Source organism: Hyperoodon ampullatus (genome assembly GCF_949752795.1).
Source record: "Hyperoodon ampullatus genome assembly, chromosome: 19".
Lineage (NCBI taxonomy): Eukaryota > Metazoa > Chordata > Mammalia > Artiodactyla > Ziphiidae > Hyperoodon > Hyperoodon ampullatus.
In genome coordinates, this window is record NC_136932.1 from 39271796 (window position 1) to 39390994 (window position 119199).

General features: G+C 51.2%; 10 protein-coding genes across 20 annotated transcripts; 7 read left to right on the forward strand and 3 right to left on the reverse strand.

Moving 5' to 3' along the window:
• Positions 1-10476: 10476 nt before the first annotated feature.
• CLDN7 (claudin 7) lies at positions 10477-12325 on the forward strand (the record flags this gene model as incomplete). Of its 2 annotated transcripts, XM_079725851.1 has the most annotated exons (4): positions 10477-10699; positions 11578-11742; positions 11863-11947; positions 12032-12325. In XM_079725851.1, the coding sequence occupies 4 exons, from the start codon at positions 10477-10479 to the stop codon at positions 12192-12194; spliced, it is 636 nt and encodes a 211-aa protein (XP_079581977.1). In that variant the 3' UTR covers positions 12195-12325. The 2 variants fall into 2 exon arrangements, with proteins under 2 accessions (XP_079581977.1, XP_079581978.1); XM_079725852.1 differs by lacking the exon at positions 11863-11947.
• Positions 12326-12686: 361 nt separating this feature from the next.
• ELP5 (elongator acetyltransferase complex subunit 5) lies at positions 12687-18164 on the reverse strand. Its single transcript, XM_079726037.1, has 8 exons — positions 18104-18164; positions 17883-17943; positions 17716-17796; positions 15716-15936; positions 14407-14588; positions 13956-14051; positions 13710-13810; positions 12687-13061 (listed from the first exon to the last, which is right to left on the reverse strand). Exons 1-8 carry the CDS (start codon positions 18147-18149, stop codon positions 12947-12949), a joined length of 903 nt encoding a protein of 300 aa, XP_079582163.1. The 5' UTR covers positions 18150-18164; the 3' UTR covers positions 12687-12946.
• A 1218-nt stretch (positions 18165-19382) lies between these two features.
• CTDNEP1 (CTD nuclear envelope phosphatase 1) lies at positions 19383-24846 on the forward strand. Its single transcript, XM_079726187.1, has 8 exons — positions 19383-19506; positions 22157-22223; positions 22318-22436; positions 22637-22708; positions 23128-23244; positions 23473-23584; positions 23996-24080; positions 24374-24846. Exons 1-8 carry the CDS (start codon positions 19405-19407, stop codon positions 24432-24434), a joined length of 735 nt encoding a protein of 244 aa, XP_079582313.1. The 5' UTR covers positions 19383-19404; the 3' UTR covers positions 24435-24846.
• Positions 24847-26154: 1308 nt separating this feature from the next.
• Positions 26155-28283, forward strand: GABARAP (GABA type A receptor-associated protein). Its single transcript, XM_079726261.1, has 4 exons — positions 26155-26327; positions 26870-26948; positions 27087-27205; positions 27650-28283. Exons 1-4 carry the CDS (start codon positions 26238-26240, stop codon positions 27713-27715), a joined length of 354 nt encoding a protein of 117 aa, XP_079582387.1. The 5' UTR covers positions 26155-26237; the 3' UTR covers positions 27716-28283.
• Positions 28284-29229: 946 nt separating this feature from the next.
• PHF23 (PHD finger protein 23) lies at positions 29230-33438 on the forward strand (the record flags this gene model as incomplete). Of its 3 annotated transcripts, none has more annotated exons than XM_079724767.1 (5): positions 29230-29263; positions 30860-30919; positions 31056-31141; positions 31688-32525; positions 32630-33438. In XM_079724767.1, 5 exons carry the CDS (start codon positions 29230-29232, stop codon positions 32842-32844), a joined length of 1233 nt encoding a protein of 410 aa, XP_079580893.1. In that variant the 3' UTR covers positions 32845-33438. The 3 variants fall into 3 exon arrangements, with proteins under 3 accessions (XP_079580893.1, XP_079580894.1, XP_079580895.1); XM_079724768.1 differs by having other exon boundaries at positions 30860-30891; positions 31049-31141; XM_079724769.1 differs by having other exon boundaries at positions 30860-30891; positions 31049-31141; positions 31889-32525.
• A 773-nt stretch (positions 33439-34211) lies between these two features.
• DVL2 (dishevelled segment polarity protein 2) lies at positions 34212-41810 on the forward strand (the record flags this gene model as incomplete). The annotated part of the gene is made up of 15 exons (XM_079726076.1): positions 34212-34405; positions 36873-36942; positions 37409-37554; positions 37685-37794; positions 37919-38054; positions 38167-38257; positions 38408-38477; positions 38583-38722; positions 38810-38886; positions 39615-39682; positions 39870-39998; positions 40107-40238; positions 40364-40543; positions 40997-41215; positions 41362-41810. 15 exons carry the CDS (start codon positions 34212-34214, stop codon positions 41808-41810), a joined length of 2211 nt encoding a protein of 736 aa, XP_079582202.1.
• Positions 41811-42499: 689 nt separating this feature from the next.
• On the reverse strand, positions 42500-47742 carry ACADVL (acyl-CoA dehydrogenase very long chain; the record flags this gene model as incomplete). Of its 2 annotated transcripts, XM_079724691.1 has the most annotated exons (20): positions 42500-42786; positions 42869-42944; positions 43043-43115; positions 43202-43274; positions 43366-43438; positions 43526-43623; positions 43702-43803; positions 43900-43962; positions 44048-44134; positions 44570-44674; positions 44946-45144; positions 45478-45603; positions 45693-45822; positions 46087-46231; positions 46626-46760; positions 46866-46930; positions 47036-47108; positions 47193-47258; positions 47531-47606; positions 47681-47742. In XM_079724691.1, the coding sequence occupies 20 exons, from the start codon at positions 47740-47742 to the stop codon at positions 42646-42648; spliced, it is 1968 nt and encodes a 655-aa protein (XP_079580817.1). In that variant the 3' UTR covers positions 42500-42645. The 2 variants fall into 2 exon arrangements, with proteins under 2 accessions (XP_079580817.1, XP_079580818.1); XM_079724692.1 differs by lacking the exon at positions 47193-47258.
• A 2135-nt stretch (positions 47743-49877) lies between these two features.
• DLG4 (discs large MAGUK scaffold protein 4) lies at positions 49878-72865 on the forward strand (the record flags this gene model as incomplete). Of its 5 annotated transcripts, none has more annotated exons than XM_079724690.1 (21): positions 49878-49971; positions 50258-50298; positions 58920-59084; positions 62538-62591; positions 62738-62788; positions 62992-63116; positions 63215-63384; positions 63486-63622; positions 63771-63915; positions 67206-67501; positions 67613-67715; positions 67847-67961; positions 69321-69497; positions 69780-69816; positions 69910-69937; positions 70070-70117; positions 70199-70300; positions 70608-70780; positions 71639-71748; positions 72493-72584; positions 72759-72865. In XM_079724690.1, the coding sequence occupies 17 exons, from the start codon at positions 62759-62761 to the stop codon at positions 72863-72865; spliced, it is 1995 nt and encodes a 664-aa protein (XP_079580816.1). The 5 variants fall into 5 exon arrangements, with proteins under 5 accessions (XP_079580816.1, XP_079580815.1, XP_079580812.1 ...); XM_079724689.1 differs by having other exon boundaries at positions 58920-58985; XM_079724686.1 differs by lacking the exons at positions 49878-49971; positions 50258-50298 and adding an exon at positions 51379-51408.
• A 6245-nt stretch (positions 72866-79110) lies between these two features.
• On the reverse strand, positions 79111-81363 carry LOC307067948 (cytochrome c oxidase assembly factor 8; the record flags this gene model as incomplete). The annotated part of the gene is made up of 3 exons (XM_079725566.1): positions 79111-79389; positions 79516-79713; positions 81358-81363. The coding sequence occupies 3 exons, from the start codon at positions 81361-81363 to the stop codon at positions 79129-79131; spliced, it is 465 nt and encodes a 154-aa protein (XP_079581692.1). The 3' UTR covers positions 79111-79128.
• A 2321-nt stretch (positions 81364-83684) lies between these two features.
• Positions 83685-86551, forward strand: LOC307068419 (asialoglycoprotein receptor 1; the record flags this gene model as incomplete). Of its 3 annotated transcripts, none has more annotated exons than XM_079726262.1 (8): positions 83685-83751; positions 84764-84925; positions 85053-85148; positions 85220-85291; positions 85492-85578; positions 85676-85827; positions 85903-86009; positions 86148-86551. In XM_079726262.1, the coding sequence occupies 8 exons, from the start codon at positions 83685-83687 to the stop codon at positions 86308-86310; spliced, it is 906 nt and encodes a 301-aa protein (XP_079582388.1). In that variant the 3' UTR covers positions 86311-86551. The 3 variants fall into 3 exon arrangements, with proteins under 3 accessions (XP_079582388.1, XP_079582389.1, XP_079582390.1); XM_079726263.1 differs by having other exon boundaries at positions 84809-84925; XM_079726264.1 differs by lacking the exon at positions 84764-84925.
• Positions 86552-119199: the final 32648 nt, after the last annotated feature.

Genomic DNA, 119199 nt, shown 5'->3' on the forward strand with positions numbered 1-119199 from the left:
ATCAAAGTTATTGTTGTATAGTTAATTTATTGCATTATTTATTTATTGCATAATTTATTGTTGCATTATACTCCACAATGTCAGTCATCCCATTGATAAGCACCCATGTCACCTCCACTTCCCAACCGCAACAAATAACGTGGCAGTGAACATTTTCATACAAGGCTCTTTATGGGGGATATGTCTCTGCCTCTGCCTAGGTCTTTGTCTTTATTTATATCTATCTCCCCCGAGCAGAATGGCTGAGTCATAGGGTATACTTACACCTAATTTGACTAAGAGCTACCAGCTTGCTCATAAGAATGACAATCACAGTCTGCACTTCCATCAGCAGTTTGGGAGGGTTCCACTACCACCACACCCTCTCGGGCAGCATCCACCCAGAGCAGCGTAGTTAAGAGCCCAAACTGCCTGAGTTTCAGTCCCAGCTTTGATATTTCCTAACTTCGTGCCCTTGGGAAATTTACCTAAGCTCTTCGTGCCTTGTTTACCTCATCTGTAAAATGAGAAGGGAGATAATAATAGTATCTACATCTTAGGGTTTTAATGAAGATGAATAATGTAATAGTCACATAGTGCTTAAAATAGAATTGAATACGGTTAATTGTTTTTGTTTTTTAGAACAGCTCTATTGAGATATAATCGACAAACTATAAACTGCACATATCTAAAATGTACAATTTGGGGACTTCCCTGGTGGCGCAGTGGTTGAGAGTCCGCCTGCCGATGCAGGGGACACGGGTTCGTGCCCCAGTCCGGGAGGATCCCACATGTCGTGGAGCGGCTGGGCCCGTGAGCCATGGCCGCTGAGCCTGTGCGTCCGGAGCCTGTGCTCCACAACGGGAGAGGCCACAACAGTGAGAGGCCCTCGTACTGCAAACAAAAAAAAAACAAACAAAACAAACAAAAAAGAACAGCTCTATTGAGATATAATCGACAAACTATAAACTGCACATATCTAAAATGTACAATTTGGGGACTTCCCTGGTGGCACAGTGGTTAAGAATCCTCCTGCCAATGCAGGGGACACGGGTTCGAACCCTGGTCTGGGAAGATCTCACATGCCGTGGAGCAACTAGGCCTGTGCGCCACAACTACTGAGGCTGTGAGCCACAGCTACGGAAGCCTGTGCGCCTGGAGCCCATGTTCCGCAACAAGAGAAGCCACCGCAATGAGAAGCCTGCGCACTGCAATGAGAACCCCACGAACCGCCACGAAGAGTAGCCCCTGCTCACCACAACTAGAGAAAGCCCACACGCAGCAACGAAGACCCAACACAGAAAACATATAAGAAAAAAGAAAAAAAATTTTTTTATGAAATAAAATGTACAATTTGGTAAGTCAAAAAAAATTTTAATTGACGTATAACTGACATGTAACATTAATTTCTGCTGTATAACATAATGATTCTGTATTTGTATATATTGCGAAATGATTACCACAATAAGTCAGGTTAACATCCGTAATTTGATAAGTTTTGACATGTGTATACACCCATGAAACTCTCCCCAGAATCAAAATAATGAACATATCCATCACCCGCAGTGTTTCCTTGTACCTCTTTGTAATTCCTCTCTTCAGCCTCTAGGCAACCACTGATCTGATTTCGGTCATTTTGGGCCAGTTTGCATTTTTTAGAATTTTATGCAAATGGAATCATACAGAGCGTACTCTTTTTGTCTGGGTTTCTTTTACTTACTGTAATTATTTTGAGATTCATGTATGTTGTTGCGTGTATTACGAGTTCATTCCTTTTTGTTGGGAAATATCATTGATTTGATTATCAATAGTAATTAGTTTGATTATCCATTCACCTGTTGATGGATATCTGGGTTATTTCCAGTTTGGGGCCATTACAAATAAAGCTTCCAGGAACATTCACATACAAGTCTTTGTAAGGACATGTATGCTTTCATTTCTCTTGGAAAATACCTAGGACTAGAACGGCTGGATTATATGATAGGTGTATGTGTAACTTTTTTTTTTTTGTGTGTGTGTGTGTGTGTGTGAGTAAAACAGGCTTTTACTGCTCACAAGGTCATTTCTGAGTTGCAAATAATTTTTCCCTATATTTCCCCCACTCAGTCTGGGCTGCCACAATGAGACAGACAGAAAGTGCCAGGACACTTTTTTCTTGCATCTGTAGTGGAAACCTTAGCAGCAGACAGTAGTGTGTAATTTTTTATGAATTGGCCAAACTGTTTTCCAAAGCGGTTGTCCCATTTTACATTCCCACCAGCAATGTCTGACAGTTCCAGTTCTTCCACACCCTCACCAACACTTAAGATGGTCAATATTTTAAAATTCAGAATGGGCTATATGAGATTTTAATCAAATGAGAATTTGCTTCGATTTCTAATATTTGTCAGTTCAGTAGGTGAAAGGTGATATCTTACGGTAGTTTTCTCTGATTACTTAACGGCTTGGAGCATCCCTTTAAACACTTGTTAGCACTTTGGCCGTCATTTTCTGCAGATTCCCTCCTTGTATTCTCTGCCCATTTTCTCTTGGAATATTTTTCTTGTTGATGGGCAAGACATTTAAACAAATAATATCAGTTCTTTGTCAGATTTGGACACTGCAACTATTTTCTATGGTTGTATCAGCTGCCTATTAATTTTTCTTCGGTGAACTTCATTTAATAGAAATCCTTAAATTTGGTGTAATCAGAATGACCAATTTTCCCTTTAGGGTTTGTGATTTTGAAATTTTGCATATGTTCTTTTCCATTTCTGCATCACAAATTCACCTTTTCTTCCAATAACTTTATAGTTTTACTCTTCATATTTAGCTCTTTTTAATCCATCTAGAGTTCATCCTTGTTTTGGGTGTTAGGGATCCAATTTATTTTTCTCATATTGAGCCACATTTACCACATGTCCGATTCTGATATATACAAGTGTCTGTCTCTGGTATTCTGTTCCATTGGTGTATCTGTCCTTGCACTAATAGTATACTGTTATTGTTGCTGGATGCTTTATAGCAAGTTTAAATTTCTGGAAGGGCAGGATCCCTCTTGTTACTCTTACCACTCAGCGTCAACTTTTTAAAAATAATTAATTAATTTAGGCTGTGCTGGGTCTTAGTTGCAGCACGCAGGATCTTCATTGTGGCATGTTTAGTGAGGGATCCTTAGTCGCGGCATATGCACTTCTTAGTTGTGGCACGTGAACTCTTAGTTGCAGCGTGCATGTGGGATCTAGTTCCCCGAGCAGGGATTGAACTTGGGAGCGTGGAGTCCTATCCACTGGACCACCGGAGAAATCCTCCCTCTCAGTGTCAACTTAACCATTTGTGGTATTTTGTTTTTTTGGTTTTTTTCTTATTGCTGCAAACAAATTTGAGGGTAAACTTATCAAGATCTTTCAAAAAAAAAAAAAAACCCCAAAACAAAAAACAACCACCATATGAATTTTTATGGGTAATATATCAAATTGTAAGTTATTCTGGGGACAACTGATATCTTTATAATGTTAAGTCATCCCATTTAAGAGCATGGACTATCTCTCTGTTTATTCAAGTCATCTTCTATGTTTTTTAGTAGAATTAAATTTTTTCTTCCACTGAGGTCTTATGAATACTTGGTTCCCTAGATGCTTCATAATTTTTGTCAGTGATGCAAACTGAGTGCTATTATTTTTTTTTCTTTTTTTTTTTTTTTTTTTGCGGTACACGGGCCTCTCACTGCTGTGGCCTCTCCCGTTGCGGAGCACAGGCTCCGGACGCGCAGGCCCAGCGGCCATGGCTCACGGGCCCAGCCACTCCACGGCATGTGGGATCCTCCCGGACCGGGGCACGAACCCGTGTCCCCCGCATCGGCAGGCGGACTCTCAACCACTGCGCCACCAGGGAAGCCCGAGTGTTATTTTTTAAATGACATTTTCTAATTAGTTATTGCTCATGTAGTAAAATACTAGTGACTCTTTTTGTAGGTTCATATTGTATGCAGCGACCTTGCTGAACATCACTGATGGTTCTAATAGACTGTCTGTTGATTCTATCCAGTTTTCCAAGTAGATGATAATATTATCTGCAAATCAGTTTTTTAAAAATATTTATTTAGTTAGTTAGTTAGTTCCACTGGGTCTTAGTTGTGGCAGGCAGGCTCCTTAGTTGCGGCTCGCTGGCTCCTTAGTTGTGGCATGTATGTGGGATCTAGTTCCCTGACAAGGGATCAAACCCAGGCCCCCTGCATTGGGAGCGCAGAGTCTTAACCACTACACCACCAGGGAAGTCCCTACAAATCAGTTTTATTTCGTCCCTTTCAATCTTTGCACTATGTATTTCTTTCACTTCCTTGTAGTATTGATCAAGACTTCCAGGACTCTGTCAGGCAAAAAGGGTAACAGTGGACATCTTTGTCCTTTTCCAATCACAAAAGACATGAGTCTAAAATTTCTTCATTAAGTATAAGAATTTCCTCCATAATCTTTGTTTGCTAAAAATTCTTATCATAAGTAGGTGTTGAACCTTATCAAATTCTTTTTAAAATTATTGATTGAGGTAACCATATATATTTTTTCTTTAATCTACTAATGTGGTAAATTACATTGATGGATTTTCTAATATTGAAACACTTGCATTCCTGGGATAAACTGTTCTTGTTTGTAATGTATTACTCTTTAAATACATTTTTTACATTCGGTTAAGTAATATTAATGATGTTTGCATCTGTATTTATAAATGAAATGGGCCTATAATACTTATATTACCCTTAACTGATTTCAGAGGCAAGAGTAACGTAGCCTCAGAAAATGAGTTGGTCACTTTTTCACTCCTTCTCCAGATCTGTATCTCAAAATGCACTCCAGGCTGAACCATAGGAGATTATCTGGACCAGCATCCTGTTTCCTAAGCAGGCAAAATATTATCATTCCTATTTTACAGATGAGGCAATTGAAGCCCAAGAATAAATTCCTGAATGGGGTGGAATTGGAATCTGGAATATTTTAACTGCCTTGGATGTGTAACTTCTTGGTCTGACCAGTAAAATAATCACCAGTGACCTGTATAATAATGAGTTTTTGAGTTATAATACATAATATTAAAATAACATTGCAAGTTTCCAGAGTTCACTTATTTATCAGTTTTTTTCAGAACTCAAAACATATTTTTCCATAGAAATAAACAAGTTGGTAGGGTTTCCATATCAGGTTGCCTACCTCATATGGTGTAGGTCCCCTAACCTGATCCAATATTCCAACCAAATTTGATCTTTCAAATTCTTCCACTGTGACTTCTGGACTCAACATCTGTCATCATCCTTATATGCCAGCCTCTTCTCTGAATGTTCCTTTCGGAAACCTGGCTGTCTTGGAGGACACACTTCCCCGGCAGCCCTTTTTTGAAAATTAAATTGATTTATTTTTTGCCACGCTGCATGGCATGTGGGATCTTAGTTCCCCAACCAGGGATCAAACCTGCATCCCTTGCAGTGGAAGCACAGAGTCCTTTTTTTTTTTTTTTTTTGCTTTATAACAAATTTAATCAGTTATACATATACATATGTTCCCATATCCCCTCCCTTTTGCGTCTCCCTCCCACCCTCCCTATCCCACCCCTCCAGGCGGTCACAAAGCACTGAGCTGATCTCCCTGAAGCACAGAGTCTTAACCACTGGACTGCCAGAGAAGTCCCAGCAGCCTTTTTAATAAAGGCCTATTTTTGGTCCTACTTCATACACCTCAGGGTCTGGAGCTGGGAGTACTGATCCTCAGTGCTACTTTAGACCATTATTCTTCCTTCATCCTTCAAAATCCTCTGCTCCTATGACGTTCATCTCTGGAAGTATATCGCCCACGACCTCTAATTGTTGCTGGGGTCTTTCAGCCTGATCCTTCACCCACATTCACTGACAACTTTAGCAACTGGCTCATCGTCTTCCTCTTTACACCCATGTTCTCATCATCATTGCTGTTGACTTCAAAGCCCACCAGGGTACTCCACCGACTTACAGTCTCTCAGCCCTCAGTCTCCTCTCCAGTGACCTTTCTCTTCAGCCCACCCTCAGGCCCCTACTCACGGCTCTGTCATCTCCTAAAACACCCTCTTCCAGTTTATTGAATTCAAGCTTCGCACCTCTTATGATCACCTCCTAGCCTTCCGGGTCATCTACTCATGTATCCCTACTCCTTTCACTTCATGGAGACCTTGAAACCATTGACCCAATCAGTTTTTCACTATCCGCCGACACCGACTCCTTTTTATGTTTACTCTATTTTATACCCAATTTATATCCATGATCTAGCACATAATCACTCTCATGCAAATACTTTAAAATCCCTTCTCTCTCTCTCTGTTTTTTTTTCCTTTTCTTTTGGATTCTCAGTTCCCTGATGAGGGATTGAACCCAGGCCACAGCAGTGAAAGCCCAGAATCCTAACCACTAGTCCACCAGGGAACTCCCCCTTCTCTCTCTCTCTCTTTTTTTTTTTTTTAGAAGATGTTGGGGGTAGGAGTTTATTAATTAATTTATTTATTTTTGCTGTGTTGGGTCTTCGTTTCTGTGCGAGGGCTTTCTCTAGTTGTGGCAAGCGGGGGCCACTCTTCATCACGGTGCGCGGGCCTCTCACCATTGCGGTCTCTCTTGTTGAGGGGCACAGGCTCCAGACGCACAGGCTCAGTACTTGTGGCTCACGGGCCTAGTTGCTCCGCGGCATGTGGGATCCTCCCAGACCAGGGCTCGAACCCGTGTCCCCTGCATTAGCAGATTCTCAACCACTGCGCCACCAGGGAAGCCCCTCTCTCTTTTTAACAAAATCCAAATCCTGGTTAATTCCAACCATCCATCCACTTGCTCCTTGGACCCAACTCTTCACTTGAAGGCTACTAGAGCAAAAAATCCACAGTGATGCTGACTGGTCACACTTTAAATCAGTGGTTCTTAACTGGGACCAATTTTGCTCATCCCCTCACTGGGACATCTGGCAATGTCTGGAGACATTTAAAAAAATTTTATTTTATTGAAGTATAGTTGATTTACAATGTTGTGTTAATTTCTGCTGTACAGCAAAGTGATTCAAATACACACACACACTCTTTTCCATTATGGTTTATTACAGGATATTGAATATGGTTCCCTGTGCTATACAGCAGGACCTTGTTGTTTATTCTGGAGACATTTTTGATTGTCACACTGGGGTGTTGGGGAGGGTTCTACCGGCATCAAATCAGTGGAAGTCAAGGGTGCTGTTAAATATCCTATAATGCACAGGACAGTCACCCATAGTAAAGAATTATCTGGTACCAAGTATCAACACTGCCAAGGTTGAGAGATCCTGCTTTAAGTTAATATAACAAGTCTCAAAGGGACAATCGACACAGGGTCTTAGCACTTGCTGTTCCCTCTACCTATAACATGGTTCTCCCCTGGCTGGCTCATTATTTAACAGTCCCTTCCTAGAAAGGTCTCCCTGACCTCACTCTGGAGTGGACCCAAGCTCATCCACCACATTATCCTATTTTATTGCCTTCAAAGCATGCACCATTTTTATGTCTTTATTGCCCGCTTCCTCCCTCTAGAATCTAAGTTACCTGAGTGCAGTGTCCTCTTGTTTTTTTGTTTTTCTTCTCTTTGGCTGCACTGCCTGGCATTCAGAACTTCCCTGACGAGGGATTGAACTCGTGGCCCCTGTAGTGGAAGTGCAGAGTCTTAACCACTGGACCACCAGGGAAGTCCGCAGTGTCCTCTTGTTTATAGCTGTAGCCCCCATGTCAAGCATGGTGCCTGGTACATTACATAGGGACTCAGAAAATATCTACTTGTCAAACAAGTGGATGAAAATTTTGTTAATTTGCAATTTAATCATTCATTCATCAACTATTTATTGGTGATAAAATTCAGGCATATCTCTGCCCTCTTGGAACCTATAGTACAGTGGGGAGACTGACAATGAGTAAATAATCACACAAGGTAAATAGTTTCTAAGCATGATAAGAGCTTTGAAAGTAAAGTACATGTAGCGGTGAGAGCATTCAGCAGGTGATCTGACTCAGCCTGGGATGGGGTAGTCAGGCCAGGCTTCCCAGGAGAAGTAATATTTGAGCTGAGAGCTGAAGGATGAGTCGGTTAGCAAGGTAGTGGGAGGTTGGGTGGGGTAGATGGAGATGAGCACCCAGGCATAGAGAACAGAGTGCAAAGGCACTGTTGTGGGAAGGCACATAGCACGGTTCAGGAAGTGTGGCTGACGCACAGAGTCTGGTAAGCCACAGTGTGGCATTTATTTGCCAAATCCAATGCAGCAATAGGAGCAAAAGTGTGCCATTGGAAGTTTTAAGGATTTTAAACAGGAAGTGACAAGATTTAAGTTATTCCGGAGGACAGACTTTAGAAGGACAAGCAGGGAAGCAGGGAGATTGGTTTAGGAGGCAGTTGCAGTGTCCAGGCAAGAGGTGATGGTGGCTTGGCCTGAGATGGTCTTAACCTGGAGAGGAGCTGGATATACTTATGTAATGAGAAACATGGAATTTCAGAGCTGGAAAGCACCTGAAAACAAAACAAAACAAAACCTCACCATTAATCAAAAGGTAGAAAAATTAAAATGAATAATAAAGAATTCATGAAAGTCTGCATTTTATAGAAAAGCAGGTTAATTAGCTGAGCATGAAGGGCCCTTTAATTATTTTTATTGAATAAAAGAAGGAAAGAGAGAAATGTTTGAGAGGGAGGAGCAAAGACGGGAAATGGGAGAGAGTTGAGATAAAAAAAGGAGAGAGAAAAATTAAATGAGAGAGACGGAGTAAGAAAGGTGTGTGAGCCTGAGCCGTGTCAGGAGGTTGGAGGAGAGGAAGATTGGGAAGAAACTGGACAAGGGGGTGGCAGCGGTGTGCACTCAGGAAGATGTAAAGAAAGGCTACTCGGTGATGCTGGGCTCCAAGGGGGCTGGAAATAGGGTACAAAGGTAGACCAAAAGAGTGGGGAGTAAAATAGGAAGCGGAAAAGACAGGAAGGGGAGATGATAACAGATGAGGGAGGAATGAATAAATGGGGGATGCTTGGAGGAGATGTGTGGAGAAAGGATGGGGCCATACATAGCTCAGGGAGAGTGAGAGAAGAAACCTGAGGGTGAGGTGGCAATCTGAGGGCTGAATCAAAGGCCACATTAGAGCCAGGTGTTCTGGAGGACAGAATGGTGAGAGGGTGGGAGAGGGCACATAAAGGGGCAGGTCCAGGCTCAGAATGAGGGAGAGAAATGTGTGCAGGGCTGGGGGAGGAAGAAGAGGGAAAGGTGGAGGACGAGTTGGAAAGACTCCAAGGGAGAGGAATGATGGGTGTGGCCAAGACTCTAACCCTGGCCTTACCTTGCTCCCACCCTCTGCTGGCTTCTGGCCTCAGCGGTTTCTTCCTTCTGCTACAAGGACCCTTGAGACGGGATGGGATAGTGAACGCTGGGAGGTGGGGTGCCAACGGCCCCGCCGTTAAGTCATGTCAAGCAGGAATCGGAATAGGGGGCCAAGGAGATGGGGGGTGTTGGGGCGCCATGCCTGGAAGCTGGGTGTCTGTTGGAGGGCGACAGCGGCGAGGGGTGGGTGGGTGCTAGGAGGTGACTTTGGCGGTGGAGACTCCAATAAGGCTGCTGAAGTGGGGAGTCCTGCGGGATTGGAGCCAGAGCCCTTGAAGGTGGGATCGGCTAGGAAAGGAGAAAAAGAGCAGAGGGTTGGGGCGAAAGTAGGGCGGGACAAAGAGCGCCCAGAGTAGAACCCGAGAGTCCCTGCGTGGGGGAAAGGTGGAGCCAAGGCTGGCCTGGGGCATCCCCCCGGCTCCGGCTCCGCCGCGCTCTTAGCGCACCTGTCGGGGAGAGGGGAAGGGACATCCTGGTGCCCGAGGGACCTCCAGTCCAGAGGGGCTTACTCGGAGCTTGGGACTCCCGAGAAGACTCCGCCTCCTCCCCTCCGGCGGTCCAAGCCCGGTAAGTGAAGGGGCGTGACCCTGGTGCTCAGGTTTCTTCCTCCTCACCTGGGCCGGGAGGGGTGGGGGCCAGGACTTCCGGCTCAGGTGAGTGTCCCTTCGGTGACGTCAGGTCATCCTCGGCCGCCCCTCCGGTCCCTCCCCGCCTCGCGCTCCCGGTGCCCGCGGGGGCGCGCCCCCGACGACCTACATATACTCAGGTGCGCCGCACCTGTCCGCCCGCACCTGCCCGCTCACCGCTGAGCGACCTTTCTTCGCACAGCAGCCTTGGGCCGACAGCCCAGGATACTTTGGGGACTTCCAGCATCCGGGACCGCGCCCACACGGCCCCTCCACCTTTTGTTTGGGAAGGGTCGCCGAGCGCCGGAGGGAACTGCCGGGTCTTCGCGGATTGCTTTTGTCGGCCACCAGTCCTGTTCCCTCTGCTGTGAGATCCTCGCCCCGCCGGAGGGGTAGATTTGTGTTTACTTCGGTGACAAGATTTGCAAGCACTCGACCAAAAACTTTTTTGCCTCTTTGGGTGACAAAACTCGCCAGCCCAGCGCCTCCCGTCTTTTCTGAGGGCGGAAATGGCCAATTCGGGCCTGCAGCTGCTGGGCTTTTCCATGGCTCTACTGGGCTGGGTGGGCCTGGTGGCGTGCACCGCCATCCCGCAGTGGCAGGTGAGCTCGTACGCCGGCGACAACATCATCACCGCCCAGGCCATGTACAAGGGGCTGTGGATGGACTGCGTCACGCAGAGCACGGGCATGATGAGCTGCAAAATGTACGACTCGGTGCTCGCCCTGCCCGGTAAGGCCGCGGGACCGACGGGGCGAACGCGTCCAGGGCCGAGGTAGCGGGGTGGGCGCGGGCCCCGACCCCAGGCCACACGGCCCGACGCCCTGGGTTGCCGGCGAGGGCGGGCGGAGAGGAGGAAGCGGAAGCGGTCGGGCTGGGGACGCCGCGGGCCGAGATTCTGGGGTCGCACGTGCGCGCCTCCGGGGCCGGCTGCGCCCCTCTTCGCCCGCGGACCGGCCTAGTCTTCGGGCTTGGCGGCCGGCGGCCCAAGCACCTCCCGGGAAGCCGAGTCCTGGGGCGGGGCCTTCCCCTCCCCCCACCCCGAGGAGGCCACGGCCTCCGCCATCTCCCGCCCTTTTCTCTGACAAAAGGCGGCGTGAGCTGGAGGCCTCGGAGTTGGGTTGGGGGCCGCGGGGTCGGACCGAGGGCCGAGGAGCCGTGCACCCTGTCAGTCCTGGGACGCCGCCTGCGGCTTCTAATCTTATCGGCAGATTAGCCGAAGCCACAAACCGTGGCCTCGATAGTGGGGTCAGAGCTGGGACGAGGACCGGGATCTGCGGGCGGCGTCGGGTCTCCGACCACCGCTTTCGGGGCTCAGGCCACCACTTCGGTTCCTCTTCGATGTACCCTTTCACCCTTTCCCCTCCCCGGAGCAGTTTCGTCGAAACCCTGGCGCCCCGGGCGGATCCTAGAGCCGAGAGGGCGGGGCGGAGCGGGAAGGCCCGCGGAGTCGGGAGGGGGCGGGATCCACCCGCTCTGGCCTGGGACTTGGGCGTCGAGGGAGCCCCAGGCCTGCGGCGAGTGGGTGCAGCCGGCGGCTCAGAGGCTGGAGCCATCCGAGGGCCGCTGGCATTTCCATCAAGGACAGCATCCTTCCCCCTTTCCTGCAGCGGCCTTGCAGGCCACCCGAGCCCTAATGGTGGTCTCCCTGGTGCTGGGCTTCCTGGCCACGTTCGTGGCCACGATGGGCATGAAGTGTACAAACTGTGGGGGGGACGACAAAGTGAAGAAGGCCCGTACAGCCATGGCCGGAGGCATCATTTTCATCTTGGCAGGTGAGCAACAAGTCCAAGGTGGGCCCAAGGACTGTTCTTGCCCATCCTGGAGGGGTAAGGGTGGGCACGGTGCTGGTTTGCGGGGGGCTCACAATATCTGAATCCTCATTCTTTCTCCAGGTCTTGCTGCCTTGATAGCTTGCTCCTGGTATGGCCACCAGATTGTCACAGACTTTTACAACCCGTTGGTCCCCATGAATGTTAAGTAAGTAAGAGAGCCCTGCCTCCTAAGGGGTCTGGGGTCGGGAGAGGCAGGCCAGGGTTTCTGACCCCAATCCTTTCCCCACAGGTATGAGTTTGGTCCTGCCATCTTCATTGGCTGGGCAGGGTCCGCTCTGGTCCTCCTGGGAGGTGCACTGCTCTCTTGCTCCTGTCCTGGGAGTGAGAGCAAAGTTGGGTACCGTGCACCCCGCTCCTACCCTAAGCCCAACTCTGCCAAGGAGTATGTGTAAGCTGGGACGCCCTTACCCCAGCCTGGCAGCCTAGAGGTGCCCCCAGACATCTGAAAGGACCTGGGGCAGAGAGCTCAACCCGTGGGCAGGGTGCCGAGCAGAAGCCTGCGGTCACTCTAGCCCAGCACACCATGTACAGTTCCCTGGGGTGTTGGGTGGCGGGGAGACAAAAAGGGGGAGGGTGTGCTTTTTGTACAGTAATAAAAATATGTTTTGCAAAGTAGACTTTTTTTCCCTTCGGGGCATCTGCTTTCTTCCAACCCAGATCCTTGCAGGGAAGCTAGAACCTAAAGTGTACCTACTTCAGTTAAAAAAACATTTAGTGAGCACCAATGGTGTGCAAGGCTGTTCCAGCTCCACTATTTCAGTCATTCAGTCCCCAACACTTTTGACTATTGACTCTAAACGACTCATGATCTTGGCTTCCCTCATCCCCTCCCAGCCTCCAATCCTATCCACTCGCAACTCTTGCTTAAATAGCGACCAAAGAGCTTTTGTTTTTAATTTAAAAATTAAGATTTTATTAGGCTTGTTGGGGGGTGGTGTCACCTTCCGTTATGCCCCCATTCCACTTTCTCTCCTCACTGGAAGCTGCTCCCTGGCTCATGGGTCACAGGGCAGGGCCTCCACCGACACAGGGAACAAAGATGGGGCAGAGACAGGCTAAGGCCAACGCAAACAATGGAAGGATGGTTATGGGCCCAAGGTGTCTCTCTTCCTCCAATTACAGTCTAGTCACATCTCCTGGCCAGTTAAACATCTAGGTCATCATCTGGGTCTTCTTGGTCCAGGTCATCGTAAGCATCTGGCTCATAGAAAATGTGGCTGGTAGCCTGGCCCAGCCCAGGGCACAGTAGAGCCTGCTGTCTGAGAAGACATAAAGGGAGATTGGTGCTGGTGAGGGTGGGTAATGGGTCATGTCTGGATACCCTCTTTCCTTGTGACAGTGACTCCCTCTTTGGCCTCCATATTTTCTTGGTCTAAGTCCCCCTGTGTGACCTCGTTTAGTTAGCACAGAAGCACCACCTGGTACAGGGTAGATACTCTTATACCGCTCTCATAATAGCCTAAGTTCTTAGCAGCTTGAGGGCAAGGATCCCGCCGAAGTCTTGCTTCACCTGCCCACACACTGGGCACAGGACAACAGGCATCTACTAAGCCTTTATTAACCTGCCTCTGCCATACCCATCTAGCTTCCTGTCCTCTTAGCACCGCTGCCTGGAGACAGGGCCGCTTCCCCAGGGTCTGGTCTGGCTCAACCCAGGCCCAGATTACTTTGGGGATATCTGTGGAGCTGGGACCCAAGGCTCTAACGGAGAGAAAAAAGACATAAAGGACCTTTCCCATTGCTGGGGTTTGGGTGGGTAGAGAACCCCTCCCCAGACGTGCCTCTGGAAGTGGACTTCAGCCTCTATAAAGTCTAAGAGGTTAATCAACAACCTGCTGTTGCCCCACCTCTTAGGCCCAGATGCTGGGCTCAGCTCAGGGATCCAGGCACTGAGGCCCCAACCTTACTTTTCCGAGCTGAACTGGAAGGGCAGGGTCAGGCTATCTTTGGCTTCTCTCTCTTTCTTGGACAGGCGAAGGTTAAAAGTCAAATGAGTCGTGGGGTCCATCTGTAGAGACAAAGGATGCTGCCACTCTGCCCCATCACTGAAATCCCTGACCCCACCCCCAACCTCTGCAGTCTTTATCCCCCTCTCTCCTTTCTCCAGACTCCAAACTGCATCCCCTTGTTCCGGCCCTGGCTCTCTTAGATACCGAGGGAGTATGAGGATCTGGGTAAGCCTGGGATTCTAGAGGCGGCCCCCCCTGGAGCTCCAGGCTGAAGTCAGGAAGGACAGAGAACCACTGAGTCTGGGGAGAAGAAAGAAGAGTGTTAAGAAGGTTTTTTTTCGTCTTACTGAACAAACCAGAGAACCAGGACCTGCCACCCCAGCTCCCAGCCACTTATGTAACTGGCTGCTTCCAGCTCTTGCTCTCCTTTTTCATCTCCTGGAAGGTAGTATCTTTCATTGGTTAAGCTCACAGGATCCGAGCTTTCCAGGCTACAGAACAGGGATAATAAAACAATCTACCTCACAGGGCAGCTGTGGAGATACAACGAGGTCAATGTTCAAACCATGAGAGCCCAGGGAAGTGCTCCATCGCATCAGCCATTTTACTGCTCTTCCTCTCTGACCCCAACCTCCAGTTCTCCTGTGCTTCTGACCTGGTGGGTCGGACGCTGTTGGGGCCTCCGACAGAGGATGTGGGCTGAGGCCTGGCCCATCGCACCACTCAGGGTCACCTCGGTCTGAGCAAGGCTGCTCAGTGCTCCCAAGGGGCCTGGGCCGTGAAGCTCTTCATGCAGCAGGCCCAGCACATGCACCTGTTCTCCTGGGGAGCTGTCACCTGGAGAGGCACAAGAAAGGTGGTGCACGAAGGGCAGTAGGGAGCATTCGGGGGAGGCCTGGGATCAAATAGTGAAGAGGAAAAAAGGAAGGAGAGGGCCACGTTCTCTCAGAGCCCTGCCAGGATCCTGACTGACCTCGGCCAGTGTCACTGCCCTGTTCTGACCTCTTTCAGCCCTCACCTTTAAAACACTTTCTTATTCCAATGCACATCGAATCAAGGCACCGCTCTGACCTCAATCCACAGGAGCGCCTCAAGGCCTTCAGGATGGAATCCACACTTTCAGCATCTGTTCTCCGCTTGTTTTCCAGCCTCATCTCTTACACACTGAACTATCTGCAGTGTCGGGAACTTGACAAGATCCCAGTCAGTGCCTTAGATCCCCTCTTTCCTTCCCTCCCTTTTTACCAGCATTTACAAAGCGTCAGGCACTGCACTAAATACTTGCATTTTTAGGTTGGACTGTATGGAATTGCTGACATTTGATCATATCTGATCTACAAAAAAAGCAATTCCAAGTGGTTCATCTTCATACTATAAACTCCCTCCTTCCTCGGCTTTTACTGAGGAAATGGAAGCACTGTGAGACCAAGCACCTGTATACCGAGCTGGGTATCTGACTCTAAAGCCCATTCTAGTACCCACTGTACCTTAGGGCTAGTCCCAGTGCCCCCAGCTGGACAAACTGGCCCTTGCTCTTCAAGACATTCCTTCCTTAAGGTACTCTGTGCATGTTCCTTTATCATCGTGGTCCTTATCAGACTTTCTAGTAATTGCTGGTTTACTTGTCTATACCTTTACGGGACTTTGAGCTCCTGGAAGGCAAGGACCTGACTACAGTTAGCCTTTATTTTTCCATTATCTAGAACTGTGCCTGATACAGTGTATGTATGTGTATGTTTGTTGAATGAATGAATGAAATGAATGAGGGAAAAATAAACTTGGAGAAGAAAAAAAAGAGTAATTAGTAGATAGCATTATGAAGAAACCAATAACTAGAATAAAGGCTAAAGAGATGGAAGGAAGTCCAATTGGAGATCCCTGATATGTTTCCTGTTAGGGTGGAAAGGGGCACATCCCTTGGCAGGGGGAATGTATGGTGGGAAGAAACGAAGGAGGAGTCTCACCATGGCAGGAGTCCTGATGGCTCAGAGTGTGCAGAGTCTGGCAGAGTGTGGTGCAGGGAAGGTGAAGCAGCAGCCAGCTGAGGGAATCGAGAGCAATGGTGACAGGGCCAGGATCTGTCCTCCTGCTCAGGGCCCTCAAGACTTCCAGGGGACCCCCAGGAAGGGCTTCCCCAGTCTTTGACCAGTTGAGAGGGTCTCTAAAGAGGTCATGGTAAACCAGCCTGCAAAGGGAAACAGAAAGGCATGATTCTACTGCCCCTCCCCCTAATCTCCAAATTCAGCTTCTGATCTTTGTGGCTGTTTCTCGATTTTCACTAATATCCTAAACATTAGTGAAAAGGGTATTTTTTTGTGGTACGCGGGCCTTTCACTGTTGTGGCCTCTCCCATTGCGGAGCACAGGCTCCGGACGCGCAGGCTCAGCAGCCATGGCTCACGGGCCTAGCCGCTCCATGGCATGTGGGATCTTCCCGGACCGGGGCACAAACCCATGTCCCCTGCATCGGCAGGCGGACTCTCAACCACTGCACCACCAGGGAAGCCCTAGTGCAAAGTTTTTACTGAGAAGTAGAATATAGTAATTGAGAGCACAGACTTTGGCATTAGACAGCCCTGAGCTGCAAGCTTGGTTCTACTTGTCCAAGTTCACCTAACTGATACATTACTTCACCTCTGTAAGACTCGGTTTCTTCATTTATAAAATAGGAATACCAACCTCCTGACAGCACAGTACTAAGTGATGCCTAAAGTGTATCATCCTCGAATGGATAAAGAGAAAAGAGAGGACCTGAGACATGGTTCCTGCCTGTAGGACAGCTTAGAGAAGGTCAAGAATCAAGTCCTGAGGTACTAACTACAGATAACATAGCGATTCAGGAAAAGAGACTGGCATGGACTAGAAATCCTGGGAAAGCTTCACAGTGGCAGAACTTGTTCCCAGACATCTTTCTATCTCCTGCTTCTCTTGTGAATGCCATCTTTACAGCATCACCTCCACTATAACAGCTGATACAAAATTAGGGCTCAACAGACAGGTGTAAACTGTTATTATCCACTTAGCTAACCAGACCAGGAAGTAATCTTTCTTAACCACCTAACATAGGTGGATTCAGGTACCTCCTGATCTGGCTGCTTTCCTCTACCCCACATCAGTCTGTTAAGTCCAGGAAATTCTACCTGCTAAAGTCCTTTTACATTTGTCCTAAACTCTCCATCCCTACTGCCACTGTCTTTGGCCAGGCCTCTGTCACCTCCTACCATTATTCTCTAAGATTCACTGGAACAGGAATCATATCGGCTTCATTCACTGCTCTAGCCTAGCTCAGTTCCTGGTTCACAACTAGTTCTTAATCGGTACTTATACATCTGAGTGAACCTGCATTACTGCAATAGCCTTCCCACCTGGTCTCCCTATCTCCGGGCTGCCCCCTCCTAACCCATTCTCCACACTGTGGTCACTGGACGAGTCTTTCTAACAGGTATGACGTTATCACTCTCCTCTCAAATTTTCGTTTTCGTGCTCTGTAAGACCTTCTACTACCAGGTACCTCTCTCTGTCTGATCTCAGGAAGCTCTTCCATCTCCCATGAACAGGTGTGCCTTCCATACCTCTCTAATTTTGCATAAACTGTTCCTTCTGCCTGTAAGACAAATCCCTATGTACCCTGCAGTTAGTGCTGATGCATGTTGATCACCAGATTCTGAGTAACTCAAAAGGCAGAACACGTTTATTCTTGTCCTCCAGTCCAGCCTCTAGTGCTAACCTGTACTGTCGGCCTTTTATTACTCTGTTCCTCTCATCTTCTATGGTCCCCGCTTTGGATTCTCCAGATACCACTCTTCATCATTCCTCTTATTAATTCCTACCTCTTGAAAAACCCATATCCATTCAATGAACAAGTAGCTGCTACTACATATCAGGTTTGCCCCTGTTGCTGGAAGGGGAGTTCCTCAGCAACAGAGGTCCCAAATCCAATTAAATCTCTTCCAATTTGCACTTACCGGCTGTTGATAATGGAGTCAAACCCTTCACGAAACTCTTCTTCGCTCACTTCACAGCCCAGGATGTGGACTTGCTCCCCACTGAGGCAGAGATGAGGGGGAGTGTCAAAGAGTGGGGCCCAGGCTCCCTTCTCGGGTAGGACAGCGAGACGCTGCGGGATACTCACCACAGTGCAGATTTCTTGATAAGCGCCTTCAAGAGGCTGCGCCCCTCCCACTCCACGGAGTCTGGAGAGAGCGAGGGACGGATAAACAGCCTGAGAACACTGAGGTTTTCGCATTCGCGAACCGGTAGGGACCTCCACCCCTGGCCTCTTACCCACGGCCCTTCCTCTCCACTTCCGCCCCTTGGGCCCTGCTCCTAAGGCCCTGTGCCTGTGACCCTCACCCCGCAGCAGCACCAGCCCACCAAGAGCCAAGAGCGACTCCAGCATCTCCAAAACACGTCGCGTCCCTCTTCGGACGCCCTCTGATGACGTCACTACCCATTGCCCCGCCCCTCCACATGGAAGGGGCGGGGCATCCACGATCTCTCCCACCACTAAGACCTGGCGTAACCTGGCGTGAGTGGTGCTTAGGTTCACTATCCCAGGAAGGCTCACGCGGAGCGACCCCTCCTGAGCCCTGGTGCACAGACGCAGGGACGACGCCCCTCTCTACATTTTTACCGTGACTAGGGCGGGAAGAGCCATTGGGGCAGTTGTCTGTGGGTCGGGAGGGGCAAGTGGCCGCGCAAGCCCGCCCGACTGTCGGAGCCTCTGGCGCAAGTGACGTCACTCCGCCCCGCCCATGCAATTCGAGGCGGGCCTGCTTTGCCCCAGGCCCCGCCCCATCGCCACCCTCCGCGCATGCGCGATACTGGGGCCTTGTTCGGAGCACGATCCACTTTCCTTATCCCCACCCCCGAAGACAGAGTAGGGGGAAGTTCAGCCCCGGTGAAGCGAATACACGTCACCACCGGAAGTAGTGTCAGAGGGGAAGAGGAGGGGGGAAGAAAGAAGGAGGGAGGCCTTTGGGCGGTAAAATGGCGCCTGTCAGAGTGGGAAATCCAGCTGCAGAGGCTGCAGCCCCGCTCCCTAGCGGCTGAGGCACCCCCGACCTCGGGGAGGGGGAGGCCGCTCCAGTCCAGCCATCCGCGCCCTTCGGCTCCCCCTCCCCTCCTTCCCGGCTCCTTGGCTCAGCCGGTCCGTTCGCTGCCACGGCGGCCCTGCGCGCGCCGCTGCCCCCGCCCGCCCCTTTCCCGCGGGCAGCCCCCTAGCGCGCCTGCGCAGCGGGCCACCCTCCGCTTCCCCCTTCCCCTCCCCCTTCCTTCTCCCTCCCTCCCTTCTCCCTAGCCCCCTCCCCCACAGCCCCCTCCCCCAATTCTCCATCCCCTTCCCTCCTGGTCTCGGAGGACCCCATCGTAGCCCGACCTGTCTCGGCCCGCAACCTCCGCGAATCCGTCGGTGCCACTCCCCGCCCATGTGGGCCCCCGCGGGCTGCCCACGCCTGTCCCCCAGCTCCCCGTTCCGCTGGGCTTTCCCCTCGTCGTGGGTGGCTTTCTGAGCCGCCCGCTCCGTGCCCCTCTCTGCAGCCTCTCCTGCCACTCGGGGCCCCCGTTCCCCCTCCCGGTGGCGGGGGGCTGCCCCCGGGGGGCTGGCGGAGCTGGGCCGCGGGGGCCCCGGGGCCGGCGGTGCCGGGGTCATCGGGATGATGCGGACGCAGTGTCTGCTGGGGCTGCGCACGTTCGTGGCCTTCGCCGCCAAGCTCTGGAGCTTCTTCATTTACCTTTTGCGGAGGCAGATCCGCACGGTGAGCCTGGGTGGGCGCTGGTGGTGGTGGGGACCTCTGTCAGCGGTGCTCGAGGGTTTTTGGAAAGTCTCGGGCCTCTGTTAGGGCCTAGAAACTGAGCCCCGGCGGCAGCGTTTACCGCTAGAGAATTAGAGCACCCGTCGCTGGGCATGGGGTGGGACGGGGAAGAGGAAGACCCTTGTAGTAGAACCGAGATGGTGGAGGGGGGCTAGATGGGGAAAGGATTTGGCAACTCTTGGGGGCTAGGGTGATGGGTGGGGTGCTCTTTAAGAAAGCTGTAGTTGTTGCTAAAGAAGCCGAGGGGCGGGGAACACCTGTTTGATGGCAGCAGGTCTGTTGATGCGGGCTTGTGAAAGACTCTCCTATTATTTGGAACCTCCGTGTGTGTTTGGTCTCATAACAAGGGAGAGACAGGCTCATGTGCCAAGGGTGGGGGTGGGGGGGGCGTATGTCACCAACAAGGATGGGAACGTGGGAAAAGCCCTGGGTGTGAAGGAGAAATCCCTGCGGTTCAAATTAAGGGAACTCTTCCGAAAAAGGTCCTGAAAACTCATTTCATAGTGTGAGTGTGAATATTTGGGTTTATTAAGACTTTGGGACTAAAAAAGATGCATTTATGATTGGCATCTTTAGTTGTGGAAGGGAGCACATTAAAGTTTGGGTGTTCCTATCAGAAGACGGTGCTTGTCAGTTTAAGGTTTGAATCTGAGGGCACGCTTCTCAGATTGTTTCTCCAGGAGACCCCAGCATTGTGAGGGATACTGTGGGGAGTGTATCTCTGGGTTTCCTCTCCCATAGCTTTTCTCCAAGGTCAAACTTCCTTAGGCTAACATCATTTAATGTGCTCTGTGTTCTCACCATCACGGGGGAGAATCCTCTGAAGGAGTCTGGGGAGGATTCAGTGAGCTGGGGCGCAGAGGGTCTCCAGTCTGTACTCTGGTGTACCTCAATAAAACGTGAAGGAATAAAACCAGGTGCGGGCTGCCTAGGTCAAGGAACTTCCAGAAAGCCCTGAGTGGTAGTGGTGGTTGACTTACTGATTTGGGGAATGGGCCTGGCCTTGGATTCAGTGTCTCCTTTACCACTCCACTCCTTCCACTTCCTGATTTAGGGTTTAGGGTGAGGATTGTTTCTGGGTGGTCATGGCTGTAGGCAGGGCTATTTCCCTGAGATAAGGGTTAGGAGCCAAGAAGAATCGGGTCAGAGATACTGAGATGGGGTGGGGGGGACTAGCTCCTGGGATTTTCCTTACGTGTTAGCTGCTGTCCTCTCTTCCTGGCCTTGCTCCGAGCATCTCCCCTTCTTCCCCTAACATAGCAGTTTTCTGTTCTGGGTGCAGGGATGGGCTCCAGCACATGCAGAGACTGGTTCTTTGCAAAATTGTTCTCCTCTGGGCAGCACTGACCCCACAGCCTTTTGTCTTCCCTTCCTTCCTTTCCAGTCTGGTTTCTCCCCCCACCCCCTTTCTGGCAGATGCTTAGAGCATTCCCTACATGCCCAGCATGTGCAACCCGAGATAGCAGGGCAGGACACCCGAGCTGTTGCGGCCCTCATCGCAGCCCCGAGAGAAAAGAAGGGCACATGCCTTGGGATTAGGGGGAGAGGGCCCTTTGGTTTGCAAGTGGAGAGCCTGGTTCTGGTGAGACTTGGGGCCTAGGAACAGACTGTGCTTAGAAGAAAAGAGCAGAGGAGGGAATTGCCAAGCTTTGCACGGGAGAGATTTGAGTGCTGGAAACAGGAGCCTCTAGAGAAGGCTTGGAGAAGCTGGAAGGCCGAGATGCTGATGTCCTTGTCCCTTCCTCACCTCCCACTCACAGCCCTTACTTCACTCTGGCCTTCTTGATACTCTATCAGTCTGCCTGGTGAGTGGGGCTTTCCAGTGTGCTCTGCCTTGCCCTGGGTACCAGGATAAGGAGGCTGTTCAGAGGGCTGAGGTTCTCTACAACTTGTGACTTGGCTAGTGGAGACAGAAATGGACAGGTGGCTGGTTAAAATAGGCCTGGTGGCCCCCAGCCAGAGGAACTTAGCTGACCTGACAACCCCTGGATTCCCTCATTCTCTGTTCCCCTTAGTGACCCAAGGACCTCCCCTCCTGACTCCTACGCCCTGTCCACTAAGGAATCTGAGGCTCTCAGCTCCCAACAGGAGGTGATGAGAGCTGTCACAAAGAATTCTTGAGGTGGAGGTGGGGAGGGCCGCGCATTTCTTTGTTCCACGTAGCAGGATAACATCATGGTTAAGAGGGCACGTCCTTGGATCGGACCGCACAGGTACAATCCTGGCTCCACCATTTCATTGATTCTAATGTAAGTGATCACCCCTGCTATAGTGTTCTAGGAATACAGCCACGATCGAGACAGAATCCTTGCTTTCATTCTAACTGGAGGGGCAAACTGCTAAATAAGACAATTCCTAGCTGTGGGGTCTTAGGCAAAGTATTTAACTTCTCCAAGCCTTGGTTTCTTCATCCTTAAGACGTAGATGATAGATATTGTTGTTGTTATTATTAGGGTTGTTCTGAGGATGAAAGAAACAACCCTAAATTACACTATGCCCAATGTATGCTAAATGGTCAACACGGGCTTCCTATTAGTAGTGGGAAAGATTTCCTTGTCGAGGGTTCTAACCCTCTCTCTTGCTGTTCCTATAGGTAATTCAGTACCAAACTGTTCGATATGACATCCTTCCCTTATCTCCTGTGTCCCGGAATCGGCTAAGTGAGTATGCTGACTGGGAGGAACCCTAGGTGAGGTAGGGTTCAAGCTCTTGGCTGGAGGTTGGTTGGTGTTACCCCTTCCCATTGTGGTTCAGGCCAGGTGAAGAGGAAGATCCTGGTGCTGGATCTGGATGAGACACTTATTCACTCCCATCATGATGGGGTCCTGAGGCCTACAGTCCGGCCTGGAACGCCTCCTGACTTCATTCTCAAGGTGTGTGGGGCTGGGAAGTGATGGAATGGTTACGTCTGTTATTCTGCTCGCTTCTTTGCCAGTCCCAGAGCATCTCATCCCTGGCTGTGTCCTCTGGCAGCCTGAAGGAGGGAAGCAGGCAGTGGGAGGGTGGGGGGTGTCCTTTAGGCCTGTGTTGTGGTGCTCAGGACTTCTCCAAGCCCTGCTGTGTTCCTCTACAGGTGGTAATAGACAAACATCCCGTCCGGTTTTTTGTACATAAGAGGCCCCATGTGGATTTCTTCTTGGAAGTGGTGAGTTTGCAGAAGCTGAAGGCAGCTCTGTGGTGAAGCAGTGGTTTTAGGGCTCTGGGAGTTTAGAGGATTTGGAGGAAGTAAGGGATCAGGAGAAATGGGTAAGGGGCAGTTTTGGAGAGGGGAGGTTGTAGGATGCTCAGAGAATGGCCTTCGATAGTTTGGGTTCATTTGTTTTGCTGATGCAATTCTATTCTTCCACGGCCTTCCCGCTCCTTTTGTTCTTGCATCTGTGAATCTTAAGGGTGTATGGTGCCTAAGACTCTTGAGTCTGAGGACAGTTTCAGAATTTTGTGTCCTCAGAGACATTCAGTGTTGTTGGAAATCCTGAAGGACTCTGCTAGAGTCTTAGTAAAAGGGAACTATATGTCTGAATGATCATCTCTTCTGATACCTTCCTCTTCTCCAATCTCTTTCAGGTGAGCCAGTGGTACGAGCTGGTGGTGTTCACAGCAAGCATGGAAATTTACGGCTCTGCTGTGGCAGATAAACTGGATAATAGCAGAAGCATTCTCAAGAGGAGATACTACAGACAGGTAAGGGGCTAGAGTCCAGGTCTAAGAGTGAGGCTTGGGAGGCAGGCCATCAGGGAGGGACCTGAGTTTGAGGCAACTGCCCTGGAATGGGACCTTCTGAGGGTGTGGGGGAGGCATACTGTATAATCTCTTTTGGGAGAACTGGCTGCCTGTGGGCACTGTTGGGATTGGGGGAGCGATCACAGAGGGCGAGTCTCCTTTTGATGCCCAGCTCACCCTGCCTTCCAGCACTGCACTTTGGAATTGGGCAGCTACATCAAGGACCTCTCTGTGGTCCACAGTGACCTCTCCAGCATTGTGATCCTGGATAACTCCCCAGGGGCTTACAGGAGCCATCCAGGTACAGGGGACGGTGGTGAGTCTGGCAGGACTAGGAAGTGGTTCTGAGGAGGTATTTTGAATGCATGGAGCTGGGATTCCCTGGTTTACAGTAGGTCAGGATGCAAGTTGTTTCTCTTTTAAATGAGATGTTCCCCGCCCCCCATATCCATTTCATAATTCAGATTTCTCATATCGAAGTGCTTCAGGTAAGACACAAGGCAGTAAGTTTGACTAGAAGCCTCACCCTAGTATGAGATACGGTGATTAAAATTTTATTTTATTTTGAAGATCAAGAAGGTTTTACTTAGGTCACTGAGTTTGGGGGGGTATGTATTTTAAAGTAATGAACCCCACCCCCAAATAAAAGGAAAAACACCCTGTCTCTCTTGAATCCTTTGTTTCTTCTCATGTGCCTTTTCACCCACTCTAGACAATGCCATCCCCATCAAATCCTGGTTCAGTGACCCCAGCGATACCGCCCTTCTCAACCTGCTTCCGATGCTGGATGCCCTCAGGTAAGGGAAGCTAGACACTTAGATTTCTGAGGAGAGGAGCGGGTGGGGGATCCCAAGAAGGAATAAAAATTTGTCCTGTTTTACTTACTTATCTCTTTTCCCTTAAGAATATTACTTTTGAACAAGGTCTTCTTAAAACTCATCACTTTTAGCCATTGGGTTTTGGGCAAACTGAACCTGTCTCATGTGAAAACGGTGATCCTTTCCACCCCACGTCTTCCGTGAGGCTGCCTTACACTAGTGTGAGGATATCAACAAAAGGACTCTACCAATGCAAGTTATTGTTGTCCCAGGTTCACCGCTGATGTTCGTTCTGTGCTGAGCCGAAACCTTCACCAACATAGGCTCTGGTGACAGCTGCTCCCCCTCCACCTGAGTTGGGGTGGGGGGGAAAGGGAGGGTGAGCCCTCGGGATGCCGTCTGGTGCCCTGTCCACTGGTGAGGACTGCCTGGGCAGGGTCTGCCCCTCCCACCCCTCTCTGCCTTGGGAGCCCTGCACTCCATACGGAGTCTGGATGGACACAAGGGCCAGATTCTCAAGCAGCCTCACTCTAACTTCGTGTTCGCACTCCCTGGAAACCCCAGACTGGGACATAAGCGGAGGCCTAGGAGAGCCGCAACAGTGTCTGGTGGAGAGACAGGACTGGCCAGAGTGGGAGAGAGACATTCGGTAATCCGGGAGGCTCAAAGAGAAGCCAAGCCAGCTTTGTTGTGATTTGTTTTTTTAAAAACTCTTGTACAAAACTGATCTAATTATTCACTCCAAGGGCTGGGTTGTGGGTGGGAAACTGGGATTTTGGGCCACTGGATTTTCCCCAAACTTGTCCCCTCCCTTACTTTCTCTCTATTTTCCCTTCTTCCTAGATTCCCCTCAGACCTGTAACCAGCTTTCTCTTTTTTTTTCTTTCTTCTCTTTTAAACCATGCATTATAACTTTAAAACCAAGGCTGCCCTAGGTCCTTCTCTGGGGTTTTGGGAAATGAAGGGAGGGGTCTTTGTTCACACCCACCCTGCCCCCTAGGCAGAAGGAAAAGAGGCTGCTGTAGACCCGAGGGGTAGGGGGAACGGTGGTGTTGGCTTTCCCTGGTGGGAAGGGTCTTAGTGACAGGATGGGCGCCCTGGCGGGGAGTGAAAGGACAGCTGTGTGTCCTGAGGGAACGTGAGCTTCAGTGCGGTAGGACGGTAGGACGGAGAAATATGAAAGGAGGAGAGACCTCGGCGCCGGCAAAGCCCGCATTTCGTCTGGGGGGGGTTAACGTGAACAAGCTAAGCAGACGCTGCCCCTGAGCGGCGTGGGGCGGGAAGGTTGGGCGGGGTGCTCCACGCCACCGGCGGACCGGCCGAGCGCCGGGGCTCCACCTCCCCAGCGCTTCCCTCCCCGAAGCTAAGCCGGCTCTACTTCTTCGCACCCGCCACGTGACGCTCCGCCCTTCTCCGAGATCACATGATTCTTGGGTACGCAGTGCAGTATTCTTCCGCGCTGACGTAGTCCTTACTTTTCGGACCTCCTCTCTAGTCCCTATTGGTCCACTCACCCCTGGAACCTAAGCGTTCCGTGCGTCTTTTCAAACATACGTTTCGTTTTTGCCCTCTATTTCCGGAGACCACTTCCTCTGCTTGGGTACTACTTTGTTTTGGTGTCAACGGCCGCTTTCAGCGTACCAACACGTTTCATGAATAGCTCTCCTTGTAATTATCTGCTCTTTTCCTGTACGTTATTTCCGAAAAGAACTTTTGGAGAGCCAAGTCTCAAATTACGATTACCATCATCCAGCCATTTTCATCGTTACCTTCCTGGGGGAAACTCGGGAAATGGGTTTTCAGTTATCTTCGACGATAGCAAAAGCCAACAATCTTTCCTACGCCGCCTGCGTAGCCTCCAAATTGATTCCAAAGCGATTGCGCTGACGGCGTGGGGGCGGCGGTCAGTAGGTGGTGCTACGCTAGTGGCGTTAGGGCCGTTGCGCTAGCGGCGTAACATAGCAGGCGGGGAGGCTCCTGATGGTCGGGGGCGGGGTTGGTGAATAGGGAAGTGGCCCAAGTCTCGGGATCGCTCCGCCGAATCCGCCCGCGCGTTGCCGCCGTCGCCACCGCCCCCCGTCCCGGCCCCCCCCGGGTTCCCTCAGCCCAGCCCGGTCCAGCCCGGTTCCCGGGAGGATGAAGTTCGTGTATAAAGAGGAGCATCCGTTCGAGAAGCGCCGCTCTGAGGGCGAGAAGATCCGAAAGAAATACCCGGACCGGGTCCCGGTGAGGACAGTAGCCAGGGCCGAGGGCGCGGGGCGCTGGCGCTGACGCCACAGCCCGGGCTTGAGTCCGGGACCCGCAGCGCGGGCATCAGGCTGCCGGCTGTGGCGGGGTTGGGAACGAGCCCGAAACTGCTGTCCCTGGGACCGGAGGTGAAAGGAGTGGGGTAGCGGTAGGGCTGGGGGTGAGAGGATGTAGACGCGAGAGACAGACCTTGAGATTGATGTGGGAAGCCGTGGGGCGTTTGACAGTCTGAGCTTCACATGGGGTTTTTCAAATTGAAGCTGTAGTCGGCCCAGAGAAGTCATCCCCTTATGATTAAAATAACGGTTTGTTACGACGCCCTGTTTAGGGATCCTGGATGTTTAGGTGAATTTGAGTCAGTGGGGTCAGAATCCCTACTCAGGGCTGCGCCGCGTGTTCAGAGACAAAGAGAATGAGTCTGGGGTAGGTGTGGGTGTTAGGAATGTTGTTTGAGTTCTTGACAGGTGGAGCTGTCCGGTTATATACCTAACGTCTCCTAATTTTCACCTTCTCTTTAACAGGTGATAGTAGAAAAGGCTCCCAAAGCTCGGATAGGAGACCTGGACAAAAAGAAATATCTGGTGCCTTCTGATCTTACAGGTGGGAATCTGACCCAATACCCGGGTTTGCTTTCTGGGGGTGGGAGCGCAGTTTCTGTGGGAGGAGGCTCCACATAGAAGGTGTTCTTTTGAGGGCATTTGTGATCTCTGACTTTATCAGGCCTTGTATCTTTGGCAGTTGGTCAGTTCTACTTCTTGATCCGGAAGCGAATTCATCTCCGAGCTGAGGATGCCTTGTTTTTCTTTGTCAACAATGTCATTCCACCCACCAGTGCCACGATGGGTCAGCTATACCAGGTATGGTGCCTGGGAAGTAGTGGAGGCTTTGGAGAGGAATTGGAAGCGCTTCAGAGGCAAAAAGTTTTAAGTCAGCAATTCTTGGACCAACTGGCTTGCTTAGTTCTCAATGTTATATTTGCTCTTAAAATTTCCATATAGTCTTGGGTTGGGGATTTGGACAGGGCCGTGGGAGTAGAAAGAAAAGAGAATAGTGAGCTGGAGCAACTGTTGTGATCCAGACTCTCCCCAGGCCCCTCCCTGTTCTGAGGCAGCAGAGAACAGTTTGAGGTCTTTTTGCCCAAGACTGTTGGCTAGAATAATACTGTTCAGCGTCTAGGGCCTGGAGCAAGTGAGAGGGAGAGTCAAAATGAATGGTTTTGGAAGAATCTGTTCCGGTGGTGGGTGGTTCAAGTAACTAAAGCCCAGTTGCCTGAACACTGTTACTTTCTGCTTTCACCCCAGGAACACCATGAAGAAGACTTCTTTCTATACATTGCCTACAGTGACGAAAGTGTCTATGGTCTGTGAAGCTGCTGTCCCTAAGGTGGGGGGTCCCATTCTACAAAGAGAGAGGTGGCCCCCCTTCCTTGACCTGCTCCTCCTTGAGGGTCAAACACCACCTCCCTTTTTCAGGACCTGCACTTCCTAATGTTTGAGACTCTCTTCCAGCCCCTTTAAACACAAGGGTTAATGGGGGAGATGGCCTCTAGTACCCACTTTTTCTCCCTTTAGCACCTTTCCCATTCTGCTTTAGACTTCTTGACTGTCAATCTCTGTCACATCTGGTGATTGTTTTGGTTTCTGTTCCCTTTCTAACTGCCCAAGGGGCTCAGAACCCCAACCATCCCTTCTTTTCACTACCTTCTTTTTTGGGGGTAGATGGAAGGGACTGAAATTGTGGGGGGGAAGGTAGGAGGCACATCAATAAAGAGAAAACCACCAAACTGAACTGGATTTTTCTTCGTGTTGCTCCCCTCCCCCTTTTGTTCTCCCTCGTCAGTGGTGGGGAAAGAGGAGGTTGGAGGGATAGTAGTATATTTTGGTTTGTTTTTATGTTGGGCTTTTCCTTGTGCATAAAAAGTGTGCTTTTGTTGTGCTGGATGGAATACTGAGTATCATTTCATGAAAGTTCAGTTTTATATACGTGTGTATGGATTGGGTCCTGAGATTATAAAGAAAATTGTTTTTTTACTGTGGATTTCTGTGGAAGTTTGAAAGCACCTGCTTTAGATAAACCATCCAAGTTTGTCATAACCTTTTGGGTTAAGGAGATTTTCGAGTGTGGGAGCTAGTAAAAGGACTCTGTCCTCAGATGCATGTCGCTTAGACAGACTTTGCCGGCGTGAGGGATCCAGTGGAGTGTAATCCAGGAGAGGGAGAACACTGGGAGGAGGGAGCCATTATCACCGGGAGAACTTCATCTCCCAGCAGCCTTTTCTCTGTCTGGCCGGAAGTGGGGCGGTCCCCCGTGGGTAGAAAGAAGCCGCAGAATGAGGCAGTATGGTGGCCGAAAGTTCTAATCCCTTCTTTCCCTTCATCCCCTTCTTTCTTAGCCCCGCCCAGCCTACATTTCCCAGGAGCCTGAGCGCACTCTTCCACTCTCCCCTCTGCTCCCAGTCTCCCCGCCACTCCCCGGGGGAGGAGAGCGGTTTAGTGCGCCTGCGCCAATCCGTGGCTTGCTGGGAACTGAAGTTCCGGAGGCTTATGCAGTGTCCTTTTTGCTGCTCCCGGACGGACTATAATCCCCTTGATGCATTGCGCGTTAGCGCCCGCGAAGGGAGGGGGGAGAGAGGAGGAGGGAGGGAGGAGAGAAGGAGGAGGGAGCAGGCGGCCGGCGGCGCGGGGGGAGGGGGCCCGGTCCGGGAGTGCGGGAGGCAGTGGTAGAGGGAGGTGGCGGCAGCGGCTAGCGGACTCGAGTCACAACCGAGTCGAAGCAGACACCTCCGTGGAGCGAGGCAGTAGGAGCACCGAGCACCGGAGGCGGCACCGGGATCCCCGGCTCAGGGGAGGGGGGCGCCGGACCGGGAGGAGGGGAGGGGGCGATGCTGGAAGCCATGGCGGAGCCCAGTCCCGAAGGTGAGCTCTCGACCGGCACAGAGCGCTTAGCCGGCGGGGGGCGGGCGAGGAATCTATTGGCAAACTTGGAGGTCGAGCCCCGGAGCCCAACGGGGGAGGGCGGGGAGGGGGTCGGGGGTCGGGGGCCTGCCCCTGGAGGTGGGAGAGTGACGAGTTGAGAGACCTTGGAGAAAGAGGAGTGGGAGACTGGGCTGGGGGTAGTTGGAGATCAGGCGCTGTGTGTGTGTAGGGCGGGTGGGGTGGGATGGGGGAGCGGGAGCTAGAAACCCACAGCTTCGGGGGTTAGGGGCCGAAAGGGCCTCCGGCAGGTTGGGGCCCTAGAACTGGGAGGTTGGGGGAATCTGGGGGCCGGAGAGTTGTTGGGGAGGAAGGATGTAGAAAAGGATTGAGTGAGGAGCTCGGTAGTTCGCCGAGGTGGGGGAGTTTGTGGCGGTGGTGCCGGAGCTCCCGGTAGTTGCCGCCGGAGCTAGCCCGGTGATTGTTGGAGGGGTGGGCAGATAGTTGTGGGGAGAAGAGAGGGGCTGGGTATTGTCTGCGATAGAGAGACCTATGCGGGGGGGTAGTTGTGGGGAGAGGGAGCCGGGAAGCGACGAGAGCTGGCTAGTTTTGGGGGCGGTGGGCCGGGGTGGGGGTTTAAGGCCGGCGAGTTGCGCCGGGGGGGGGGGCTTGGTCGGTCGGCGAGGGTTAGAGCCTGGGAGTTGCGGAGGGTGAGGGGGGCAGCGGCGGCAGCAGCGGGGGTTGCTGGGGAGGAAGAGAGTAGCTGGTTGGGGGGGGCTCGAGTTTAGGGGTCCGTAGCCTAGTGACTTGCTGGCGAGCCCGGGGGCAGGGAGGGGGGGGCGGCGGCCGGAGAGAGCTCGGAACTGGGCCCGGGGCCCGGCGGGGAGCCCGAGGAGCTCGAGACGGGGAGGGGCCAAAGCCCCGGATGGGGGCGGGGGGACGGCGAAATTGTGGGGAGCGCGGTAAGGGGGGGGCAGGTGGGGCCGCGTCCGGGTGAGAGCTCTCAGGTCTGTCCCGGCCGCGAAGTGGCGTTGGATGTGTGAGCCCGTGTGTGTGTGTGTGGTGGGGGTGAGGGGCGCGCCGGGCCTCGTGCTCGAGTAGAAGGGGCCGGAGGGCGGGGAGCGGTTCGGCGTGGTCATCCTAGACCCTGGGGGCCGGCGGGCGGCGTGTGCGGTCGCGGAGGGCCCGGGGCGGTAGAGCGCGGCGGGGTGGGAACTCCGGGCACTGGGCGCGTGTGAAGGACAGGGGCAGGCGGCAGCCCGGGCTCGGTCCGGGGAGCGGTATGGCGGGTGGGGCGCCGAGAGAGCCGAGGAACCCGGAGTCTAGAGAAACCGTGAGTTGGGGGGGGGCGGAGCGCCAAGCCTCCGGTGGGGGGAAGGGGAGCGCTATAGCGAGGCCTGAGAGGGCGCCGCGCCCAGGCTCCGCCCCTCGCGGGGCGGAAGGGGGAGCAGCGGCGGGTCCAGCACCGCTGGGGGCCTGCTCGCCTGGCTGAAGGACCTGGGAGCGGAGGGGGTTCCCTTGGGACCTCGGAGGTTGAGAGGTGGGGTCTTACACCGACTCTTTCCTAGTGCCTTGACTCAGCTTTTATTGCTTTCACAGATCCACCTCCGACCCTTAAGCCAGAGACTCAGGTGAGGTTTCCCATTCTTTTGCAGCCCAGTATTACTGCAGGATCCCCTGCTCCTTCTCTATCCCTCTCCCACTTTTTCCAGATTTCTCACTCCAGGGACTATGCTTTTGGGAATGTCCCTCGTAAACTCTGTGTGCTACATATTTTTTTCCTTTCAGCCACCAGAGAAACGACGGAGAACAATTGAGGATTTCAACAAATTCTGCAGTTTTGTTTTGGCCTATGCTGGTTACATCCCTCCTAGCAAGGAGGTAGGGATAGGAGGACAACTGACTGGAGGGTGGTGTCCTAGGGCTGTAGAGGGGCTCTTGAGCTTATGAGACGGTATTACTTTGTAGGCAGAGCCTAGAAATTATATGTAAGACTAGGGAAATGGAAATTTTGGTGGGAAAACTAGTATCTGGAGTGGGGGTGGGATTAATAGATAGGTGGTTTGAGTGCAGTGAATGGTTTTGGGGTGCTCTAAATGGAAGGTGCTTTTGGATAAAAACTTTAGGAAGCTGAAAATGGTAACAAATGAGGCTGTTCAGAAAGAGCTAGAGAAATATGGCTCTGGTCTGGGGGATGCTGTGTTGTGAAGGCAGTGGGCATTGGGGAGATGGTTAGAATTTGAGGTGGGGGTAACATGGAAGTGTTCAAGAGGAGATGCTGATGGGAATTGGGGTGGGGATAAGTTTTCTGAATACAGTAAGATTTAGTGGTTTGGGCCGGATATTTTGGTCTTTTAAGTTGGGTTTGTATAGGGGCTGAGATGACCCTGGGCCCCTTGCTGATCCTGGTCTCTTCTCCCCTTTAAGGAAAATGATTGGCCAGCCTCCGGCTCCAGCTCTCCATTGCGAGGTGAGAGTGCGGCAGACAGCGATGGCTGGGACTCAGCCCCCTCAGATCTCAGAACCATCCAGACCTTTGTTAAGAAAGCAAAGTCATCCAAGAGAAGGGCAGCTCAAGCAGGTCCCACCCAGCCAGGACCCCCAAGGTCCACTTTCCCTCGTCTGCAGGCCCCTGACAGTGCCACCCTGCTTGAGAAGATGAAACTCAAGGACTCTCTCTTTGATCTAGATGGGCCCAAAATGGCATCTCCACTGTCCCCCACATCCCTGACACATGCCTCCCGGCCCCCTGCTGCTCTCACCCCAGTGCCCCTTTCCCAGGGGGACCTCTCCCAGCCTCCTCGAAAGAAGGACCGAAAGAACCGAAAGTTGGGGCCAGGAGGGGGGACAGGCTTTGGGGTGCTTCGGAGGCCTCGGCCAGCCCCTGGGGATGGGGAAAAGAGGTCTCGAATCAAGAAGAGCAAGAAGCGGAAGTTGAAAAAGGCAGAGCGGGGGGATAGACTCCCACCTCCTGGGCCTCCCCGGGCACCCCCCAGCGATACAGACTCTGAAGAGGAGGAGGAAGAAGAGGAAGAAGAGGAGGAGGAAGAGATGGCAGCAGTGGTAGGAGGGGAAGCCCCAGCCCCCGTGCTGCCAACACCTCCTGAAGCTCCTAGGCCCCCTGCCACAGTGCACCCTGAAGGAGTCCCTCCCACTGACAGTGAAAGCAAGGACGTGGGCAGCACTGAAACAAGCCAAGATGGAGATGCCAGCTCCAGTGAAGGCGAGATGCGGGTCATGGATGAGGACATCATGGTAGAATCAGGTGAGAAGTTTGGGGCTGCCCAGGGGTAGCTGGGTTGATGGGTTTGGGGGTATTGTGGATCTAAGAGCTCCAGCAGAACACCAAACAAACCATCTTTTCCCCAGGTGATGACTCATGGGATCTGATCACGTGTTACTGCCGAAAGCCCTTTGCAGGCCGGCCCATGATTGAGTGCAGCCTGTGTGGAACGTGGATCCACCTCTCCTGTGCTAAGATTAAGAAGACCAATGTCCCTGATTTCTTTTACTGCCAGAAATGCAAGGAACTGCGGCCAGAGGCCCGGCGGTTAGGGGGGCCTCCGAAATCTGGAGAGCCCTGACATATGCCATCTCTAGGCTGGAACTTCGAATGGCAACATGACTTGGGAACTGAGCCTCAGGGTCATCAGCCTGTCCCCCGGAGCTGGGATGTTGTCCCACTTCAAGGCAGAAATTCCCAAGGGAGGCTGGTTTGGAAATGAGTGATGTTCCTATCCTACCCTTCCTTCCCGTCTTGTGGACTTGAACTCGGACCTATTGCAGTTGGGGGTGGGAAGCTGTCTGGGTCCCTAGACACTTAAGCTCTGTCCCTTGGACCTGCCACCACTCACCTTCTGGGCCAGGGTTGGAATTGGGATGGAGTGGGACGGTTGTCTATAAAACTCTAGTGTAAATATAGCACTCCCCTCCCTCATCTTTTCTTTTATCTCACTCCCCATTTATTCTACACCGGTTGTATTTTTAATTTTGGACTTCTCCTTTTGAGTATGGCAGCTCAGAGGTGGAGTACCAACCAGAGCTTGGCCGAGGGAGGAAGGAAAACAGAAAGGTGACGATGCTCTCACCTCTTGTTTTTAATAATATTGGCCAGCTGTTTGTACAGACAGCCTTCGTGTTGTAAATAAAGCAGAGTGGGCTCTTTTGTGTTTATAGCCCTCACTGACTGTCCTGCTTGGGAGGGAGGCTTTGGAAAAGCTGGCTGGAGGTGGGGCTGAAACTCACCTCCCTTAAAAGTCCAAGCTGAAAATGGCCTGGCGCTGCGCCTTTTCCACCAACCCTAGGACCTCGATTGGCTTTGCCCCACCTCACCCCCCAGTCAAGGACCCCCCCACAATTCCCACCCTCACCTCCCACTTGCACGCTCCAGCGGATCAGAGTTGCTTGGAGCTCGCTCTCTTGAGGGGGTAAAGCGGGGTGGGAGTCGGTTGCCTGCCCCCTGAGGGCAGAGGCCAGCCGAGCCAGGGTAGTTGGAGGAGGCGGGTGGGGACACACTTGGGGGCGGGGCCGTAGAGGGTTGGGAGACCGTTGCTGAAAGTGGCAATAATGTGACGGGGGCGCTAGGCGGAGCTGAGAGTCACGTGACCAGTGAGGGTCACGTGGTGGGGCGTTACGGGCAGAGCGGGGGTGGGCTAGTTCTAGCCACGTGACATGGGGAGAGGTGGGCGGGGCGCTGGAGAGCCCTCGCGACGTCTGCGGCGGCGGCGGCGGCGGCGGCGGCGGAGCCCGCGGCTTTGAGTCGCGCCCCACAGCCCGTCCCCAGTCCCCCCCGCCGTCACCACGCTGAGCCTTGTCTTTTTCCCTTTTGCACCTTTCTTGCGCTGGGTCGGTCGCGTGGCTCGCGCGTCGGTTCGTGGGAGTGCGCAGGCGCGGCGGGGGCGATCAGCCCCGCTGGGTGGGCGGCGGAGCCCGGGAGCGCGCGGGCGAGACCATGGCGGGCAGCGGCGCTGGGGGCGGTGGTGTCGGGGAGACGAAGGTGATTTACCACCTGGATGAAGAAGAGACTCCCTACCTGGTGAAGATCCCCGTCCCCGCCGAGCGCATCACCCTCGGCGATTTCAAGAGCGTCTTGCAGCGGCCCGCGGGCGCTAAGTACTTTTTCAAGTCTATGGATCAGGATTTCGGGTGAGCGCGAGGCCTAGACTAGGAACGACGGGGGCTGTGCTTTTGTGGGTTGGGTAATATTGAGGGGCACTGGTCTACTTTGGGACATGCTGGGATTTTCTGGGCTCTAGTGGAGCACATCTTTATTATGCTCGTGTAGATTGGCTATCCCAGGACGGACAAGGTTATGCTTAGACAGATTGAGGCGTGCGGAACTGTAGGAGGACAGACTGGGCTATACTAAACCAGATTATAGAAGATTAGGCTATACTGGAATAGAGTGGGGCACACTGGTTTATTTTTGGGTGTTCTGGTCTGTGCTGAGGTAGATTGATCTCTCCGCTGGTAACTACATTGTGAGTAGTCCTGTAGCACACAGGCTATGTAGGGATATTGTGGACTCTGCTGATGTAGATTGGGCTATACTGGGCAGGCTTGGGATGTTCTGTCCTATACTAAGGCAGACAGGATAGTTTGGGGACAGTCTAGTCCGTACTAATGCAGAGTGTTCTGTTGGGGTGCCATTCTGGTCTCCAGCGGGTTCTATTGATTGATCTTAGTTTCTCTGGGGGCCTAGTTTTTATTGGGACACTCAATACAAAGGCAGACGGGGCTGACGAGGTCTGTACCAATACAGCTGGTACAGTCAGCTGTATTGGGATAGTCTAGTCTATATTGGTGTAGACAGCTGCACGTGGTAGAATAGATTGGGCTACCCTGGGGTAATTTGGGACAGTCTGGGCAAGACTGGGACTTTAAATAATGCAGAGTAGGCCCTTTTGTGTTTATAGCCTTTGGGACTGTGCTCTCTTGGTCCTCAGTCTCAGCTCTTGAAGGGAGGCTGGATCAGGCTGGGATAGCCTGGGTTATAGGAAAACTGAACAGACTGGGCTCTACTTAGTAGAAAGACTATTGGACGTTGGGAAGGTGGTACTGTCTTGGGAGTTACCTTGGATTTCAGTGTTCTTTTTGTCAGCACTATAATCTGGGGCAATTTATTTAACTTTTGTGCCTTGATTTCGTCTGTGAAATGGAGTTAACCAGAGTAAAATGCTTAGTACAGGTGCATGGTACGTTCCTGGTGTGTGATCATTGCCCTTATTAGCATTGAGTCTAATTCTTAAACTGGGTTATGATGATACAGGATAGAATCACTTGGCAGGCTGGACTATGCTGAGACTGGATTATGTTGGGAAGAATACAACGTTATGCTGAGACAGATTGGTAGTGACTGGGCTGTGTTGTCACATTGATAATAGGTGGGATTGAGTTGACATATATCCAGGCTCTTAGAACCATATTAGGCTGAAGAGTTAATCCGACCCGGGCCTTCCCTGGTGGCGCAGTGGTTAAGAATCCGCCTGCCAATGCAGGGGACATGGGTTCGAGCCATGGTCTGGGAAGATCCCACATGCCGCGGAGCAACTAAGCCCGTGTGCCACAACTACTGTAGCCCGTGTGCCTAGAGCCTGTGCTCCACAGCAAGAGAAGCCCACGCACTGCAGCGAAGAGTAGCCACCATTCGCCACAACTAGAGAAAGCCTGTGCACAGCAACAAAGACCCAACGCAGCCATAAATAAATAAATAAATTTATATAAAAAAAAGAGTTAATCCGACCAGATATTCCAATTTGGGGGGGAGTGTGTGTGAGAGTCTATTCAGGGCAGAGCGTGTCATAGTTTACACGTTTATTAGTTTAGCCAACAGGTATTTGTTAATGCTTACTAAGTATCAGGTACTTTGGTCTGTGGCCGGGGACATGGTGTTGAACAAGACAGGCATTAATGATTTCACTTGGTGATTGAAAAGAAGGTCCGTTGAAGGAAACCGTGGGAGAGGTGACCCCCAGGGCTGGGCTTTAGGGTCTGTCAGGAGGAGCAGATGGCTTGGTGCAGAGTTTGTGCCAGGTGAGGCGCAGGAGGATGGGGGTCTGGGCTTCACCTCTGCTTGGGAGCTCAGTCTAGTGAGGAAGGTACTATTCTTTGGTCTAATGGGTATTTTTATCTAGGGGAAGACAGCACATTTGGACATCTCTCTGGAAGTGAGTTAGAGAAAACTAAGGAAAGCATAAAAGTAGAGATGTAGATGAGGACCAAAGCCTTTGGGGGAAGTTGTGTGAGGAATAGGGTGAAAGTTGGAGGGAGGCTGCCTGCAGGGCTCCTAAGGTTGGATATTTGGGGCAGCTGGGGCAACCTTACGGGAAGCCTTTGAAATTGGACTGAGAGGTTTGAATCAGACTCTAGGAAATCTCTGGAACAGCGCTGAGCCCCTGAGGATGAGCTGGAGAGAGAAGGAGAAATAAGGAAAAGGAATTGAGTTTGGTGATTTCTTAGGTGTAAGTGTTTCAGCGTCAGAGAAGGAGACTTGGACAAGGTGGGAGAAAAGCAACATCCTTGAGCTGGATGAAGATTGGGAGAAACTTCGAGTGCGGGTGGGAATGGGGGAAGCCAGTCCAGTCTCACTGACCTTTATCTTGTCTCTCGGCAGGGTGGTGAAGGAAGAGATTTCAGATGACAATGCTCGCCTTCCCTGCTTCAACGGAAGGGTGGTATCCTGGGTAAGGGGCCCTGCCAGAGAGTCCCTCTGGCATTGCCAAGCTCCTCCAAGCCTCAGCCTGTGCCCGCCCCCTCTCAGTTGCTGGAAGCTCTGGCTCTTTGCCTTCTTACCTGTTTGTTTCTTTGTTTGTTTTTGGCCATGCCCTGTGCGGCCTTCGGGGATCTTAGTTCCCCGACGGGGACTGAACCTGGGCCTGCCGGTGAAAGCACCGAGTCCTAACCGCTGTACTGCCAGGGAACTCCCATCCTCCTTACCTGTTTGGAGAGCCAGCCAGCTGGAGCTCCTCAGCCTTCTCCTTCTGGAGCCTCTAACGCTTGCTGCTGCTTTTTTTGTGCTTTTCTCCAGGCTCTCTCAGGCGCTGTCCCCTTTTCTACTCTTTCCTCTTACTCTTATCTCATATGCCTCACTTCCCCATTGAGCCGTTTTTTTTTGTTGTTGTTCTTTTCAAATCACTTGCATCCTTCTAGTTAGTGTCATCAGATAACCCCCAACCTGAGATGGCCCCCCCAGCCCACGAGCCTCGGACAGACCCGGCGCCTCCACCGCCACCTGTACCCCCTCTGCCACCGGAGAGGACCAGTGGCATTGGAGACTCCAGGCCTCCATCCTTCCAGTGAGTCCTTGGGATTCTTGAGTCCAGGGGAGGGAGGTGAGGAGGGAATCCAAGCCCCTTGGGAGGGGAAGCCGAGGATTAGGAGCCTTGTCCCACTGACGCAGGTGGGAAACCCTCTTTGCCCATCTAGCCCTAACGTGTCCAGCAGCCGGGAAAATCTGGAGCCCGAGACAGAAACAGAGTCAGTGGTGTCTCTGAGGCGGGAGCGACCTCGCAGGCGAGACAGCAGTGAGCGCGGCGGTGAGGGGGGCCAGGCCTGGAGGCCGGCTAGACCGGGAGCTGGGGAGGGGTTGGCTCCGACCCAAAGCCCTGACAAGGGTGAGGAGCCCGAGTCCTGGTTCCTGAGGTTCCTGTTCTCCCTCAGCGGGGGGCCACCGGCCCAGCGGCCCCTCGAGGCTGGAGCGCCACCTGGCAGGGTACGAGAGCTCCTCCACCCTCATGACCAGCGAGCTGGAGAGCACCAGCCTGGGGGACTCGGATGAGGAGGACACCATGAGCAGGTGGGGCTCCGTAGACTCCTCGGGGCGCCCTCCCCGCCCCCGCCGCCACCCCATCCTCTCCTCTGGCCCCGCGACCACTGCCCGGCCAGCTCCCCGCCCGACCTCCCCACAGGTTCAGCAGCTCCACGGAGCAGAGCAGCGCCTCCCGCCTCCTCAAGCGCCACCGGCGGCGGAGGAAACAGCGGCCACCCCGCCTGGAGAGGGTGAGGGGCTTCTTGTGGGGCAGCTGGACCTCGGGGGAGTTGGGGATGCAGGCCTTGGTTTCGGGGGTACAAGGCCCAGACGGGGAGAATCCTGTGTCTTGTCCCAGCTTGTTGGAGGCAGTCTGGCTCCTTCCCCTTTACCCACCACAGGCCTCATCCTTCAGCAGCGTCACCGATTCCACCATGTCTCTCAACATCATCACAGTCACGCTCAACATGGGTATGGAGGGCGCCCGGGCCCTGGGGGCTGGGAGGACCTGGTCTCCAGGGTCCCTGGGAGGCATGAGACTGGGCCTTCCTCTCGTCACCTAGCCTCCCTCCACAGAGAAGTACAACTTCCTGGGCATCTCCATCGTGGGTCAGAGCAACGAGCGGGGAGATGGAGGCATCTACATCGGCTCCATCATGAAGGGTGGGGCTGTGGCGGCTGATGGGCGCATTGAGCCCGGGGACATGCTTTTGCAGGTGAGCTGGGGCGGGGCCACCCGCTGACCCAGGCCAGGGCCCTCAGCCCCGCTCCCCCACCTTTGACCCCACCGCCCCTCCTGCCAGGTGAATGACATGAACTTTGAGAACATGAGCAACGACGATGCGGTGCGGGTGCTGAGGGATATCGTGCACAAGCCGGGGTGAGCCTCCGAGCTGGTCTCAGGCCCTTGGTTCTCTTTCTTTGCCTTTTCACCTTTCGTTTTAAAGTGGCGAAACATAATGCTCATCAGAAAGTACGTAATGTGGGACTTCCCTGGCGGTCCAGTGGTTGGGACTCCGCGCTTCCACTGCAGGGGGCAAGGGTTCGGTCCTTGGTCAGGGAACTAAGACCCCGCATGCAGCACGGCGCTGCCAAAAAAAATACATAGAGCAAGAACACGTAACAAGTGAGTCTGGAGTGAGTGGGTGTTTGTGTCCCCACCGCCTAGATCATGACCTAGAAGATTTCTGACCCGGGAGAGCCCCTCGCAGTGTCCCTTCCCACTCTCTCCCTCCTCACTCCCCCAGAGGTAACCACTCTGCTGATGCTTTGGTCATCACCACGATGGTTTGCTCGGTCATTGTTTCACCGGCCATACACGTGTTTTTGAACAACACAGTTTAGTTTTACCTGTTTTCGGACTTGCTCTGAATGGGACCATGCAGCGTATACTCACTTGAATTGCTCAGCAGTGTGTTTTTAAGAGTTACCCGTGTTGGTGAGTCACCCGCATTGTGGAGCCTTCCACCATCACCTTCTCTGGCCCAGCCATGTCTGTGCTCCTGTTTCTTTTCCTTTTTTTGTCCCTCACCCATTCTCATTCCAGGCTTCCCCACTCCTCAGGCCTCTCCCCTCACCCCAGCTTGACTGGCCTCCTCTTCCTCACAGCCCCATCGTGCTGACTGTAGCCAAGTGCTGGGATCCCTCTCCCCAGGCCTATTTCACTCTCCCCCGAAGTGAGTGATGCTCAGGGACCTGTAGCTGGGAGGACAGGGCGGGTGTGGATACCCTTGGCCTCCAGGCTACAGGGAGTGGGTGGGTGAGGGTCAAGATGGGGCTGGGACAGGAGTCTTATTCGGGGAGGGACAGGGCTGGCTCTCTGGGACTGGGAAGTGACCATCTTGGTGGCCTTCGCTCTCCCAGATGAGCCCATCCAGCCGATTGACCCTGCTGCCTGGGTCTCACACTCTGCTGCGCTGACTGGCACCTTCCCAGCCTATCCAGGCTCTTCGTCCATGAGCACCATCACATCTGGGTCCTCCCTTCCTGATGGTGAGCCCCCAGGCCCACCTCATCCAGCCTCGCTGGAAGACCACCCAGTGTGGTGTGAATCCACCGCTCCTTGGCCCTACCTCTCATTTTCTGTTTCTCCTTTGTCAGGCTGTGAGGGCCGGGGCCTCTCCATCCATACAGACATGGCATCTGTGACCAAGGCCATGGCAGCTCCAGAGTCTGGACTGGAAGTTCGGGACCGCATGTGGCTCAAGATCACCATCCCTAATGCCTTTCTGGGTACGGCTGGGCTCTGGGCAGGTGGTGTGGGGAGGAGGAGGCCAAAGCTGGGAATGGTCCAGGCAGGGGTGAGGCAGGAGCTGGGGAGAAGAACCTGAGGCCTTTCTTTGCTCTGGGCGATCCAGGCTCGGACGTGGTTGACTGGCTCTACCATCACGTGGAGGGCTTTCCTGAGCGGCGGGAGGCCCGGAAGTATGCCAGCGGGCTGCTCAAGGCAGGCCTCATCCGGCACACCGTGAACAAGATCACCTTCTCTGAGCAGTGCTATTATGTCTTTGGAGACCTCAGTGGCGGCTGTGAGAGTTGTGAGTGCCCCTGTCCCAGCCCAGGGAGAGCGGATCTGGCTGCCTCGTCCTGCCTCTCCAACCCCAGGCCTAGCCCAGAAACCAGCCAGGGCCACCGTGGACGCTGAGCAGCATGCGTCCTGCGCTGGGCCCTGAGCTGGCTGATGACATGCGTGGGGGCTGACGTCCCCCGGTGTTCTGCCGGACAAGCTGTGCGCCACATGCAGGGTTGGGTCTGCTGGTGGGGAGGGCAGCTTTTCCTGAGTCACATAGAAGCATGTGGGACTAGTGGTGGCCCTGGCCAAGTTCCTGCCCTGATGGCTGTGGCCAGTGGGACATTTCCTGTCAGAGGCCTTCGTTTTAACCCCCATCGTGGATGGTTGTGGGGAAACGGTTCCCAGTTCCTCTTCATTCGATGTCTTGGGGTGCTGGCTTCTTAAAGCAGTGATCCTAGGTCTTTCTCTTGCCTTCCAGACCTAGTCAACCTGTCTCTGAATGACAACGATGGCTCCAGTGGCGCTTCGGACCAGGACACCTTGGCTCCTTTGCCCGGGGCCACCCCCTGGCCCCTGCTGCCCACCTTCTCCTACCAGTACCCAGCCCCGCATCCATACAGTCCCCAGCCCCCACCCTACCACGAGCTCTCGTCCTACACCTACGGTGGAGGCAGTGCCAGCAGCCAGCACAGTGAGGGTAAGTCACCGCCAGATCCCCAAACAGCCGGGGCCTGGACGTGGGCACCAAGGTGAAGCCAGGGAGCAGAGGCTGGAGCGGGGACTGGGGAGGCCAAGGGACCCTGGGCTGGGGCTCAGTTGCTCCCATCCCCTCTCCCCCAACAGGGAGCCGGAGCAGTGGGTCGACACGAAGCGATGGGGGGGCGGGGCGCACAGGGAGGCCTGAGGAGCGGGCCCCTGAGTCCAAGTCTGGCAGCGGCAGTGAGTCTGAGCCTTCCAGCCGGGGCGGCAGCCTTCGGCGGGGCGGGGAACCTGGTGGGACTGGTGATGGGGGCCCTCCCCCATCCAGGGGCTCATCAGGAGGTGCTCCCAATCTCCGAGCCCACCCAGGGCTCCATCCCTATGGCCCACCTCCTGGCATGGCCCTCCCGTATAACCCCATGATGGTGGTCATGATGCCCCCTCCCCCGCCCCCCGTCCCTCCAGCAGTGCAGCCTCCAGGGGCCCCTCCAGTCAGAGACCTGGGCTCCGTGCCCCCAGAGCTGACGGCCAGCCGCCAAAGCTTCCACATGGCCATGGGCAACCCCAGTGAGTTCTTTGTGGATGTTATGTAGAGCGCGTGGTGGGGCCATGTTGGATCTCCACCCTTGGCCTGTCAGTGCTTGGTGCTCCTGTCCTGTGACTGGGTGTCTTGTCAGTCACGTGCTCATTACTCCTCTGGTGCCTGGACTCAGCCTGTCCTGTGGGCTGCTGCCTGCTGTGAGGTTGTTGCCACTGTGACTCTTTCCAGCAGTGCCTGGTTCCTCCCCCTTCCCTCAGGGGTCAACAAGGGACCTTTGGTTATTTTTAGCTTTATTGTTTTTTATAAGCCTTTTGGGGGGTTAAAATAGACTTTTTTACATTTTTGGGACTATTTTTTTACTAGACGTTTTCTCTTTTGTATGAAGAATCCCTGTCTCCTGGGCCCCTTCTTCTGCCCCCAAAACGTGACCTCCTACTCCATTTGCCCAGTCACCTCTGTCCTGCGCAGGGTGGGAGGGTGGTCAGTCGGTGGTACCCTGGGAAGTGGAAGGGGGTTGGTTCCCCTAGACAGCAGTCAAAGAAAGCTGGGGTATTTGGTATTTGGGGGCTGTGTAGCTGCTTTTGTTACTCTATTTATTTTAGTCACTTGTATAAAACACCAAATAAAGCAATAGGGGCAAACTCCCCATGCCTCTGGCTCCTTTCTTTGGGAGGGAGGCAGGCAGCAAGGGAAAGGATAGAGGTACAGCAGCAGAGCATGACTTGTTAGAGACTTTATTTGTGAGGCGGTAAGCACTCCCTCTGAGAGTAGGCACCTTCCTGGGCCGAGGCCCCCTTCAAGGGAGAACCAGGATCAGCACAGAAGGGGGGGCCTGGGCTTGGGCTTGGGAGAAGGCACATTCTGGGCCAGGCCCTAGCTGAGAGTATTCAGAAGCCAAGGGGGTTGCTGGTGACCACGCCGCCCCGCTCCACCAAGGCCTTGGAGATGCTTTTGAAGTTACGGAAGAGCTCCTGCTGCTGGGGGTCAGACTGCAGAGCAGCCACGTTCTCCCGGATCCGGGCTGCAGCCTGGGGAGGGGGAAGGAGGGGTCAGGCCTGTGCCTCGAGGGCCCCCCCGCCGCCCCCTGTACTTGGTAGCCCTGGATCTCACCTCAGTACACCAGCTGTCACAGAGCATTTTCTCATGCTGGGCTGTGGGGTGGCCCTCACTCAGGGCCCTTGAGGCCCTGGGGGGAAGCAGGAGGAAACCAATCTGGGCTGTGAGCCTGGCCCAGGACCCCCAGTACCCCCACTGCAGCTCAGGCCTCCCCCACTGCCTCCTCACCTGGACAGAACCACCACCATGGCATAGAGGTCAATGGCACTGTCTGCCAGACGCTGCAGCAGAAACTGTTCGTCTGTCAGGTAGATGGGATGCGGTTGGGGGGCGGTTAGTCGGAGGGAAAGGAAAGTGGGGGGCGGGAATGGGGTAGAGCTCACTCACTGACAATCTCCTTCTTGTGTTTTATCAGCTTGGTCTCCACCACTGCAGCAAACTGCTCCAGAGCCTGCACTGCCTGAAGAGATGGGGAAGGTGCCCGGGGCTCAGAGTGGGGCCCGGCCCCGTCAGTCTTCGACGAAGACTGTCCCCCCACCTTGACCACTTACCAGCTCACCGCTCCGACTCAGTTCCTGGTGGATGGTGCCGCTGAGACTCAGGCCACTGCCCAGCCCTGCCCGCCTTGGAGAAAGGGGAAGGGTGACTGGTTAGTTGCCATACCCTGCCCTACCCCGCCCCGCCCTGCCCTGCCCTGGCCCCTAAGCTTACCGCCTCAGCTGTTTGCTTGCCTCTCCCAGCAGGAGGCCAGCATTCCCAAAAGGATTCTTTAGAGCATTGCCAAGCCCCGAGAGTTCCTTTCCTTTGTCCTGTGGGGGGAGGAGGGTCCAATAGTCAGGACTCTGCGGTCCTGCCCAGCTCCTCCCCCCATTTCTCCTCCCTCTTACCATACAGCCCTGCAGAGCCACAAACAGCCGGAGAATGTCATTCGTCCCTTCAAAGATCCGGAAGATGCGAAGATCTCGGAGCACACGCTCTACCCCAGGCTCCTGCCACAGGGAAGACAGATCATACGCCCCTGCTGGACATGCTGCCGCCGCCTCCTGGCCCACTGCGGCTGGCCTGGGCAGAGAGGTGTTCCATACCTTCATGAAGCCCATGCCCCCCATGATTTGGATGCACTCATCTGTCACCTTCCAGGCTGCCTCCTAGGGACAAAGAAAACACCCAAAATTGGGTTTGGAGCCAAGCTCCCAAACCGGGCTCTCCCTCCCCACAGGCCTGGGACCTCACCGAGCCAAAGATCTTGCTGATGGCAGCCTCTATCTGGAAGTCTGTGGATCCCTGGTCCATGTTGGCACTCACCATGTACGCCATGGACTGAGGTTGGGACACGGGAAGGGAAATGGAAAAGGGCTGCATCAGACTCGACCTGATCACCCATATCTACAAGACTGGGTCTGCCCTGGCGCCCTGTGGCCCTTGCCTTCACCTTCCAATGCCATGTGTCAGGCACGTCCAAATATTTGGTTCCCTGGTCAGTTCGTCAGGGGCTTGCAGGCATTTGACTTCTTGAAAGGGATGAAGGAGTAAGGGTGGGGTGGGTAGACCAAATTTCAGGGACCTCTGGAAGCACCTCGGCAGAACAGCATGGCTCTCTCCATCCTGCGGAAGCTGAGCTGACTATGCCTCCCCGCATCCCCTAGGGCATTGGTGTAAAGCTGGAGACCCACTGCCCCAGGTGCTGCTGGGGGTTGTAGTCTGACCCAACCGGGAAGAAGGCCTCAGGGCTCTGGGGAGCGGGGTGGCCCTCACCTCAGTCACATATTGCAGCATAGCCATTCGGGCCAGCTTCTCCTGGATCATCCCAAAGTTGTGAATTTTTTCCCCAAACTGGGTACGATTAGCAGCATGATCCACCTGGAAGAGGGCACGTGTGTCCCAGCGTGGTTCTCTAGTCTCCTCTTTCTGGGAGAGGGGCTGGGCTGCGCTGGGATGGGTGGGCTTTGGCCACAGCCAAGAGTTCAGTCCAGGCTGGGTGGAGACCTAAGCTATCAAGTCTGGAGCTGTTGGCAGGGGAGGGGCCTCTGGTGGAGGGAGGGCTTGCAAGAGACCAGGGACACATGGAAAGGGAGACAGTGTGACTTAGGCTTAGATTCAGGCTAGCTAGGGACTCAGGCAGGGTACTCACCGCCTTAGCAATGATGCCCTTCATGGTGCCTGCCATGGCCGCGGCCATGCCAAACCTTCCGTTGTTGAGAATGTGCATGGCGACCTTGAAGCCGCCCCCCACCTCACCCAGTACGTTCTCTGACGGCACCTGTACTCCGTCAAAGTGCACCTCTGCCGTGTTTGAGGCCTTGATGCCCATCTTCTTCTCAGGGGGCCCGCTGTGACAGACAGGGTGGAGAAGTTGCCACTGGGTGTGTGTGGGTGAGCCATTCATTCATTATGAGCCAGCCTGTAAGAGGCGCAGGCAGCAGTCCCTGGCATGCCCAGAGGGCTGAGGAGGCCTGGCTCTATCCTGCTGTCGTGCGATGGGCTCAGTGGTTGCTGAAGCCAAACTTTAGGTCAGTTGCATGCATACTAGGCCTAAAAGGGACATGCTGTCCAAATGCTCTGGCTATTGCACCCATCCCCAGAGTGACCTGTGACAGCCATCTGCCCTGGAACTCAGTACTGCCCCCTCCCTGGCTCCACCTCTTTCTCCCCAGCCCACTCACTTGGTGACACCTCCAAAGCTCCTCTCCACCACAAAAGCTGTGATCTTCTCCTTCACGGCCCCCGTGGCTGTGTCTTTAACTGGTGTCTTGGCAAAGACCGTGAAGATATCCGCTAGGCCTCCATTACTGTGGAAAAATGAGAGGCAGTCAGGATGGAGCAGTGGGCCCTGGACGTGGGCAGAGGTGGAGAGGAGGGAAAAATGGGAGAAGAGTGCCTGATCCAAATCTTGCTTCCGTTGAGGGTATAGTATTTTCCACAGGGGCTAGGCACAGCTGAGGTTCGGATAGAGGCTGCATCTGATCCACTTGAGGGCTCAGTTAGACAGAAAGCGGCAATAGTCTCCCCTGTTGGAGAGAGAGCTCCTTTACACTGGGTTCTGATGGACAGGAAAGGCCCTTTAGTGCCCCCCACACAAACACAGGCATTCCCCCTTAATGCTTCCGGCGATATTCAGTGTCTTCATATTTCCCCACCAGCACACTGTGATGTCTACCCAGAATCTCCCCCAGCCAACACACCCAGCTGTGTGGTGATCTAAGTACCACGCAGCCTAATTTGTGCCAGGCCCAGGACACTCCCGATCTCTGGGTCTCCTAGGGCTGCCTCACCAGATGCCAGTTTGGGGAGGTATTTTTCCTTCTGGGCCTTTGTGCCGAAGAGCAGGATGCCTTTGAAACCGATGCTCTGATGGGCCCCCAGGACGATGGCCACGCCGAGGTCATGCATGCCCACGATCTCCACCAAGCGGGCATACTGGAGGGGAAACAGGCATCTGGGGCTGTAACTGGCTACGTGGGGACCTGCCCTTAGCAGGAAAGCGTGGGCAGCAGGGCAGAGCCCGACCTGGGCATCCCTGCAGAGAGAGTGGGCAGAGCAAGTGGGGCCATGGCAGAGAAGGACACTGGCAGGTCTGTTCCAGGTCTCGGTGGGAGGTTGGTTCCCTACATTATCCTCAGGCAGTCCCCACCTTAGCGATTCATTAGGACTTGGGACCCTGGGTGAGGTCCACGGCCCTTGGGAACTGCAAGTAGTTTGGTGGTAAGAGTCAACATCCCACAGGCCCCCAGGGCAGCTCTTGGCAGAGACCTTAGCTCCAGGGGTGAGGAGTAGACTGGGACACTGGAGGTGACCGAGGGAGCTCCCTCACCTGGGTGTTGCAGAGACCCACACCACCCAGTTCACTGGGCACTTGCAGACCAAAGGCCCCCATCTCCTTGAGACCCTGCATAGTGGTCTCCTCCACTTGCTCCAGCATGTCATTCTTGGCAGGATCGTTCACCTCCTGGGGAAGGCACAGGATCTCGTATCCAGGCTCCTGTTAAGCTCCTTATCCTCTTTCCCACCCCATCAGGGACCAAGCTCTATTCCTCAGGCTGGCGCTGCTCACCTCAAAGAATCGGGACACAGGCCCCACCAGCTCTTTAAGAAACTGTGTCTGGTCCTCGTTGAGCACTACAGGGGTTGGAGTGGCAAGAGGGACGGGCAGGTCAGGCCAGGCGAGGCGGTCAGGGGAAAGACGCCCCATCCCTATCCAGCTCCGCCTATCCGTTTCCTTACCAGAGGGGTACGGGAACACCTGATCAGTGGTGAGCTGGCCTTTGAACATCCCCACAGCAAAGGACTTAGATTCCTGCACAGGGAGAAGGGAGTTTCAGGGAGCAGTGTGGGGTGGGTCTGTCCCTAGCTTAGTTCCTCCCGGGCTCGAGCCACATACCGGCTTGGCCCGTTTTTCCCCGGTCGAAGCCTCAGAAGAGAGAGAATCGGACTTCTCCACAGCCGCCTGGGGAAAGGGATGGTTAGTGAGGCCGGTGAAGGGGATTCCAAAGTACCAAGGAAAGCAAAGGGTAAGAGCTGGGTGCCAGGGGAGGGCGCATCTGCCACCTTTCCCCTAGTTTCATCTTCAGGGCACCCTGGTCTGCCCTTTCCCCTACTTTCGGCGCCAGGGCGATCGGCAGGTGACTGGGACCAAGAGGGAGACCCCTGCCGGCGGCTGGGAGGTGGGCGCCGAGGCGGCTTCCCGCTCTCATACCCTCGAAGGTGGCCGTCACTTACCTGGGCGGCCCCACTGGCATAGGGTCGCCAGGAGAGGCCGGGCCGGGGCTGCCCAAGGAGCGCACTGGGCCGCGAGCTGTGGGGAGTAGGGGTTCAGTCCTGGCCCGGTGTCCGGGCCCACTGCCCCCTTACCCCCTGTCATACACACACCTCCCGCTCCCCAACCTCAGCAGCTGCCGCCCCATGCTCGGCGCCACCCTCGCCGCCTGCATCACCGAACCGCTGCGACCGGTGCTACCCTGAGCGTTGACTTAGCGCTCTCGCCGGGTTAGCCAAAGTCTGGTCCTCCAGCCTTGCCTCATCCTCCACAATGCACCGGGAGGCGGTGGGCGGGGGCTTCCGGCCGCTGGGGGCATGCTGGGGGCTGTAGTTCCGGAGCGCCACCGAACCCCTGCATTCTGGTTGACCTAGGGTCATTTCCAAACGTCCCTTGTCTCCCCCAAACTCCTTCATCTCGCCTGTCCGAACTGGAGTGTAGCCCTCAGAAGGGGTGATGAGATAGGCTGAGACGGAAGACTGAGGAACTTAGGCGGCTGCAGCCAGAGGGATGGAGGGTAGACTGAAGGGAGGACTTCCCAGGTGGAATTAGAAGGGAGAGGTGGGAAGACATAAACGTAAGATAGATGCCAGAAGCAGAGGCATGGAAAGAGGACTCTTTGGGGTTCCTCGTGAAATCCGTCTCCACCAACACAAGACAGAGGGAAGTAGTGGGGTGGGGTTAGAATGGGCATCATCAGAAAATCTACAAACAACAAATGCTGGAGAGGGTGTGGAGAAAAGGGAACCCTCTTGCACTATTGGTGGGAATGTAAATTGATACAGCCACTGTGGAGAACAGTATGGAGTTTCCTTAAAAAACTAAAAATAGAATTACCCTAGGACCCAGCAATCCCACTACTGGGCATATATACCCTGAGAAAACCATAACTGAGAAAGACACATGCACCCCCATGTTCATTGCAGCACTATTTACAATAGCCAGGTCATGGAAACAACCTAAATGCCCATCAACAGACAAATGGATAAAGAAGATATGGTACATATATAGAATGGAATATTACTCAGCCATAAAAAGGAACAAAATTGGGTCATTTGTAGAGACATGGATGGATCTAGAGACTGTTTTACAGAGTGAAGTAAGTCAGAAGGAGAAAAGCAAATATTGTAAATTAACGCATATATGTGGAATCTAGAAAAATGGTACAGATGAACCGTTTGCAAGGCAGAAATAGAAACACAGATGTAGCAAACGAACGTATGGACACACCAAGGGGGGAAAGGGGTGGGGGGGCGGGGGTGCTGGTGGCGGGGTGAATTGGGAGATTGGGATTGACATGTATACACTGATGTGTATAAAATAGATAACTAATAAGAACCTGCTGTATAAAAAATAAATTAATTTAATTTAATTAAAAAAAAATAGTGGGGTGGATGACCCAAGGTGGGTGTGAATGTCTCAGGCGTATTATCCTGAGACGACGGAGTTGCACTAACTCTGGAAACACCAAAATTTTCACAGTAGGAAGGACCCCGAGGTATGCTGCCTCCCCCTTAGGGCCTCTGAGACCTTCCTGAACATGTCTCTGCGCCCTCTCTTGTTCTTTCCTGAGACCATGTGCTCAGGGCAGACCTCTGGACCTCTGGGCAGATGGATTCTTCCCAGTCCTGAGAGGAACTGTAGGAATTCTCATGTCCTGTCCCCTTCACACACACGCACGCGCACACACGCACGCACACACACACACACACACACACACACACACGTCTACTCTGGGTCAAGAAGTCCCAGGTAATTTATGCCCCTCTTTTTGCCATTCTCACTGGGGACAGGCCCAGGAGGATAGAGTGACAGCTTCCTCTCCTTTTGAGCTGTGAGAGCAGAGCCCCTTGGGGTTGGCCCTGTTCCCCGGTGGTCAGGAAAATGTTGCGGTCATGCCTGGCTTTGGGGAGAGGGGCCAGGGTGTGAGGGGGAAGGTGGTGGTGGCGGTGGTGCCTGGGGACCTGGGAAGAATGGAATGGTGGGCGGGTCAAGCCTGCCTACTTTACCTGACAGCTCAGGCTGGGTGGGGAGAAGACAGCTCAGCTCTGATCCGGTGGATTAGAGAGATTAAAGTGAGAGAAGAGAGAGATGTCTGAGGGACCAGGACCAAGAGGTGAAAAACAGGAGTCCTTGTGAAGGAGAGGCCTGGGGGCTGGTGGGGGGCTGGGACCCAGGGATCCTTCTCCCTGGACCTTTCCAGAGAGTCTGGGGTGAGAGGGCAAAGGCTGGGGAAGAGGAGGTGAGTGTGTTGGTCCCTCTATCTCTTCCTTGTCCCAATCCCCCCTCACTTGCATTTCACCAGCTCCCAGGTCAGCCCTCTGGCTCCTGGCCCCCCCACTATTGCGATGGGCACCCCCTCTCCTCACGGTGCTGCACAGTGACCTCTTCCAGGCCTTGCTGGGTGAGTCGCCCCAGTTTTCTGGGGGGCGGTGGTGGAAAGGGCTGGCCTGTGCCTGTGAGGGCAATTACTGAACTTGGGGGCTGGTTCGGAGCCTGGAGATCATTTGATACAAGCAGGAGCCCCGGGCAGGGGTCATCCATCAGCATCCAGTCCACCAGCCTTGGCTAGAGGAGTTCCTCTGTCCTTACCAGGCAGGTGGAGGGGAGGTGATGGCAGGGGCAGCCAGGGAGGCGGGGGGATGGGGTGGGGGGGTGGGAGAGCTAACTCAGCTCTGTTCCTGTGACAGACATCCTGGACTATTATGAGGCTTCCATCTCAGAGAGTCAGGTAAAGGGGTGAGGGTGGGGGCCTGACTTCCCAAGGGAGCAGGCAGGGCTGGAGGGGGATCAAAGTACTGCTAATATGAACCTGAGACTTGGGGGCCCTGGGGACAACATCCTGGGTCAGGGGCAGGGAGAATGCACTCTTTCCGGTCCTGTAGCCCCTTCGCCCTCTTGCTTCCGGCTCTTCTTTACCTGCCCCAGTTTCAGGCACTGAAGAGTCTAGGACGCAGTCACTTTTCAGGCTTCCTTCTGTGAATCCTGAGGGAGCACTAGGCCCCCAGGTATTCCCTCCTGCCAGCCCCTCCCTCACTCCCTACCCCCTACCATGGCCTTTCTCCAGTATCTCAACAACCCCGGGTGCTCCCAGCCCATCTGTGTGTGCCTCCTCATCTGAGAAATGAACTCCCTCCTCACTGCCTCTGCTGTCATCGCTGGTGGCTGGCCGAGACTCCATGTTTGCCTCAGGGCCTCTGGGCTCCTGCTTCCTTCTCCTTTCCCATTATCCGGGTTCCTGCCAGCGCGGAAGCAGTTAACTCTACCAAGGCACCCCCCCCCCTTCTCGCTCCTCGCTCCCTCCCTCCCTCCCTCCCCCTGCTTCCTCTCTCCTCCTCTCTCCCCTTCCCTCCTCGGCTCCACGGCTCCCTCGGCCGCTGCCGCCTCCGACCCCCCCACCCCACTCCCCCGCCACGGCCCCTAGCCCCTGGCCGTTAGGCAAGACCCCCCGCTACCCCGGGGCTCCCCGAAATCCAGTTCCCCTCCCCCACCTCAGCTCATGCCCCAGCCCCCGAACTCCGGGGCTGCCTGCCCCCGGTGCCCCCGCCCCTCCTGAGAATCGGGGTGTGCTCCCTAAGCCCCCTCCCCTCCATTGGGGACCCCTTTTTAGGGCCCCCTTCCCCTCCCTCCCACGCTCCCCTACCCTTCCCTTCTCCAACCCCCTCTTTCCCCTCTCACCCCTCCCCCCATCCTGGCCCCCCCTGCAAAAGTGGGGTGCGGAGGGGGGAGGGGTGAGAACCCACGGAGGGGAGGAACGAAACTCCGATGAAGTCAGAGCCCCTTACCCGCCGCCGCGGCCAGGCCCCCCAACATGGACTGTCTCTGTATAGTGACAACCAAGGTAAGCATGAGGGGGGACCTATAAACTGGGGGGAGGGTATGAGTTCGTGGGGAGGGGTTAGTTAGGCCTAATCCGCGGCTGGGGGCCCTGGGGTGAGAGCATCAGAAGATGTATCTGCGGGGGTCATAATTTAGTTTTGGGGTGAGAAAATGCTGGGTTTGGCCACAGGTGCCCCCTGGAGTGAGCCCTTTGAGGGAAATGGAAAATTGGGGGTATTCTGTGACTTGGGGCATCTGGTGGATTTTGAGGTTCACCAATGATGTTTGAGGGAGACTTATTTAAGGAGAAGCCTGGCTCACATGGGAGTCCTGCTTGCTGTATGTTAGAAGGTGGACTGCATGGCGGGTGGGACCTCTTCCCTCTTGGGGGACAAGCTGGCTTCCAGGTGCCTTGCCCAATTTCACGGGGCTCCTGGCTTGAGGGTAGAAGGTTACTGGTTGTGAGTACCTGACTGGTCTGGGGGTGTCAGCTGTCAGGGAAGGGGTGGGCCTTCAGGCTATAAAAGAAGCATCTCATGGCTGATACATTTGGGGGCGCTCTCAATTTGAGGGAACTGTCAATTTAGGGTTTGATCATGTGGAATGGGGATACTTGGGAGTTGTCAGAGAGCTGGGGCCTGACATAGGATCACCTGAGGGAATGGACCAGGTGAGGTTAGGATTTGGGGTACTCCCGTGGGAAGTAGAAGGTTGCAGCAGCTGAGGTTGCCAGCTCCTGAGGAGGAGGATGAGAGGTTTGGGGAGAGGGGATCTGAGGAGGGGCACCAGGTGCGTGGTGCAAAATTTGGGGGTGGCCCAGGCAGGTGCCCAACATCCCCGTTTCCTCCCACACTGAATCTACCCCTGGATGAGAAAGAGGGAGAAGAGCAGATGGAGGGGAATGTTCCTGTTACCCCTGACACTTGGGATCAGGGTGGGGGAAGACACCTGTATTTAAGGTTACTGGGGTGAGAAGGTGTAGGAGAAAGGCCGGGCTGGCAGCAGTGAAGATCTGTACAAGGGTGTCCCTGTGGTTGGAGCCTGGCAAGTGCAGGAGATCTTGGATGGGGAGCACTAGCAAGCTTCTGGTGGGATGCAGAATACCTAGGTCTTGGCTTAAGACTCTGGGACTGGAAAGCTGGATGCCTGGTGTGTGGAGGGAGGCTTGGGCGGGTGGCAGGCAGCTGGGGGTTGGGGGGTGGGACAGGAAGTGGGGGCCGGGGAGGCGGGGTCTGGGTGAGTCACAGGCTGGGGAGGGGGTTATATTTAGTGGGAGCTGCAGATTCTCAGGGGAGGGAGCTGAGGACACACATGTTCCCTGCCACAAACTCACATATGTATATACACATGCATCTACACATGCGTCATGCATGTGTGAGCATGGATGGAGGAGACTGGGGGCTGGGGACCTTTAAGTCCAAGCCCCCACCGCCTCTCCAGAGCTACTTGCTTATCCCACATTTTGTGGGCTTTGGGCTTTCTCCCATACTGCCTCTTCCTCCCATCCCTGTAGTTTCAGTGGATTTTTGTGCCTCAGTTTCTCTGGCCTGCTCTCCTTTAATGTCTGTCTGATTCTCAGTTCTTCCTGTCTCCTGCCCTTAGCCTGCCGCTTAGCCTTAGGCTCCCTGGCTATGGTCCCTTATGTGCAGGTGTACACAGAAAGCCAGGTGGAATGTGTGGGCTCTGCTTCCAACATGTGAACACACACACACACACACACACACACACACACGAGCAAGGGTGAGGGGCTTGCCTGCAATGGCAGCTATTCTGGGAGGATGGGTTTATTCATTTCCCTTCAAGAATCCTGCTTCTTCGATGGAGCCCAGGGTTGAGCATCCCCGAAGGAAGGAGTCTTGCGCAGAGAGGATCATGCATTTTGTGGTTTTACAGAGGTGTGGAGACCCAGGCTTGCCACGTTCCTTGGCCGGAAAACTTGTCAGTCTCGGGATGGCGGGGACTCGAAGTCCCATAAGGCCTTGAGGCGCAAGATCCGTCAGTGTTGGCGAGTTGCTGCCCCTGGGGCTGTTGGGAGTTGTGGTTTACCTCTATCCAGGGCAGCGGAGGGTTAGCTTAGGAGGAGCCAGCAGGGGGCACATGGCACTTGTCCTCCCCCAAAATGCTGGGTGGGGTAGACGGTGCTCATGCCTTGCGGTCGTTGAGCTTCCCAGCTCCGTCTGAGTCCTCCATCTTTCATTGCCTATATTTAGACTTCTGCCGCAGTAATTTAAGGATCATTTATTGAATGCCTACAATGTGCCAGGTCCTGTGCTTTGTGCTAAGTCTGCCTTTATAGCTGTCACTTAGTCTTACTCTGTGCCTAGCTCTCTGCCTGTATCTCTTGTCTCTGAGCATCTCTTTCTCCCACTCCGCCCCCGTCCCTCCCCCTTCTCCCCGCGCTGCTGCCGCCGTTGCCATGGTAACCGGCGACGACTGAAGTTGCGTGGCGGACTTGAGGGCCGGGCGAGGGTGGCGGGGGGCGGAGCAGAACAAGTGGGGGAGGGGGAAAGTGGGGAAAGACCGGGGGTATTTGGCCAGAGTCCCGGAGGCGAAGCGGTTAAACCCTCCGGGTGGTCCTTATTGGGCAAAGCTAAGATGCCGGGGGCGGGGCAGTGTGGCCAACGGCCTCATTCATTGGCCGACTGGGGCGTGGCGGAGGGGCAGTGTGGGCGAGGCCGGGGGAGCGAATGGGCGGGAAGTGGACGGAGGCGCGGTCTCCTGGAGGCAGGTGGGCGGGGTCTGGCTTACTCTACCAAGGGTGGCGGGCAACGAAAGGGGCGGGGCCTTAGGGCTGGGTAACCGGCCCGAAATGAGGGCGGGGCTGACCCGGCAGGGGCGTGGCGTGGTCCCATGTGCCGAAAGGAGACAGGGTTTGAGGGGCTTGTTGTCTAAGAAACTGCGGGGCGCGGGGGTCTTTGGAAAGGAGAATCCGGGGGTTGGGCGATCTGACGTCTCAGTTTTCCTAAGATGGAGGCCTATTCGGATTTCATCAGAGCAAAACCTCCTACCTCAGCTCTATGTTCCAGGGAGACGGTTGCTAGGCGACAGCAAAGTCCTGGATTGCTGCGTTGCCGGGCAACGGGGAAACGGAAAATGGAGGGAAAAAGGAAATGGGGGATGGGGGAGGGTCTTAATGGGCCACAGCGCCCACTGGTGGAGAACGAGGGCCTGTGCATTTTCTTTTCTAGAAGGAATTTCGAGTTCAGCCCTTTCCGCACTGGCTCCCGGATCCAAGCATTTTATCCAGATATGAAACTAGGACCTTGGGGGTCATCTCGGGGGCGCATCTAACAGATTCCAACCAACGGGGAGAGAGGGGGCACGGGTCAGGTTCTAGGGAAGTCAGTCCTCTCTACCATATGCAGGCATTTTAGAAAAGCCAGAGAAGCAGATTTTAGGAGACTGCTCACTGGGCTTTAAGAGTTGGAAAGGTGGGCGTTCAATGGGAGAATATTTGGAAGAGATGCTTTCAGGTTCAGTTTGGGACAAAATGCAAAACATCTGAGGCAGTCATTTTGGGGTGTTATGGTAGATTCGTGGGTCACTGCAAGTTGCAGGCCAGATCTTATTTTGGTAAAAATTTTTTGAGACTTGGGTGTGGGGGAGATAGATATATTTGGGAGTAATCTTCCAACAAAGTTAAAATTCAGAATCATGGTGGGGGAATGCTGAGATGTAGGGGAGGGCAGCCAGAAAAGGGAGTAATGTATGCATTTAAGGGGGAAAGAAAAGGAATAGGGAAACATCTCTTAATTTAAAGGTTTGGTAATAAATTGAAGAGGTTTCAATTGAATTTAGAAGGTCAGCTTTAAATTACATTACGTATTCCCTGAAATGGAATTTGGTGGTATTGGGGAATGGTATATTAGAAACTCATGAGTATCTCATTAGGTTCAAGGATTTGGACAGGGGACCCCAAACAAATTTGAGGACTGCTTATTTGGGTGTTTACATTAGAGCAAGGGTAATAGTTGCACTAATTTCAAGGTCTCCGTCAGTGGATTGGGGGAATAGATATAATTTTAATAGGGATGATTTAAAGGGTAGATTAATTTGAGGGCACAACAGGATCTGTGGTCCTTCAACTCTTGGAAAGCGTTGTCTGGCTATCATGTGGGGCTTTCCCGCTGGTTAGAATAGGAGGTGTCTTGGCATCTGTGGGGATGTTGTCTACATTAACAATCTTTGGGGAGGTTGCGGGGAGGGGATTGTGGGAGGCAGTGTAGATCCCTTGGGGGTCCTTCTGAAGTGAGAGAGAAGTGCTGCTTCCTTCCCTGCACCCTGAGAGTCCAGTGAGGTTTTGTGATAGTTAGGGCCTGGTGATTTTAGGGGTGGGAGATTAGATAGAATAAGGGGTCCCAGAGAACCAGAGGGATAAATTGGTAGATTTTAGGAGTGAGTCTATTTGTAAAGGAATAGGAATGTACTGTGGAAGGTGAAGTGCACAGAGAAACAGCTGGAACCAGGGAAGTTGATGGCTAAGAGGGTCTCCCCTCACCCCTTCTCTCCCATCGTGACGCTCTCCCGCACTGCGCAGGCGCCGTTCCCCCCCCCACCACCCCAAGCTGCAGCCTCCAGTTGCCGCGGCCGCCGCAGCCCCCGCCCCCTCTGCCCCTCCCCCTCCCCCAACCCCGGGACCCTTGCCCTCCCACCCACCCCTTCCCCTCAGTCCCCTCCCCTTCTCCATGTCGGCTCGGAACAGATTCGCCTCCATGTGTCTCTGCGTGGTACGTGCCGCGGTACGGGCTCCGGCCCCGCTCCCCTCTTCCCGGACCCCCCAAATCTCAGGGTGCAAGCTTCAAGTGCTGTCGCTCTTCCTTCTGCTTGGCGGGGTCTCTGGGTTGCAGTGTCTCGCGGACAGGCGTAGTGGGTCGCCCCTCCTATGATCATCCACTTTCACTCACACCCCTCTATTCTGGGGGTACAAGGCTGGGTTCCAGGTCATTTTTGTAACTGGGGCTCCGGTGAGGAGGGAGCCAAGGGGGAAAGAACAACAGCGACCCCCAGCCTTTTGATTTATCCTATGCCTTAATATATTGGGGGTTCAGACTTGATCCCAACAGCACTGGAGCTGTCGCCCCGCGGTGGCCCTGAGTCCCTGTAGGGTAAAAGAGGGGATCCTCCTTTCTTGCCTGTGCTGCTTTAGTTGTCCAGTCATCTGGGATGAGAGGTGCTGACCCCGACCCCCACCTACCAGTTTGCAGTTTCTGAATGACTCTCTCCCAGCCCCACCTCTCCAGAGGTTTTTCCTCACTACATTTACTTAGAAAATGTCCAGGGACTGAGCACAGGCCCTAACCTCCTCCAGCCACATTCTGGAAACTTTGGTACCCTTTCCTTGTTCCCCATCTCCCTCACCTTGTCTCCCAATCAGGAGGAGCCTTTTCCTCAGTCCTAGACACCCCCGCCCCCCATGGAGATGGGGCAGGGAGAGGTGTCTGCAGTCTCACTGTGCTACAAATTTACTTTCATCTCCTATCTAGAATAAACAATGAAATGTCCCTTTGCAAACTTCCATTTTCGTTATGTGCACCCTGACAGTTCTTCATCGAGATTCAGGAATTTTCTGTGTGAGGTGGGGTGAATAAAGATGGAGGGGCATTGGGCTCAAACCCTTCCCCTGACTCCAAAACTTGAAGCTGCAACCCTTGGCCCTGCCTCATGTATCATGCAGGGAATTGGGGGCCTTGCGAAGTGGGGGCACAGCTGGCTCCTCCCTTTCTCCCTGGCCCCTCCAGTTCTGGGGCTCTGTCCCTCAGATCTCGCACTGTCCAGGCTGAAGACCACCGTTTCAGGGTGTGGAATGACAACCTCTTTCATTTTATCGAATTCTGTTATCCAGGAGGGCCCAGCTTTGAGGAGGATTATTTAGCTTATACTTCCCCTAGCTTCCCTTCTTCTCCACTTTTGGTGTTCATGATATCGAAACCTGGAGGGAGCTTGGGATTCTCTCTCCAAGACTGTCTCCAAGTCAAGTCTCTCTCCAAGGCCAGAAAACAGAGTGTACCTTGATGAGCCCCTGTTTTCCTTCTTTAAGGCTCTTCAAATGTATCAAGGTGCTCCTGATCCCAGCTGTCTCTGTGTCCTGGGTTTGAGAGTCTTCATGTACCATCTTCCTCTTCCTAATCTCTTACTTCATCCTTAGCCACGGCCAAAGTTGGATTACATCCTTAGCCTTGGTTCCTCATCCTCAGAATTTTCAGAATCATACTGTAGCATCAGGCATTGACCTTGATAAGTTTCCTCCAGTTTGACCTTGTAACTGTTGGTCTCCAAATGTTGGGGTCCTCTCAGTTTCTCAGATACTCTCTTTGAGAGGGAAATCTTGCCTTCTCTTTTCACCCACGTGTACTGGGGAGTGTATTCTGTCTTCTCCAGTCTCTGGGGGAGCCCTGCATATGGCAGCCTCCCCCTCCGCCATGGAGCCTGGTGTTGGGGAGGATTTGCTTCTATGGGAGCAGAGGCAGATGTGGGAGGACCCAGGCAGGGGCGCTGCCCTTCACCGTCTCCAGCTGCCCTTTTCCTCTCTCTGGTTCCCCAGTTAATCTCATTTACTGGTGTCCCTATTAAGGTAGTATGGGAGGCCCTTGAGATGGCACGTGGTTAGTTAGGAAGCGAGTCAGGGGTCAGGTTGGGTCTCTCACTCCAAGAGGCCGGAGGGAGACCAGGAATTCATTCTGAGGCTCTACCCCCTTCTGCAGTCAGCGAGCCTGGAAGCTGACACCCATTCCTGCCCCCGTTCTGAGCCCTACTGTCTCTGTACCTCCCCCTTTCTCCCCCTTCTCCTTCTAGTATATCCGATTAGCTGCCTAGGCTGCGGGCGTTTGTAGAGGCGGGGTAGACTCCTGGGGCCCCTTTGCCGATGACCTGGGAACCAGCGAGGCCAGCTGGCCGGGTTTAGCTTTGTCCTGCCAGGGGGGCTGACGCCAAGTACCGGCTAGTTGAAGGGCTTGACTGTGGTCCCTGCCTGGGGCCTGCAAGGTGCTGGAGAGCCACTCACTCCAGGGGTAGAGGCTGCAGTGGGGAGACTGAGGCAAGGAGGGTGGGGTGGGGTACAGAGTGGGAGAAGCAACTGGAAGGAGGCAGTGGGATTGAGGTAAAGAGGAAATTGGGGGGAAGCTGATGAGGAAAGCAAGGACGCTGGGGATGGATGTAGAGAACGGGGGTGCACGTGTCAGAGGGGCTGGAGCTCTGGGAGAGGGGTGAGGAAACGGACGCCAGAGGAAGGAGTGTGCTGGGTAGAAGGCGGGGGTCCTAGGCTGGGAGTTGAAGGAGTTGGGGGATGGGGCAGGGCTTTGGGAAGAGAAGAGAGGTGCCGAGGCCCTGGCGGGAGAGGGGGATGTGGGGAGGTGGAGAGAGGGGAGCCAATGGGCTGGAGGACAGGGAGGGGGAGGAGCTGGCCAGGCCCCAGGGCCTTCCGCACTGCACTGGCGGGGCGGAGGGGGGGGGGGGGAAAGGAGGCGCGCCGGGGCGGGCAGCCTGGAGCCCGAGGCGCTGGGCCGGCCCCTGTGACGCCTCCGTCCCCGTCCCCAGAAATACCGCTACCAAGATGAAGACACGCCCCCTCTGGAGCACAGCCCGGCCCACCTCCCCAACCAGGTAAACGCCCCCGAGCTGGTGCACGTGGCGGAGAGGAACTTGTCCCACCTCGAGGCCGTCCAAGGGGTCGTGGGCCACGCCCACTTCTCCCCCCTCAAGGTAGGAGACTCAGGCGGCCCCCTCCCCAGTGCGGCCCTCGGAGCCTCGGAGCTACAACACCCCCCAAGGCCCGGTAGGGCGTGAGCCGTAGGTGGGGGGAGGCCGGGGCTGGGGAGCTGGGCTTGGGCTCCTGGGGCCGGGGGAGGGAGGGGGCATTTGGGGCGTTGGAAACACCTGATTACCAAAGAGGAGAAAGAGAGGCCAGGCAATTGGGAGTGGGTGTAGGGCTTACAGCCAGGAGTGTGTTTGTGTGTGTGCGCGCGTGTGTGTGTGTGTCTGCGTGTCTGTGCGCACGTGTGTTGAGATGTGTGCATCCCCCAGGATGCTCTCGTGCCCCAGCCCTCTTCATTCCTGTACACCCTCCACCTCCATTATCATTTTCTGCGGCCAGAGCGCTGCCCTCATTTGCTCTTGTCCCTTCGCTGCCTCCTCCCCCCCACTTCCGGCCTCTGGGCCTGGCTCTCCAGCCCTTTCCATCTGTCTGGCCTGAGACTAGTCGCCCGGGCGTTTCTGCCTCCATCCCCTGCCCCGGCCTTTGCACCCCTCCTGTGCGCCACCCCCCTCGCTGCCTTTCCCTCCCTGTTGGCTGGCGGGCTGGTTCTAGATGCTGTCTCTCTCTTCCTCCCACGCACTCTCTTTCTCCCTCTCCCTGATCCCCAGCTCAGGCCCTCTGCGGCCTGATCAGTCCTCTGCCTCGGCAGCCGGCTCCCCCTCTCCCAGCTACCCCCTTCCCTACTCATCACTTCTCTCCTTTCCTCCTATGCCTCCCCTCTCTCCTCCTCTTGGGCTCTCACCTCCACCCAGATTTCTTTATGCCCCCCCCCCGCCCCGTGTCTCCCCATTATTATTCACCACCACCTGTTTCCCCTTATCTTCTGTGCTCACCGTATGTTTTCCCTTCTCCAGTCTTGGGTAGGCCTTGTTTCTGAGACCTTCCATCCTGCAGGCCACTTCCCAACTTCTTCCCCCTCAATGTCCTCTTCTGGGGGCACAGGCTGGGGAGGATGGAGTGTACCAGGCTAGCAGGGAGATTCAGGGGAACACTGTGGGGTGAGGGGTGAGATTCTAGGATCTTGTGGGATGCCCTGGGAAGGGGGGGTTGTTGACATTTCACCAAGAAGATGGTGAGGAGGTTTCTGAGCCTAGAGATGAGGAGGCAGAGAGGGGGCAGCAGTAGGTTCTGGGGTGAGAAGGATGTGGTAGGAGAGGAATTGGAGAGGGAGAAAAAGACTGTTCTCAGGCAGGTAGCAAAGTGGAGAGGCAACAGAAGGATAAGAGGTCCTGGGCCAGGAGACAGACAAGGATGAGACTGTGAAATCAGGGCAGCAGGTCGAGCTGATTGAGAGGAAGGAAAGGAAGGCTCTGGAGATGAGATGGTGCAGAGGATTCCTGTGAAACTCTGGGGGCTACAAGGAGTGAAGAAGACCAGAGATGCTTTTTTTCCCCCAAGATGGGGCCGTTAAGTCCCTGGGGAAGGAGAAGAGGAGAGAAGGTGGTAGTTAGTACAGAACTAGGGAGATTTGGAATCTGAGCCCAGGAAGCAGAGGGAAGTGGAAGGAGAGAGTGCTGGAGGCCATGAGTGTGGGAGGGAGGTCCCACGACAAGGCCTGAGCTGGGGGACAGGAGAAGCCTCAATTTTCAGAGGAGAGGGGGAATGGGTTGAGAATGAAGGATTGTGATTTGGTCATAGAATCTTGAGAGTTTGAGGATGAACTAAGGGAGAGTGGTGCTGATCTCTCTGGGGAATCAGAAATTAAGGTGGAGGATAAGAGCAGGAGACTGATAAGGGATGGGCCTGGATGGGAGGATGCGGACAGGGAAGTGGACAGGGAAGTGGATGGAGAATGGAAGATGCGAATTGAAGGGTGGGGCAGAGATGTAGATGGAGGATATCGGGTGGGGTAGAGAGAGGGAGGGGACACAAATGAAGGTAGTTGAGGATACAAGATGGGGCCTGGGAAAGGAAATTCTAGGATAAGGATGGGGATGGCGATTGAGGACAGGCTGTGGGATAGAGGATGGACGTGCGGATGAGAGTTGGGCAGTCAGTGGCTATTGGTTGGACAGTTAGCATCTGCTGAGATTTGAAGGGTCGGAGGATGGTGTTAATAGATTTATGGATATGAAATCAACTATAGAGCTTGAAAATGTGTAGTATGGACAAATAGCAGTAGGAGAGAGGAGGGACCCCTTTTGAAGGAGAGAGCGAGGAGTCTGGGGAATCCGTGATGAGTGCCTCGCGCTTGCTAGGCTCCAAATAAATACTTGTTTAAGGAGGAGATAGGTTGGGGACCCCGGAAGGAGGCTTTTGGCCGCCTTCCCCCATTGCCATGGAAACGTGGCTTCGGTTGCCCAGGCAATTGGGGAAGCCCCTAGGACCGGCCTAAAGCGGGCTCCGCCCTGGAATCTAGAGACCCTGCTGCGTCGAGGCGACTGACGTCAGGGACCTGGGCACACCCCACTTTAACCCTTTCCCGGATGAAGTGGTGGGCGGGCGGAGAGTAGATGAGGGGATAGGACCCGGATGTCTTTCACCACTCCCCTTTCCTGATGTTCTTTGCACTGCATAGGGTGAGGGGCGTACGGGAGGGAGGAAAGGAAGTTATTCAGGGTGCGCTGCGCCCTCAATCCTCCTCAGCCTGGACTTATTTCTGCCGGGCTAACGGGGCGGTGGGGGGGAGGGGGCGGGGCCCAGGTCAGGAAAGGCGGGGCTAGAGGATCCCTTCTGCCTTTGGGAATCTGGTTGCCCTTAGGCCACGCCCCATCTCACCCTCCTGTTGTCCTGGCGACGGGGCCTCCAGGAGGTGGGTCTCCCCAGGCCTTGGCTGGGCTTAGATACCGTTGCTAGGCAACAGGGTCCCTAGAGGAAGGAGTAGATTGAATGGTGGGTGGGCGAGAGGGAGGGTGGGGCCTGCATCTGGGGGAACCCCGGATTCCCGGGGCCCAGGGTTTAGGGCAAATGTGTGTGAAAGTGAGGGGCAAATCTGAGGGAGGGTTATGAAGGTATCTGGGTGTATGTGGGCGCATAGGGACAGGGATGGGGGCAGGAAGGGGGAGCAGGACCCAGTGGACATAAGCCCTGTGGTGTCTGTGTGTAGCACATAAGGCATGTAACACTCTGTGGTGTTACATCCGGTGAGACGCTTCCCCCCCAAGGCGCCCCCCCAACCCTTTACCATCTGCTGCTCCCCTATCTGGCTGTCTCTCCCTTCGTCCTTCTCAGACACCTCCTTCCACATGCAGGGGGCCTGGGCTGGGCAGAATTGGGTCCAGCATGTGTATGTGTGTGTGTATGTAACATGGACTGAGGCTGGGTCCTTCAGGGAGTCAAGGGTAGCAGAGCGGGCTGGGTTAAGAGGCTGAGAAGGTAGCCAGGCCGGTGGGACTCTTGGTTACCGGCTCCCTCTTGAGCCAAGGTTCAGGCAGCTTTTCGTCTCCTTTTTCCCCTCACAGGCCAATTCTCCCCCTGTGATTGTCAACACAGATACCCTAGAAGCCCCGGGATATGTGAGTTGTTTAGATTTTGTGGCCATTACAGAAGAGAGGAGGGAGACAGGGAGGGCTTGGGTCCCAGCAGCCAGGGTAGGGCCAGGTTCTCAGGTAGGAAGTCTGTCTCACTGCTCTTGTGTTTCTGGCCCGTGCTGGAGTTGCAGGTGAACGGGACGGAGGGGGAAATGGAATACGAGGAGATCACACTGGAAAGGGTGAGCAGGCTCCTCCATCCAAGGTCCTCCCCCCTCGCTCCCTGTCTGTGCTTCTCTCTGTGCCCGCGTTTTCTCTGTGGCCAGCCTCTTAACCCTGTCCCTTCCTGCTCTGGTCACAACTCCCCGACCCACTCCCCTACCCTCTTGCCCTGTCTAGAGTGGGCGGTGAGGGGAGCTGACCCTCTTCCCCTCCTTCTGCCCAGGGTAACTCAGGTCTGGGCTTCAGCATCGCAGGTGGCACTGATAACCCACACATCGGTGACGACCCATCCATTTTCATCACCAAGATCATTCCTGGTGGGGCTGCTGCCCAGGATGGCCGTCTCAGGTGGGGAGAAGAGACAGGGGTTAGGATGCTGGTTCCCTTGAAAGGGAGGGCCAGGGCAGCAGGAAGCTCCTGGCTCAGGCCCACTTTGCTGCCCTCAGGGTCAACGATAGCATCTTGTTTGTAAATGAAGTGGACGTGCGGGAGGTGACCCACTCAGCCGCGGTGGAGGCCCTCAAAGAGGCAGGCTCCATCGTCCGCCTCTACGTCATGCGCCGGAAGCCCCCGGCTGAGAAGCTCATGGAGATCAAGCTCATCAAGGGGCCTAAAGGTAGTAACCTGTTATGTCTCCACCCCCATCCCACTGTCCGCTGCCCCAAGGCCTGCTCCCCAGGTACCTGGGCACCCACCTCTGCCTTCCCCTCCATCTAGGTCTTGGCTTCAGCATCGCTGGAGGTGTAGGGAACCAGCACATCCCCGGAGATAATAGCATCTATGTAACCAAGATTATCGAAGGGGGTGCTGCCCACAAGGATGGGAGGTTGCAGATTGGAGACAAGATCCTGGCGGTGAGGACCCCCATCACTTTTCTAGCCCACACTTAGGTCTTGCCTACTGGTCCTGAGCAGGCCCAGGCTTCCTTATCGGCTCACCCTCAGTGCATCCGTCTTGAGGATGTTTCTGGTTCTGTCTGAGCTCTGCTTCCCTTGACCCTAGGTCAACAGTGTGGGGCTGGAGGACGTCATGCATGAGGATGCCGTGGCAGCCCTGAAGAACACGTATGATGTTGTCTACCTAAAGGTGGCCAAGCCCAGCAATGCCTACCTGAGTGACAGCTATGCTCCCCCAGACATCACAACCTGTGAGAGCCCTCCAAACCCCAGAGCTGCCCATGCCCCACCTCAGTCACCCCATGACATCCCTGGTGACCATTCCTCTTCAGATATTTCCCCTGAACTGGCCACAACCTCTGTCACTTCCTGTGGTTGGAGAATAGATGGAAAATCGGTCACCATCAAAGAACTAGAAAAGATTGTCAATAGTTCCTCCCCCAGAGGGCACAAGGCCCAGATGGTTTTATGGCTAATTTTATCAAATCCTCATGGAGTAGATAATTTTTATGCTCTTTTTGAATATAAGAAAAGATAAAATGTCTCATTTCATTTTATGAGGGCATTTGAAAATGGTCACAAAGATTATATAAAAGAAGGAAAGTAGGGAGTTCCTTGGTGACCTAATGGTTAGTATTCTGGGCTTTCTCTGCCGTGGCCTGGCTTCAATCCCTGGTCGCAGAGCTAAGATCCTGCAAGCCGTGCAGTGTGGCAAAAAAAAAAAAAGAAGAAGAAGAAGGAGGAAAGTATAGGCCAATTTTGCTTCTGAACAGAGATGTAAAAGTATCTAATAACATAGTTGTACAACAAACACAGCAGTATATTAAGGGAATAACATTGTCACAAAGTAGGGTTTGTTTCAGGGAATTAAAGGTGGTTCCATATTATGAAACCTCTCAGTATGATTTATTGTAATAAAAGGTTAAAGGAGAAAAAGGGTAAGTTCATTTCAGATAGATGTGGAAAAGGCATTTGATGAAATTCATCATCCTATTTTTGGAGGGAAACTTAGTATACTAGGAACAGAAGAATTTTCTTTAACGTGACTGAAGAACAGCTATCAACAACTAACAATGAACACATTATAATGATAAAATCCTAGCAGTGTGTACAGTAAGTTAGGAACTAGGCAAGGATGCCTCTTCCTGCGGCTGTTATTCCACATTGCTTTAGAGCAGAGTTTCTCAATGTTGGGACTGTTGACATTCTTTGTTGTAGGGGGTTGTTCTGTGCCCTGTAGGATGTTTAACAGCAGCCCTGGCCTCTGTCTATCAGATGAAATGGTACCCCTCCCCACCAGTGAGAACAACCAAGAATGTCTTGAGACACTGCCAAATGTCCCCTGGGAGGCGGAATCCCCCTGCTTGAGAATCACTGCTTTAGAGCTTTCAGGCAGTGTAGCAAGAGAAGAAGAATAAATAGATGTTACACTTGAAAGGGGAGAAACAAACTTATCCTTATTTGTAAATTATACTTTTGTCCATCTAGATTAAAATCTAAGTGAATTAACCGAAGAACTTAGAAATAACATGTAGAGTTAAGAAAGTGGCCATAAAATGTAATGGGTAAAAAGATCCCTTTTGCCATAGGAGAAAAGCTCTATAAAATTCGTAGAAAAGTAAGCTTGACAACAAGTGTGTAAGATTTACATGAAGAAAATGATGAAACTTTCCTGAAGGACATGAAAGAAGACTGAAGAATTGGAGAGTCACATCGTGCTTCCTGACGCAAAAAAACATAATATGCTAAAGATCTCAATCTTCTCCAAGTTAATCTCTACATTTTATGCAGTCCTTATCAGAATTTTAATGTCCCCCCTACCCCGAACTGGAAAAATACATTTAGGAGAATAGCTAAGAAATTTTCGGAAAAGAATAACGAGATGTGACTGCTCCATCCAAATCTGAAATCATACTGTAAGACCATATTAAAATCACATGGTCTTGTTTCTCAACACCATAACCTACCAAAAGGAACCTTGGCTCCTTGGAGAAAGGGCCAATTCCAAATCTTGAGCAAGAAATGTGCAAGATGAGCTTGTAACATCTTTCATACTAGAAAGCAAGGAAGATATGAAAGGGTTGTGTCAAAGACACAGAAGTCAAGTTGAAACTGGCCATTCAACCAAAGCTCATTAGATATGTTAAAATCTACAGGATTATAATGATACTTCAAAATAATTGAGTACCTTTAGAGGATGCTAGGGAACTCATCCGTTCTGAAAACTGGCAAATAAAGGGAAAGAGTCAAGCATTTATTCTCCCTTCCTGTACAAACTGCACCTTAGAGTAACCAAATGGTTGATATGGGAACGTTCTTTTTTTTTTAAATCTATCTATTTATTTATTTATTTTTGGGCTGCATTGGGTCTTTGTTGCTGCGCGCGGGCTTTCTCTAGTTGCAACGAGCGGGGGCTACTCTTTGTGGTGCGCGGGCTTCTCATTGTGGTGGCTTCTCTTTGTTGCAGAGCACAGGCTCTAGGCACACGGGCTTCAGTAGTTGTGGCATGCAGGCTCCGTAGTTGTGGCTTGCGGGCTCTAGAGCGCAGGTTCAGTAGTTGTGGCACACAGGCTTAGTTGCTCCATGGCATGTGGGATGTTCCAGGACCAGGGCTTGATCCTGTGTCCCCTGCATTCGCAGGCGGATTCTTAAGCACTGCGCCACCAGGGAAGCCCAGGAACGTTCTTTTTTACAGACGAATTCTCACTAATAAATGTTCCTTCCTCAAAAAAAAAAAAAAACAAAAAAAAAATGTGGAATATCAGCGCTATTTTGCTGTCCCCAGTGAACTATGAGGACCAGGCAGCCATCATCAGTGGCTGCTAAAACTCTTGGGTGAAAGCCTGATGGGGAGCTTTATAATGCATGGATCAGGCTGACAATACCTGAACCTACAGATTGTCTTACCTAAGAAAAGGCAACCGGACATTATTGCATCCTGTCATGATGCAGAAAGTACGCAGCCCCACCTATGAAATATTCTTGCCAAAAAGTGAACCTGAGTCTCTCTTCGGATGACCAGTGTACAGGAAATACAGGGCAGAGGCGCAGGTTAATACCCCAGGGACAGGGATGCAAGCAGTGATTTACCTATTAGAATTTTCCTAGTAGAATGTGGGAAATTCTGCTAGACAAGTGCCCTAGTTTTTTCAACAAATGAACGGCCAAGAGGGGGGGAAAAAAAAGGGAGAGGAATTTCATAGATGAAGGGATTTGAGAGATGCTACAACCAAACGAAAAACCCCAAAGCCTGGTATTAATATTCTCCTTGGCTCCGTGATCCCTGCCATACCGAGGTCACATACCCTTCAGATCCACTGTCCCCTAGGAGCACCAACCCCTACGTCACCTGTGAATTCCTGCCCCTGACATTGCTGTGACCTGACGCCCCCTTTACCACCCCAGCCTTGTTTCTCTGGCACAGTAACTTCCCCTTCCCCTGAGTCTGGCTCTGCTGATTCCCTAGGGAGGAGGTGGGGTGGTGGGCGCTGTCTTCTTCCATGTACTTCCATCTCATCCTTTCGCCCACGTCTTCCCCCAGCCTATTCCCAGCACCTGGACAACGAGATCAGTCATAGCAGCTACCTGGGCACTGACTACCCCACAGCCATGACCCCCACCTCCCCTCGGCGCTACTCCCCGGTGGCCAAGGACCTGCTCGGGGAGGAAGACATCCCCCGAGAACCGAGGCGGATCGTGATCCACCGGGGATCCACGGGCCTGGGCTTCAACATCGTGGGTGGCGAGGACGGTGAAGGCATCTTCATCTCCTTCATCCTGGCCGGGGGCCCTGCGGACCTCAGTGGGGAGCTGCGGAAGGGGGACCAGATCCTCTCGGTGAGGGAAGGCCAGCCCCAGCCCGGACCACCCCCTCCCCTGAGGGCAGAGCCCTGTAGGCTGGAGCTTGGCCCGCATCTCCAGTGACTCAGCCTCTCCTGCTCTCTCTAGGTCAATGGTGTTGACCTCCGCAACGCCAGCCATGAGCAGGCTGCCATTGCCCTGAAGAACGCGGGTCAGACAGTCACGATCATTGCTCAGTATAAACCGGAAGGTATCGGGCCTGAAGCACGCCTTCTCGTGGGCTCAGCTCTCTGTCTCCTCGGCTCCTGGCTTCAGCAGGGGGCGAGGGAGGGTGGCGGTAGTATGGGGCCCGAGCTCAGGAACCTTCCTGTCCTTCCTCAGAGTACAGCCGGTTCGAGGCCAAGATCCACGACCTTCGGGAACAGCTCATGAACAGCAGCCTGGGCTCAGGGACTGCCTCCCTGCGAAGCAATCCCAAAAGGGGTTTCTACATCAGGTCGGACGCTTCCCGGGCTGGGCTCCAAGTCCTCCTGTGCCCCTCGGCCCCCAGCCAGCTTTCCCCCTCAACCCTGCCGGCCCCCCCTTCCCCCACCCCTGCCGGCCGACACTCAGCTGGCGTTCCCGCAAAGGTTAGCATTGTGAAGTAGTCGCTATGATCCCTACTGCCACTAGCCCCGGTCACCCTGGTACCTCCCCTGGGACCCCCAGCTGTCCCACAATCTGGTAACTCAAAGGGTAACGCCTGGCAGAGCAGGGGGCCTCTCGGCTTTTGGAATATATTGCCGCAGCCCCCCAGCCCCATGGGATACCGCAGTCTAGGGGAGGTGGACCACCACTCTCTCCAGTCTGTCCCCATCTCTCCAGTGGCATTTTGCTACCTTCTTGGGGCTCCTTCTCCCATTGGCTCCTCTTTCTCGTTCTCTGCAGGCCTAGGCGCTGTGTCTGATGCTTTTTCCCTTCTCTCCCTTTGGGGCCTGTCCACTCCCATGGCCTCACCTGCCACTCGCTCTGCAGATGTCTCTCAGAGCTGTCAGCTCTGGCCTGACCTCTTCCTCGAGGTCTAGACCTGCAGTTCTGGCCATCTGCTTTCTGGACACGTCCATGGGGATGTCCCACAGGCATTCACACTCAACATGTCCCAAACTGTGAGCTCACCTCTTTCTCCCGTGCACTCGTGCTCTCTGTCCCACCCAGTCAGTGTTCTCTCTCCCTGGATGGCACCTCCATCCGCCCAGATGCCCGGCTCAAACCCGAGCCTCGTCCGGTCCTTTCCTCCCTGCAGGCTTCGGCTGGCTGCTAGGGCTGGTCAGTTCTGACTCCCAGGTGATGCCAGCCAGTCCTGGGGTCCCTTCCCGTCTTTCCAGCCCCGGTGCTCTGCCCAACATCTCTGCTACCTCTGCGGTCATTCCTTCCCTCGTCCTGACCTCAGGGGTTGTGCGTTACAGGAGTTTCATACTGCTGAGGGTAACCAGAGTTTGCAAAGAGTGATCTTTTTTTCTTTCCCTTATGAGTTCGAGTCCACGTTACCCCTGTGACTGTGACGTGTGTGCATACTGCAACTGCTTTCTTGGGAGGGTGCCGTTCTAGATCTTACTCTAGAAATTGCACTGAATCCATAGCCTGTCTGATCCCTGACACAGTGTGGACTGAATGACAGTTCATAGTTATGGTGATTATGAGTTTTGGTAGAGCTTTTGGTCCCCACACAGTTCTTGGGTTTCTCAGAATCCACGGCACCTGTGGGAGAGCCATCAGCGGCCGTGCTTGTCTCTAGACCCCGGGGCAGAACCTCCAGGTTGGGTCTTGGGGGACGGAGTCCTCACCAGGCTCTGACCAAAGGCCGCCTGCCCTCCAGGGCCCTGTTTGACTACGACAAGACCAAGGACTGTGGCTTCCTGAGCCAGGCCCTGAGCTTCCGCTTTGGGGATGTGCTGCATGTCATCGACGCCAGTGATGAGGAGTGGTGGCAGGCGCGGCGGGTCCACTCTGACAGCGAGACTGATGACATCGGCTTTATCCCCAGCAAACGGCGGTGAGCCTTCCTGCCCCAGGCACTGACGCGCCCAAGGGCCCCAGGCTGGGCAGCCAGTAGGGAGGACATGGGTCTGCCTACTGACTTCTTGGGAATCTGTCTGCTGGGCCTTCCCGGGCACCGTGACTCACATGAGCACTTCTGGCAAACGCCTCATTTAGGAGCACGGGGCCCACGGGCTGCTGAGAGATGGGGTTCTCAGCTGGCCCGGGGTGAGGCCATCGGGCTTCTAATGGGCATTTCCCTACACACACCCCCACCATCCCTCCATGTATCCCACAGGGTTGAGCGACGGGAGTGGTCAAGGTTAAAGGCCAAGGTAGGTAGAGGAGGCCGTGAGCTTGGGTGGAAGAGTTGGGGGCTCGTGGGCCTGGACTCTTGACCGATCGCATGGCCCGCTCTTTCTTCCTAGGATTGGGGCTCCAGCTCTGGATCACAGGGTACGTAGGGTCAGTTTGGGAAGACCTGAGGTGAGAGGGGCCCTGAGCCTCGCTTGAGTCCTCGGGACGGCAGCACAGGGCCACAGGGCCCCTGCCTCAGAGCCCCCTTGCCGACGCCCTGCCTCCCACTAGGTCGAGAAGACTCGGTCCTGAGCTACGAGACGGTGACACAGATGGAAGGTGAGGTCTGGCTGTGCGACCCGGCCCAGCCACCCCCGCTCCCTGCTCTGCGCCCCACCTGACCCCGCACTCTCTCCTCAGTGCACTACGCTCGCCCCATCATCATCCTCGGGCCCACCAAGGACCGTGCCAATGATGATCTCCTCTCCGAGTTCCCCGACAAGTTTGGATCCTGTGTTCCCCGTGAGTGCCGGGGCCTTGGAATGGGTGGGGGGGGCCCAAGCGGCCACACAGGCGGAGCTGCTTCCGGGCATTGGGATGCAGCCGGACACAGGGGTTCTCAGAGAAGGGTGCTTCTCAGCCACCCTCATGTTCCACGGTGACCTTTCCAGGCCGGGGACTCGGAGGACCCGGGGTTGCTGAGGAAGTCTCCCCAGCTGCCCCCTTCCCTGAAGGACTGGCTGGGCACTCTGCGGGGGTCGCTGTAGGCAGGGTTTAAGCTAGAGGGATGGTGGTTAGATCTTTGGGTGGTGGGGTGACTTCCTGGCAGATACGACACGGCCCAAGCGGGAGTATGAGATAGATGGCCGGGATTACCACTTCGTGTCGTCCCGGGAGAAAATGGAGAAGGACATCCAGGCGCACAAGTTCATTGAGGCCGGCCAGTACAACAGCCACCTGTATGGAACCAGCGTCCAGTCCGTGCGCGAGGTGGCCGAGCAGGTAGGAGCCGCGGCGCCGTCCTCCTGCCCGCCCCCCGTGGCCTTCCTCCAGCTCTCTAATGCGCTCTCTCTCTGTCTCTTCCCTGCTGGGTCTCCACTCCGCTTCTCCACCTCCTGCTCCTCTTGGGCAACTCTGCCTGCCTGCTCTCTTGTGCCCCGCTCCCCCTGCCTCCCTCCCTCCCTTGGTCCCTGACCCCAAACTCTGCTCTGCCATCTGTCCCCTCTCCTCCTCTGCCCTCCTCCTTGCCCCATTTCACCTCTCTTCCTGTGGCCTTGCCCTTGGTGGCTCGGCCTCCCCCCACTCGGTCCCTCCCTTCTGCCGGCTCCCCTTTGGCCCTCTCCCCTCTCCCCTCCCATTCCTCTGCCACCACCTTCTCCCTGCTGCCCCCACCCTGCCCTCTCCCTCCATGGCTCCTTTCTCCATCTGCCTCTCCTCCCTCCCATCTGTCTCTCCTTGTTCCTTCCATCTGTCTGTCCTCTGTCCGTCCTCCCCTCCCTCCTCCCTCTATCCTACTTCCTCTCTCCTTTTTCTTTGCTTCTCGCGACCCCCCCCCTTGCTCTGCCCCATCTTTTGGTTCCTCACACCTCCCTCCTTCCCCCCACTCCCTCCCTCCTGTGCTGACCCCTCCCTTGCCCTCCGTCTGCCCCTCGCCTTTTTCTCTCTGTCTTTCATTCTGTCTGTCCATACCCTTCCTGCCTCAACTCTCTTGTCTGCGTGTCTTTCGACATCCATGTCATTTCCCTTTCGGCCAATTCCCCCGTTCCCCGCCTTTCCATGAACTGTGTCCTGTCCTGGCACCTGTGTCTGTCCTTTCCCGCCACCTGCTGGTCCGCCTCCGCCCACCCTGCCCGCCCCCAGGGGAAGCACTGCATCCTCGATGTCTCGGCCAATGCCGTGCGGCGGCTGCAGGCGGCCCACCTGCACCCTATCGCCATCTTCATCCGCCCCCGCTCCCTGGAGAATGTGCTGTGAGTATGGTCCCAGGGGGCTTCCCCTCTGCTCGCCCACACCTGTGGCTCTGGGCCTCAGAAGGCCTCTGTGTTGAACTGTCCCCTCAGAACCCTAGACAGCAGCTCCGGCAGCCCTTGAGGGAAATCTGCACCTAGAGCTGGAACCCAGAGGATACAGGGACTCCCAGGCCTCTTTCCTTTTCTCCTGCCCCGGGCTAGGCAGGACTACAACTCCCAGCAACCCCTGGGGGTACCCACCTGATAGGCCGAGCCAGGGCTTCGGGCTGTCGGGAGTTAGGGTCTGAATCCCTTCACTGGGGCTGGCGGCTGGAAGGATGAAGCTCTGGAGAGGTCCCTGGAGTGGCCACACCCGGCTGGGGTGGGTGATGGGGAGGGGGCCCGTCTGTGGCCCCAGAGGATATTCGGATTTTTTTTTTTTTTTTTCGGCACGCGGGCCTCTCACTGTTGTGGCCTCTCCCGTTGCGGAGCACAGGCTCCGGACGCGCAGGCTCAGCGGCCATGGCTCACGGGCCTAGCCGCTCCGCGGCATGTGGGATCTTCCCGGACCGGGGCACGAACCCGTGTCCCCTGCATCGGCAGGCGGACTCTCAACCACTGCGCCACCAGGGAAGCCCGGGAATTGTATTTTTTGCTTCGTGCTCCAGATAAGAAAATACTGGTTGCGACTTCACAGCCCTGGATGGAGGAGATAAAAGGTGGGGCCGGACCCAGCCTCAGGTCTGTGTCTCTCACTCTCCACAGAGAGATTAATAAGCGGATCACAGAGGAGCAAGCCCGCAAAGCCTTCGACAGAGCCACCAAGCTGGAGCAGGAATTCACAGAGTGCTTCTCAGGTGAGGTGCACACAAGGCACCTTTGGTCCAGATTCAAAGAGGGGGCCCCCACTGGGTGGGTGGTTTAGAGAGAGGCGTCCCCTTTGGGTGGGTGCAGCCCCACGGCACGTGGATAGGAGAATTAGAAAAAGGTGCCCCTCTGGGCCTGACTCCCTGCTCCCCCCCCACCCCCAGCCATCGTGGAGGGAGACAGCTTTGAGGAGATCTACCACAAGGTGAAGCGCGTCATCGAGGACCTCTCAGGCCCCTACATCTGGGTCCCAGCCCGAGAGAGACTCTGATTCCTGCCCTGGCTTGGCCTGGACTCGCCCCGCCTCCATCGCCCAGGCCCTTGGTCTGGACTGAATTGCCCACGCCCTTCGCACCTCCAGCCTCCCTCCCACCCCTTCTTATTTATTTCCTTTCTAACTGGATCCAGCCCATTGGAGGGGGGACACTCCTCTGCATGTATCCCCGCACCCCAGAACTGGACTCCTGAACCCCAGGAACCTGGGGTCTGGGGGGGAGCCCTGGGCTCCTGATCCCGAGCCCTAGCTCCTTAGGACCCCTCGCCCCTGCCCACCCCCAACGCACACACAGACCCACCAGGGGCCACCTGCCTTCCCCCGTCTTCTCCCACACACATTGTGGAAGTCAGGGCCCCTCTCAAGGAGCACCCCGCTGCAGGGCTGCAGGGCTACAGGCCTCCGCGCTCTCCCGAGGCAGGGTCTGGGGTCATCCCTGCCCCTATCATAACTCCCCCTGTCCCTTGATTTCTCATTTATTTTTTTCCATTTTTTTTCTTCTCAAAGGTGGTTTTTGGGGGGATAAGTAGGGGGACTCCACTGTGAGCCCCCTGCTTTCTACATGCCCCCCACCTTTTTTCTTTGCCGGTTTGCATGAGTGGAAGGTCTAACTGTGGCTTTTTTTTTTTTTTTTTTCCTGGGATTTTTTTTTTGGGGGAATGGGGAGGGATGGGTCTAGGGAGTGGGAATGTGGGAGGGGGGGCAGGGTTGGGGGTAGGGTGTCCGGGAGCCAGGGGAAGACTGGAAATGCTGCCGCCTTCTGCAATTTATTTATTTTTTCTTTTGAGAGAGTGAAAGGAAGAGACAGATACTTGAAACCTGGTGTGTGGCCTGGTTATTTGGGCCCCGGGTGAGGGGGGAGACCGGGTGGGAGCATAGGGATGGGTCTGGTAAGGTCAGATCCTTCTGCCCCCCGCTGCACTCCCCACCCCAGAGGATAGAGTGGCCTGAAAGGGGCCTTGGAGGAACCTGCAAATCAAGGCTCCAGAGTCCTTAGTGAAGAATGTGCCTGGGGGTGGGGTGGGGCGGGGCTGGAGCTCGGTCTGGTCCGAGGTCACTGACAGACCCAGAAAGAGGACTCGCAAATGTAGCCCAGCCCTGACCACTCCCCTGGGCTGTCTCCGTCCTGTCGGGCAGCACAATGGTCTCTAAAGAAAATAGTGAGGACACTTCGTTCATGTTCACGGAGCCCTGGACAGAGCTGGGCTCTGGCAGTGACCTTCAGAGAGGTTTGCTGATAAGAAATGCTGTGTGAATATTCATTGGATTTCTTTATGTCTGCCCCATCTCTATAGGGAATATTTGAAGCAGTTTTGCAAATAACAAGGGTAGGAAAATAGATGGTGATACCAAAGGTAAAAATAGGAGAAACAGATGTATTAGCTATGAGGGTAAATATGATTTCTGAGCTTCCTGGTTGACAGGGCAAAAAGGGAAATGGTCCATTACATACATACATACATATACATGTATGTTGTGTATGTTATGAAGGAGAAAAACTTCTGGCTCTTTTAAGGAGTCAGGTTTTCCTGGGCCCTAAATCCTAACTGAAGTTTCTCAGATGCTGCTCTGTAGATACTCGTTCTCAGCTTCCCTTCTGCCAGTGTTCATATGCTTGACAGGCTCCCCTCACACCAGCCTCAACTGCAGCATAGGTGAGCCATTGCTGGCACCAGCTGGGGGATCCCACCTACCTCTTTCTCTCATTCAGGGACCCCAGGGAGGAAGGCTGAGGTGGGGTGGTTAAGTCCTGAACTGTGCAAAAGGGCAATTTTGTAGCCACCCCTGCCAAAGCTGAGAGTTGGATGGAAAAGACCACCCCCCAGGGGCAGCGTTGGGGGGCAGTGTTGGGGGGGTGCTGCCCTGGCCTGACCAGATCCAAGGCTAGAGGTGGAGATCCCCAGAGGTGTGGCCCTTAAAGCAGGGGTCCTCTCTGGATCGCCCTGCTGGTTTTTGAGCAGCACTCTATCCAGCAGAGGCCAGTCCTGGGGGCGGGACTGGGGGGGGCGGTGTCTGCCTTTCAGGAAACGTCCCAGGTGTCTGATGTCTTGCTGGATGGAGAAGCACCGCCTTTTCCAATAACCCTTTTAGCTTGATTCTGCGTAGGAGCAAATGGTTTGAGGCTGTGCTCACATTCTCTGCCATTGGCTGAAGGGAGAAAGCTGTGAGCTGAGGAAGGTGTGTGCAGGTAACCCGTCTGCATCTAAGGGGTTAAGGAGAGTTCACTGAGAAGGGGTAAAATCCCCTAGTTCTGCATGCGTTATGTTTTAGGTTACAACACTAATACACGTACCTTACAAAACTGCAAATAAATATAGAAATACACGTGGTTAAAAAAAAGTTCCTTCCCCATCTCATTCCACTCCTCAGAGGGAAGCATGTTCGCAGTTTGGGATGTATTCTTCCAAATCTATAAAGAGCTCTTTCCTGTCCCTTTAGGGAGACCACATGTGCTTGAGTGGTAGGCGCACTGGGTTCCCACACAGACTGGAGTTCAAAGCCTGATCCTCTTTTTTTCCTCCTGCTTTTATTTATTTTTAAATTTATTATTATTTTTTTAAAGCCTGGCTCCTCTTCACCCCCCTCTACTTTTTTCAACAAATACTAATTTGGATCTTCCTTGGTGCCAGGCAGTGTTTGAAATGCTGGGAACACAGTGTCCCTGCCCTCAGGGAACTTGGGGGGTCTACCCAGTGGGGACAGAGAGTGGCAAGTAAAGGAATGCAGGGAGTTTAAGATAATGATGGTGCTATTGAGGAAAGAAAGTGACCACTGGGTGTGTGTCCTTGCTAGTTTAGACAGGGTGGTCAGGGAGGCTTCTTCTTGGAGCGACTTCTTGGAGCTGAGACCTGAACTGTGATGAAGCATGGGGTGGGGGAGTGTGTCAGGTAGAGAGAGGATGCAAAGTAGGAAGAAGTTTGTAATGGTGGTGCACAGAAAGAGGTCACAGAGTGGAGCGGGGTCAGGGGAGGGAGATAAGTAGGATATGGGTCAGAGGAGTCAGCGAGGCCTGAGGCCTTCACGTGGATTTTATAAATGCCAGGAAAAGTCCTGCGGGAGGGCTGTAAGAGGGCACCGGCTGGCTGCCGTGGGTCCTGGTGAAGGAGGTATGGTCGGGGGCAGTAGAGAGCCAGGGAGGAGGTGGTCGTAGGTCAAGATGAGAGGCGTGGTGTCACTGCAACTGGCCAAAGAGTTTAACTCCTCTGACCCTGTTTCCCTGGCTGTTAAATGGGAATAGTAACTACTTTGTTGGATTCTTGTGAGGAATAAAGGGAAGAAACACGTAAAGCCACTGGCACACTGCCTGGCACACGTTAGAATCTGGTAATGGTTATTGCTCTTGGCCTCTTGATCTGTTCTCTGTTACTGGGTAAACTTGAAAGTTAAATAAAACTTGGAAACCTTTGGAGTTTTACAATTTTCTAAAATTTTCACCCTCTTAAAAGTAGGAAAGAGGAGGAGAGAGGGTCCTGGGTCACAGGATCCTGGCTGTCCCAGCACAAAAGACAGTGGGGTTGGGGAGGACGGAGCCAGGACGGGGCGCGCCTATGGGAGACGGGCGCTGCGGCCCCTCCACACAGGCGAGTTCTCGCCCAGCCCCGGGGAGGGGATGTTGAAGCCCCTGGGTGGGTTTATCAGTTCACATCTGAAACTTGTGTGCAGTGGCTGTCTCCCCCTTCCTGCTCATAGCCCCCTCTTTCTCTGCCGCTGCTTCTGGCGCTGAGCGCTCCAGCCCTAGTGCAGCCCCCTAACCTCCCCTGTCTCATCGCCACCCAAGCCCAAGTCGGCCTCAGCTAGATTTGGGGAACCACAGGTCACCCTCTTTGGAAAGTCAGCACAGAGCCTTCTCTGTGCCCCTCTGCCCATTTGTTGTCACCTCTTCTGCCGGGTCTGCTGGGTACATGACTCTGCAGCCCACAGGGCGCTGAGAGGCACAAGGTGGAATCCCAACCCTCTGGGTCTGGGGCCCACTCCAAACACGAGGTCAAAAGCGCTCTGAGAGAGAAGTGTGAGCAGGTGTGGGCTCAGGACGCAGGTCTCCTCCATAGAAAGGGAGGGGGCTGTCTTAACTCAGACAACACCCCAGGGCCCCGGTTCTGCCCCGGGGAAATTGCTCACCACCCTCTGGGATTTGGGGAGAGACCTCCTCTGCTATCGTGACCCAGCCTTCCCCCTTTCCCCTCATGCAGAGGCCCTGGAGGTAACTCAACTCTTGGCTGTGCTGCTAGTGATAATAATAAGAATAAAAATAGGTAGCACGCACAGAGCACTTGGTACGTGCCAGGCACTGTTCTAAGGGCTTTCCACTCATCTTATTTAACCTCGACATAACTCTGAGATGGGCATTAAACCCACTTCCTAGATAAGGTGAACTCAGATCTGGCTGATAGCAGCCTTCAGGTTCTTTGTGCTTCTCTAGTTTTCCACCCCCTTAACATCCTTCTTGGGGACCTCTGGCCGTCGGCATCCTTCCTTCTCAGCGTCCACATGCCCCCTCTCCCCACCAGCCCCTTCTCTGTCCCCCAACTGCCCAGGCCCCGCCTCCACTTGCCAGAAAAGCACTTCCCTCTTCCTGACTCACTCCGATAGGAGGCCCAGACCCCTTTCTCCTTGACCATCTTTAATCTGGCACTTGGGGTCCCCAGAGCTGGCGCTGAAGGTCACCCCCACTTCCTGGGGCTCTTTCTTCTGCTTCCCCAACAGGGGCAGACTCCATCCTGGGCTGCTTTATTTCCACTGTGGCCTCATCACAGGGCAGCACCCAAGACCCCGCCTTCAGTGTAACCAGAAATCTCTATGGTCTCCAGGAGGCTTCTGGACCCTGGTCAGGCGCACTGCTGTCCTTGCCCCCATCCCCCGCTTCGCTCTGTGTCCAGCAGCCACCAGGTCAGCTCCATTCTTCTGCAACGTTCTGCCCCTGCGACCTTCCCTCTCTGGCCTCAAGCCTCACACTTTCTTACTGAGATCAACTCAGCAGCCTCCTGACAGAGCTCCCTGCCTCTCAGGGACCCACCTTTGACCCAGCACCCACCCCGAGGCGAGGCCATTGTTCAGCTTACAGCTCTGACCTCACCACTGCCCTGCCTGCAACTCTTCATGGGCCCCTGTAGTCAGTCTTTAACTTGGCTCTTCAGGTGCCAACATCAGTACAGTGTTTTTGGTTGTGTGTCCCCAGTGCATATTCACTCATCTAATAATTCTATACATCTTGTGGCAGCCAGCCTTCAAGATGGCCCCTGATTATTCTCATCCCCTGGTATTCACACTCTCGTATGGTTCCTTTCCACACTAGGGAGGCACTAGGATGCTGTGGAGATGATGGAGTGTTACTTCTGAGGCTAGGTCATAAAAGAAATTGTAGCCTCCACCTTGTGCTCTCCGATCATTTGCTCTGGGGGAAGCCAGCTGCCATGTTGCAAGGACACTCAAGCAGCCCTGTGGAGGGGCCCATTTGATGAGGAGCTGAGACCTCCTGCCAACAGCCAGCACTAACTTGCCAGTCTTGTGAGTGAGTCACCTTGGAAGCTGATCCTCCAGTCTCAGTCAAGTCTTCAAATGACTGTAGCATGGATATACATCCTGACTGCACTCTCATGAGAGACTCTGAGCCAGCACTAACCCTCTAAGCTGCACCCAGATTCCTGACCCTCAGAAACTGAGTGAGATGATAACTATTCCTCGTTTTAAATTGCTCAGTTTTGGAGTGATCATTTTACAGCAATAGATCACTAACACACATTTACCACTGTACAAGTCTATTATGTACATGATAAAACACATCCCCAAGTAGAAATCTAAAGAAAAGGGATAAAAATATATATAAAGTGTTTTGTTTTGGTTTTTGGTTTTGTTTTTGTTTTGCCATGCCACACAGCTTGAGGGACTTTAGCTCCCCACCAGGAATTGAACCCGGGCCCTCAGCAGTGAAAGCCCAGAGTCCTAACCACTGGACCACCAGGGGATTCCCTAAATAAAGTTCTAATGTTTTCTTTCCACACCCTCTTTTTTTTTTTTTTTTTTCTCCCCCACACAGTGCTTGGGTTTTATTTAACATCACTTCCGTGACCAAGAGCCAGCTTGGAATCCACAGTCAGGATGGAGCCACATGGGCCACAGCGCACCGGGACCCGCGTCCTCCCAGCCTGCCCTGCACTCACAGGTTTTAGAGCCCTCGTAAAATGAGCTCCTATAAGCAGCTGCTTCTCGTGGAAACTCAGACGCCGGTGGGTGGTTCAGGGTGGGCGGGTCAGGGTGGGCTCCTAATTGCTGGTCTTCTTTTGTTTCAGTCTAAGCTTGTTCCAAATCCTCTCCAGGGCCACTTTTCCCATGAAGAAGGTGATGGCAAAATTGCGCTTGTACCAGTCCCTGTTACAATACATGTGCTTCCGAAAATTTTTACTTAAAAATTCCTTGTAAAAGTCAGCCATTTCTTCTGCATTCAGTGTTGCTTTTTGACCTGATTCAGCTCTCAGTTCCAGGCCTTTGGCTTTTAGTCTTGAGTCAATAAATTCTTCTTTTTCCTAAAAGAAGACAGCTATCAGAACTCCCTTTCTTCGTCTTTTTGTTTTTCCTTGGCTAGGACACAGCTCTCAGTGCTCTGGAGAAGTCTGGATGTGGATTTCCTGAGAAGTGGCCCATCTCAAAGCCTTTAGAAAAGTCAAATTCTGGTTTGCCCAGAACTGTTGGTTCCGTTCTTGTGTTTCTTGTCTTAATTCTCTTAACTTCTGTTCCAATGGTGATTCATTTTCAGGGATGTAAAAGTGAACAGGTTGAAGGTTTGAATATTTATCTGGGGGTCCTATCCAATCATGGCAAGATTTTCTTGGAGGGCAGAATCTTGAGACCTGCTAGTGTTGGAGGGTTTCCTGCAGAGGGGGAGATGGCCGTGGCTCACCGTGGGGACAAGGACACTGGCAGCAGAAGTTCTGGGAAGCACTCCTTGGCGTGAGCCCTCGAGTCTGCCTCTTGCCACCTTCTTAATGGATGATCTTGTGATCCCCCTGGGGCACATGTCCCCCCAGTTTGGATACCTCTGTGCTTCTGAATGACATTCAAGATGCCTCACCCTGAGATTGAAGGCCCTCCTCAGGGTGGCCCAAGCTACAACTCTGGACATTTCTCCCACTCTTTCCAGGGTCACTTGCTTATTACAGCTGATAAAAATCCTTCCTGTTCTTTCAGGCCAGCGTCACAGACCTCCCCTAGGGAGCCTGGTGGTGGGATTCCCAGGTTTGGAGCCCGGCCTCTCTGAATTGCTCTCTGCACGTGCTCTATATCCCAAGGTGAAGTGTACTCAGAGGGGACAGCGTCGCTTTGCATGAAGAGGCAGAGTTCTAAAAGTGGCCCCCAAGATTCCATACTGTCCTCCCCAGCACCTGAGGACATGCTGAGATATCTCTCTCACGATTGTTATGTTATAGGGAGTGATCCTTACCTATGGCCGTACACATTGTACAGGGGGCTGGTCTGTAAATCAGCACCCCGTGTATCGTGTTGTTTGTCTGGCTTTCTTCATAGTGTCTTATCACCTCTGACTCCTGTTCTTAAGTTGTTGTGTATGTCATGTACACAGCTGACCTTAGGACAGGAAGATTCTCCAGGTGGGCCTAATCTAATCCCAGGAGCCCCTTTGAAAGCACAGGGGGAGTCAGAGAGATCTGCATCTTGAGGAAGATTCCAGGCACTGTTGCTGACTTTGCAGATGGAGGGGCCATGCGATGAGGAAGGCAGGTGGCCTCGAGGAACAGAGGGTGGCTCCCAGATGACAGCCAGCAAGGAGATGGGGACCTCAGTCCTACGGCTGCAAGGAACTGGATTCTGTCAGCAACCTGAAGGAGCTTGGGAGCAGATTCTTCTCCTTTGCCTCCAAAAATGAATACAGTCCTGCCAGCACCTTAATCTCAGCTTTGTCAGACCCTGAGCAGAGAAGCCAGCTTGGACTTCTGCCCTACGGAGCTATGAGCTAATAAATGGGTGTCATTTCAAGCCACTAAGTTTGGGGTGCATTGTTACTCTGCAATAGAAAATGAATACACGAGGCTATGTCCCTGAAGACCCTGCATAATTCAAGGTATACATTCTTTTTTGTTTTTTGGCTTCGCTGCACAGCTTGTGGGTTCCCTGACCAGGGATCGAACCCAGGACCCCTGCTGTGGAAGTGCAGAGTCCTAACCACTGGACCGCCAGGGAAATCCCAAGGTATATGTATATATATATATATATTTTTTTGTGTGTGTGTGGTACGCGGGCCTCTCACCGTTGCGGCCTCTCCCGTTGTGGAGCACAGGCTCCGGACGCGCAGGCCCAGCGGCCATGGCTCACGGGCCCAGCCTCTCCACAGCATGTGGGATCCTCCCAGACCGGGGCACGAACCCGTGTCCCCTGCATCGGCAGGCGGACTCTCAACCACAGCGCCACCAGGGAAGCCCCCCAAGGTATATATTCTTAAAGGGATAAATGTAAAGAGTTCTCAGGGTGCATATATGTACCGCCATGTGTTGTTGTTTTGTTTTTAGCTACTTTTTAGCTTCTCAGGATTATCTCTGGTATTGTACAGGTGGCTTGTAAGTCAGCCACCGGGTGTATCGTGTTGTTTGTCTGGCTTCCTTCACAGTGTTTTATCACCTCTGACTCTCACCCTAAACCTGTTGGCTTTGGCGTATTTTTCGGCACTGGTCCAAGTACTGCTCCCTAAGCAATGGGTTTGGGAATATGGTTATAGGGTAGAACCAGCTTGCAGGAACATCTTATTCCTGTATAAGATGCAAACAGAAGAATGCACAGATCTTAAGTGTACAGCTTTCAGCAGTTTTACAAACTGAACACAACCTTGCAACTGGCATCCAGTTCAAGAAGTAGAACATTTCCATCACCCAGAAGCTCCCTTCCAATCACCACTCCTGTAAGGGTGACCATTATTCTGACCGAAACATCGTAGGTTTGTTTGCCTGAATAAACCAGATCGTAAGCGATAATATCAGAGAAAGCCAAATTAACAGCCCAACAGTCACCAAAATTACTGGCCACAGTCCCAGTGCATGCAAACAACGTGGGGCTTTTCAAGACAGACAAAGGAGATGCAGCCAGGGCTTCTTATTTTATACAAGGGACATGTTCCTGAATATCTCATGTAATGTAAGCTCTCCTAACTCAGGTCTAGTTTTCTCACTGAAATAACTGTAACCTAGGATTCCCGTGACTTCACATTTGGTCCTAAAGCGAGACTTATTAACGTCTTTAACATTGCCCAATATCTAATTTAGCATAATTCCAATCCAGACACTCCTCTGAACACAACACTCCCTGAACTCTCCCTGGGGCTGTGAGGAACCACTTTTTTTTTTTTTTTTTTTTTGTGGTACACGGGCCTATTACCGTTGTGGCCTCTCCCGTTGCGGAGCACAGGCTCCGGACGCGCAGGCCCAGCGGCCATGGCGCACGGGCCCAGCCGCTCCGGGGCATGTGGGATCCTCCCAGACAGGGGCACGAACCCGTGTCCCCTGCATCGGCAGGCGGACTCTCAACCACTGCACCACCAGGGAAGCCCGAGGGACCACTTTTAGCATTTCTGGGACCCCGGGGCCCAGCTATGGTGACGGGACGGGACCCTGGTTCTGGGGGTAGCACACAGCTCCTGGAGTCCGGCTGCCCACATCCCAGCCCTCCCTCTGCTGTTCCTTGCAGTGTGACCCTGGGTAAGCTCTTACCATTCAGGGTCTCGGTTTCCTCATCTGCGAATCGAATAGGGATGTGCTCAGGGGGCTAATGAGAGGAGGTAATGAAGGAAAAGCACACAGGAATCACTGGAGGTTTGTTGGCACCAATCCCGGCTGAGTGGGAAAAGCGTGTCCTCCTGCCTTTCCCTGCACCGCCCCCTACGCAGCTGGGAGGACTTTACTCCCCCCGGAGAGCAAAGCCATTCAGCCCCAGGCTGGGGAGTCTGGCGGCTGAGCCCCAGTGACGCCAGGCCCAGGCTCAGATGCCAGGGTCACAGGCCTGGATTGGGCAAGAGCAGAGATCGGCCCCTCTGATCCCGGTCAGGGATATTTGGAGACACCACCAATTCTGGGAAATTCAGAGGCAGGAAGTGAAAGGGGGGAGGGGCAGAGGGGAAACGGCAAACTGCACCCTGGCCCCTCCTGGCCTGGCCCCCTCCCAAACGGTGCCATGAGTGAGGTGACTGCATCCAAGGAATGGGGACAGACCGGGGAGACTCCCCACCCCTGGGAAGAAAAGAAGAGGCAACCCATCCCCCGCTCCCAGCCCCACACCCCCAGAGTTCCAAATCCAGTTCTACCTCTGTTTACGTCCAAAGTCCCGGGCACTGGAGATGCCAGGTTTGATGTGTTTGGACACACAGACACGCAGACGCACAGACAGGCAGACGCACAGGGCTCAGGGCCCTCATATGGACCCTGCCCCCTCCTCTCCCACCATCCAGGGCTGTCTGCGCACCCTAATCCTCCAGGCTTCAGCCCGTTTCTTAGCCTGGGATCTGTGCAGCACCGAGGGACCCAGGAGTCAACCCTGAGACCTTCAGCAAGTAAAAGGGGAGGAACGGCTGTGGGGGGGACTAACTGGGGGGTGGGGTGGGGGAGGGGATGGAGGGGACCCATGTCAGGAGGGCTGGGGATGGAGTGGGAAAACTGTAGAAGATAGATTTTGGATGTCAGGCCTGGGAGGGAATGGGAGCAAGAAGAAAGGTCTCCTGCTGATCACCTAGAAAGGGACTGGACCACACACCCCAACTCTGTTCAGCCGTAGCCTCAGCCCTAACCCCAGCATTGACCTGGTCCCAGGTCCAGCCAGCCCTACCATGACAAAGGAGTATCAAGATCTTCAGCATCTGGACAACGAGGAGAATGACCATCAGCACAGAAAAAGTGAGGGGACGCCTCTCCCCATTTCTGAAAGGCGAGCATTAGGTGGCTCTCGCTGTCTCCACTCAGCTCCTGCTTCTTTCTGTAACCCCGACTCTCCCTGCGTCTGCCCCACTCACAGGGACACAGCGTCTGAGCCGCCCCTCTTAGGGGAGGTGCAGGGTGTAGGGCTGGATTTCCTTTCCAGGTGACGGCTGTCCCCAGGCTTCTGCATGACCCTCCTGTCCCTCACCGACTTCTCAGGACCCTGGGGAGGGGGGCGCCCAGGGCCATGGGACTAACTGGAAGAAGTTAGGCCTCCTTCTTCTTTCCTCTTTCAACACCCTGTGAGTCTTGGCCAACTGTGTGAGTGTGTGTGAGTGCATGGGTGTCAGGGATCAGTTTGGTCAAGGGGAAGATTTCTGGGATGGCTCTGAGGGATCTCTGATTGGGGGAGGATGAGGCTCTCTTACATCAAAAAGCAAGCCCCCTTTCTTTCTCCTGCGAGCAGGGATGTTGCTTCGGCTGAGCCAGGATGAAGTTCTTGGTGGATGGGAGTGGGCAGCGACCTTCGATGGGGGAAGGGACTGCCGGCAAAAATGGAGGGGAAGCCCCCATATTCCAGCTCACTGGGACAGGGCTCCCGGGTGGGAGCAACTTGAGGGACCTGAAGTCTGGCTACTCCGCCTCTTTCCCTGCGCGCAGCCAAAGAGGAGTTGGATTCGAGGGGTGACCAAGAAATCCACTTCTCTTGCTCCACCTGCAAGGCGGCCCCCCACCCCGCCCCCAGTCTCCTGCAGCTCGCAAACTCCGTCCATCCTCCAGGCTCTGAGTTCTGAGGCTGCAGTGACTCAGCCAGGCCAGCAGGTGTCAGCAAAGGCCCAGGGCCTGGGTAGGGCTCCGGCGGGTTAAAGCTTCGCGCCCCTCCCCACCTGCCGTTGCCTCTGGCTTCTCCGGGCCGCCCACCGCCCAAATTTCTTCATCTATAACGTTCCTCCTAGTCTGCTAGAGGAGGCTCAGACTGCTCTCCTTCTAGGACCCCGGAGCTGCCCCAGGCTCCTGAGGCCCTCTCCTCTTGCAGGGCCGCCTCCTCCCCACTCACTCTTTCGGCGTCTCTGCTCCGGACCCAGCCTCATCCTGATCTCCATCGGCCTTAGCCTCCTGCTGTTGGTGGTTGTCTGTGTGATCGGATCCCAGAGTGCGTTCCCCGGGGGTGGGCTGGGGAGGGAGCAATGTTGAGGGTGGGTGGGTAGGGGACGTGCTGGCTGCTGTGATGGTGGACACAACCTCCTAATTTTGTCCTATCCACACCCTCTTCTGCCCAGACTCCAAGCTGCAGGAGGAGCTGCGGGCCCTGAGAGAAACGTTCAGCAACCTCACCGTGAGCACGGAGGCCAAGGTCAAGGCCCTGAGCGTCCAGGGTGAGGAGGGCTGGGGCTGGGGGGGCTGGGAACGTAGGGACATTGGGACACTGAGCAAGTCTCTCCTCTAGGAGGAAACGTGGGCAGAAAGATGAAAGCCCTGGAGTCCCAACTGGAGAAACAGCAGCAGGACCTGAGTGAAGGTCAGCGAGGGAGCGTGTGCGCGCGCTTCCGCATGCAGGATACAGGGGTCTCTCAGGCCAAACCAAGGGGCCTTACGCAGGAGCATCTGTGATCCATCTTCACGCCCCAGCACGCAGACGACAGAGCCTTCCCAGCCCCAGTCTTCATCCTGACTTCCTTGCCCCCTGCCACTCATTCCCCTCCCACTCTGTCTCCCCAGATCACTCCAGCTTGCTGCTCCACGTGAAGCAGTTTGTGTCTGACCTGCGAAGCCTGAGCTGTCAGATGGCCGTCCTCCAGGGCAACGGTGAGGGGGTGGGTGCTGCCCAGCCCCGGTTTCCTGCCCAGTTCCCCTCAGCCCCTCACCCTCCCTCTGCCTGCCCCTGCCCCCACCCCTCCCCCAGGCTCTGAAAGGACCTGCTGCCCTGTGAACTGGGTGGACTATGAAGGCAACTGCTATTGGTTCTCTCGCTCGGGAAAGCCCTGGCCCGAGGCTGAGAAGTACTGCCAGCTGGAGGATGCCCACCTGGTGGTGGTGGGCTCCTGGGAGGAGCAGGTGAGGGCCAGGCAGGGCTCGGCTGGGAGGCTGGCAGGTCTAAGTAGAGATCACCAGCCCCTCCTCTCTCCCCAGAAATTTATCCAGCACCACATGGGCCCTGTGAACACCTGGATGGGCCTCACTGACCAAAACGGGCCCTGGAAATGGGTGGACGGGACAGACTATGAGTCGGGCTTCAAGTGAGTGTGTGTGCCCCACAGCCCTGCCTTTCGCCTGCAACCCACCGTCCCCGCCTGGCGGGTCCCAGGGTGCCAGGGGCTGCTCGGCTTGGCTGAGGGTCTGGGCCCCTCGGGCCTGCATCCATCTGGTCTCTTTAGGAACTGGAGACCAGAGCAGCCGGACGACTGGTATGGGCACGGGCTCGGAGGAGGTGAGGACTGTGCCCACTTCACGGACGACGGCCGCTGGAACGATGACGTCTGTCAGAGGCCCTACCGGTGGGTCTGCGAGACACAGCGGGACAGGGACAGCGAAAACTAGCAGCCTCCTCTCCCCCTAATTTATTTCCTCAATGCCTTTACCTGCCATAGGGCTCCTGGTTTGGGGACCTTCCTATCTGGGGGCTTCTGGATTTTCATCTAAGATTTGGAGGGAAGGGTGGTGTCTGAGGAATGTAGACTGATGTTTGGAGGGGCAAAGAGATTGAAACCCATGCCACTTTCTGTGGTTTGCAGGTTATTATTGTCAACTTTTTTTTTTAGAGTAAAAAGAAGAGAAATGTATGAAATATTCTGAGTTGTCTTGTTGTTCGGGATTAGGAATTGGGATTGGGCTGTTTGGCACTAGATAGCCTTGGGCAGGCAGTGGGTCATCCTGAGAACTGTCTGGGCTTTGGGCCAGGTGGCCTGGATTTGTTATTTACAGGTATGTGAGTTGGGGCAAGTTATTCTGCTCCCTGAGTCTCAGCTGTAAAGCGGCATTGTTACTGGTGTTACTGAACTCAGTTTCAGCTGCTTGTCTCTCAAGAATCCAATACTGAGAGACAAGTGCTGCGTAAAAGGAAATATAGCTTTACTGAGGAAGCTGGAAGTCCTGGGGAGAAGGTGGATTCATGTGTCAAAGAACCAACTTCCCCTTGCTGATCAGGGCACACGAGCTTTTAAAGGGGAGTTTCATGGGTACATAGGCAGGGCAGGGGGCTACATGCAGAACAGCACAGTTAGCTCTGATAATCACCTTGAAATTGGTCATGCGGAGGTCTGATCAGCATCATCTTGATTGTTTCAAGTATAGTTAATCTTCAGTTCCAGGGTCGGTTTGTTCCCATTTCCTTGAGACCAGTTCTTGAATTGTACAAGATGGAGCAGCTTATGTCATGACTACAGTCTGGTCATTGTGCAGTTAACTTTTTCCATTTGGTGGTGGTTTTAGTATCTGCAAAACAACTCAGGAGTGTGCCTCAGACACTGTTGTCTATGTCCTTCAGGGAGGAACTAAAGATTCTGTGACTCTATTGTCCTAATCATTAACTTCTTAAGCTTGTTTTTTTTTGTGACTCGGGAGGCTTGGGAGAGTACAGCATTTTTTTTTTTTTTTAACAAACAAGAGACAGGGGACATGGAGGGGCTTTTGTACCTGGGAGGTCCCCCGCAGGGTCCTGCTTGGTTTCACTGGGATCATCCTACCTCCAGCAATGCCCCCAGGAACAGAACCATCCCAGTGTGAACAGAAGCAGCATCCACAGTTAGGTAACAAATACAACAAATGCAAAGGTGAACCCACAGTCCAGAATCACCAACATGGGAGGAAAACCAATACCATGGAAGAGAAAACCACAGCAAATAGAATCCACAACCCAGATGGGAGTTAACAGGACAAACAGATGAAGACTTTATGGACACTTATGGGTTTATCAACCAAAATGGACAAATTAACCCACAGATAAGACCTCCACTAATTCTAAAAAGGAGCAATGCTCTGACCACAATAAAATAAAGTTAGAAATAAACACAAAAGTATAGCCAAAAAAGATCTATCAACATATACGTGACTCACCATCTTTCCAGATAACTTGAGTTTAAAAAAAAATAAAAATGAAACAGTCAAGTGGTTTAGAAGTGAACAAGGAGAACACTACATACTGAGATTGTGGGATGGTATAAAGCAATTCCTCAGAGGAAAAGTATATAGCCTTAAGCACATTTATTAAAAAAAATAGGAAAGGCTGAATGGAAATAAGCTTATTTTTAACTTAAGACACTTGAAAAAAGCAAAACTTAATGCACTAGAAAATAAAATGTAGATATCATCAGTAAAAACAAAATCTGATTCTTGGAAAAGGTAAATAACAAACAAATATGAAGGAGAATAAAGGAAATACAGGTACATGATTTTAGAAAGGAAGAAGATTACAGAAGAACAGATATAGAGGATATAATTATGTAACACTGTCTGATTTGAAACAACAGAGTACAGTTTCTCCTACCATTGTTGTAATTTTTAGGTTAATCCCGTAGAAACAGAGCTTTTAACTTCCAAATTTATAAAGGGGAAAAATGAAGAAAAAACAATCTAAGGGGTGGCAGGAAAGGAGAGAAAAACAGAACAGGTAGATAAGAAAAATCAAAGAGTTATGAATCCAAATATGTTGATGATTATATTAAATACAAAAGACTAAATAATCTGTCATCTATCTATCTCTTTATTTATTTATTTTGGCTGCACCATGTGGCTTGCGGGAATCTTAGTTCCCTGACCAGGGATTGAACCTCGGGTCACTACAGTGAAAACACCAAGTCCTAACCACTGGACTACCAGGGAATTCCCTAAATTATGTTTTTAAAAGACATGGACTTACAGACAGAATAAAAGGTAAAGTCCAACCACATGCCCAAGAGACACATCTAAAGAGAGAGGTTGAAAGTGAAAGTATGAAAAAGATATATTAGGAAAATTCTAACCAAATAATTATCTTATCTTTAAAAATTAATTAATTAATTTGGTTGTGCCAGGTCTTAGTTGTGGCATGCATGTGGGATCTAGTTCCTTGACCAGGGTGAACCCAGGACCCCTGCATTGGGAGTGTGGAGTCTTAACCACTGGACCACAAGGGAAGCCCCCAAATAATTTTCTTATAAAGTACACTTTATAACAAAAATTATTATTCGAGATAAAGAGTGTCGCTTCCTAATGATAAAAGGTTTAGTTCAACAGGAAGATAAACCAGTGTTAAATATATGTGCACAGAATAACACGGCCACAAAATACATGAAATAAAAAATCTGGAAGTACAAAAAGAATAGACAAATCTATATTCATAGTAGGAGATTGTACTGCACCTCTGTCGGTAATTGATGTATCAAGCAGACTGAAAAATCACTAAGTATACAGATGTTTTGAATGCCAGGTTGAAGTATAATGATCCAATTGACACATTTAGTATAGTGCACTCATCAGCTACAGAATACTCATTCTTTTCAAGTATACTGGTACATTTTTTTAAAAATTGAGCAAATACTGGGCCATAAGGCAGGTTTTTTAAAAATAAATTTATTTTATTTATTTTTATTTTTGGCTGTGTTGGGTCTTCGTTGCTGCACACGGGCTTTCTCTAGTTGCGGTCAGCAGGGGCTACTCTTCATCGCGGTGTGTGGGCTTCTCATTGCAGTGGCTTCTCTTGTTGCGGAGCGCGGGCTCTAGGCTTGTGGGCTTCAGTAGTCGTGGCACGCAGGCTCGGTAGTTGTGGCTCGCAGGCTCTAGAGCACAGGCTCAGTAGTTGTGGTACACGGGCTTAGTTGCTCCACGGCATGTAGGATCTTCCTGGACCAGGGCTCGAACCCATGTCCCCTGCATTGGCAGGCGGATTCTTAACCACTGCGCCACCAGGGAAGCCCCCATAAGGCAAGTTTTAACAAATTTCAAATAGAGTATTTTCGCTATAACGACCAAAAAATGTAAGATTCCTATATAAAATATTAACTAGCCCAATTAAGTGGTGTATTAAGAGAGGTAACATGTTCAAGTAACACCTATGCCTTGAGTAAGAACTCAAAGATGCTTTAACAACAGAAAAATCTATTCATAAGATAGACATAGGGAGTACAGAAGACTACATTAATGGAGTACAAAAGAAAAGATTACATGATGCAGAAAAAGCATTTGGCAAAAGCTCCACACCTGTTTATGATAAAATCTTTTAGGACCTTGGCTGCTTCTGTACTGTTGCTCTACTGTTCTCAGCCTATGGACTCTATCACCTGTTCCAAGATGACTGCCCCAGTCCAGCTGTGACACATTCTAGGCAAGAGGAAGGTGAGAAGAGAAAGAGAGAAAAGTATATCTATGAAGGAAAGAGATAAAACAATATGATCGTTCACATGGAAAATCAATATCAATAAACAATTAGACCTAATAAGAGGATTTAGGAGGTGTATCTGTTACCTATCATCACAGTGACGTATAAAGAATAGACAAGAACAAAATTAAAGTCCTTGCCAAATTCATATAGGAATTCAATGTGATAAAAATACAAGTTTCAGCTGGATTGTTTTTTTAAGCCTGAAATGAAGTCTTTAATTAAATCTTTGTCAGGTGCACTGAATGATGCACATATTCCTTATTTCTCTCTTTGTTGAAGACAGAGGCAAACAGCATCAATAGCAGGAACAAAGAGACAAGAAATTGTTGACTTACGTGCTATAGGAACACACAGAATTGACCTGGCATTTACATCTTTATAGATAAGGGTAAGCAAGCAGTGGGTGTATTTGCAAGTCAGACCACTTGAAGCCATGTATCTATATATATATACACACACAGAAATACATATATATTAGGCCTATACACATTTATATACATATATATGGCCTCAAGTGGTGTACATACATACACATACATATACATATATTAATACTGGGAAGAGATAAGGTCCTTTGTCACCAGACTGCCTCTGTACTTTGTCATCACTAAATTAAATCCTGGCTAGTTAAGTTCTACTTTGGCTTACAGATTTTTTTTTTTTTTACAATTTCACCTCAGAGTTATGACTCACTTTTTGTTGCAGGAAACTGTATTTGCTTAATGTTTGTTACAGAAGTCTGAATTAATCGGCATCTTAGTACCATTTAAGTCACTATGAAGACGTAACACAGCAAGCCTGAGACTGCTATTCTCTTGAGCTTGCAAGGTTCACCTCTGCAAGGGCTGGGGTTTGGGACCTTAGATTTTGGGAGATTTCCCATCATTCCCACAAGTGACGAGTGGCTCAGTGTGCCCAAGTTTTTTGTTTAACTGTATGGCTTAATGCCGAAGATCTATCTATCCTTCTAGAGGTCTAGAATTTGGTATGTGCTAGAGTGTCCCCAAGAAACCCTGGGCACTGGGTCTCTAATTAGTTTCCCCGGTAGACATTTCAATCTATTTCAGCTGGATTTTTAAAAGCAACTCAACAATCTTTAAAAAACGATAAAAGTCAATTTGGGGAAAAAAAAGAGTAAAAATTGAAAGAAAGGGAAACCAGATTTACCAGGCATTAGAATATATTGCAAAGCCATATTCATAAAGACAGTATGGTAATTTTACAGAACAGACTAATAGACCAATGGTATGGAACAGGGGGCTTGGAGACAGAACTATGCATAAATGGGAACTTAATATATAATAAGGGAGGCATCTCGAGTTGGTGGAGGAAAGACATTATTGGGAAAAGTGGCTCTCCATATTAAGAAAAAAAAAATTGATACCCAACAACACATGCAAAGGTGGATGCTGGATAGATTCAAGGCTTAATATAAAAGGTAAAATTACAAAAATAATGGGAAAAAAGGAAGGAGAATCTTTTACCTAGGAGTACAGAAGGACTTCAAAAATAAGAACTCCAAAGCACATACCGTAACGCAAAAAAAAAAAAAAAAAAAAAAAAAAATCAGTGAAATTGACTGTGCAAATTAAAAATTTCAGCTCAGTGACAATGTATCAGTTAGGTTCCCAGCAAGAAACAGATGGCATATATGAAATGGGTAATTGGAAGGTGTTTTAATAAAGAGATGATTTACAAAATCCTGTGAGCAGGATTAGGGAAGCCACGAGAAATAGGGCAGGGACCCAGGTATCCCAATAGTGGGGAGCTGGTGGCACCTTCAGGAGCCCAGAGAAAGAGAAAGCTGCATGGAGAGGGCCTCCGGGAGCCATGACTTTTTCAGTCTGTTGTGACTTTTGGTTGCAGAAGGCAGTTAGCCCACAGCTACCCAGCAGGGAAGGAGCTGGGGAGTCAGTATCTTCATCTCCTTCCTCTTCCTCCCTCTGATCTCCTTCCAGGGCTTGAAGCCAAATGGCAAGGGAACACTTTGGTGCAGCCATACAGCTCAGCCTCTGAGGCCACAGAATGACATGGAGAAGGGTAGACAGTGGATGCGGAGGGACAAACAGAAGACATCCAGCACCAAAGGAGCCCAGAGACGAAGAAATAGATAGGACATCTACTAGGGAAGTAGCCAAGGATATAAACAGCAGTTCACAGAAGAGGAACCCCAGGGGTCCAAAGTGCATATGAAGACATGCTTATAATCACTAGTAGGGTGAGAAATGCAATTTAAAACAAACATCAATGAACCATCCCTTTACACCCATTCAGTTGACAAAAATGAGAGAGGTAAAGTCAAGTGCTGGCATGGATGTGGGGGAAATGGGAAACTTATATGCACGCTGATGGGAGCATAAATTGGAATAACCATTCTGCAAGGTATTTCGTGGAATTAAAAATGCGTGTATACCACGATTCCCACAGTCCTACTTCTGGATATACATACCAGAGAAATTATCTCACTGGTCCACTCTGGGACACTGTGGAGATGTTCACGGCAGTGCTGATTGGGTAACAGGAACTAGAGGCGACCTAGGGGCCCGCTGATAGCATAATGTGGTGGGTGTGCCTGAAGGGCTACGGTCCAGCATTTAGGAACAGCAATTATGGTGCAGCCACTATGGAAAAGAGCATGGAGGGTCCTCAAAAAATTAGAACTAGAACTACCATATGATCCAGCAATCCCACTTTTGGGTATATAACCAAAGGAAATGAAATCAGTATCTTGAAGAGATACCTGCACCCTCATGTTCCTTGCAGCATTATTTATAATAGCCAAGATACGGAAACAATCCAAGTGTCTGTTGATGGATGAATGTATAAAGAAAATTTTATATATATATATAGACACACACACACAATGGAATATTATTTAGCCCTAAAAGAAGGAAATCCTAATCCTGCCATTTGTGACAACATGGATGAACCATGAGGACATTGTTTATGCTAAGTGAAATAAGCCAGTCACAGAAAAACAAACCTGTATGGTCTCACTTATATGTGGAATCTAAAAAAGTCAAACTCATAGAACCAGAGAGTAGAATAGTGGTTGCCAGGGGCTGGGGGTGGAGGTGGCAGAAATGCTGAGATGTTGGTCAAGGGATACAAAGTTTCAGTCATAAGATGAATAAGTTCTGGGGATCTAATGTACAGCGTGGTGACTATAGTTAGCAATAACATATTGTATACTTGAAATTTGCTAAGAGAGTAAATCTTAATTGTTCTCACACCAAAAAAATGGTAACCATGTGAGGTGATGGATATGTTAATTTACTTGATCATGGGAACCATTTTACAATGTATATTAAATCACCATGCTGTATACCTTAAAAAAATCACATTGTACAATCTAAAAACATACAATTTTTAATTGTCAATCGTACTTCAACAAAGCTGGGAAAAAATGTTTAAAGCATCTTTCACAGAAAAAAACTCCAGTGACTACATGTCCATACAATAATAAGAGACACCTAAAAGCAGCATTGAATGAAAAAACTAAAAAATAGAATACTGCCTAGAACTCAAGGACACTGATAAAAATCAATAGCCTACACACACAGTAGCACTATGTACATTTCAAGGATCCATACATTTTCAAGGACACGTCTACCCCATTCAAGTGGTTGCTTTAAGGAAGGGAGGAGACTAGGACGTGAGCAGGGTGAAAGGGGGCATCACTGAGAGGACCTTGAATAGACAGAAGCTGAGAACTGTGAGTGAGAGAAGCTCACACCTCATCTTTGGTCCAGAAGGAAAAACGTTCATACACATCTCAACCTCCACTCTGCTGGGATTCTTAATGGGGAGAGATGAGAAATAGGACCCAGAAAAGGAGGTGAATCACCGCCTGGACTACTTCTAGAGGTCGATCCAGAGCGAGAAATAAGAATAAAATGATTAGATAAAGGAGAAGGTCAATTTAAAAACATTGCAGACATTATGTAGCTCCCATTTTGATGCAATAGGGACTACACAGCATCACCTGAGAAAGACTTTTCTCAGAGAACCTTGAACTTGAATCGAATTAAGCTTCTAGCGCTAACTACTAGTTTACAGGAAATTTAGTGGGGAGGGGAGCACGCACACAGGTGTGCATTCTGTCAAATCCAAAAGGGGGAAGATTTTACAGAGCCAATTTCCAGTTTCTTCAACAAATAAATGACAAGGGGAAAAAAAAGAGGGAGGGGGGATTGTTATAGATTAAAAGAGCCTTAAGAGGCATATCCTGTATGTGCAACATGGGGACGTTGGATCCTGATTTGAACAGACCAATTGTAAAAAGACATTATGTGAATATCAGGTAATTCTGAATATTACCTGGATAAGGCATTATTGTTAATTATTTTTGGTATATAGTATATATTATGGTTAAGTTAAAAACAGAAGATTCTCTATTTTAGAGATGCATGCTGAAATATTTACAGGTGAAATTACATGTCTGGGATGTGCTCTGAAATAATTCAGCAGGGTCAGGGGGACAGGTTGGGATGGGTGTAGAAGAAACAAAATCGGTCCTGTTGATAATTGTTGAAGCGAGTGATGGTACATGGGTGTTCATCATACTATTCTCTCAGCTTTTGTACATATTTTATTCACCTCAGCTGAATTAGAAAATGCAGGTCTGCAGATATGATTTAATGAAAATATGGTACATAATAGATTTTTTACAAGTGCAATATGGGGGAAAAGATATTTTGCTTCTCCAGAAAAGATGGGCAGATTTGACTTCACTAAAATTAGAAACAAGCAATAGACTTGGATGAAATATTTGCAACATTTATAACAAGTAATTAATATCCAGAGTATAAAGAACTCCTACAATAACAAGAAAAAGAAGCAACCCAACAGAGAAGCAGAATATTGTAGTAAACATTTGTCATCTGTTTTAGGGAATCCCCCATTATGTGCGTACTTGAGGCCACAAGTAGCCCAAGGGGGACCATATTCTCCCTCTTGCCTCCCTGGTGTACCTGGGGTGGGCTTGTACTTTAGACTTTGCCCACTGGACCCTCTCTCCCAGGATGTTTTTTTGTTTTAAATTTAATTAATTAATTTATTTGGTTGTGCCGGCTCTTAGTTGTGTCACGTGGGCTCCTTAGTTGCGGCTTGTGGGCTCCTTAGTTGTGGCATGCGAAGTCTTAGTTGTGGCATGCATGTGGGATCTAGTTCCCTGACCAGGGATCGAACCTGGGCCCCCTGCACTGGGGGCACGGCGTCTTAACCACTGTGCCACCAGGGAAGTCCTGCAGAACGTTGAGTCTGGAATGTATGATGCAAATTTGTGGGGATAGTTGGAAGTGGGGAGAGGTCATGCTTAAGGTCTTTAAGAAATTAAGTAAAAGAATCCAGGCTGCAAAATAATATATACAATATAATCCCATCTATGTAGTATCCTCCCCAATAAAAAACCCCTGCCATTGCTCTATATTTCCTTAAATCACTCCAGTGATTGTCGCTTTTCTCCTGTATCTTCATCCTCTCCCCCTCCATGGATTCTCTCCATGTTCAAAGACTTTCCCATCAAAAATTCCCCACCTGACCTCCTGGTCCCTCTCCAGCCATTGTCTTACCTTCCTCTTTATTGCCTCAAGCTAACCTTGCTTTGGGGAATAAAGAGAGGGGCTGTGGCCTGGATTTGGGGGAGGCAGACTAGGGAGGGTTCCAGGGTTGTGGAGTTACAGGCTTGTCAGAGGTATTAAAGAGACTGGTAAGGCACCAAAGGCTGGAAAACTCAGGAATATTTGGGTTACAGCTTGACGTGTGTGTTTGTGTGTGTGTGTCTATGTGTAGGTATTTATGTTTGTGTCTGTGTGTCTCTCTGTGTGTATGTATGTTTGTGTATATGTTTATGTATGTGTATATGTTTGTGTATGTGTGTGTGTGCATGTGTATGTATGTTTGTGTGTATCTCTGCATGTATGTATGTCTGTTTATGTTTGTCTGTATGTGTGTGTGTATGTGTGTGCACACATGTGCATGCTGGGAAGGAGAGTCAGAGGAGAGGAAACCATGTCCAAGTTAGCCTTTGCTGCCCCTCGTTGCGTCCCCTGAGAGGACTATCCCTCGGGATCACTCTCACCTGAAGAGACACAGGGCAGCCTACTCCCAGCTCTGTTCAATGCTGCGTGAAGGTGCTCTGGTGTTTCTTGGCAGCAGGGACACCAACCAGCTCGAGTGACTCTCCTATAATACTCCATTGTCTCACATGAGTTAGAATCCTCCAGGAGGCCTGTCTTGGTTTGAGTCTCTTCTAGAAGGGTCTCTCCCTGAGAGAAAGGCTTGAGGGAGGGAGTTTTCTTGGGAACTGGTTCTAGAAAGAAAGAGGGAAGACAGGGGGAGTGGGACGGGAACCAGAGACCAGTAGGGATGCATCACCGGGGTTGCTGCATGCTTCGGGAGCTTTGGGCTATGGGACTCCCCAGCATCTCCTGAGCTACCGACCTAAAGGAGGGGTGGCTGGAGCATTTCCCCACAGCTCCTGTTCCCCGTGGGTTCACTCCTCGTCAGGTCTGGGCTGTACTTGGCTGGCCAGGCAGCTCCTAGTGGTGCTGGCTCATGCTGGAGGTGGGGTGCTGTCAGCAGGAGGACCTGCCCGAGCTCACGTGGCACTACCCCCTCTGCTGTGGCTGAAATAGGAAGCAGTCAAGGGGATGTGATGTAGGGCATCAGAGGTGTCTACCGCAGGCCCTATCCCTAGACTGCAGAAAGAAACAAGAGGATGCTCAATAGCAACCAATACATAAGACCCCTGAGAATGAACTTAGGAAATGTGTAAGATGTGTACGAAAACAGCTGTAAAACTCTAATGGAGGTCATAGAAATACTTGAGTGCAGCCAACTTATCCTTGGCTAGGGAGTCTCAATAGGGCAATGATTTTAATTTCCCCTAGATTAATGTATAAAGGCAAGGTTATTCAAATCAAAATTCCTATGCAATTTTTTTTTAGGAATTTGACAACATGAATAAATGTGTGAGAATAACCTGCAGGAGAAAAACCAACAATCAGGGAACTTGTCCTATCATATATTAAAATAGAAGGTAAGTAACTAAACCACACTTGGCACTGGCATGGGGATGGACAGATGAATCAGTGACATGGAATAGACTCCAGAAACGGATCCGGGGACTTAGTAGGGGCAGTTTTGTTTGTAAGTGACAGAAATCCAGTGGGAACCAGCGTAAGCAAAGAAGGAGTTTATCAGAAGGATTGTGGAGTGTCTTATGGGATCTCGGGGCAGGGGTGCAGCTGGGGCTCATGAGTCAAAATGGGGACTGGAGCTCTATAGGGGACCCAGGAAGTTCTTTCTGTGTATCAGCTGTGCTTTTTTCAGAGCATCGTCCTCATTCTTCTCTCTTATTGCAGGATGGCTTCTCTGCTCTTCAGTTCACATGCTTACAGTACTCCTGGGTTTTATAGCCTACATATTCTCTCTCTCCCTCTCTCCCCGCCACCCCATCTCTTTCTCCCCAAACTCCCAGGGAAGGCACTGATTGGCTCTCTTTGTGTCAGCTAACTCTGTGCCAATAAACTGGAGCCAAGGGTAAGGTCATGTCATGGCATCTGCTGTAGTGACCACATGGAAAGGAGGGGGAGGGTTTACAGAAATGTGGTGATTGGGGGATGGAGGCAGGGATGTGCAAGCCAAACAATAGATATCTATTATATCCAAGTGCATATAGGAATTTAGTAGATAGCTGTGAAGTAATAAGAAATATATATTTGGTATCTGTCCCCAGTTCCTGACACAGAGCTCCTAAATCCCTTGGAATTTCCTTGGTGATAAGAGCATCTTTTGTTCTAATGAGGCTCCTCTGTAGGGTCCTTCCTGGATGGCTTCAGGATGGGGGCTGGTCACCAGAAAGACCAAGCCATGATGAAAAACTTGGAACTTTCAGTCCCACCCTCCATCCTCCATGGAGAGGAGAGGGGCTGGAGATTGAGTTGATAACTGATCAATAATAATTGATCATGCCTATGTGGTGAAGCCTTCATAAACCACCTAAACTTCGGGGTTTGGAGAGCTTGTAGGTTGGGAAACACATTCAAGTATCAGGAGAGTGGGGCCCTCTCAACTCCACAGGGACAGAAGCTCTTGCACTCAGGACCCTTCTGGACTTTGCCTTATGAAACCCTTCATCTGTCTGTTCATCTATATCCTTTATCATATCCTGTATAATAAATCAGCAAATGTGTTTCCCCGAGTTTTGTGAGCCTTCATAGCAGATTATTGAACCTGATGAGGGCATTGTGGGAACCCCCGATTTACAGCTGGTTGGTCAGAAGAACAGGTGACAACCAGGACTTGTGATGGTATCTGAAGTGGGGACAGTCTTGTAGGACTGAGCGCTTAACCTGTGGGTCTGTGCTAACTCTAGGTAGCTGGTGTCATAATTGAATTGTAGGACACCCCGCTGGCATATGCAGTTTGAGAATTGACTGGTGTGTGAAAATCCCCCACATTTGATGTCAGAATTGTTGTGAATAGAGGAAAACAGAGTTTTCCTTTAATAATTAGGGAGACATTTCAAATCGGAAATGAAAAGATGCAAATTCTGGTGGGACACTTATCCAATTCATTGACCTCATCACTTAAAAAATATTGGGTGATGGGATAATTTATTTCGTATGTGCCATCTTTCTCAATTCTGAATGCCTGTAATGCTACTTCTCAAAAATGCGGGTTCAAATATTACATTTTATGCTGACGGACCAGGAATAGTAAAATTGGTACGGAAAAGTTATGGTTACCCCATAGTTTTAATAAGAGGTGAAGAAAACTTCAAATTTCAAAGCTTAAAACCCTTTCTATGAAATGAAGCTCCAAGAGCTTCTTCCCCCCTGAAGTCACATGTTTTACCAAAAATAAACTCTTTTGAAATAGCCATGGAATGCATTCCACCTGTATGGTGGAAAACTTCCTGTGGATAATATCTTTTTATTTATTTATTTATGGCTGCGTTGGGTCTTCGTTGCTGCGTGCAGGCTTTCTCTAGTTGTGGTGAGCAGGGGATACTCTTCGTTGCGGCGCGCGGGCTTCTCATTGCGGTGGCTTCTTTTGTTGATGAGTACAGGCTCTAGGCACGCGGGCTTCAGTAGTTGTGGCACGCAGGCTCAGTAGCTGTGGCGCACGGGCTTAGTTGCTCCATGGCAAGTCGGATCTTCCCGGACCAGGGCTCGAACCCGTGTCCCCTGCATTGGCAGGCGGATTCTTAACCACTGTGCCACCAGGGAAGTCCTCCCATGGATAATATCTTAATGCCCCTAAATGACTCACCGTCTGGAAATCAACTGATTTCCCTAAGGACCTTCCACCAAACACCATACCTTCAGCACATACATTTAGCATAAATTCTCCCATATTCAGATTTTTCAATTATAGTGCTTATGTTGCCATTTTTGTCAGGATAATAATAGCAGGTACCAACAGTTCTGTTTCTGTAATCTAAAACCAACTAAAAAGGAAAGTAGAAACCTAGATGCCAAAATATTTCATACTTAAAGGCAAATGCTTTAAGTTAATTTCCACGCAGCACATAATAACCAGGTCTATGCACTTGCTACTTCTTTTCCAAATCAACAGTTTGGAACAGCATTTGAGGATCCACTCACCCTCCAAGGTGACACATCTTGGAACAATTCTGGTAAGTATCCAAGGTGGGGGGGGGGGGGAAGAAACATTCTTGCTGACCTAGAGATTAGCCAAGTGAGGCATGTGCTGGAGAAGGGTCTCTTCCATGGTCATCAAGTTCAGGTTAGGGCCATATTAGTTAGCCTGTACCAGCAGATGTCTGTAGAAAGCCATTGGGATTTGCCACGGCAGGGAGGAGGACCTGGGAGAAGAGGAAGAGGAGACAGTGTCTCTCTCTCTCTCTCTCTCTCTTTTTTATACATCCTCTCCCCCGTTTCCTACTCAGTGTCTCTTGATGGAGTGTAGAGTCTGCTGGTTGGGAAACACAACTGACACATTTTGATGAACGATGGAAGGGGAAAAAACCCATCCAGGGACAATGGAAGTGGAATCGTCCTCCTAAAGGTGCCGTACCAAGCCAAAAGCCTCCCAAAAATCCCCCCGTCACTGGAACATTCTTCCTCATAAATGATGCCATCTTCTCGGTTTTGCTTTTGAGGTCAATAGGTATCTGGTTGCTCTTAGGGATCTTCAGCAATTTCTGGTCTTTCTTCATATCCTTCTCTACTCGATGCCAGTTAACTTTTTCTTTTTTGAAAGTACAAATACTTTATTGCTCACCTTTCACACAAAGCATGCCTCCAGCCATTTTCTTTCACAGCTTGACAATATTCACGTGTACAAAAACCCAGCAAGAAGCGTCATGTAGATTTCAGTAAAGGTGAGTGTCAAACATCAACGCAGCCAGGCTTTTGTTTTCTGCAGCAATAATAAAGGGCCTCCTGCTCTAAGCAAAAATCTGTCCTCTTACTTGGTAGTGCATTTTTTCCATTACAAAGAAAGTCTCCTGCCCAAAGCAAACTAACTTGTATTTGCTGAGCCAGTGGTATTAACTTGTGCATAAAACAAATTTCAGTTTGCTGTTTCTTCTAGCAGATTTCAAGTAAAAATACGGTTGAAGGAGGAACTTGTTTTGAATGGATGTCGGTCAGTTTGAATTGCTATCCTTAACTAAATGCCTACATGTACTATAGGTTCACAGCTTAGTTTGCTTTTATAATCTTTATGGATTTTGGCCGTGTTCAAGGTTTTCAGAGTTGAGTATATGGTACAGTATTCCATCGAAAGGATTAGGCTACTGAATGTGCTATCTGCAGAAGGACTCATTTAATAGGAACTGACCTCAAACTTCTATCATGAAGCAAATGTTGCATAACCTCTCAGAATAAAAAGCCAATCAGGGCAGAACTGTGCTTGGAAAATAGGCATTAGAATACTTTAAAGAAAATACATATAAATGGATTGTTAATATGAGGAAGGTTTCCTAGTTGTAAATCTAAAAAAATGTAGAAGAATCTTCATTTTTCAAAACTGCGTATTGAAAACATGAAAACTACTTATTCAAGTAAGCTGCCAGTACACTTTGATGCACCCAGTATGGTTTGCAAATTGAAGGAGAAGAGAGAATCTACCTCTCACAGATGTTGCAGCCAACTTTCCAACCTCTTGGAAAATGAACCCCATGTGCCATCCAGGAATGCCTCCCATCAACAGTGGGGTGGTCACACTAGCCTTTTCGGCACGGGGCCCAGACTCCTGCCCAGACATGACTGCTCTTAAGCAAATCATGCAAGGTCCAGTGGTTCAAAACCTTCCTCAGAGTTTCCTTGCCTGGACACAGCCATGTAGGCGAGCTTGTCTCCTGAGGACACTGCAGGGGCTCCTTGTGGCTCCTTCAAATTATCTTTCCCTTGTCATGTTCACTGCCCTTCTCGGCGAGCTTGAAGCAATTAAAATGATAATTATAATCCTTTCGTACCCTGAATCCTTGCTTCTCTTTCCCTCTGTCTTTCTCACCAGGCAAAACTCCAACCCCAGTTAAATTCTTTTCCTCTTGCTCTGGTCCTGCACCCAGGCAGGTGGATGTGGCTGTATGAAGCAGTTCCAATAACAACAAAAACACCAGCACATGATGACCTGTCTGACTTTAAAATTGTGCCAACTTCAAGTGACTCGTCATCACTGCCCGACATTCCTGCAGGTTCTATACATTGATCTGCTCTCCATTTCTCCAAGATCGTTGTTTTATAATTCTCCCTCTCTTGATCCTTCCTCACTTTCAGTTGATGACCTTGCTTCTTACTTCACTGAGAAAATGTCTGGTCTGATGAGAAGGCCACGCCCCCCCCGCCGACCCATGCTCCGTGGTGGAGACCACCTGGGTCGGCACTGATCTCATCTCCTCTCACCGATCATGGAGGAATTCACACCCCAGCCTCCCTTGGAGGTAGATTGGGTCAATGAGACTGGCTTCTGGCCAGTGCGACTTCTGTAGTGTGTGTCCAGGCCTGGCCATAATGCGTCCTACTTGGTCCTTCTCATTCTGTCTCTTTACTTCTCAGCTGGCCAGATGGAAGGGATCCTAAGGAGGCCCTAACGGACAGCAGAGCCGAGGATGGCAGGGACCTGGACCCCTAAGCCGCCCCACTGAGGAAACCTGTCCTCCTGTGTACTGTGATGTGAGTGAGAAACACGCTTTGTGATGCTAAACCACCGAGATGGGCGTTACAGCAGCTAAGGAGACACTCACTTTCCCACCTCCAGGTACCAACTCCCATGCCTGCATCTCCACCCACACGCCTCTCCTTCCCTTTTGTTAACTGCGGTGGAGCCTCTCTGCTCCTATCAAGACCCTGGAGTCCACACCTCCTCATTGATTCCAGGGCTTCCCTCCCCTCTGCACCCATGAGTTTTCTTTCCCTGCTGAACCATTCCCACAAGTTACAAACAAGCTCTCCCCACTCCCGCCTCAGATGCCCGCTCTCTGGAACATGGACCACTTCAGCGAATTCCCAGCTTCTTTGCTTCTCTTTAGAGCGAAACTCTGAGTTGCTTTTTCGTTGTCTTCACTTCCTCACTTCCTAGTCTCTTTTTATTTATTTATTTATTTGTTTGTTTTTTAGTCTCTTTTTAATTAAAAAAATTAATATTAAGAGATATTTCAAACCTACAGAAAAACAGAAGAAAAATAATCCATATACCCAGCATCTAGCTTTCATAGATGTTAATATTTGGCCGCATGTATTTCTGATATATTTTAAAAGAGATACCTACTCATTTAAAAGCCACCAGCGTATCTGTTTCCAAGCCCATCCTGTCCCTTTCTCTTCCTAGGTAAACAAACCACCCTGAAGTTAACCAGTGTGGTTCTCAAGTTTTTGTGTTTTAATTTGTTTACGTAGTATGTGCCCATTACCAAAGGCTAGCATTATTTTGTGTGTTTCTAGACTTTACATACATAATATCCTACTTATAAATCATTCTACAAATTGCTTTTATTCACCCAACATTTTGTTTGTGAGATGTATCCATGTCAGTGTATGTAGAAATATTTTTATGTCCAAATAAAACTGCAAAAGGGTTCCATTTTTTGACTACTACAATCTCCCTCTCTCCCATTTTAATTTTCCTTCTGATGCTCAGTTGGGTTGTTTTCAAGGCTTTGCTATAACAAAATTTTCAGATTTCTATTTCTTCTTGAATAACTTTTGGAAAGTTATACTTATTCTAGTAATTTGTCCATTCCATTTTTATTTTCAAATGTCCCAATATTGTTTATAGTATTCTATTTCTTTTTAATCTCTGCTATATCTGAAGTTATATTTCCTTTTGAATTCCATTTTCTTCGTGATTGGTGTTCTCAGTCAATTTCAAAGAAACAACCTTTGGCTTTACTGATAATCTCTAGTGAGTCTCTGTTTCCTATTTAATCTTGGCTCTCAGCTTTCTTTGAGTTATTCTGTTCTTTTCCTAACTTTTCTAACTTTATTTATTTTATTTTATTTTTATTTATTTTTGGCTGCGTTGGGTCTTGCATTGCTGTGCGTGGGCTTTTTCTAGTTGCGGCGAGCAGGAGCTACTCTTTGTTGCAGTGTGCGGGCTTCTCATTGCGGTGGCTTCTCTTGTTGCGGAGCACAGGCTCCAGGCGCGCAGTTTTCAGTAGTTGCCATACGCGGGCTCAAGAGCACAGGCTTAGTAGTTGTGGCGCATGGGCTTAGTTGGTCTGCGGCATGTGGGATCTTCCCGGACCAGGGCTCGAACCCGTGTACCCTGCATTGGCAGGTGGATTCTTAACCACTGCACCACCAGGGAAGCCCCCACTCCTAACTTCTAAAGAAGACTATTTAGTCTATACTTTTCTTATTTATTTATTTTGGCTGTGCCGGGTTTTAGTTGCGGCATGCAAAAATATGGTTCTGGAAGGTGAGAGGACCATTCTGGTGTATCCTCAGGGTAGAGCAAGAAGCAGGAACTGGAGGGAGTGAGGCTGGAGCTGTTCCCTGACCAGGGATCAAACCCGGGCCCCCTGCATTGGGAGCACAGAGTCTTAGCCACTGGACCACCAGGGAAGTCCAGTCTATCCTTTCTAATAAAAAGACGTGAGAATATAAATTTTCTCCTATGTTCTGCTTTTGCTGCATCCTACAAGTTTTGATGTGTAATATTTGTAATATTGCTCAATTCTAAATATTTAAAATTTGTTGGTTTTTTTTGATTTATAAGACATTCGAAGTGGGTTTTTAAATTTCCAACTGTACAAGAATGTTTAAATTTCTCTACTTGTTAGTGGCTTCTTACTCACTGAGGTTTGATGAGAGATCTGTATGATATTCTTTCCTTGAGACTTGTTAAGACTTGCCTCCATCCTGTTACTCAGCCAATTTAGTATATATTCCAGGTGTGCTTGAGTAGACTGTGTAATTTTTAATTCTTTGGAGCAGGGTTTTATATGTGTCATTAAATCAAGTTTTAAAATTGAGTTTTTCAGATCTTCCATATCTTTGCTATTTTAGGAGGGGAGGCATTGATCTATTAGAAATTGCAAGAAACGTTGAAATCTCCCACCATGATGGTGGATTTGGCAGTTTCTCTCTGTAGTTCTATCAAGTTTTCCCTTTATATGTGTTGAGGTTATTTCATTAAGTTCATATAATTCTACAGTTGTTATATCTTTAAAGAATCTTTGAACCTTTGATCATTTTATAGTAAGCCCTCTATCTCTGAAATGCCTTTTCTGTGGGTCCAGGACCACTAGCCAATACATCCCTCTGAGAGCTTGGATGTAGCCTTGGGATCAGCGGCCAAGCCTGGAAACAATGTCCACGGTGGAACAGGAACGCAGGACAGAGACAACATGGTGAGGAAAACGGGAACGTGGCATGCCGCTGGACGAGGTAAAAGGATGTAAGGCTTCCAAAGGTTGACCGTTTCTTGCATCCTGGCGTGTGTGATGCTGGTTTATGGTGGTGACCTATTTTATGCTCCTCCTGGGGGACAACAGTCACCTTGTGTTATGTGTCAGGCTGGGGCAGCAGAACCTGGAGAAACCAAGCAAACAAGGAAAAGATTACCAGGGAGTGTGGCTACATCCTGTATTAGTCAGAACTCCCTTTTTGGAAGTGGTAGAAACCAAAAGAAGAATTTATTGACTCATAAAACCAAACCTTGTGAAGGACAGGGGTGGAGCTGATCTTTGAGGCTCCTGGAAGGAACCCAAATGCTGTTAGGATGCTCTGTCTTTTTCTGCATGTTGGCATCTTTCTCCCAGATCTGCTTCACCATGAGGCCATAACTACTGCTGCTAGCCGTTCTTACATCCTCCAGTCTCCAAAAGGGACTTCCAATTCAAACACGTCTGCAGAAAAGTCAACTTTAAATGCTTTGCTTGAAAATCACATAAAAGCAATAAAGAGGGCTTCCCTGGTGGCGCAGTGGTTGAGAGTCCGCCTGCCGATGCAGGGGACACGGGTTCGTGCCCCGGTCCGGGAAGATCCCACATGCCGCGGAGCGGCTAGGCCCGTGAGCCATGGCCGCTGAGCCTGCGCGTCCGGAGCCTGTGCTCCGCAACGGGAGAGGCCACAACAGTGAAAGGCCCGCGTACCACAAAAAAAGAAAAAAAAAAAAAAGCAATAAAGAGAATGGAAAATTCCATTTTCAATAAAACGAGAAAATAGACCTATCCACAGACAGAAAAATTCCAGCTGTGAGTAGGCAGAGATTGTGATTAGGAGAAAGGGAAGGTGGGAACACGGCAAGAGGATGGAGGGGCTGCAGCTTTCTGAAAGTCTGAGCAAAAATACGGTTCCGGAAGGTGAGAGGACCATTCTGGTGTATCCTCGGGGTAGAGCAAGAAGCAGGAACTGGAGGGAGTGAGGTTATTCTGCTCACTGTCTGCTCAGTGAAGCAGAGGAGTTGGGGCTCCACAAAGACTCCCACAGTTGGGCCTTATTTAGAGGAAGCAGCTGAGGAGAGAGCCTTTGGGCTGTGACGCTGGGAAGGACACTGTGCAAATATTGACCTAGGAAAATCCAGCTCATTCAATGACGAGTCCAAGACAGTAACTAGCACAGCACTGAGAAGATATACCAAAGGGAAAAAAATGTGGGAGACAGCCATAAAATTCACAAGTAGAGGAAGAGTACCCACTAGAAAAAATTTTGCCAGGGAGCAGCTGAAAACACTGATTGAACATTTTCCTAGGGATTAAAAAAAATTAATTAAGCAATCATCCTGATGAAGGAAGATACGAAGGCAGAGGTGCAAGAGCTCAGAAAAGAGATTATGGGACAACAGGGGCAGATGGAATGAGAGCTGGCTGAATTTCAAGAAACAATGGAAGAAAAACATCACAAACATTAGAGAAATGAAAATGAAATTGGGGGAACACACATTTAAATATATGATTTCAAGATAGTTTTTCTGAGATAAAAGAGACTTGACTCTATGCAGGGAAAGAAAAAGCTCTATGCCAGGGAAAACTGATCAAGTTATTGAATTTTAAAAAATACAGAATTTTTTGAACAGCCAGGAAAAAAATCAAGTCACTTATAAGGGGATAAAAATCAGATTAGCCTTGGATGTCTGCAGACCCATATCAAATGCCAGAAGAGATGGCACAAGATAGTCAGGGAAAGAAAACATGGGTTAGGATTTTATAAAAAGGTCACTGACAGTTTTCTCTCCTCCACCCCCAGCTCCTTCTGGCAACCATTGATCTTTTTAGTGTCTCAATAGTTTCTCTTTCCCCAGAATTTGACAGAGTTGGAATCATATACTATGTAGCCTTTTTCGACTGGGCTTCTTTCACCTAGTAATATGCATTTAAATTTCCTGTTTGGCTTGTTAGCTCATTTCTTTTTAGCACTGAATAATATTCCATTGCATGGAAGTGCCACAGTTTGCTTATCCATTTACCTATTGAAGGACATTCTGGTTGCTTCCAATTTTTGGCAATTATGAATAAAGCTACTGTGGGTATTCATGTACAGGTTTTTGTGTGGACCTAAGTTTTCTCTTGATTTAGGTAAACACCTAGGTGCTTGATTACTGGATTGTAAGGTAAGCCTATTTTAGCTTTGTAAGAAACTGCCAAATTGTCTTCCAAAGTAGCTGTGCTATTTTGCATTCTCGCCAGCAGTGATGAGAGTTCCTGTTGCTCCACATTTTTGCCAGCATTTGTTGCCAGTGTTTTGGATTTTAGCCATCTAATAAGTGTGTAGTGGTACCCACTGTTGTTTTAGTGTAAAATTCCCTAATGACAAATAATGTTGAGCATCTTTTCAGATACTTCTTTGCCATCCACGTGTCATCTTTGGTGAGGTGGCTGTTCAAATCTTTTCTCCATTTTTCAGTTGGGTTGTTTCTTTTCTCATTGTTGAGGTGTTTTTTTTTTTTTTTTGCCACACCGTGTGGCATGTGGAATCTCAGTTCCCCGACCTGCAGTGGAATCACAGAGTCTTAAACACTGGACTTCCAGGGAGGTCCCTTACTGTTGAGTTTTAAGAGTCCTTTGTAAATTTTGGACACAAGTCCTTTATCAGATATATTTTTTGCAAATATTTTTTTCCCAGACTGTGGCTTGTCTTTTTATTCTCTAAACCATAGACAGTTTTGAACATGTATGATCTCAGGAAATATTGTTCTCACGAGCTCTTTTTTGTGTGTGTGTGTGATTCCAGTTCCCCGACCAGGGATTAAACCCGGGCCCTCAGTAGTGAGACTGTAGAGTCCTAACCACTGGACCACCAGGGAATTCCCATCATGAGCTCTTCTTAGAGAAATTACTAGAGGATGAACTTGAGTCAACCAGGGGATAACTGAGTAAATTTTAGTGAGAGGAAGGTAGTGAATGTTGAATATATTTAGCGTAGAAATAAGACTAAAACAAAAATTCAGTGGTAGAGTTGAGAGAAGGAAGGAGGGAAGATGAAAATACACGTTAATTCATTTGTTGTTCATAAAAAACAAATTTGAAAAGCTGTATCATTTTCTAAAAAAATATTATTCATCAAAAATACCCCAGATGAGGGCTTCCCTGGTGGCACAGTGGTTGAGAGTCCGCCTGCCGATGCAGGGGACACGGGTTCGTGCCCCAGTCCGGGAAGATCCCACATGCTGTGGAGCGGCTGGGCCCGTGAGCCATGGCCGCTGAGCCTGCGCGTCGGGAGCCTGTGCTCCGCAACAAGAGAGACTGCAACAGTGAGAGGCCCGCGTACCACAAAAAAAAGAAAGAAAAAAAAAAGAATTGGGACCCAATATCTATATACAAAATAGATAAACTACAAGGACCTACTGTATAGCACAGGGAACTATATTCATTATTTTGTAGTAACTTATAATGGAAAAGAACCTGAAAAAGAATATATATATAACTGAATCACTTTGCAGTATACCTGAAACTAACATGACATTGTAAATTAGCTATACTTCAATTTAAAAAATTGTTTTTAAAAAAGAATTGGTACCATTATGACAAAATGGACTTTATTTAGGAAATGCAAGGATGGTTCAATATTATCACCCTTCTACCCATGCTTAATTTTCATATAATAATAACAATATCACACTTCTACCCAACGTAGGGCAACTGTTTTTCATTCCAGTAAAGAAGCCCAAAAAAGGGGAGACAGAAAGTCCTATCATTCCCCTTATCCATCTCTGGGTGATGTTAATTTCTCCTCTAGCTCTGTCACAACCACTCCTGGATATTATGTGACCTGAAAAATAAAATTTAAAGTTAACCACCACCACCACTCTTTATATGATATGGGAAGAGAAAGGAAAAGGGGAAAAAGGAAAAAACTGGTTAATGGATTCAAATCTGTAACAAGCAAGGAAGAAGAAATACATATCTGCTACAGTCCTTCTTTCTGTTATGGGTACAGAGCTGTAGTTCATCTTTATGATGTCATTCTTCCACTACCCATCCCCTGTTCCCTCTGCCCTCAGCATGCACTAAAGTAGGCAGACAGGGTGCCTTTTCCTGGTGGGAAACACAAACCTTCATTCCGGAAGAGTCGCTGGTTTTTCTGCCTTTATTAGGTTGTTGTAGTCTTCCATTAAGTTTTACTATAAGGCATGGGTGGACCAAGGGCTGCCCGTGAATCCCCCGAATTCTAGATATACTCCTCCCTGCCCTTGTTGTGTAGCATCAACCCCATTCCATCTTGATAACCATGATCGATCATTCCAGACAGTATAGTAACCTCTCTATGGTTCAGTGGCAGGAGAGGCCCAAAATGGTCATGGGGACGATACCATTTCCAGTTCAGTGCAACCAATCATGTTTCCTCATGGAAGCATTTCACCCTTGGGAATTAATGCCTCTAAAGTTAGTAGAACAGAAGCTAAATATGAGTTAGTTATTAAATGGAATAGGGAGAAGAACCCTTTGATTTCTGGACCTGTGAATCCAGGCTTTGGGAGGAACCATTCAAAGTCTATAGAGCATCCTGTAGGACAGCACCCCAGTCTTACAGGGTGTTGTTGCCCAGCTGGCACAGTTATCGAGTGTTGACTAAATCATCCCACCAGAAGTCAGATAAGCTGCCTCTGGGTGACAAGGTACAAGGAAAGACCAGTGAATCCCATGGGCTTGAGCCCAGTGCTGTACTTCCTTTGTTGTAAAATGAGTTGCAGGCTCAGGAGTACGTTGTGTATACCGCAACAGTGAGTAAAGCTTTCTGAAAGTCCAGGCATGAGTGGTGGTGCTGGCAGAAGCACTGCAGGCAGTGAAGGCAAATCTATAGGCTGAATAATGACTAGATATATATGCTGTCACCTCCATGACGTCCAATACCATTAACCAATAAAGTGCTACTAGGTGGGTGACTGGCTGGTCTCCAACCTCCCCTCCCCTGCCCCCATCATGAGGTCCAGCTTTTGTATTTTTTTTTGTTCTTTGCGGTACGCGGGCCTCTCACTGTTGTGGCCTCTCCCGTTGCGGAGCACAGGCTCCGGACGCACAGGCTCAGCGGCCGTGAGCCCGTGGCATGTGGGATGTTCCCGGACCGGGGAATGAACCCGTGTCCCCTGCATCGGCAGGTGGACTCTCAACCACTGCACCACCAGGGAAGCCCCCAGCTTTTGTATTCTTTCGTCTGCATGATACCAGGGACATTTTGGTATCATCTCAATCTCTACCAGTACGGAGCAGATTTTAATCGATCAACCAAATTGTTAGAGCTGCTCTCAGCTCCTTTGACTGACTCGGTGAATCCAGAATCTCTTGGAAGTGCATTCCTATCAATAAAATAACTAGGTGTCACACAGACCTGTCTCTTTAATCCTACAGCTCAAAATGGGCAATGGTTAAAGTCTCAAGTGCATTGCCAAGGTCAGCCTAGCCAGATCATGACCATGGAAGCTCAAGCTTGATCAGACCAGGTCCTGCTTCCTAGTCAGACCTGCACTGGCTGTGGGTCACCCCAGGGTGCCTCAAGGTGGTCACAGGCAGACGTCCACAGTGGGAGGAGTAGAGCATGGATACCAAGAGAGACCTGGACGGGTAAGGGAAAGGCAGGCATGCATCTCTCAGGGAGAGATGTGGACTGCAGAGTTCTCCTGTCTCACTCTGGACATTTATGACCAGAGACATTAGGACTGGCCTCCCTGAACCCGAGACCAAATGCCAATGTTACAACAATCAGTGAGAGTGCAACTGCTTTTTCTGTGGGGGCAAAGCCACAGAAAGGACATATATTCAGAGAGGGCAGCCTATACCTGTGTACAAATACAGAAGCAGTCCCCAAATGCATGCTTTGTCCAAAAAGCATATCTTCAAGTTGGCCATCAGAGCCTAGGTGCATAAACTTTGTATTATACTCTTGTTAAGGGCTGCACTGTGTCCCCCCAATATTCATACGTTGAAGTCCTAACCTCCGGTACCTCACAATGTGACTGTATTGGGAGACAGAGACTTTAAATATATAATTAAGTTAAAGAGAGGTAATTAGAGTGGGCGCTAATCCATATGACTGGGAAGGGGAAATTTGGACACAGACACATATAGTGAAGACACAAAGAGAAGACGGCCGTCTACAAACCAGGGAGAGAGGCCCTGAACAGATCCTTCCCTCACGACCCTCAGAAGGAACCAAACCTGCTCACACCTTGATCTACGACTTCCAAATTCCAGGACTACAAGAAAATGAATTTCTGTTGTTTAAGCCCTCCAGTCTGCGGTACTTTGTCACAGCAGCCCTAGCAAACGAAGACAGCTCCCTTCCTACGTGGATGCATGTAAAATTCAGAGCCACCTCTGAAAATCTGTGATGCTAAAAAAGAGCCAAATCCACCAATAAAAATCTCTCTCCAGAGCAGTTAGGATTATTAAGAAATTAAACCCTACAAGTGAGGAAGGCGTCCAGCAAGATTTGTATCGAATTCCTGTTTTGGAATCCCAAAATTCCTCCTTTGCATGATGTCAGTGTGGGCAAAGAAGGGCGGTGTAAAAGGATAGCACTGCTTTGAACAGAGATACCCGCTGGGAGCGTTGACAATGCGGTTGGCCCCCTGTGTCCTTTTAGGGCCCACTCTGGCCATCCCTGCAGTTTCTAGGCCACACAGCAGAGAAAATGCCTTCTTTCCTCCAATCTAAACCCCCATCATCCTAGCGACCTGCATTCCATCATCCAGAAGGCAGAGGAGGGGCTTTGCTATCAAACAAGCCTGCCTTGTAGTTTTAGTAGTTTGTTTTGCTGTGGAGAAATTCCTGGGGTGAAAGGAGCAAAAGTTCAACAGGAAGCTTTTAAATTTGGTTTGGATTTTGTAGTTCTCTCCCAGCTCCTTGTCCCCCCCTGAGGTTGGCGGCTTTATCGCCTAGGGAGACCATTCTGCCCTCCCACCAGCTCCCACAGCAGGGCTGTGTTTTCTGCTCTTAGGGAGGAAAAGAGAACAACTCACAAACCTAAAATACAAAATTAGTTCTTTCAAGTTCAATCCAATGTATAATAACATTTTTTGATCTAACAACTACAGTTCAACAACAGTCCAACTGTTGTTCTTTGTCTTGGATACTGTTTAGAAACATAATAAAGATATTCCAACCTCCCTTAACAAGAGGAGGGTTCTCAAACAATAAGGTTTGTGGTTCAAGGGAGGGGCTCAATCCTTAAACGAACATGTCATTTAGGTACCCTGACAAATTGTATTTTTATTGCAGACATTTAAGGACCTCCAAAAACAGAGGGTCATGTTCCCACTGGGGAAATAAAAACTTAGGTTTGTTTTAGGAACAAATGAACTCTTTTGTTATCAGCCCTTTCTGGGTTTGGGGATGTGGGGAGCCCATTTAAAAAATAAGGTAACCTGTTAGAAACACTTAAAACATGAATTCCACACCGGAGGTACAAGCTACACAAACAGACATTAAAAACAAATCTACCATGGTTTCCAATGCAGAAATTTGTTTTTGTTCAGTAATTTAGCTGTGTGTTTAAGAAAAAAAGTCATTTCCTCAAATAAAGCAAGACTTTTGATCTTGCCTCTTTTTTTTTTTTTTTTTTTTTTTAACTAAACCTCTCTCTTTAAAAAAAAATTATTTATTTTTGGCTGAGTTTGGGTCTTTGTTGCTGCGCGCAGGCTTTCTCTGGTTGCCGGGAGCAGGGGCTACTCTTCGCTGCGGTGCGTGGGCTTCTCATTGCGGTGGCTTCTCGTTGTGGAGCACGGGCTCTAGGCGCGCGGGCTTCAGTAGTTGTGGCACGTGGGCTCTAGAGCACAGGCTCGGTAGTTGTGGCACACGGGCTTAGTTGCTCCCCGGCATGTGGGATCTTCCCGGACCAGGGCTCAACCCATGTCTCCTGCGTTGTCAGGCGGATTCTTAACCACTGCGCCACCAGGGAAGCCCGATCTTGCCATTTTTGACAACGTGGAGGGCATTTTGCTGAGTGAAATAAGACAGAGGAAGACAAATATTGTATGATCTCACTTATATGTGGAATCTTACCAAAAAAATAAAAAAGAAAAATTCCCCAAACAAAAAACCAAAATCATGAATACAAAGAACAGAATGGTGGTTGCCAGAGGTGGGATATAAGTAGGGAAGAGTGAAATGGGAAGTTCTCTGGCCCCTGTGAAAAGTTCCCACCAAGACCTATGGAGAAGAGCAGTCTTGTCCAAGCCAGGGACAGGACCTATGTCCCCACCCGCTGTGGGCAGCTGGGCTCCCGACTTAAACAGCTGAGGAGAGGCTGCAGGGCTTCTAGCAGAGCAATCCTCTCTTGCAAGGTCACTTGCAGACAGAGAATTTGTTAGCAAGTTTTACCTGTCAGCTTGGGAAAACAAAAGAAGCTTATGTTCCTTTAACCAGGCACCGGTGTTTCATCATTAAACGTTAATTAGAAGAAAAGCTATTGCCTGGATGGGTCACAGGCAGCTAGGTGTTCCTGAGCCAGGCCGGAGGCAGGAGGCTGGCCTGGGGGTGTCAGGAGTTGGAGACCAGAGGTATGTGTGGTGTGAGGGGGTGGGAACAACCTGGGGGATGAATCCAAGACGGAACCAGGAGGTAGAACTCACCTGCTGTCAACTGCAGACCGAACAGTTTAAGACCCAGATTGCGGATTACCTTCAGAACCGGCCCAGGAGGAAGACTCACTCGGGCCTGACCGGAGGTCCAGGACTGAGCCTGAGTCTGGAGAGGGCGGGGCTTACTCGGGAGTGGGGGTGACAGAGGATCCCCGGTGGAGGCCGAGGGCAGTGGGGGAGGGAGTGGGCCGCAGGTCCCCCGGCGGCCTGGCAGATGCCCTTCATCACACCTTCCGGGCAGAGCTGGCGAGAAGGGCATCTCCCGGCCTAGCACAGACTCTGGGAAAGGGCCAGAGAGCCCGACGTGTGCAGAGGCCGCTGGGTCCCGCTGGCCTCCCAGCTCTCGGGCCTCCCCGGTCTCGGCTCCCCGGCGCTCTCAGGCCCATTTGCACACCGCAAAACCAGCTGGAACTTCCGTGTCAGAAACTTGCTGAAGGCGGATGCTGAAAGCATGATCGGTGAAGATATGCTTGCATCTAACCTTGAAGGCAAGAGTTTGAGGGTTCGTTGAGGCCGGTTGTCAAGCAGGCGGGCTGCCGAGACATCGGCAGGGTGATTGATGCTGGCAGAGGAGCCTTGGCGGTGGAGGCGGGGTGGGGGGGGGGGTGGGGGGTGGTGATCCTGCCTGGCGGGAGGGGCTGTCTTTCTTCCGAGGGAGCCAAGGGGACGCTCTCTCCTTCTTGGGGGAAGAACCAGATAGGGTGAGAGTGGCATTGCTCTGTGTAGATCCCCCCACCCCCGTTTCCCAAGTTGACTAAGAGAGAGAAGGGAAGCAAAGATCTGATAGGAGAGTGCACTTTCTATCAGTTAAGCACTTTCGTGGAAAGTAAAATTCAAGAGGCCCTCCCCGCTCCCCGCCCCACCCCAGCTCTTATAAACCTGGTGCTTATAAACTCAGTCATCCTGGTTTCTGAACTTGAAACCTGGGCATTACACAGAGAAACTACCACCTTCTGATGCCACCGTGACACCTTAAGGGTCTTTGCAAGACTTTACTGACTCTAAGAAGTCAGAGTAACCAGTAAGTGTATAGGATTTAAGCTGGAATAAGGTAATAAAAGTTAATAAAAGAGAAATGATCAGAGGAAAAAGTTGCCAAATTGCCCCCAGGAGTTGATTTGTGGAAAACTTTTAGCTATCAGAATGATTCCTTTGCTATTTAATGTTTCGCTTCAGCTATTTCGAGAGAGGCAAGAAGTTAAAATGTTAGGGGGTGGATTAGCGGGAGAGCCTAGGTCCTCGCAGACTGGCGCATCATGCAGGTGTGACCACGCGGTGGCGCTGCCATCCTGGATGTTGGGAAGGTAAGCGAAAAAGGAAAGGAAAAACCCAGCTTCTTAAATGGTGAAAGAGTAAAACCCCCAAAACATGGAATGACTTTGAGCGCCTGTTACAGTAATTTAAATAAGTTTTCCAGAAACATGCATAGGTCGGATTTCACAAATTGAACACACATGTGCTACCAGAAACCAGATTTCGAAAGAACATTATCAATGCCCCAGAGCCCCTGTGTCCCCTTCCTGTCCTGGCTGCCTCTCTGACTTCTAATAGCACAGGTTAGTTATGCTTGTTTTTGTACTTAAGTAAATGGAGCCAGGCCCTACGCACTCTTGGGTCTGGCTTCTTTCACTTATTAATTGTGAGATTCATCTGGATTGTGGCACAGTCTTGGGGCTCTGTAGTGAAATATGGGTGTACTTCTGTTGGGTATACCCCTAAGACTAGCATTCCTGGGTCATGTGTCCAGATTTAGTACACGCTGCCAAACAAATTTCCAAAGCGATCACATCATTTTAAGCTCCCACCAGTGGTGTATGTGAGTTCCAGTTGCTCCACATCCTCTTATAAACCTGGGGCTTATAAACTCAGTCATCCTGGTTTCTGAACTTGAAACCTGGGCATTACACAGAGAAACTACCACCTTCTGATGCCACCATGACACCTTCAGGGTCTTTGCAAGACTTTACTGACTCTAAGAAGTCAGAGTAACCAGTAAGTGTATAGGATTTAAGCTGGAATAAGGTAATAAAAGTTAAAAAGAGAAATGATCAGAGGATCCTACCACAATAATTTTAAAATGTTATTTCGTCAAAAAAAAAAAGAAGTCGTTAGGGCTTCCCTGGTGGCGCAGTGGTTGAGAGTCTGCCTGCCGATGCAGAGGACACGGGTTCGTGCCCTGGTCCGGGAAGATCCCACATGCCGCCCACATGCCGCCCACATGCCGTGGAGCGGCTGGGCCCATGAGCCATGGCCGCTGAGCCTGCGCGTCCGGAGCTTGTGCTCCGCAACGGGAGAGGCCACAGCAGTGAGAGGCCCGCGTACCGCAAAAGAAAAAAAAAAAAAGGACTTGTTAATATTTCATCCAGGAATTAGGCAGACATATTTACCTAGTCACAGGCAGAGCTGGGCAAAGCAGGCTTTCTCTGCAGGGGCAGGCTCAGTGTCCTGACAGAAAGTAGATCACAAACTGAGCAGGGAGACACCAAAGAGAGCCCCATGGGGCTGAGCCAGGCCTTCTCAGTACATCAGGCTTCCTCCCCTGGGGAGGAGTGAGTGAGGGCAGGGACATGTGGAGGGAGGCCCAGAGAGTTTCCCTACTGGGAAATGTACATGGAAACATGATGCCAGGGGGAAAAAATACCCCAATTTAGCTGTTTTCTCATTAAAAATTAAAATAAACTTTGTCCTTTTGTTCTTTTTTTTTTGGAAAGATTTCCTAATTTTTATCTTCCAAAACTTCCATTAATTGTTTTGGCTTTAACAATAATATGTTTTATTTTCAAAAGACCTTTCTTGTTTTCCGAAAGAGTATCAAGAATATACAAGAAATTCTGCAAATCAGCAAAGTGAATTCAGGAAACCCAATAGAAAAATGGATAAAGGATGTAAAAAAGCAGTCTGTGCAAGGGGAAATCCAAAAGACTAGAAAATGGATGAAGAAATGTTCAGACCCACTATTAACCCTAAATGCAGCCCAGAACAGCGAGATGGCATCAGGCTGGAAGCTACTGAGGAGCTGGATAATATCAAGTGTTGAGAAGGATGACTCAAAAAAGGGAGTCCTCATGTCCTGGTGGTGGGAGTGTCAACAGGCACAACAATTCTGGAAAATGTAGAGCCTGCCAAGACTCAGTGAAATTAAGCAAGAGAATCCTTTGTGACCTCCCACTTTCACTCCTGGTTATATTTCACAGGGAAATTCTCACCTAGGTCCACATGGGAACTTGACAAAGCATTAATAGCAGAGATAAAACAGTAAGACCATTTCTAGATGGTTAATATTATCACAGGAGAGGCAAGGATGGAGGATGCAGTGAGGGGACAGAGTAGAGAAGCATAAGGCAATCGAGGAAAGAAAAGGAAGAAAAACTGTGCTGAAAAAGAGTATTGCAGATAGGATCTCATTGATGCAAAAAATAATAATAATGTGTGCGTGTGCATGAAATTAAGTGTGAGAATATTCTGTGACCTGGCAATTTCATTCTTGGATATAGTCCCTAGAGACACTCTCACCTAGGTCCACATGGGGACATGATGTGTTCATTGTGGTAGTTGGGTGTTGGCTATTGGTGACAATCTAGGGTTCATCATTAGGGGACTGGGTAAATATACTATGATGGATACACTCCATTGAATATTGTGCAGCGGTTCATAGCAACAAACCAGATGTACAAATAGCAACATGGTTAGATCTTAAACATTTATTCTTGGGTGAAAAAGGTCAGGAACAAATGAAATGTATAAAAGTTCCATTTATCTACTTTAAAAAACATATAGGCACACAAACTATATGACATATTTGATAAGGATACATATTTAAGAATATATATTATTTCAGTTATCTATTGATACATAACAGACCAACCCAAAGCTTCAGTGGCTTAAAATAAACAACTACAGTTGACCCTTGAACAAGACGGGTTTGGACTGCGTGGTTCCACTTATATGCAGATTTTTTTCACTAAAAATGTGTTACACCATCTGCAGGTGCTGAACCGGGGATACAGGGGGTGAAGTTATACTTGAATTTTCAACTGCAGGGGAGGGTCGGTGCCCCTAACCCCTGCATCATTCAAGGGTCAATTGTATTTATTGTTTCTCAGGATTCTCTGGGTCAGAAATCTGAGTAGGCCTAGGCCACATGGACCATGTGGCATTGGCTAGGGTTACACACTTGGATGCATTCAGCTGTTGGCTGGTCTGGTCTGGAAGCTCCCAGAAGGCTTTGTTCACATGTGGAGGGCCTTGGTACGCCTTCATGTTCTCTCTCTCTCCATATTGTGTCTTACCCCCCCGGGTCTCTCCACTAGGTCTCTCTCTCCAGCAGGATAGCTGGACTTCCTTACAGCCTGGTGGCTGGCTTCCAAGAGTGAAAAATGAAGCTTCCAGGTCTCTTGAAGCCTGGGTCCAGAGCTGACAGATTGTCAATTCGAGCACTTTCTATTGGTCGAGGCAAGTCACACGGGCAGCCCAGATTCAAGGGGAGGGGAAATGGACTCGACCTCTGGATGGGTGGTGTGACCTGCATGGACAATGAGGGGAGAACTTGACGGCCGCCATCTTTGGAGACTGTAACAAGTTGCAAACACATGATTTTGGCTGCCTCTGAAGAGTCGAGGAATTGGTGTGGGGAAACAGGATGCGGGAGGAAAAGCAATAAAATAAGAGAAGGATCTTGCTCAGACTTCTGAGGAGGACTGGGTGTCATGAATTCAGGAATACCACTAACCTAACTTCCTGCACCTGAGGTACAGAAACGAAACAAACAAACAAAAAATCCAAATCAACCAAATAAAACAGGATTCCATAACCAAAATCAGAAAACCAACAAAAAGTAACAAGACAATATGGAAACCTCAGAAACAACCCAAGCATATGTCAATTTTTGGTAGATTGAAATGCTGACTTTCAAATAGGGAGAAAGAGAAGGATGCAGAGGAATGTCTTGTTTTCTCTGTCCTCTCTTGCCAGTGCCAGGGTGGGAGGTTGTACCCTGAAACTTGGAATCAGTTCAGTAAACGTTACGTGGCTGGTGAGAATCCCCCCATCCCTGATGGCAGTTGGTAAACCTTGATACTCAGTAGAATAAGCCATTTGTTAAGCTTGTGCCTGCATCTTGGAACTAAAACCACATCCCTGCCAAGATTGGGACTTCATGGTAGTGTTTTTCAAACTTTGAGTTGTGACCCCAACTTGGGAAACTCAATTTAGTTGGTCATGAATTTGAATGCAAGTAGTAAGGTAAGCATTGTTTTATGAAACGTTCATCTTAATAATATATCTACAAATTCATTCATTCATTCATTCATTCATTCAGTAAATACTCATTGAGAACCTACTATGTGCCAGGCACTGGGGATTCAGGAGAAAGTAAAACATACAAATATGCGTGTGTGTGGGTGCATGCGTGTGTGCTCTGGATCACACTGTAAAACGTATCTCTTACTGCGAGTTACAGTCAAAAAGCAAAGCAGCCACCACTGCTTCTGTGGCTTCGCAGGAATGCCAGGCTATTGGAGTGTGTGGTTACTTCCTGTGTGTCAGAAAGTTACCCCAAGAAAAGCACAGGCCTCTGT

Coding starts and splice junctions, on each gene's coding strand:
- ELP5 (XM_079726037.1), bottom strand. CDS start 18,149: ATGCTGGAGTCGCTCTTGGCTCTTGGTGGGCTGGTGCTGCTGCGGG. Junction 14,052..14,406: donor AACAGCGTCCGACCCACCAG/GTCAGAAGCACA, acceptor TCTTCTCCCCAG/ACTCAGTGGTTCTCTGTCCT. Junction 13,062..13,709: donor TTCCAGTTCAGCTCGGAAAA/GTAAGGTTGGGG, acceptor ATGTCTTCTCAG/ACAGCAGGCTCTACTGTGCC.
- CTDNEP1 (XM_079726187.1), top strand. CDS start 19,405: ATGATGCGGACGCAGTGTCTGCTGGGGCTGCGCACGTTCGTGGCCTTC. Junction 23,245..23,472: donor AGAGGAGATACTACAGACAG/GTAAGGGGCTAG, acceptor CCTGCCTTCCAG/CACTGCACTTTGGAATTGGG. Junction 23,585..23,995: donor GGCTTACAGGAGCCATCCAG/GTACAGGGGACG, acceptor CACCCACTCTAG/ACAATGCCATCCCCATCAAA.
- GABARAP (XM_079726261.1), top strand. CDS start 26,238: ATGAAGTTCGTGTATAAAGAGGAGCATCCGTTCGAGAAGCGCCGCTCT. Junction 26,949..27,086: donor GGTGCCTTCTGATCTTACAG/GTGGGAATCTGA, acceptor TATCTTTGGCAG/TTGGTCAGTTCTACTTCTTG. Junction 27,206..27,649: donor CGATGGGTCAGCTATACCAG/GTATGGTGCCTG, acceptor CTTTCACCCCAG/GAACACCATGAAGAAGACTT.